Source organism: Helianthus annuus, chromosome 12 (genome assembly GCF_002127325.2).
Source record: "Helianthus annuus cultivar XRQ/B chromosome 12, HanXRQr2.0-SUNRISE, whole genome shotgun sequence".
Lineage (NCBI taxonomy): Eukaryota > Viridiplantae > Streptophyta > Magnoliopsida > Asterales > Asteraceae > Helianthus > Helianthus annuus.
The window spans coordinates 67,537,384-67,681,562 of record NC_035444.2 but is presented as its reverse complement, the minus strand read 5'-3'; the positions used below and the strand labels follow the sequence as shown (position 1 = coordinate 67,681,562).

The 144,179-nt window shown below is 40.5% G+C and overlaps 1 protein-coding gene across 1 annotated transcript; it reads right to left on the bottom strand.

Annotated features, from left to right (window-relative positions):
* Positions 1–90,666: 90,666 nt before the first annotated feature.
* On the bottom strand, positions 90,667–92,106 carry LOC110893044. The gene has a single exon (XM_022140166.1). The coding sequence runs from the start codon at positions 92,104–92,106 to the stop codon at positions 90,667–90,669; it is 1,440 nt and encodes a 479-aa protein (XP_021995858.1).
* Positions 92,107–144,179: the final 52,073 nt, after the last annotated feature.

Sequence of the window (144,179 nt, the reverse complement as noted above, 5' to 3'; positions counted from 1 at the left end):
TAAGACTAACGAAAGAATTCTCAGAGAAATTGGAGATATCAAGAAACAGAAGAGATCGGCAGAGGATCATTCCCCATTGATGCCTAGATATTTGAATTTCGACACTCTGGTCATAACCTCTCAGCATTCTGCAGCTCCAGATATCCAATACTTGGGTGGAACAAGAGGAATGCACTGCGGATCCTCAGCAACGTCTCAGGCTCTAGGATCCTATTTTCAACCAGCAGGATCCTTCTCTCAGCATCAAGGATCCTTCGTTAGCTCAGGAGGATACATGGGGACGCAACAGGTTCAAGGATCCTCTCAGGTTCAAGGATCCTCTCAGGTTCAAGGATCCTCTCAGGTTCAAGGATCCTCCTTTCAGCCTCAAGGATCCTCTCAGGTTTTCGGATCCATGGATTATCCTCCAAGACCCCCGTTCACAATGCATCAAGGATCCAATGTTTCCCAGGATCAAGGATCATTAAGAAGTTTGCAACCGGGAAGTTCTAATGTCCATCAAGGAGACTTTATTCCAATGCAAACCATTGCTTCTTCTGGTCCTTCAGCCATACCAGAGTCTCGACAATATGGATTCACATCCGGGATTCTGAACTTGAATCCGCCGGGAGGTAACACTTTCAATAATTCTTATACCACTAACCATGGCCTTATGCAGGATACAGGTATCAATCAAACTATGGCTAGGGAGTTACAAAAGCTTAAGGATATGATATCCAGTGTTCCAGGGGTGGTTAAGCCTATTCCTGAAATTGCAGATGGGAGCCATAAATATCTCATTTTGCACCACCTATTTGTGATGTTGGGATACCCAAAAGGTTCCATATACCAACCATGAAGTTTTATGATGGGTCCACAGATCCTGAAGAACACATAGCTCAATACAGAGAAAGGATGGAGATTAACCCCATCCCAGAAAGGTTAAAGGAAGCATGTCTATGCAAGGGATTTGGATCCACACTCACAGGATCAGCTCTTAAATGGCTGCTAAGTCTTCCCCCTACTCTATTACTTCATTTGCTAATCTAGTTAACCTGTTTAATAATCAATTTTCTTGTAGTAGAAAGTTTGAACGATTAACTAGTGATTTGTATAGGGTAACTCAAGGTCAAAATGAATCACTTAGAGATTATATCACTAAGTTTAGTAAGGAGTCCTTAGATATCCCTAACCTGGATATAGCTACGGCTGTAGAAGCCTTTAAAATGGGTTTACTTAGGGATTCGTTATTCTATGATGATCTTGTTATTACCCCATGCAGGAATCTCGATGAAGTAAGAACCAGGGCTCTTAGGTTCATCCGGTTAGAGGATGACAAAAGGATCCAGGAGAGACTAGCAGGATCCTCAAAACAGGAAAAGCAAGGATCCTCTTTCAAGAACAACAAGTTCAAATCCTACAACAAGTCTGATAACCAGAATGTGCATGCAGTAGAACAGGAAGAGGATGATGAGGATTATCCTCCAATCTCTGAATACTGTTTTTCTGTTAATAACAATGAACTGATTCTTGCAATGCAGAACTTAGGTGAGAAAGCTAGGTGGCCAAGAAAAAGTGATAAACAAGCTGCTACGAAAGACAAATCAAAATGGTGTGCTTATCACGAGGATTTTGGGCATCTCACTGAAGAGTGCATTGCACTAAGAAATGAAATTGGTTACTTGTTAAGCAAGGGGCACTTAAAGGAACTTTTGGGACGAAAGAAATCAAGAACCCAAGATCCTAAAAGGATCCCAGAAAAAGCTCCAGCTCCTCCAGCAGATGCACAAGTTATAAACTTCATATCCGGAGGATCAGACATTTGTGGTACTTCCTTTTCAGCAGCCAAAAGACATGCCAAGGAAACCAAGATGGATAATGGAGAGAGACCCATTCAAACGTCCAGTGTTACCAAGGATAAAGTCATAACTTTTGATGAGGATGATCGTGTTGACATTTAGGATCCTCATCATGATGGTCTTGTTATTACTCTTTTTATTTCTAACCATTTTGTTCGCAGGATCCTTATAGATGGAGGAAGCTCTGTGAACATCATCCAACTTGATGTCCTTGAGAAGCTGAATATTCCTGAATCCGATGTTATACCAAGATCCTCAGTGCTTGTGGGATTCAGTGGGGAGATCAAGAATACTCTGGGGGACATCAAACTCCCAATCTATATCGAAGGATTACATTCTTATCAATATTTTTGTGTTATAGATTGCTTATCCTGTTGTAATATTATCCTTGGCAGGCCTTGGATACATGACATGAAGGCAGTCCCATCCACTTATCATCAATGTGTAAAGCTTCCTAGTCCACGGGGGGTGGTGAAAATTGAGAGTGATCAGCAAGAGGCTAAGAATTGCTACACATCATCAATGAAACCAGCCTCAAGGCCTAGAGAGCAATAGCAATTAAAGTATCCTCCAAGGGATGTCTTGGAGGCAAGAGAGCAGGATGTAAAAGAAATCCTTATGGATCCTCATGATCTTGAATCCAAGATTTACATAGGATCAGGGATCCTTGGCAAAATAGAAGAGGATTTGGTATCCTTCCTCAAAAGGAGAAAAACTATCTTTGCATGGAAACACGAAGACATGACAGGTATATCTAAAGATATAATTACCCATAAACTTGGCATTGACAGGTCATTCAAACCAATCCATCAAAAAAGGAGGAAGTTTGCACCAGAAAGAAATGCCGTTATCCAGGAGGAGGTAGAAAAATTCCTCCGAGCAGGTATGATAAGAGAGGTTAAGTATCCAAGATGGTTGGCCAATGTGGTTGTTGTTCAAAAGAAAAACGGAAAGTGGAGGGTATGTGTCGACTTTACTGATTTAAATAAGGCATGTCCCAAGGATCCTTTCCCATTACCCCACATTGACTCCATGGTGGATGCTACCGCGGGTCATGAACTGTTAACTTTTATGGATGCTTCATTTGGATTTCAACAAATTCAAATGGAACCATCTGATCAAGCGGATACAGCCTTTATGACCCCAACTGGTATTTATTGTTATATTGCTATGCCATTTGGACTAAGAAATGCAGGTGCTACTTATCAAAGGCTAGTCAATATGATGTTCAAGGATCAATTGGGCATACTATGGAAGTCTATATAGATGACATGGTGGTTAAGTCTAGAAAAGCTGAGGATCACCTTAGAGACTTGGAGGAAGCATTCAATATCCTTGATAAATTTAATATGAAACTAAATCCTTCCAAATGTCACTTTGGTGTTAAAGCAGGTAAATTCCTAGGCCATATGGTGACTAAGAGGGGCATTGAAGCAAGTCCAGAGCAAATTAAGGCTATTGTGAACATTAAATCACCTGCCAATGCTAAGGATGTGCAAAGATTAACAGGCAGGATCGCAGCCTTAAACAGGTTCATATCTAAATCCTCGGAAAAGTGCAAGGAATTCTATGACATCCTGAGGAAGAACAAGAAATTTGAATGGACTGAGAAGCATGAAAGTGCCTTCAAAGCTCTAAAGGATTACCTATCCTCAGCCCCCGCTTTGATGAAACCAGAAAAGGGGGATATATTATCCTTATACCTAGCAGTATCCTCAAAAGCAGTAAGTGCGGTCCTTGTTAAGGATCACCAAGGTATACAACATCCTGTTTATTATGTAAGTAAGAGTTTGCTTGATGCTGAATCCAGGTATTCACATTTAGAAAAACTTATCCTTGCTTTAATCATGGCATCCACTAAATTAAGACATTATTTTGAAACTCATGCCATTATTGTTAAGACTAATTTTCCAATTAAGAATGTTCTCAGGAAACCTGAAATGTCAGGAAGGATGGCTAAGTGGGCAGTGAAGCTCAGTGCTTATGATATAAGATATGAGCCTAGAACCGCCATTAAATCCCAAGCCTTAGCTGACTTTGTGGCAGATTTCAGTAGTGACTTGCAAAGGGAAGCTGAGTTAGAAGTCCAACAGCTTGAAGAAACTAAGGATCCTTGGATACTCTTCACTGATGGAGCCTCTAATGTCAAAGGAACTGGGCTTGGAATACTATTAAAATCGCCATAGGGGGACATAATACCCTACTCTATAGCTTGTGAGTTCCAAACTACTAACAATGAGGCTGAATACGAAGCCTTGATAGCTGGTTTGCAAATCGCCAAGCATATGAGGATCAGGTATCTTGAGGTACATGTAGACTCATTATTAATCACTAATCACTTTAATGGATCCTATGCTGTTAAAGGTGAAAAGCTAATCAAATACTTAGAGATAGTCAAAGAATTGTACTCTCTTTTGCATCTTTTAGTTTGACACATGTACCAAGAGAGGAGAATGCAGAAGCTGATGCACTGGCCAATTTAGGATCATCCTTGAAGATTCCAGAGGATATCAAAATCCCTATTATCCATATCCTAACCCCTGCTATTGAGGATCATGTAGCTATGGAGATAGAAGAGGATTCTGCAAGTGTCCCTAGTGATGATACACAATCTCATTCAGGATCATGGATCCTCCCTGTCACACCCCGACCACGTAAAACAACAAAACGTGGCGGAATCGTCGGGGAGTATTGTAACAGAATCATTGTTTCATAACACATGGAAATTGAAATGCTGTTTTATTGATTTAAGAGTTACAATGTGTTATCAAACAAAGAAGTAATACAAAATTTAACTAGTCTTGCATCTTTTTAATGTCACTAAGCCCTCGTCCAATCCTATGTGAGCATGCATCAATATCATCATCAAATTTCATCAACTATTGTACCTGAAACACATGTGAAAATATATCAGCATAAAAATGCCGGCGAGTACATAGTTTTTGTGAAAATAGGATTCATGACTTAGGTTTAAGAAAATGTTTAATGAAAACTTGTCATGAATCCAGTTTAAGTGTTTGCTTTTATAAAACGTTTGAAAAGTGATAATAGGATAGATGATATGTAAAAGAGTAGTGTAAGGTTAAATGAATAACCAAGTAAAAATGAGTTTGTATAAAATAAGTGTTTGTAAAACAATGTCTTGTGAAAAATATGTTATTTGTGTAAAAATGTGTAAATCCAAATTAAATGATTTAAATAATGTTACGACATGTAATATAGTACAAGCACTTATATATAGGAAGTACCAACGGCGTATCCACCATGATTGTATCACATTACATACGTCTCGTTACTTAAGTCACTTACCCAAGCAAAACCACCAATGTAAATTGCCCATGTCTAAACCAATTGTCAAATGTCATTGTGAAAACCATGTCAAAATGTCTATGTCAAATGTCAATCATGTAATGTGTAAACAAAATGTCATGTATGGCAAGTGAAATATGTATCCACTAAACCATGTGTAAAAATGCACAAAACAATGTATTGAACTAAAACGTGGTTTAAATCAATGTTATGTTTTGTGGAAATGCATCCTATATTGAATACAAACATTTATGCGGTATTGTGAAAATGCATACATCCAAGCCTTGTGACTGTGGTGATAAACCCCTAAACGAATTTAAAGGTCTATCTGTCTAAATGTTTTAATCGAATTCGGTCATTCCTTCCATCCAAACATACCCAGGATGTCAGGAACGGGAGTTGTCAATTCCTATGGTACCATTACCTACTAACGAGCGGCGTGATCAAAGTTAATGAATGTATATGGTCCCACTTAAACAAACCAAATGTCATACCCAAAATGTAAGCATGTGATGAAAAACAAATGTACTAAGTATGATGAACATACATAGCATGAAAAGGTAATGTAAAACAATGCACTAAGTATGCGCTAAACGAACATACGTAGCATAAAATGTCATGTAAAACGATGTACTAAGTATGCACACAATGGGCATACATAGCAAAAACATAATGAAATCATGTACTAATAGTGTACTAGTGAACATAGCAAGTATATGATATAAAAGCATGAAATCATGAAAGTAACAAGTAGGCACATGTGTTTCACCCCAAAATGTTTGAAAAACAGTAAAAGAGGGGACTATGTACTCACTTGAGGGTGCTTAGAAGTCTTGAACAACAACCAAGCAAAGCTAGATGGATCACGGAATCAAACGGCACCCTATATAGATAACTACATAAATAACCGGACCTAAATCGGGGGATCGGGTAGTACGAGGGTTCGTAAACCAAATAAGTAGGGGAACTTATGTAATATGGTTTAACAAAGCCTACGTACTAAAGCGAAACCTATCCTAAGTGCTTTTGACCCGTTACGACCCTCTTAGGTAGCTTATGCTACTTTAACGCGTCGTTCGCGTAAAACGCGTTCGGAATGCCTAACTAGTCCTATGACAAGCAAGATATGCCTTAACATGTTTAATATTGTTGCCAACAACAGTTTATATGTCAAAAGTTATGTTACATAGGCTTAAAATGAATTTTAGCGCAAAAAGGGCATTTTGGTAATTTACCTAAGGCATAAGAACTACTTATCATACAACTACTTAAACGACGTGACCATAAGGTATAACCTCGGAAGGTTATTCCCTATACAACTATGGTCACCTAAAGCATTTGGTCGGATCCTAATGATCGACCAAATGGGTCGGGTTCGAAAGCATAAGCGATTGATTAGATCGCTTACCTTTACGACCCTAAACAAGCACAAATCTAAAAGTGACGAGCTAAACATGCTAGAACATGTTTAGTAAAGTTAGAAAAGAGGTTTGGTATTAAAACAAATGATTTTAATACCCTAGAGTAGTTTGGCTACGAAATACGCGAGGAAACGTATTTTGGTCGAAACTACGACTCGTCACTGAGCCTAGATAACATGGTAATCAGTGGGTATAGTCACTAGGGACTATAACCATCGTGATTACGCTCACGTTATGAAGTTCAAACGAACTTCGCGTTGACCATAAACTGGTCAATGCAGAAAGTCAAACGCAGTGTGACTTTAATGCTAAAACGAATGAAAAACGCGAAAGAATACTTACAGAAGGTCCCCGCAAGATTTAACCCGATTCGCTTTCAGGTAGGAAGTATAAACTTCCACTTAGAAGGCTTTGAATCAGATTAAGTGTGAGGAAGATGGGCAAAGGGGTTGGGTATTTATAGGAAAGGCATAACCGTTAGGATCGTTTCTCGATAATCGAGCTTTAATCTTGGCCCTCCACTTGTGCCCATTGTTTTACAATACAAGGGGTAGCTAAAAACCATCAAAAGGTGCCCTTAGATTGATCAAAAACATGTCCAAGTTCAACGAATACCAGCTGCTGTTTCAGAAATTAGTTTTCTGTTACTGGGCATCTCAGGCGGCCCGCTTCAGATATGTACATGGGCTCACGCGGGCCGCATGGCTAAGTATTCAGAATTGCATTTTAGTCCCTGCACTTCAGAAACATGTATTTTGGCCCATTTTTGGCACGTTTAAGCCCTGTTAACCTCATTTCAAGGCTCTAAAATGAAGTTAAAGTGTAGGGAACTCAAAACATGCTCAAAAATATCTCGGATGTCGGTTCGTTTGGTCGTACGATCGCGATGTTCGCTTAATTACGACGAAATGCGCATAAGCGCGAAAGACGATCCAAATTGCGCGACGAATGGATTTTTCTCATGCCAAACATTAAAATAAAATATTTTAATGCTTGCATAAATTTTTGGATGTCCGGAAGTATTTAGAACGTATGTTATGCGCGAAAATGCAAACTTATGCACTTTTTGACGCTTTTAGTCCCTGAATGACCCAAAAGTTTATTCTAGCACACCGAACCCCTCAAAGCCTATTTATAAGCTATGTAAAGGATATTTAGGGTGTGTTTAACTTATGGGCATGTTCTGGAATGTTCGTTACAGTTCAAATCGGCATACTTTCGTAGTTTGTCAATTTTAGTCCCTGTAAGCGAATTAACTTGATTTCGGTATACCAAACCTTCCAAAACTTATTTCTAAGTTATATAAAGGTTATTTAAGGTATGTTAAGCCTATGTCACTATTCCGGAATGTTTGTTGCACTAAACTGGTTATATTTACGCATCAGTGCGCATATAACCTTCCAGAAAGCGATTTAGAGCCCGAAATCGAATAAGAATTGATATGTGTAAAAGATACACATGTTTATACAAATATCAAGTATGAAATACAATATTTCTTTGGTTTGATATTTGTTTGATGGCTGAAGTGACACAGGTGTCACAGTCTCCCCTACTTCAGGAAATTTCGTCCCGAAATTTATTTAGAGGAAACTTGTGAGAGCTTGAAACATGAAGTTGAAAAGATCGAACAACACTGGTTAGAGTCCCGAACTTTTAGTAACTTTAAATAACATCATGCTTATAATGTGAGAGGGTCACTTATATCAAGTATATAAAGCGTTAATGGTGCGTCCACCGTACCTCTATTACATTGTTCACATTTTGTTATGGTTGCCACTATTGGTTCTTACACATAATGAGTCTTACTATGGTTTCCGTGCACTGAACTTCGTAATTATGTATGCATCCATAATTACGTAATTCCTTGCATAGTCACGTAGTGCATCTTATAATGTGTAGGGGAAGGAAACAATGGACGAGCCGGTGATGATTGTGCCTAGACCACCATAGGGTCTTTTAATTAAATCAATGAATGATTTAAATAGACTACCATGGAGTCTGTTCAGCTATATCACCATATGTCATTCTTAACCAGATTCTGAATCAATCTTTTGACTAGACCACTCAAAGGGTCTCTTTGAATGATGGAATGGCACTATATAATCCAAGGGTCTTGACTATCACGTAGAAAGCCAATAAGGATTTGAGGTAGTACCTTTTTGAATATCCTACTATGAATCCCTCATATGAAGATATGAAAGGTTCTACGAGGATTTGGATAACGAATATCCAGAGTATACAAAAACACAAAATGCATAAAAGAAAACACAAGGTGCATAAACACATAATCACATAATTGTTTAAATTGGTTTTAAATTTGTCATCATTTAATTTGTTCTGTTAACTGTGCATATGCATTTAAAGCACACCAGGTATCCAATCAGCGGATTTTGATTAGTGCTTTAAACATTATCAAGAATCTAACTATGAAGATAGAAGATCTTAAATAGGAAATTCGATTTCGATTGCAAAGAATCAAAATGTTCGAATTTAGGTACACAAGGAATCCAATTAAGGACTCTGATTTGAATGATAATCATCCACAAGGGTCTAATTGTGAAGATAAAAAAAATCCCATATGGATTTTAGAAGTTGAAGATGTTTTGAAACCTTGCACTGGATGTGCTTAAGTCAAAACATGAAGTAAAAATACTTATGAAGTTGAGATGCTAGGTATGCCAAGGCGACATATGAAGCGGAATTTGAAGGTTAAGTCAATGTATGAGGAAAATACTTTGAAAACTATGCATGGGGTTCTAAAATGTGTTCAATGTTTTTGGAAAATATAATACTTTTGAAATCATAAAGTAGGTGTATTAGGTAGGTATATTTATAAAAATGTTTAAAAATCATGTCGGATGAATTTTGAAATTATGTATAAGGTTTTTGAACATGAATGATGCTTTTGAAATCATGCACTTGATATAAGTAATTATACTGTATTAATAACATTTTGAAATCATGAAGGTCGTTTTTTGAAAACATAGACAATGTTTTTGAAATCATGGAGGTTGTTTTTGAAAATATAGACAATGTTTTCGAAATCATGCATATGATATGTTAAGTAAATACACCATATAAAAAACGTTTTTGAACTATGTATAAAATGTTTTTGAAGTCATGAAGGTTGTTTTGAAAACTTATGTTATGCATGTTGAAAAATCAGAACGTAACGGGTATGAGATTTGAAAATACCCTTAGTTATCTAACCAAGGATTCAAAGGCACAGATGCGCAAAAGCACGATTACTCAAAATTTCGCTTTATTTCTTGTACTTTGTTCCTAGAATGAAACGAGTACTTAAAATTTTGGAGGAAATCATGAGTGATCACTTGAAAGGGAGAATCACAAGAGTAGTTTGTAAAGATCATAGTACCCTGATGTAGGTATCATAGAGAAATGCCATACACACATGTAACTACATTTGTATATCAGAATTGCGAACAACGACTTTTATTTATGAACAAAACAGATCATTTCACAGTACAAGAAAACAAAAGAAACAAAGGCATAAGACAGTAATATCTTTTGCTCGGCCAAATGCTTATCCAAGGCTTGGATTTGTATTGACAATCTTCGGACATTTGTTCCTGAAATGGCTCGTTTCGTCATAGTTGTAGCAAGTACCAGGCTGAAGACGAGCTTGAGTAGGGTTGACTTGGAGTTAGGTAGCAGCATGATTTATAGCAGCTTTGTTTTGGATAGCAAAGCGGCATATGTTAATCAAATGTCCCAACCGTCCACAGTAGGTACATTTGGAGCAGGGTACGAGGTTTGAATGATGACGGTTGCATCGTTTGCACCATGGGGCAGTTCCTATGTACGGCTTCCTAGCTGGTGGCGCTGCCACTTGGCTAGGTCCCGCTTGATTAGGTGTAACTGCTGCGGGTTTCTTTGAAGCCTTTCTCTTTCTTGATTTTGGTGCAGGCCTGTCTTCTGCTTCCTTCGATGACTCTTGAGTGGCTCCATTTTTGAGACGATACATGGCAATGCCTAGATCCACAGATTTCAGAATTACTTCTCCTATTTGCTGGGCAAATTTGGCTGTTTGCTCGGACATCTGACCGTTGTTGAGATGAAGAGATATTCTAGAAGAAAATGAAAGACATAGGAAGAAACAAATGAAATGTTATCCGATAAACAAAACAGAAAGGCAATGCATACGAATTGCGATCATTTGTTTGTTACCTAAGGCAAACAAATGAGACAGTGACAAATCAAAGCAAGCGGGTCATAATAATGTATCGCTGAAGACATGCTCGCCTATAAGTGAACACTCACCCCAAGAGTTCCCAGGTAAGAGTGACTGGTCCGATACTGCGGATTTGTACGAACACTCTAGCCTTAGACAGAAAACTCAGAGTACAGGCATTCACTCTTCCAGTTTGCACGTGTTCACATCATTTAGACCCAAACTTTGACGGGATTTTGAAAACTCGAAAGGCACTAAGCCAAATATGAGTCAAACTGGAAGGGTTCAAAACCTTATAACAAAGGGTTCAAAACCTAGTAATCAATTATCCTAGAACAGATGATTAGTTTTCAAAGCGGATCAAATTTACGTTCTTGTTGTGATTGTCACCTAAGGATAAGTGACGGTGTTGTTTTATGACTAAACGCAAGTAAACTCGCGTTAGGGTCCTAGGAAGGTTATAGACTAGGTCAAAGCATTACTAATAACCTAATTCCCTATAACCATGAGCTCTGATACCAACTTTTCTGTCACACCCCGACCACGTAAAACAACAAAACGTGGCGGAATCGTCGGGGAGTATTGTAACAGAATCATTGTTTCATAACACATGGAAATTGAAATGTTGTTTTATTGATTTAAGAGTTACAATGTCTTATCAAACAAAGAAGTAATACAAAATTTAACTAGTCTTGCATCTTTTTAATGTCACTAAGGCCTCGTCCAATCCTATGTGAGCATGCATCAATATCATCATCAAATTTCATCAACTATTGTACCTGAAACACATGTGAAAATATATCAGCATAAAAATGCCGGCGAGTACATAGGTTTTGTGAAAATAGGATTCATGACTTAGGTTTAAGAAAATGTTTAATGAAAACTTGTCATGAATCCAGTTTAAGTGTTTGCTTTTATAAAACGTTTGAAAAGTGATAATAGGATAGATGATATGTAAAAGAGTAGTGTAAGGTTAAATGAATAACCAAGTAAAAATGAGTTTGTATAAAATAAGTGTTTGTAAAACAATGTCTTGTGAAAAATATGTTATTGTGTAAAAATGTGTAAATCCAAATTAAATGATTTAAATAACGTTACGACATGTAATATAGTACAAGCACTTATATATAGGAAGTACCAACGGCGTATCCACCATGCTTGTATCACATTACATACGTCTCGTTACTTAAGTCACTTACCCAAACAAAACCACCAATGTAAATTGCCCATGTCTAAACCAATTGTCAAATGTCATTGTGAAAACCATGTCAAAATGTCTATGACAAATGTCAATCATGTAATGTGTAAACAAAATGTCATGTATGGCAAGTGAAATATGTATCCACTAAACCATGTGTAAAAATGCACAAAACAATGTATTGAACTAAAACGTGGTTTAAATCAATGTTATGTTTTGTGGAAATGCATCCTATATTGAATACAAACATTTATGCGGTATTGTGAAAATGCATACATCCAAGCCTTGTGACTGTGGTGATAAACCCCTAAACAAATTTAAAGGTCTATCTGTCTAAATGTTTTAATCGAATTCGGTCATTCCTTCCATCCAAACATACCCAGGATGTCAGGAACGGGAGTTGTCAATTCCTATGGTACCATTACCTACTAACGAGCGGCGTGATCAAAGTTAATGAATGTATATGGTCCCACTTAAACAAACCAAATGTCATACCCAAAATGTAAGCATGTGATGAAAAACTAAATGTACTAAGTATGATGAACATACATAGCATGAAAAGGTAATGTAAAACAATGCACTAAGTATGCGCTAAACGAACATACGTAGCATAAAATGTCATGTAAAACGATGTACTAAGTATGCACACAATGGGCATACATAGCAAAAACATAATGAAATCATGTACTAATAGTGTACTAGTGAACATAGCAAGTATATGATATAAAAGCATGAAATCATGAAAGTAACAAGTAGGCACATGTGTTTCACCCCAAAATGTTTGAAAAACAGTAAAAGAGGGGACTATGTACTCACTTGAGGGTGCTTATAAGTCTTGAACAACAACGAAGCAAAGCTAGATGGATCACGGAATCAAACGGCACCCTATATAGATAACTACATAAATAACCGGACCTAAATCGGGGGATCGGGTAGTACGAGGGTTCGTAAACCAAATAAGTAGGGGAACTTATGTAATATGGTTTAACAAAGCCTACGTACTAAAGCGAAACCTATCCTAAGTGCTTTTGACCCGTTACGACCCGCTTAGGTAGCTTATGCTACTTTAACGCGTCGTTCGCGTAAAACGCGTTCGGAATGCCTAACTAGTCCTATGACAAGCAAGATATGCCTTAACATGTTTAATATTGTTGCCAACAACAGTTTATATGTCAAAAGTTATGTTACATAGGCTTAAAATGAATTTTAGCGCAAAAAGGGCATTTTGGTAAATTACCTAAGGCATAAGAACTACTTATCATACAACTACTTAAACGACGTGACCATAAGGTATAACCTCGGAAGGTTATTCCCTATACAACTATGGTCACCTAAAGCGTTTAGTCGGATCCTAATGATCGACCAAATGGGTCGGGTTCGAACGTATAAGCGATTGATTAGATTGCTTACCTTTACGACCCTAAACAAGCACAAATCTAAAAGTGACGAGCTAAACATGCTAGAACATGTTTAGTAAAGTTAGAAAACAGGTTTGGTATTAAAACAAACGATTTTAATACCCTAGAGTAGTTTGGCTACAAAATACGCGAGGAAACGTATTTTGGTCGAAACTACGACTCGTCACTGAGCCTAGATAACGTGGTAATCAGTGGGTATAGTCACTAGGGACTATAACCATCGTGATTACGCTCACGTTATGAAGTTCAACCGAACTTCGCGTTGACCATAAACTGGTCAATGCAGAAAGTCAAACGCAGTTTGACTTTAATGCTAAAACGAATGAAAAACGCGAAAGAATACTTACAGAAGGTCCCCGCAAGATTTAACCCGATTCGCTTTCAGGTAGGAAGTATAAACTTCCACTTAGAAGGCTTTGAATCAGATTAAATGTGAGGAAGATGGGCAAATGGGTTGGGTATTTATAGGAAAGGCACAACCGTTAGGATCGTTTCTCGATAATCGAGCTTTAATCTTGGCCCTCCACTTGTGCCCATTGTTTTACAATACAAGGGGTAGCTAAAAACCATCAAAAGTTGCCCCTAGATTGATCAAAAACATGTCCAAGTTCAACGAATACCAGCTGCTGTTTCAGAAATTAGTTTTCTGTTACTGGGCATCTCAGGCGGCCCGCTTCAGATATGTACATGGGCTCACGCGGGCCGCATGGCTAAGTATTCAGAAATTGCATTTTAGTCCTGCACTTCAGAAACATGTATTTTGTCCTATTTTTGGCACGTTTAAGCCCTGTTAACCTCATTTCAAGGCTCTAAAATGAAGATAAAGTGTAGGGAACTCAAAACATGCTCAAAAATATCTCGGATGTCGGTTCGTTTGGTCGTACGATCGCGATGTTCGCTTAATTACGACGAAATGCGCATAAGCGCGAAAGACGATCCAAATTGCGCGACGAATGGATTTTTCTCATGCCAAACATTAAAATAAAATATTTTAATGCTTGCATAAATTTTTGGATGTCAAGAAGTATTCAGAACGTATGTTATGCGCGAAAGTGCAAACTTATGCACTTTTTGACGCTTTTAGTCCCTGAATGACCCAAAAGTTTATTCTAGCACACCGAACCCCTCAAAGCCTATTTATAAGCTATGTAAAGGATATTTAGGGTGTGTTTAACTTATGGGCATGTTCCGGAATGTTCGTTACAGTTCAAATCGGCATACTTTCGTAGTTTGTCAATTTTAGTCCCTGTAAGCGAATTAACTTGATTTCGGTATACCAAACCTTCCAAAACTTATTTCTAAGTTATATAAAGGTTATTTAAGGTATGTTAAGCCTATGTCACTATTCCGGAATGTTTGTTGCACTAAACTGGTTATATTTACGCATCAGTGCGCATATAACCTTCCAGAAAGCGATTTAGAGCCCGAAATCGAACAAGAATTGATATGTGTAAAAGATACACATGTTTATACAAATATCAAGTATGAAATACAATATTTCATTGGTTTGATATTTGTTTGATGGCTGAAGTGACACAGGTGTCACACTCCCAATTATGAGATATATCCAACATTGAGACATCCCTACAGGAGAAAACCCCAGGGCTTTCAAAATTATGGTATCTCAATTTACAATATTGAATAACATGCTATACAAACGATCTCTTGCAGGACCATATCTAAGATGTATTGAGGATCCTGAAATCCAATTTACTATTGGCCTACTATGAAGAAGGATGCTGTGGATTATGCTAAAAGATGTGATCCTTGTCAAAGACATAGTAATATCCTTCATCAACCAGCTGAACTTTTGCATCCTATATCCTCCTTTTGGCCATTTATGAGATGGGGAATGGATATAGTTGGTAAGCTTCCTAAGGCACCTGGTGGAAAAGTATTAATGCTTGCTATGGCTGATTACTTCTCCAAGTAGATAGAGGCTGAAGCCTTTGCTCAAGTCAGAGAGAAAGAAGTGATATCCTTTATCAAAAGAAATATTATTACTAGATTTGGTATCCCTTCTGAAATTGTATGTGATAATGGATCCCAATTTATTGGGAGTAGAACTACTAACTTTTGTGACAGTTGGGGGATTAAGATGATAACATCAACACCAGTCCACCCACAAGCTAATGGCCAGGCAGAGTCATCCAACAAGATCATCATCAACAACCTGAAAAAGAAACTTGGATCCAAGAAAGGAAAATGGGCAGAAGAGCTACCTTATGTATTATGGGCTGATAGGACAACTCCCAAGAATGCTACTGGTCAAACTCCATTCTCTTTGGTATTTGGAGCAGAATCAGTGATCCCTACAGAAATGGTGGTTCCTACTGCAAGAACAAGTATCCGTGATCCGGAAGGAAATGCTGAAAACTTGGTTCAAGACCTGGATACTATAGAAGAACTCAGGGATTTGGCAAGGATAAGGATGGCCAGTTTTCAACAAAGGATGGCTGGAGCTTACAACAAGAATGTCAGGATCAGGAAATTTCAAGTTGGTGATATGGTATTAAGGAAAGCATTTCAGAATACCACCAATCTTGCTGATGGAAAGTTGGCACCCAAGTGGGAAGGCCCTTATTTGATTGAAGCTGAAGCAGGAAAGGGGGCATATCGATTGCTAACGATGGAAGGTGATTTGTTACCAAGAGCTTGGAATGCTGTCCACTTGAAGAAATACTTCATGTGATAAGGATCCATGATCCTTAGCTAACAAGTATCCTCGAAGGATCCTTACATGACAAAGGATCCTCATTTTGGTAATGATCCAATCTTAAACTATTTCCATCCTTAATTATCCTATATATATATATATATATATAAGGATAAGGATCCTGGATCTTTCATCCTCCTTTCACTTGTTTTAAGTTTTGCAGAAGGTTTGGATAAGTCTATACAGAAGTATCCAGTTATTTGGGCTTGACCCCAGTTATTTGGGCTTGACCCCAGTTTTTTTGGACTAGTCCCCAGTTTGGGCCTGTCCCCAGTATCGGCAGCAGCGCACGATGATCCTGGTACAGTTCATGGCAATGGGACCAGTACTCGCTTTAGGGGCTGGCAATTTCATTGTACTGGCTGTATCCGGGATCCTACGTATAATGGTAGACGTACCATACATCCGTTCCTAAGGTTTCTAACGTTTTCACGTTAGCTAAGGTTTTGGCATTTTCATGTCACTAAGTTTGGATAGTCGCCAGTGAGGGCCATACTCCAGTTTACACAAGATCCTTTTGGATTGTCCCCAGTTATCCTTTGGGCTTGTCCCCAGCTATCCTTTGGGCTTGTCCCCAGTTATCCTTTGGGCTTATCCCCAGTTATCCTTTGGGCTTGTCCCCAATTATCCTTTGGGCTTGTCCCCAGAATTGTTGGGCTTGTCCCCAGTTACTAACTTGTCCTTTATATTGGCTTAGTCCCAAGTTATATTCTATTTCAGGTCTTTGAAGTTAAACAAGCAAGGATCCTTGATCCTTACCTTCCACTAAGGTTTGTCTTTTTGATTATCCTGATCATTATTGTTAAAGAGTTAGGATCCTAACTTGGATCCTCAGGTATGATCCTCAATTTACTTTGATTTTATATAAGTGACCCTTATTCTTTGACAACAGACCCAATGATCCTAAAATTGCATAACCTTTCTAAAGTTTATCGACTATAGGATATTTGATCCTGGATCATATCCTAGAACTCTTAAACATAATTTGTTTAACTTTTCTTATTCAAACAAAGTATATAATAACTGTTGGAAACTAAAGAATTCATAAGGATAACAACACAGAATAAGCCAAAAAGTTAAAGTTTTATTTATTCACAAAATGTTCAACCCTTTAAGGTTGTCAAAATTGCCAACCCACATTTCTACCAGCAAAAAGTGGCCCGTACACATGGGTTGGCAAAGGGTGTCCATTGTTCATGTGGTCATAACAGTGCAGGAAATTAAAGGCGGCAGGATAACAAGTGGCTTCATTCCCCAAACAGAGGATCCCTCCACCAGCTATTATCCTACCTATTGTCTGGTGATCCTTGATCCATAAACCTAGTAACTATTGTTCAAAATACAACCCATCATTGTTCAACATAAACAGACTACCGAACTTAAAAAAAATGGGCTCCGGCTATGTCTAGAAGTGTCCATCATCGCCCATCCTTGCAGCTTACACCTTCGCTGCATCACCTTCACCAGCTCCACTTGCTTCTCCACCCTGATCCTTGCCGCTGTTGGTCGCCTCAATTACCAGAACCTCATCAGCCTCCTCCTCGTCCTCCAACTCAGCTAGCCTAGCCTTCCAGCCCTCCATGTCCCAGTTGCTCCTGTCAAAGTTAGGATCTTGAGCTTCTTGGGCCATCTGCAACTTGGTTTTGTACATGGAAATGGCAGCGGAGACTTTAGCACCCCCCATGATCTCATGCTTCTCATAGTCAGCGTTGATCTGAGCTTTAACCGTCTGAGTTTTGGCATCATTGAGGTCCTTTTCAAGGTAGGCAATCTTATGATCCTTGAGCACCGCCACTTGTTGAAGGTCCGAGTATTTTTCTTCGAGCTCTTCAATGCTCCCAACATAGTCCTGGATCTCAGCAAATTTCTGCAAAAGAAAGGATACAATTCAGGATCCCCTACTGTTAGTATGGAAGGATCATGTACAAGAATCACATTTAAGGATCAGCTATTCTTACTTCGGCAACATATTCCTCGAACTGATGCTGGATCAGGGGAATGCCTTCAAGGGTACCGACAGCCTTTCTTTTCTTTCCACCTCTTCCCTTCGAAGTGGTTGCCTTGGGAACTATGTGTTTTGGTCAAAAATCAAGCAATGATAATGCAACCAAACTCTCTGTTACGGGGAATGATGCTTGAATTATTGAACGATATGAAGGATCACTATGAAATGCAATGAACAAATGACACAGAGATTTATACGAGGAAAAAGCCCTTGATCAATGAATGATCTCCGGCATAAAAAACCTCGGGTGATGGAAACTACCGATCACCAACTCAAATTAAACAAGAAATCTGTTACAACTTCGGATGATAGCGAGCTAGTTACAAGGATCACTATAGTGCAAAGTGTATAAAAGTGTGTAATCGCCAAGTGAATGGTTACAAGCTGATGAGAGCAGTTACAAGTGTGTGTTTAGCCAAAATTAGCCAAGTGTTCTAAATTAGCTCGTTATCCCCTTTTAAAAATGGAAAATATCTAAGCTAACAAACTATCCGCCTTTCATGCAAGTCTCCAATGAACTCCATAACGTCCATATTGGTCAAGCACGTGCGGAATAAATAAGGAATATGCCCCAGGAATTTCGTCAAGACCAGGTCCAAGCTCTTATTCCTGCAAAACGACATCATATTCAAAGTAGACAATCGTTGGTATAAGGATCCTTACTATGATCTATGATCCTGATCCTGCAATGCTTCTGAGGATCACTAGCTCAAACAGATGTGAGGATCACAAAACCCAACGGCAATTGAGGATCACAGATCATTGGAAAATCCTCCCCTAACAATTGCCCCCAAAATATAAGGAGTAATATTGTAAATAATGAGTTATATTTTGTCGTCCATATCTGCAACGAATCATCCACCAAACTAGCCGTTATAAGCGGACTAGCCGTTGAGATCCTGACGTCACTGAAGTGACTATCCTGCAAAATCATCATTATAAATGGCAGTTAGAGATAAGGGCTAGAGGGCATTTAAATTCAAGCATTTCTTCTTTAAATCCTCATTCGAAGACTCGAGCAGGTACTCTTCTCTCTTCCTTCTCTCTTCATCTTCTTGCTCTGTTTCTCTTTTCCCACTACTGTCAAAATGATGCTCCGATCCTCACCGGCTAAGGATCATAAGAAGGAAAGCCCTCTGAAAAGCCAGGGAATCATAAAGGATTCCGCAAAAGAACGCTGCTGCTTTTCCGACCCGCAGATCGACAGAATTCGCCATTGCTTCCCAGCGAATGCTGTTTTCAAACCGTTTGATCCCACCACTTTAAGCGACTGTGCTTCTGAAACCTGGATTGCCTTTCCAGTCACCCCATTCACCATAGGATACACCTATCCTTTTCCAGCTTTTACCCAATCCTTTTTCTCTCTTACCGGCATTTCTTTCATCCAAGCGATGCCCATGGTCTGGAGGGTTTTGATCACCCTTGAAAGGATCATTGAGCAACATGGTATCGATCTGGGAATGTCGGAGCTTTCTGAAATGTATGACCTTGTCAGCCATGGATGTCACCGGTATCTTCTCAAACACAAGCCGGGTGAAGAACATCCCATCTTCAAAGCCACCAAAAACAACACCAACTGGAAACGGCGATTCTTCTTCGTCAGAAGGGATTCCATCCCTGATGGAAAGGATCTGCCTAGAAAGTGGACCACTCATGGTAGGATAGTGGATCCTTAGAAGGATCACCAGATAAGCATGCTTCTAACCAGGATTACTAACGTTTTTCCATTTCTTTTGTGCAGCTATTTCTGTCTCACATCTGTTCAAAACACCTGCAACAAGAGAAAGGCTTCTTGCTTTCCGAAGACTTGACCCTGCAGTAAGATCATTCAAAGCAAACCCCCAGGATTCACAAGAGGTATCTTCAGGCTCAGTCACCATATCAAGTAAGTATCCGTGTTTATGTGTGATTAAATGATAAAAATAAGATAAAATAAGGATACTTATCTGTTTTGAATGTTTAGGTGCCGGAAAATCTTCAAAATCTACCTCCAAGTTCAGCGTCACCGATCTAGACACTGTAGGATCCTCCAAGAAGAAGCCCACTGCAGGCCCCACTGTCTCGATCCCCAAGGCACCCACTAAAGGAAGGGGTGGCAAGAAAAGAAAAACCTCTGAGGCTGAGGATCTACAAGGCTTGCCTCTGATCCGCCACCAGTTCCTTGAATACTTCAACGATGTAAGGATCACTGACTCAGCCTATATATCCTTCTTACTTGAGGATCACATGATCTTGAACTGTGCTCTATCTTTTTTGCAGAAATTTGCTGAGATCGAAGACTATGTTGGGAGTGTTGAAGAGCTGGACAAGAAGTATGCAGACCTTCAACAAGTTGCGGTGCTCAAGGATCACAAGATTGTCGATCTCGAGAAAGCCCTCCAAGACGCCAAGACCTAGACAGCTAAGGTCCTGATCAACACCGACTATGAGAAGCACGAGCTTATGGAGGGTGCCAAGGTCTCCGCTGCCATTGCTATATATAAGACTAAGCTGAAGATGGCCCAAGAAGCCCAGGATCCTGACTTCGACAAAAGCAGCTGGGATGTTCAGGGCTGGAAGGCAAGGCTGGCTGAACTGGAGGATGAAGAAGAGGCTGAGGAGGTGTTAGCAATCGAAGCTGGAGGCAGTGGCAAGGATCATGGTGGAGAAGCTAGTGGAGCGGCTGAAGATGATGCAGCGAAGGTGTGAGCTGCAAGGATGGGCGATGATGGATATTTCTAGACGTGGCCGGAGCCCATTTTTTAGGTCGGACAATGGTTTTTGGGTTATGGTGTTTTGATTTTAAACAATGATGGTTTGTACTTTGAACAATAGTTTTTAGGGTTAGGGATCTATGATCCTTTGAACAATAGGTAGGATAATAGGTGGTGGAGGGATCCTCTGTTTGGGGGATGAAGCCACTTGTTATCCTGCCGCCTTTTATTTTCCGGCACTGCTAAGACCTCATGAACAATGGACACCCTTTGCCAACCCATGTGGACGGGCCACATTTTGCTGGTAGAAATGTGGGTTGGCAATTTTGACAACCTTAAAAGGGTTAAATATTTTGTGAATAAATAAAACTTTAACTTTTTTGACTTATCCTGTTATGTTATTCTTGTATATCCATTAAATATTCAATTGTTTCGATATACACTTGTCTGAATAAGAAAAGTTAAACAAATTAGGTTTAAAATTTTAAGATATGATCCAGGATCAAATATCCCACAGTTGAAAGCTTCCAAAAAGTAGTATATCTTTAGGATCATAAGTTTAGTTGTCAAAATATAAGTGTTATTCAAATGAATAAAGGGTAAAATCAAAATAGTTAAGGATCATACCTGAGAATCCAAGTTAGGATCCTAATCTTTAACATAATAATCAGGATAACCATAAAACAAACCTTAGTAGAAGGTAAGGACCAAGGATCCTTAGTTGTTTAACTTCAAAAACCTGAAATAGAACATAACTTGGGACTAAGCCAACATATAGGACAAGTTAGTAACTGGGGACAAGCCCAAGGATAACTGGGGACAAGCCCAAGGATAACTAGGGACAAGCCCATGGATAACTGGGGACGAGCCCACGGATCGTATGTAAACTGGAGTACGGCCCTTACTGGCGACTATCCAAACTTAGTGACATGAAAATGCCAAAACCTTAGATAACGTGAAAACGTTAGAAACCTTAGGAACGGATGTATGGTACGTCTACCATTATACGTAGGATCCTGGGTACAGCCAGTACAATGAAATTGTCATCCCCTAAAACGAGTACTGGTCCCATTGCCATGAACTATACCAGGATCATCGTGCGCTACTAGCGATACTGGGGTCAAGCCCAAATAACTGGGGTCAAGCCCAAACAACTGGATACTTCTGTGGATAATCAATCCTTTGCTAAGGATACCTGAACCTTCAAAACTTAGAACCAAGTGAAAGGAGGATAAAGGATGCAGGATCCCTATCCTCATATAAGAGAATGAAATAATGAAATAGTTTGAGATTAGGGGATTACCAAAATGAGGATCATCTGTTCTGTAAGGATCCTTCAAGGATACTCATCATGTGAGGATCACAGATCCTTGTCACATGAAGTATTTCTTCAAATGTACAGCATTCCAGGCTCTAGGTAGCAAATCACCTTCCATTGTTAGCAATCGATATGCCCCCTTTCCTGCCTCAGCTTCAATTGAGTAAGGACCTTCCCACTTTGGTGCCAGCTTTCCATCAGCGGGATTGGTGGTATTCTGAAATGCTTTCCTTAGTACCATATCACCAACTTGGAACTTCCTGATCCTGACATTTTTGTTGTAGGCTCCAGCCATCCTCTTCTGATAACTGGCCATCCTTATCCTTGCCAAATCCCTGATTTCTTCTATAGTATCCAGGTCTTGAACCAAGTTCTCATCACTTTCTTCAGGATCACGAATGCTTGTTCTTGCAGTAGGAACCACCATATCTGTAGGGATCACTGACTTTGCCCCAAATACCAAAGAAAATGGAGTTTGACCAGTAGCATTCTTGGGGGTTGTCCTATCAGCCCAAAGCACATAAGGTAGTTCTTCTGCCCATTTTCCTTTCTTAGACCCAAGCTTCTTTTTCAAGTTGTTGATAATGATCTTGTTAGATGATTCTGCCTGACCATTAGCTTGTAGGTGGACTGGTGTTGATGTTATCATCTTAATCCCCCAGCTGTCACAAAAGTTAGTAGTTCTATTCCCAATAAATTGGGATCCATTATCACATACAATTTCAGAAGGAATACCAAATCTAGTAATAATGTTTCTTTTAATGAAGGATATAACTTCCTTTTCTCTGACTTGGGCAAAGGCTTCAGCTTCTATCCACTTGGAGAAGTAATCAGTCATAGCAAGCATGAACACTTTCCCACCAGGTGCCTTAGGAAGCTTACCAACTATATCCATTCCCCATCTCATAAATGGCCAAGAGGAGGATATAGGATACAAAAGTTCAGCCGGTTGATGAAGGATATTACTATGCCTTTGGCAAGGATCACATTTCTTGGCATACTCCACAGCATCCCTTTTCATAGTTGGCCAATAGTATCCCGTCCTCAGGATCCTTGAGAACAATGCTCTGCCCCCAGTGTGATTTCCACAATCTCCTTCATGGAAATCTATTAAGACCTCTTGGATTTCCGGATCCTCAATGCATCTTAGATATGGTCCTGCAAGAGATCGTTTATACAACATATTATTCAATATTGTGAATTGGGATACCTTAATTTTAAAAGCCCTAGGGTTTTCTCCTGTAGGAATCTCTCCATGTTGTATGTATCTCATGATTGGGAGAATCCATGATCCTGAATGAGATTGAGTATCATCATTAGGGATGATTGCAGAATCCTCTCCTATCTCCATAGCCACATGATTCTCGATAGCAGGGGTCAGGATGTGGATAATGGGAAAACTTATATCCTCCGGGATCTTCAAAGATGATCCTAGATTAGCCAATGCATCAGCTTCTGTATTTTCCTCCCTTGGTACCTGTGTCAAACTAAAGGAAACAAAAGAGAGTGCCAATTCTTTGACTATCTCCAAATATTTGGTTAGCTTTTACCTTTAACAGCATAGGATCCATTAAAGTGATTAGTGATTAATAATGAATCTACATGTACCTCAAGATACCTGATCCTCATATGCTTAGCAATTTGCAAACCAGCTATCAAGGCTTCATATTCAGCCTCATTGTTAGTAGTTTGGAACTCACAAGCTATAGAGTGGGGTATTATTTCCCCCTGTGGCGATTTTAGTAGTATTCCAAGCCCTGTTCCTTTGACGTTAGAGGATCCATCAAGGTAGAGTGTCCAAGGATCCTTAGTTTCCTCTAGCTGTTGGACTTCTAACTCGGCTTCCCTTTGCAAGTCACTACTGAAATCTGCCACAAAGTCAGCTAAGGCTTGGGATTTAATGGCTGTTCTAGGCTCATATCTTATATCATAAACACTGAGCTTCACTGCCCACTTAGCCATCCTTCCTGACATTTCAGGTTTCCTGAGAACGTTCTTAATTGGAAAATTAGTTTTAACAATAATTGCATGAGTTTCAAAATAATGTCTTAATTTAGTGGATGCCATGATTAAAGCAAGAATAAGTTTTTCCAAATGAGAATACCTGGACTCGGCATCAAGCAAACTCTTACTTACATAGTAAACATGATGTTGTGTACCTTTGTGATCCTTAACAAGGACGGCACTTACTGCTTTTGAGGATACCGCGAGATATAAGGATAACACATCTCCTTTTTCTGGTTTCATCAAGGCAGGAGCCGAGGACAGGTAATCCTTGAGAGCTTTGAGAGCATTTTCATGCTTTTCAGTCCAATCAAACTTCTTGTTCTTCCTCAAGATATCATAGAACTCTTTGCATTTCTCTGAGGATTTGGATATGAATCTGTTTAAAGCTGCAATCCTGCCTGTCAACCTTTGGACATCCTTAGCGTTGGCATGGGACTTGATGTTCACTATAGCTTTAATTTGCTCTGGACTGGCTTCAATGCCCCTCTTTGTCACCATATATCCTAAGAATTTACCTACTTTAACACCAAAGTGACACTTGGAAGGATTAAGTTTCATATTATATTTGTCAAGGATATCGAATGCTTCCTCCAAGTCGCTAAGGTGATCCTCAGCCTTTTTAGATTTAACCACCATGTCGTCTATATAAACTTCCATAGTGTATCCAATCTTATCCTTGAACATCATATTTACTAGCCTTTGATAAGTTGCACCTGCATTTCTTAGTCCAAATGGCATAACAATATAACAGTATATACCAGTTGGAGTCATAAAGGCTGTATCCTCTTGATCTGATGGTTCCATCTGAATTTGCTGAAATCCAGATGAAGCATCCATAAAAGTTAACAGTTCATGACCCGCGGTTGCATCCACCATGGAGTCAACGTGGGGTAATGGGAAAGGATCCTTGGGACATGCCTTATTTAAATCGGTAAAATCGACACATACCCTCCACTTTTCGTTTTTCCTTTGAACTACAACCACATTGGCTAACCATCTTGGATACTTGACCTCCCTAATCATACCTGCTCGGAGTAACTTTTCTACCTCTTCCTGGATAATGGCATTTCTTTCTGGTGCAAACTTCCTCCTCTTTTGAGGAATTGGTTTGAACGACCTGTCAATGCCAAGTTTGTGAGTGATTACATCTTTAGATATACCTGTCATGTCTTCGTGTTTTCATGCAAAGGTAGTTTTTCTCCTTTTGAGGAAGGATATTAGGTCTTCTTTCATTTCGCCAAGGATCCCTGATCCTATGTAAATTTTAGATTCAGGATCATGAGGATCCATAAGGATTTCTACTACATCCTGCTCTCTTGCCTCCAAGACATCTCTCGGAGGATGCTTTGATTGCTATTGTTCCCTTGACTTTGAGGCTGGTTTCATTGACGAGGTGTAGCAGTTCTTAGCCTCCTGCTGATCACTATCGATTTTCACTATCCCCCATGGGCTAGGAAGCTTCACACATTGATGATAAGTGGATGGGACTGCCTTCATGTCGTGTATCCAAGGCCTGCCAAGGATAACATTACAACAATATTAACAATCAATAACACAAAATTTTTGGTAAGAATGTAGCCCTTCGATATAGATTGAGAGTTTAATGTCCCCCAGGGTATTCTTGGTCTCGCCACTGAATCCTACGAGCACGGAGGATCTTGGTATGATATCGGATTCTGGAATATTCATCTTCTTAAGAACATCAAGCTGGATGATATTCACAGAGCTTCCTCCATCTATAAGGATCCTGCGAACAAAATGGTTAGAAATAAAAAGAGTGATAACCAAACCATCGTGATGAGGATCCTGAATGTCAACACGATCATCCTCATCAAAAGTTATGATTTTTCCTTTGGTGACACTAGATGTTCGAATGGGTCTATCTCCATTATCCATCTTGGTTTCCTTTGCATGTCTTTTAGCTGCAGAAAAGGTTGTTCCACAAATGTCTGATCCTCCAGATATAAAGTTTATAACTTGTGCATCTGCTGGAGGGGCTGGAGCTTTCTCTGGGATCCTTTCAGGATCCTGAGTTCTTGATTTCTTTCTCCCCAATAATTCTTTCAAGTGCCCCTTGCTAAACAAGTATCCAATTTCTTTTCTCAATGCGATCCACTCTTTTGTGAGATGCCCAAAATCTTCGTGGTATGCACACCATTTTGATTTATCTTTAGTTGTAGCTGGTTTGTCACTTTTTCTCGGCCATCTGGCTTTATCTCCTACATTCTGCATCGCAAGAATTAGCTCATTGTTATCAACAGAAAAACAGTATTCAGAAATTGGAGGATAATCCTCATCATCCTCTTCCTATTCTACTGCATGCACCTGGTTATCAGACATGTTGTAGGATTTGAACTTGTTGTTCTTGAATGAGGATCCTTGCTTCTCTTGCTTTGAGGATCCTGCTAACCTCTCCTGGATCCTTTTGTCATCCTCTAGCCGGATGAACCTAAGGGCCCGGGTTCTTACCTCATCTAGATTCCTGCAAGGTGTCATAACAAGATCATCATAGAATAATGAATCCCTAAGCAATCCCATTTTAAAGGCTTCTACAGCCGTTGCTATATCCAGGTTAGGGATATCCAAGGATTCTTAACTAAACTTGGTGATATAATCTCTCAGTGATTCATTATGGCCTGGGGTTATCCTATATAAATCACTAGTTAAACGCTCAAATTTTCTACTACAAGAGAACTGGTTATTGAACAGGTTAACTAGATTAGCAAACGAGGTAATAGAATAAGGGGGAAGACTTAGCAGCCATTTAAGAGCCGATCCAGTAAGAGTGGATCCAAATCCCTTGCACAGACATGCTTCCTTTAACCTTTCTGGGATGGGATTGATCTCCATCCTTTCCCTGTATTGTGCTATATGTTCTTCAGGATCCGTTGAGCCATCATATAACTTCATTGTCGGTACGTGGAACCTTTTGGGTATCTCAGCATCACAGATGGGTGGTGCAAAACGAGATATCTTATGGCTCCCATCTGCAATCTCCGGGATAGGCTTGACTACTCCTGGAACACTTGATATCGTATCCTTCAGCTTTTGCAATTCCCTAGCCATAGCATGATTGATACATGTATCCTGCATAAGGCCATGGTTAGTGGTATAAGAATTATTGAAAGTGTTACCTCCCATTGGATTCAAATTTGGAACCCCAGATGTGAATCCATATTGCTGAGATTCTGGAATGATTGAAGGACCGCTAGAAGCAATGGTCTGCATTGGAATGAAATCTCCTTGATGGATATCTGAATTCCATGGTTGCAAACTCCTTAAGGATCCAGGAATCTGGAAGGATCCATGAAACTGAGAGGATCCTTGAACCTGAGAGGATCCTTGAACCTGAGAGGATCCCTGAACCTGAGAGGATCCTTGAACCTGAGAGGATCCTTGAACCTGCGAGGATCCTTGAACCTGCGAGGATCCTTGAACCTGAGAGGATCCTTGGACCTGAGAGGATCCTTGAACCTGCGAGGATCCTTGAACCTGCGAGGATCCTTGAACCTAAGAGGATCCTTGGACCTGAGAGGATCCTTGAAACGGCCAGAATCCTTGAATCTGCTGCGCCCCCAAGTATCCTCCTGAGCTAGCGAAGGATCCTAAATTCTGAGGGAGAGATCCTGCTGGTTGGCAATATGATCCTGAAGCCTGAGTCATTGCTGATGTTCCGTAGTGCACTCCTTTTGGTCCTCCCATGTATTGAAGATCTGGAACTACTGAAGGCAGAGAGGTCATGACTAGAGTATCGAAATTCAAAGATCTGGTCATCAATGGGGAATGATCCTCTGCCGATCTCTTCTGTTTCTTGATGTCTCCAATTTCTCTGAGAATCCTATCATTGGTCTTATCCTGCTGCTGAATGTGCTCCTTCATCTGCAAAATTAAAGTAAACAAGTCACTAGTAATAGGAGTATAAGAAGCAGAAGAAGTTGGAGGTTTCGAGAAAATGGGAGTCGGTTTCTTCTCGGCATTTTTCTGAGATCCAGAAGGTGGTGGAGGCAATGGTGGAATGCCCTGGGATGAATTAACTGCAGACATCGCACTGGAAGTTTTCTTTGATGATGAAGCCATCTACTTGAATGCAATGAACCAAAATGATCACAAAAACAAGAGTTTCTTAGGAATGAAGCACCAATGGCCCCACGGTGGGCGCCAAACTGTTTTGGTCAAAAATCAAGCAATGAAATGCAACCAAACTCTCTGTTACGGGGAATGATGCTTGAATTATTGAACGATATGAAGGATCACTATGAAATGCAATGAACAAATGACACAGAGATTTATACGAGGAAAAAGCCCTTGATCAATGAATGATCTCCGGCATAAAAAACCTCGGGTGATGGAAACTACCGATCACCAACTCAAATTAAGCAAGAAATCTGTTACAACTTCGAATGATAGCGACCTAGTTACAAGGATCACTATAGTGCAAAGTGTATAAAAGTGTGTAATCGCCAAGTGAATGGTTACGAGCTGATGAGAGCATTTACTAGTGTGTGTTTAGCCAAAATTAGCCAAGTGTTCTAAATTAGCTCGCTATCCCCTTTTAAAAATGGAAAATATCTAAGCTAACAAACTATCCGCCTTTCATGCAAGTCTCCCACGAACTCCATAACGTCCATATTGGTCAAGCACGTGCGGAATAAATAAGGAATATGCCCCATGAATTTCGTCAAGACCATGTCCAAGCTCTTATTCCTGCAAAACGACATCATATTCAAAGTAGACAATCGTTAGTATAAGGATCCTTACTATGATCCATGATCCTGCAATGCTTCTGAGGATCACTAGCTCAAACAGAAGTGAGGATCACAAAACCCAACGGCAATTGAGGATCACAGATCATTGGAAAATCCTCCCCTAACACTATGACGGAGGGGCTAGCAGCAGACTTTTTCTTTCCGGATCAGACGGTGTCGAGATTAGTGACACTAAAGCGAGAAGCAGACTTTGATGACTTTCCAGCGCCTACACACCCAGAACAGATAAGTATCCTTATCCCATTTCTATTTAACTATTTATTTAAACATTTAATTGTGCAAAAAACAGGATACTTACTTGACATTATTACAGAACCTGAGGATACTTCTTGAGAATCCTGGGTATTGGCTTGAAATGACCTTGTTGCAAGATCAAGTTTTCTGAAAGCAGCAAGCCTTTCCTTGGTGGCAGGTGATGGTATAATGTGTGAAACAGAGATAGCTGCACAAAAGAAATAAAAACATGTTAGTGATCCTCATCAGAAGCAAGCTTATCCGGTGATCCTTCTAAGGATCCTCTATCCTACCATGGGTGGCCCACTTCCTTGGCAAATCCTTTCTGTTTGGGATGGTATCCCTCCTGACGAAGAAGAATCTCCTTTTCCAGTTGGTATCATTTTTGGTAGTCTTGAGGATGGGGTGTTCTTCTCCGGGTTTATGTTTGAATAAATATCAGTGGGATCCGTGGCTCACTAGGTTGTACATCTCTGCCAACTCCGACATTCCCAGATCAATGCCTTTTTCCTCAATGATTCTTTCAAGGGTGATCAAGACCCTCCACATCATTGGCATTACTTGGATATAGGAGATGCCGGTGAGGGAGAAGAAAGACTGGGTGAGTTCAGGGAAAGGGTATGTGTATCCTATTGTGAATGGAGTGACCGGGAAAGCTATCCAGTTTTCGGAGATGAAATCGCTCAGAATGGTGGGGTCAAAGGTTTTGAAAACAGTACTCGCCGGAAAACAATGACGGATTCTGTCTATCTGTGGATCAGTGAAGCAGCATCGTTCTTTCATGGAATCTTCGATGATCCCCTGGCTCTTAAGAGGACTGTCTTTTTGGTGATCCTTAGCCGGAGAGGATCTTAGCATCATTTTGGTCATGATGGTAGAGAAGAAGATGAACAGGAAAAGAAAACGTAAAGGGAAAAGAGGAAGAGAGATACCTGCTTGATCTTCGAATGTGGATTTAAAGGGAGTCTTTCTTGAATTTAAATGCAAATTGATCTCTATCCCTAACTTCAATTTATAATAATGATCTTGCAGGGTAGTCACTTCAGTGACGTCGGGCTTGTAATGGCTAGTCCGTCTTCAACGGCTAATTATCCGTTGGCTTGTTACGGATAAGAACAGAAAATACAACTCGTTATTTACATTTTTACTCCTTGTATTTTGGGGGCCATTGTTAGGGGAAGATTTTCCTGTGATCAGTGATCCTCAATTGTTGTCGGGTTTAAGGATCCTTAATTCTGTCTGAATTGGTGATCCTCAGAGAGTATTATAGGATCAGGATCCAGGATCATCATAGTGATCCTTACACTAACGATTGTCTACTTTGAAGATGGAATTGTTTTGCAGGAGTACGTGCTTGGACTTAGTCGTGGCGATATTCCTGGAGCATATTCTCTTTTATTCCGCACGTGCTTGACCATGGTGAACGTTATGGAGGTCGTGGGAAGAGTGCACGAATTGCGGATAGTTAGTTATTTAGATATTTACTAAATTTAAAAGGGGACAGCGAGCTAGATTAGAACACTTAGCTATTTTTGGCTATAAACACATACACTCGTACTGCTCTCATCAGTTTACAACACTTTGCTCGGCGATTACACATCATTGTTACACATTTCACTCTAGTGATCCTTGTAACTAGCTCGCTATCATCCGAAGTTGCAACACACATTTTGTTTAATTTAAGTTGGTGATCGGTAGTTTCCACCACCCGAGGTTTTTTATGCCGGAGATCATCTCTTGATCAAGGGCTTTTTCCTCGTATATATCATTGTGTCACTTGTTTATTACATTTCTAAGTGATCCTCAATATTGTTCATTGATTCAAGCATCACACCTCACACATAAAGATTTGGTTGCACTATCTTTGCTAGATTTTTTACCAAAACAACCGTCATGATGAGGATCCTGAATATCTACGCGGTCGTCCTCATCAAAGGATATGACTTTATCCTGTGTAAGGATGGAAGTTCGAATAGGCCTATCCCCATTCTCCATCTTCATCTCTTTCACATGCCTCTTGGTTGCTGAAAAGGAAGGGCCACATATGTCAGATCCACCAGACATGAAGTTGATAATCTGGGCATCAGCTGGAGGAGCAGGAGCTCTTTCTGGAATCTTTTCAGGATCCTGGATCCTTGATTTCTTTCTTCCGAATAGCTCCTTCAAATACCCTTTGCTTAATAGGTAGCCAATCTCTTTCCTGAGTGATATGCATTCGTCAGTGAGATGACCAAAATCTTCATGATAGGCACACCATTTGGATTTGTCTTTTGTGGCAGCCGGCTTGTCATTCTTTCTAGGCTATCTAGCTTTATCACCTAGATTCTGCATAGCCAAGATTAGTTCATTGTTATCAACAGCAAAGCAATATTCAGAAATAGGAGGGTAATCTTCATCATCCTCTTCTTGCTCCACAACATGCACGTTTTGATTGTCAGACTTGTTGTATGATTTAGATTTGTTGTTCCTGAAATAGGATCCTTGCTTTTCTTTCTTTGAGGATCCTGACAGTCTTCCCTGGATCCTTTTATCATCCTCTAAACGGATGAATCTAAGGGCCCTATTTCGTACTTCATCAAGATTCCTGCAAGGGGTCATGACAAAATCTACAGCTGTAGCGATATCCAAATTAGGAATCTCTAAGGATTCTCTACTGAATTTAGTTATGTAATCTCTAAGTGATTCATTATGATCTTGTGTTACTCTATATAAATCACTAGTCAATCGTTCAAATCTCCTACTACATTAAAATTAGCTATTGAACAAGTTAACTAGATTAGCAAATGAAGTAATAGAGTAAGGGGAAGACTTAGCAGCCATTTAGGAGCTGATCCTGTCAGTGTGGATCCGAAACCCTTGCATAGACATGCTTCTTTTAACCTTTCAAGAATGGGGTTGATCTCCATTCTCTCCCTATATGTAGCTACATGCTCTTCTGGATCAGTTGTTCCGTCATAGAGCTTCATGTTTGGTGTTTGAAACCTCTTTGGTATCTCTGCATCACATATAGGTGGTGCAAAGCGTGACACTCTGCGACTCCCATCCGGAATCTCAGGAATGGGTTTAATCACTCCTGGAACACTGTATATCATATCCTTGAGTTTTTGCAACTCCTTTGCCAAAGCTTGGTTGATTCCTGGTTCCTGCACAAAGCCATGGTTAGCATTATAAGAAGTATTTAAAGTGTTACCTCCTGATTGATTCAAGGCTGGGATTCCCGAAGTGAATCCAAATTGGTGTGATTCTGGAATGATCGTGGGACCAGATGAGGCAACAGTCTGCATGGGAATGAAGTCTCCCACATGAATTTCTGAACTCCTGGGTTGTTGACTTCTTAAGGATCCTTGATCCTAAAGGATGTTGGATCCAGTATGCATCGGAGCTGAAGGTCTGGGAGGATACTCCATGGATCCATGAAGCTGAGATGGGGATCCTTGAGCCTCGGAAGAGGATCCTAGATGCTCAAGATAGGATCCTTGAGCCGATAGAGTCCCCATGTATCCTCCTGAATTTGAGAAGGATCCTTGATGCTGGAAGGAGGATCCTTGAGGCTGAAGAGAGGATCCTGAAGGCTGCAAGTAGGATCCTTGAGCCTGTGTCATTGCCGATGATCTATAGTGCATACTTGATGATCCTCCATGGTACTGGACACCTGATGCTGTGGAATGTTGGACAGTTGTTGCTGGAGTGCCAAATCCAGTGATCTAGGCACCAATGGAGAGTGATCCTCCGTTGATCTATTCAATTTCTTGATTTCATCAATTTCTCGAAGGATCCTGTCATTAGTTTTGTCCTGCTGATGCATGTAATCCTTCATCTGCAAAATCAAAGAATAAAGATCATTGTTAGTAGGACCAGAAGAGGCAGCAGTAGTTGATTTTGTGAAAATGGGGGTTGTCTTCTTTGGAGCATTCTCAGCATTCTTATGGGGTCTAGAAGGGACAGGAGGCAAAGGTGGCATGCCCTGTGAAGAAGTGATCGCCGACATGGAGCTTAAAGTGTTCTTCGCATGAGAAGCCATGTGGTTGAAGGTAATGAATAGAAATGAATAAAATGAACGAGATTTTTCAAGATTGAAGCACCGATTGCCCCACGGTGGGCACCAAACTGTTTTGGTAAAAATCACACAAGGATAATGTAACCAAATCTGATTTTTGTGAAGTTAAATGCTTGGTTAATTGAACAAGTGTATGAACAACAAATGAATGAAATGAATGATCAACACAAGAATTTATACGAGGAAAAAGCCCTTGATAAATGAATGATCTCCGGCATAAAAAAACCTCAGGTGATGGACACTACCGATCACCAACTACATTAAACAAATAAAGTTTACAACTTGGGCTGATAACAAGCTTGGTACAAGGATTTCTAGTGTGTAAATGTGTGCGATCGCCAATAAGTTGCAGAGAGTTCGAGTGCAGTGTAAATGTGTTGCTATATTTCTAAATCAAGCTTGTATCCCCTTTAAAAATAGAAACTATCTAGACTAACTAACTATCTGAAAATAGTGCAAGCTCCCCACGATCACCATAACGATCATAGTCCTTGCACGTGTAGAAATATCAAGCATATTCCCCCAGAATCTCGGTTGCACCAAGTCTTATTCGAATACACAAACAAGTTCAAAAATGATGGAAACAATTGTTAGTTTAGGATAATAATGAGGATCCTGGATCCTTAGTCTTGCAGCATCTTCTGAGGATCCTTAATTCGAACTAAACTGAGGATCCGTGATCCAGGCCACACTTGAGGATCCGTGATCCATATTGTTTTGGTCAAAAATCAAGCAAAGATAATGCCACCAAATCTTTATGTGTGAGGTGTGATGCTTGAATCAATGAACAATATTGAGGATCACTCAGAAATGTAATGAACAAGTGACACAATGATTTATACGAGGAAAAAGCCCTTGATCAAGAGATGATCTCCGGCATAAAAAACTTCGGGTGATGGAAACAACCGATCACCAACTTAAATTAAACAAAATATGTGTTACAACTTCGGATGATAGCGAGCTAGTTACAAGGATCACTAGAGTGAAATGAGTAACAATGATGTGTAATCGCCGAGCAGAGTGTTGTAAACTGATGAGAGCAGTACAAGGGTATGTGTTTATAGCCAAAAATAGCTAAGTGTTCTAATCTAGCTCGCTATCTCCTTTTAAATTTAGTAAATATCTAAATAACTAACTATCCGCAATTCGTGCACTCTTCCTACGACCTCCATAACGTTCCCCATGGTCAAGCACGTGTGGAATAAAAGAGAATATGCTCCAGGAATATCGCCACGACTAAGTCCAAGCACGTACTCCTGCAAAACAATTCCATCTTCAAAGTAGACAATCATTAGTGTAAGGATCATTATGATGATCCTGGATCCTGATCCTACAATACTCTCTGAGGATCACCAATTCAGACAGAATTAAGGATCCTTAAACCCGACAGCAATTGAGGATCACTGATCACAGGAAAATCTTCCCCTAACAATTGCCCCCAAAATACAAGGAGTAAAAATGTAAATGTTTTGGTCAAAAATCAGAAAAGGATAATGCAACCACACTCTCTGTTACGGGGTATGATGCTTGTATTGGTAAACAACAATGAGGATCACTCAGAAATGAATTGCACAAGTGACACAAAGATTTATACGAGGAAAAATCCCTTGATCAATGAATGATCTTCGGCATAAAAAACCTCGGGTGATGGAAACTACCGATCACCAACTCAAATTAAACAATAATTCTTTTACAACTTCGGATGATAGCGAGCTAGGTACAAGGATCACTATTGTATATCGTGTAGAAATGTATGAAAATTGCTAAGTGTTTTGCCGTGAGCTGATGAGTGCAGTTGTACGAGTGTGTGTAGCCAAAAATAGCTAAGTGTTCTAAAAATAGCTCGCTATCCCCTTTAAAAATAGAAAATAACTAGCCTAACTAACTTTCCGCATTTCGTGCCTTCTCCCCACGTTCTCCATAACGTTCACAATGGTCAAGCATGTGCAGAATTGAAGGGAATATTCTCCAGGGATATCGCCATGACCAAGTCCAAGCCGGTACTCCTGCAAAACAATATCGAATCCAAAGTGAACAATCGTTAGTATAAGGATCCTTTGGATGATCCATGATCCTGATCCTGAAGCACTTCTGAGGATCACTATCTGTCACAGAAGTAAGGATCACCAAACAGGATAACACTTGAGGATCACAGGTCATTAGGAAATCCTCCCCTAACAATTGCCCCCAAAATATAAGGAGTAATTTTGTAAAATAAATGAGTTATATTTTGTCGATCTTATCCGCAACAAACTAACGGATATATAGCCGTTAGAATCGAACTATCCGTTGCAATCCTGACGTCACTAAGGTGACTTACCCTGCAAATTCATCATTATAAATATGAGTTAGAGATAGGATCAATTTGCATTTAAATCCAAGAGAAACTCCCTTTAAATTCTCATCCGAAGATCAATCAGGTATTCTCTTTTCCTCTTCTTCCTTCTCTTACTCTGTTTTACTTCTTTTACCATCATCTCGTCGAAAATGATGCTCCGGAACTCTCCCGCTAAGGATCACCAGAAGAACAACCCTCTGAAAAGCCAAGGGATCATCAAAGATTCCGCAAATGAACGCTGTTGTATCACTGATCCAAAGATCGATAGAATCCGCTATTGCTTCCCAGCGAACACCATATTCAAATCCTTTGATCCCACTGCTTTGAGTGATCATGTTTCTGAAACTTGGATTGCTTTTCCTGTTACCCCGTTCACCATAGGCTATACCTATCCTTTTCCAGCCTTTACCCAATCCTTCTTCTCTCTTACTGGCATTTCTTATATCCAAGCTATGCCAATGATCTGGAGGGTTTTCTATACCCTTGAGAGGATTATTGAGCAGGAGGGGATTGACCTAGGAATGTCAGAGTTGGCCGAGATGTATGATCTTACCACCTTTGGATCCCACCGATACTTGTTTAACGTAAACCTGGTGAAGAACACTCCATTTTCAAAGCTACCAAAAACGATACAAATTGGAAACGACGCTTCTTCTTCGTCAGAAGAGACTCTATTCCAAACGGAAAGGATCTACCCAAGGAGTGGTCCACCCATGGTAGGATAGAGGATCCTGAGAAGGATCACCAGATAATCCTGCTGTTGTTATAGGATCACTAACTCCCTTCTGTTTTATGTTATGCAGCTGTTACTGTTTCACACCTCATACCGTTTCCTGCTACCAAAGAAAGGCTTGCTGCCTTTAGAAGACTCAGTCCTGAAACAAGATCATTCAAGACAATCACCCAGGATTCACAAGAGGTATCCTCAGGCTCAGTCACCATGTCAAGTAAGTATCCTGCTTTTTGTATAGTTAAAGATTTGAATAAATAGTTAAATAGAAATAGGATAAGGATACTTATCTTGCTTTGTTTGTGCAGGTGCTAGAAAAGCTTCAAAATCTGCCTCCAAGTTCAGCGTGACCGATCTGGATAACGTGCGATCCACCAAGAAAAAGCTTCCTGCTAGCCCAACTGCTTCGATCCCCAAGGCACCCTCCAAAGGAAGGGGAGGCAAGAAAAGAAAAGCCTCTAAAGATGAGGATCTGCAAGGTCTGCCCCTGATCCGCCACCAATTCCTTGAGTACTTCAGCGATGTAAGGATCACTGTCCCTGCTTTGGTATCCAGCTTATTTGAGGATCACCTGGTCTTGAACTGTTCTTTATCTTCTTTGCAAAAATTTGCTGAGATTGAAGATTATGTGGGGAATGTTAAGGAGCAGGACAGGAAGATTGCTGACCTCCAACAAGTTGCACTGCTCAAGGATCTTAAGATTGCCGACCTCCAAAAAGACCTCCAAAATGCCAAAAATGAGACGGCCAAGGTGCTAATCAATGCTGATTACGAGAAGCATGAGATCACCCAGGATGCTAAAGTCTCTGCTGCCATAGCGATGTATAAGACCAAATTGCAGATGGCATTGGAAGCTCAGGATCCCGACTTCGATAGGAGCACCTGGGATGTGGAAGGCTGGAAGGCAAGGCTGGCTGAGCTGGATGACAAGGAGGAGGCTGAGGAGATCCTGACGATCGAGGCTGGAGGCAGTGGCAAGGATCATGGTGGTGAAGCTAGTGGAGCTGGGGATGGTGATGCAGCGAAGGTGTAGGCTGCATGATTGGGCAATGATGGAGACTTCTAGACATAGCCGGAGCCCAATTTTTTTTAGGTTTGATGGTAGTTTTTGTTAAACAATGGTTGGTTTGTACTTAAACAATAGTTTTAGGGTTAAGGATCTAGGATCCTTTGAACAATAGGTAGGATTACAAATGGTGGAGGGATCCTCTGTTTGGGGGATGAAGCCATTGTGATCCTGCCGCCTTTTATTCCCTGCATGCTATAACCACACAAACAATGGACACCCGTTGCCAACCCATGTGGACGGGCCACGTTTTGCTGGTAGAAACGTGGGTTGGCAATTTTGACAACTTTTGACGGTTAAACTTTTTGTTAATAAAATAACTTTAATCTTTTTTGGCTTATCATGTGTTGTTATCCTTGTATATCCTTTTAATTTTCAATTGTTCTGATATACACTTGTCTAAATAAGAAAAGTTGAACAAATTAGATAAAAATATTTAGGATATGATCCAGGATCAAATATCCTACAGTTGAAAAATTCCAAAAAGTAGTATATTTTAAGGATCACAAGTTCAGTTGTCAAAGTACAAGGGTTATTCAAATAATCAATGAATAAAATCAAAATAGTTAAGGATCATACCTGAGGATCCAAGTTAGGATCCCAACCCTTAATACTATAACCAGGATAACCATAAGACAAACCTTAGTAAGAAGTAAGGATCAAGGATCCTTAGTTGTTTAACTTCAAAGACCTGAAATAGAATATAACTTGGGATTAAGCCAATATAAGATAAAAGTTAGCAAAGGGACAAGCCCAAGGATAACTGGGGACAAGCCGAAGGATAACTGGGGACAAGCCCAAGGATCGTGTGTAAACTGGAGTATGGCCCTAACTGGCGACTATCCAAACTTAGTGACATGAACATGCCAAAACCTTAGCTAACGTGGAAACGTTAGAAGCCTTAGGAACGGATGTATGGTACGTCTACCATTATACGTAAGATCCTAGGTATAGCCAGTACAATGGAATTATCAGCCCCTAAAGCGAGTACTGATCCCACTGCCATGAACTATACCAGGATCATCGTGCGCAACTGGAAGAACTGGGGTCAAGCCCAAATAACTGGTGTCAAGCCCATATAATTGGATGCTTTTATGGATAATCAACCCTTTGCTAAGGATACTTGAACCTTCAAAACTCAGAATCAAGTGAAAGGTGGATAAAGGATGCAGGATCCCTATCCTTATATGAGAAAATAAAAGAATGAAATAGTTTGAGATTAAAATGTTACCAAATTAAGGATCATCTGTGCTGTAAGGATCCTTCAAGGATACTTATCATGTGAGGATCACGGATCCTTATTACATGAAGTATTTCTTCAAATGGACAGCATTCCAGGCTCTAGGTAGCAAATCACCTTCCATTGTTAGCAATCGATATGCCCCCTTTCCTACCTCAGCTTCAATCAAGTAAGGTCCTTCCCATTTTGGTGCCAACTTTCCATCAGCAGGATTGGTGGTATTTTGAAATGCTTTCCTTAACACCATATCACCAATTTGGAACTTTCTGATTCTGACATTTTTGTTGTAAGCACCAGGCATTCTTTGTTGATAACTGGCCATCCTTATCCTAGCCAGATCCCTTATTTCTTCTATAGTATCCAGGTCTTGAACCAAGTTCTCATCATTTTCCTCAGGATCACGAATACTTGTTCTAGCAGTTGGGACCACCATTTCTATAGGGATCACTGATTCTGCCCCAAATACCAAAGAGAATGGAGTCTGGCCTGTAGCATTCTTGGGGGTTGTCCTATCAGCTCAAAGCACATAAGGTAACTCTTCTGCCCATTTCCCTTTTTTGGATCCAAGCTTCTTCTTCAAATTGTTGATGATGATCTTATTGGATGATTCTGCTTGACCATTAGCTTGTGGGTGCACTGGTGTTGATGTTATCATCTTAATCCCCCAGCTGTCACAAAAGTTAGTAGTTCTGCCCCCAATAAATTGGGAATCATTATCACATATAATTTCAGAAGGAATACCAAATCTAGTAATAATATTTCTTTTAATGAAGGATATAACTTCCTTTTCTCTGACTTGGGCAAAAGCTTCAGCCTCTATCCACTTGGAGAAGTAATCAGTCATAGCAAGCATGAACACTTTTCCACCAGGTGCCTTAGGGAGCTTACCAACTATATCCATACCCCATCTCCTAAACGGCCAAGAGGAGGATATAGGATGCAAAAATTCAGCTGGTTGATGAAGGATATTGCTGTGTCTCTGACAAGGATCGCACTTCTTAGCATACTCCACAGCATCTCTCTTCATAGTTGGCCAATAGTATCCTGTCCTCAGGATCCTTGAGAATAATGCCCTGCCCCCAGTGTGGTTTCCACAATCTCCTTCATGGAAGTCTTTTAAAACTTCTTGGATTTTAGGATCCTCAATGCATCTTAAATATGGTCCTGCAAGAGATCGTTTATACAACATATTATTTAAAATTGTGAATTGAGATACCTTAGTTTTGAAAGCCCTAGGGTTTCTCCTGTAGGAATCTCTCCATGTTGTAAGTATCTCATAATTGGGAGGATCCATGATCCTGAATGAGATTGAGTATCCTCACTAGGGATAATTGCAGAATCCTCTCCTATTTCCATAGCCACATGATCCTCGATGGCAGGAGCCAGGATATGGATAATGGGGATACTTATATCCTCCGGGATCTTCAAAGATGATCCTAGATTAGCCAATGCATCAGCTTCTGTATTTTCTTCCCTTGGTACCTTTGTCAAACTAAAAGAAACAAAAGAGAGTGCCAATTCTTTGACTATCTCCAAATATTTGGTTAGCTTTTCACCTTTAACAGCATAGGATCCATTAAAGTGATTAGTGATTAACAATGAATCTACATGTACCTCAAGATACCTGATCCTCATATGCTTAGCGATTTGCAAACCAGCTATCAAGGCTTCATATTTAGCCTCATTGTTAGTAGTTTGGAACTCACAAGCTATAGATTGGGGTATTATGTCCCCCTATGGCGATTTTAGTAGTATTCCAAGCCCTGTCCCTTTAACATTTGAGGATCCATCAGTATAGAGTATCCAAGGATCCTTGGTCTCCTCTAGCTGTTGGACTTCTAATTCAGCTTCCTTCTGCAAATCACTACTGAAATCTACCACAAAGTCAGCTAATGTTTGAGATTTAATGGCTGTCCTGGGCTCATATCTTATATCATATGCACTAAGCTTCACTGCCCACTTAGCCATCCTTCCTGACATTTCAGGTTTCCTGAGGACATTCTTAATTGGAAAATTAGTTTTAACAATAATGGCATGAGTTTTAAAATAATGTCTCAATTTAGTAGATGTCATAATTAATGCAAGGATAAGTTTTTCTAGGTATGAATACCTGGATTCAGCATCAAGTAAACTCTTACTTACATAATAGACAGGATGTTGTGTACCTTCGTGATCCTTAACAAGGACGGCACTTACTGCATTTGAGAATACCGCAAGATACAAGGATAACACATCTCCTTTTTCTAGTTTCATCAAGGCCGGGGCCGAGGATAGGTAATCCTTAAGAGCTCTTAGGGCACTTTCATGCTTCTCAGTCCACTCGAATTTCTTGTTCTTCCTTAAGATATCATAGAACTCCTTACACTTTTCTGAGGATTTGGATATAAATCTGTTTAAAGCTGCAATCCTGCCTGTTAATCTCTGAGCATCCTTAGCACTGGCAGGGGACTTGATGTTCACTATAGCTTTGATTTGTTCTGGACTGGCTTCAATGCCTCTCTTTGTCACCATATTTCCTAAGAATTTACCTGCTTTAACACCAAAGTGACATTTTGAAGGATTAAGTTTCATGTTATATTTGTCAAGGATATCGAATGCTTCCTCCAAGTCCCTTAGGTGATCCTCAGCCTTTTTGGATTTTACCACCATATCATCTATATAAACCTCCATAGTGTGTCCAATCTTATCCTTGAACATCATATTCACTAGCCTTTGATAAGTTGTGTTTTGGTCAAAAATCACACAAGGATAATGCAACCAAACTCCTAGTTACGGGGAATGATGCTTGAAATGAAGAACAATAATAAGGATCACTTCAATGTAAATTGCACAAATGACACAAGGATTTGTACGAGGAAAAAGCCCTTGATCAATGAATGATCTCCGGCATAAAAAACCTCGGGTGATGGAAACTACCGATCACCAAGTTCAAATAAATCAATAAAAGTTTACAACTTCGGATAGTGACGAGCTAAGTACAAGGATCACTATGGTTAATCGTGTAAAAGTGTGAGAATTGTTAAGTGTTTGTTGAGAGCTTTGAGACTGCAATTGCACGAGAGTGTGTGTGTAACCGAAAATGGTTAAGTGTTCTAAATTTAGCTCGTCACCCCTTTAAAAATGAAAGCTAACTAAGCTAACTAACTGTCCGACTTTTGTGCCATGCTCCCACGTTCTCCACAACGTCCATTTCTATTCAAATGTGTGCGAAATACCCGTGGAATATTCCATAGTAACGTTGCTAAGACCAAGTCAAGCTCAATACTCCTGCAAAACAATACGAAACACAAACAGCCAATCGTTAGTATGAGGATCCTTAGGGTGATCCATGATCCTGATCCTGAAGCTCTTCTGAGGATCACTATCTGTCACAGAAGTAAGGATCACTATTAGGATAGCAAATAAGGATCACTAATTGTTAGAAAATCCTCCCCTAACAATTGCCCCCAAAATATAAGGAGTAAAATGTAAAATTAACGAGTTATGTTTTCTTGATCTTATCTGCAACAAACTCAACAGATATATAGCCGTTGATATCGAACTATCCGTTGCATTATGACGTCACAGAAGTGACACCCCTGCAGAATCATCATTATAAATAGGAGATATGGATATGATCGTATGAATTTAAATTCCAGAGTTACTCCCTTTATAACTGCATTCCGAAGATAAACAGGTATTCATCTTCTTCCTTTCTTTGCTTTGTTTTCCTCCCCTTTCAATTATTCTACCAAAATGTTGCTCCGAAACTCCCCTTCCAAGGATCACATGAAGAACAGCCCGTTAAAAAGCCAAGGAATCATTGAAGATTCCATAAAAGAACGATGTTGCTTCTCCGATCCACAAATCGATAGGATCCGCTACTGTTTCCCGGCGAACACGGTGTTCAAATCCTTTGATCCCAACGCCCTCAGCAATCACATTTCTGATAGCTGGGTTGCGTTTCCTGTTACCCCGTTCACCATAGGTTACACATATCCCTTTCCAGCTTTCACCCAATCCTTCTTTTCCCTGACCGGCATATCTTATATCCAAGCCATGCCGATGATCTGGAGGGTTTTATATACCCTTGAAAGGATCATCGAGCAGGAGGGGATAGATTTAGGCATGGCTGAGTTGGGAGAACTGTATGATCTTACCACCTTTGGTTCCCATCGTTATCTGTTCAAACGAAAACCTGGGGAGGAGCATCCAATCTTCAAGGCTACCAAAAACGATACCAACTGGAAGCGGCGCTTCTTTTTTGTCAAGAGAGATTCTATCCCTGATGGGAAGGATCTACCCAAGAAGTGGGCTACCCATGGTAGGATGGAGGATCCTGGGAAGGATCACCAGAGAACTTTATAATATGAGGATCACTGATATTGTTTTGCTTTCTTGTTGTGCAGTTATCTCCGTTTCACATCTCAGATTGACTCCTGCTGCTAAAGAGAGACTCTCTGCCTTCAAGAGACTTGACCCTGAAACAAGAACTTTCAAGACTACCACCCAAGATTCTCAGGAAGTATCCTCTGGTTCTGTCACGATGTCAAGTAAGTATCCTTGCTTAATAATTCAAATAAATAATGAAATGCAAGTGAAATTAAGATACTTATCTCGTTTTGGTTGCGTAGGTGCCGGAAAGTCCACCAAGTCTGCTTCAAAGTTCAGCGTCGCCGATCTCACCACCGTCAGATCCTCCAAGAGAAAAGCTCCTACCAGCCCGTCAGCCTCGATCCCCAAGGCACCCCTCAAAGGAAAGGGAGGTAAGAAAAGAAAGGCCTCTGAAGCTGAGGATCTGCAAGGTCTCCCCTTGATCTGCCAACAATTCCTCGATTACTTCAATGAGGTAAGGATCACCATCCCTGCTCCTATATCCTGCTGATATGAGGATCATTTGGTTCTAACCTTATCCTTTGTCCTCTTTGCAGAAATTTGCTGAAATTGAGACCTATGTTGGCCATGTTGAGGATCAGGATAGCAAGATTGCTGATCTTCAACAAGTTGCAGTGCTGAAGGACCTCAAGATAGTTGATCTTCAGAAGGATCTCCAGAATGCCAGAAACAAAACGGCCAAGGTGTTGATCAACTTTGACTATGAGAGGCACGAGATCACCGAAGATGCCAAGGTCTCCGCCGCCATAGCAATGTACAAGACCCAGCAACAAATGGCCCTGGAAGCTCAGGATCCTACTTTGGACAAGAGCACCTGGGATGTGGAGGGCTGGAAGGCAAGGCTGGCTGGACTGGAGGATGAAGAAGAGGCTGAAGAGATCCTGACCATTGAGGCTGGAGGCAAGGGTGAAGGTGGTGAAGCAAGTGGAGCCGGAGGTGGTGATGCAGCAAAGGTCTAGGCTGCAGGATTGGGCGATGAAGGAAACTTCTAGACATAGCCGGAGCCCTATTTTTTTTTGTTTGATAGTGGTTTGTTTTGTTGAACAATTTGATGGTTGTATTTCGAACAATAGTTTTAGGTTTAAGGATCTAGGATCCTTCAGACAATAGGCAGGATTGCAAATGGTGGAGGGATCCTCTGTTTGGGGGATGAAACCAGTGTGATCCTGCCGCCTTTATGTTCCTGCACAACTTCAAACCTATTATCATGAACACCCTTTACCTACCCCAGCGGACGGGCCACGTATTGCTGGTAGATGCTTGGGGTAGGTAATTTTGACAACCTTTAAGGGTTAGTCTTTTTGTCAATAAATAAAATCCTAATCTTTTATCGCTTATCTTGTGTTGTTATCCTTTTAGTTCCTTTGATTCTCAATTGTTTTGGTATACACTTATTAAATCAGCAGTTTTAAATAAGTCAGATTGAAAACATTTAGGATATGATCCTTGATCAAATATCCTATAGTTGAAAAATCCCAAAAGGTAGTATACATTTTAAGGATTACAAGATTAGTTGTCAAATTTCAAGGGTTACTCAAAGAAAAAATGAATAGAATTAAAAACAATTAAGGATCATACCTGAGGATCCAAGTTAGGATCCTAACCCTTAGTACTATAATCAGGATAATTACGAGATAAACCTTAGAGATAGATAAGGATCAAGGATCCTTAGTTGTTTAACTTCAAGGACCTGAAATAGAGCACAACTTGGGACTAAGCCAATATAAGATAAGAGTTCGCAACTGGGGACAAGCCCAAGGATAACTGGGGACAAGCCCAAGGATAACTGGGGACAAGCCCAAAGATAACTGGGGACAAGCCCAAGGATCGTATGTAAACTGGAGTATGGCCCTAACTGGCGACTATCCAAACTTAGTGACATGATAATGCCAAAACCTTAGCTAACGTGAAAACGTTAGAAACCTTAGGAACGGATGTATGGTACGTCTACCATTATACGTAGGATCCTGGGTATAGCCAGTACAATGGAATTATCAGCCCCTAAAGCGAGTACTGGTCCCAATGCCTTAAACTATACCAGGATCATCATGCGCTACAGGCGGAACTGGGGTCAAACCCAAATAACTGGGGTTAAACCCAAGGATCTGGATTGCTTCTGTAGATAATCAACATTATGCTAAGAATACCTGAACTTTCAAAACTCAGAATCATGTGAGAGATGGATAAAGGACACATGATCCTTATCCTTATATGAGAAAATAAGGAAATGAAATAGTTCAAGATTAGGACATTACCAGAGTAAGGATCATTGATGCTTTAAGGATCTTTCAAGGATACCCCTAATGTAAGGATCATACATGCCAGGAGGATCCTGCTCACATGAAATATTTCTTCAAATGGACAGCATTCCAAGCTCTTGGTAACAAATCACCTTCCATGGTCAGCAATCTATATGCCCCCTTTCCTGCTTCAGCTTCAATCAAATAAGGGCCTTCCCATTTTGGTGCCAATTTTCCATCAGCAGGATTGGTGGTATTCTGAAATGCTTTCCTTAATACCATATCACCAATCTGAAATTTCCTGATCCTAACATTTTTGTTGTAAGCACCAGCCATTCTTTGTTGATAACAAGCCATCCTTATCCTAGCCAGATCCCTGATTTCCTCAATAGTATCCAGGTCTTGAGCCAGGTTCTCATCATTTTCCTCAGGATCACGGGTACTTGTTCTAGCAGTTGGAACTACCATTTCTGTTGGGATCACTGATTCTGCTCCAAATACCAAAGAGAATGGTGTTTGACCAGTAGCATTCTTATGGGTTGTCCTATCAGCCCAAAGCACATAAGGTAATTCTTCTGCCCATTTCCCTTTCTTGGATCCAAGCTTCTTCTTCAAATTGTTGATGATGATCTTGTTGGATGATTCTGCTTAACCATTAGCTTGTGGGTGGACTGGTGTTGATGTTATCATCTTAATCCCCCAGCTGTCACAAAAGTTAGTGGTTCTGCCCCCAATAAATTGGGAACCATTATCACATATAATTTCAGAAGGAATACCAAATCTAGTTATAATATTTCTTTTAATGAAGGATATAACTTCCTTTTCTCTGACTTGGGCAAAAGCTTCAGCCTCTATCCACTTGGAGAAGTAATCAGTAATAGCAAGCATGAACACTTTCCCACCAGGTGCCTTAGGGAGCTTACCAACTATATCCATCCCCCATCTCATAAATGGCCAAGAGGAGGATATAGGATGTAGAAATTCAGCCGGCTGATGAAGGATATTGCTGTGTCTCTGACAAGGATCACACTTTTAGGCATAGTCCACAGCATCCCTTTTCATAGTTGGCCAGTAGTATCCTGTCCTCAGGATCCTTGAGAACAATGCCCTGCCCCCAGTGTGGTTTCCACAATCTCCTTCATGGAAGTCTTTTAAAACTTCTTGGATTTCAGGATCCTCAATGCATCTTAAATATGGTCCTGCAAGAGATCGCTTATACAACATATTATTTAAGATTGTGAATTGAGATACCTTAATTTTGAAAGCCCTAGGATTTTCTCCCATAGGAATCTCTCCGTGTTGTAAGTATCTCATGATTGGTGAGATCCATGATCCTGATCCTGGATAAGATTGAGCATCCTCACTGGGGATAATTGCAGAATCCTCCCCTATTTCCATGGCCACATGATCCTCGATGGCAGGAGCCAAGATATGGATAATGGGAATGCTTATATCCTCCGGGATCTTCAAAGATGATCCTAAATTAGCCAATGCATCAGCTTCTGTATTTTCTTCCCTTGGTACCTGTGTCAAACTAAAGGAAACAAAAGAGAGTGCCAATTCTTTGACTATCTCTAAATATTTGGTTAGCTTTTCACCTTTAACAGTATAGGATCCATTAAAATGATTTGTAATTAATAATGAATCTACATGTACCTCAAGGTACCTGATCCCTATATGCTTAGCAATTTGTAAACCAGCAATCAAGGCTTCATATTCAGCCTCATTGTTGGTGGTTTGGAACTCACAAGCTATGGAGTGGGGTATTATGTCCCCCTGTGGCGATTTTAGTAGTATACCAAGCCCTGTGCCTTTAACGTTTGAGGATCCATCAGTATAGAGTATCCAAGGATCCTTGGTCTCTTCTAGCTGCTGGACTTCTAACTCAGCTTCTTTTTGTAAATCACTACTGAAATCAGCCACAAAGTCGGCCAACGCTTGGGATTTGATGGCTGTCCTGGGCTCATATCTTATATCATAGGCACTAAGCTTCACTGCCCACTTAGCCATCCTTCCTGACATCTCTGGTTTCCTGAGGACATTCTTAATTGGAAAATTAGTTTTAATAATGATAACATGAGTTTCAAAATAATGTTTCAACTTAGTGGATGCCATAATTAATGCAAGAATAAGCTTTTCAAGGTGTGAATACCTGGATTCGGCATCAAGTAAACTCTTACTTACATAATAGACAGGATGTTGTGTACCTTCATGATCCTTGACAAGGACTGCACTTACTGCTTTTGAGGATACTGCAAGATATAAGGATAACACATCTCCTTTCTCTGGTTTCATCAAGGCTGGGGCTGAGGATAGGTAATCTTTAAGAGCTCGTAAAGCAGTCTCATGCTTCTCAGTCCACTCAAATTTCTTGTTCTTCCTTAGGATATCATAGAATTCTATGCACTTTTCGGAGGATTTGGATATAAATCTGTTCAAAGCTGCTATCCTGCCTGTTAGTCTTTGGACATCCTTAGCATTGGCAGGAGATTTGATATTCACTAAGGCTTTGATTTGTTCCGGGCTAGCTTCAATGCCTCTCTTGGTCACCATGTATCCTAAGAACTTACCTGCTTTAACACCAGAGTGACATTTTGAAGGATTAAGTTTCATGTTATATCTGTCAAGGATATCAAATGCTTCTTCCAAGTCCCTTAGGTGATCCTCAGCTTTTATGGATTTTACCACCATATCGTCTATCTAAACCTCCATTGTTTGTCCAATCTGATCCTTGAACATCATATTCACCAGCCTTTGATATGTGGCACCTGCATTCCTTAATCCAAACGGCATAGCAATATAACAAAATATACCGGTTGGAGTCATAAAGGCCGTATCCTCTTGATCAGATGGTTCCATCTGAATTTGTTGAAATCCAGATGAAGCATCCATAAAAGTCAACAGTTCATGACCCGCCGTTGCGTCCACCATGGAGTCAATGTGGGGTAATGGGAAAGGATCCTTGGGACATGCCTTGTTTAAGTCTGTAAAATCGACACATACCCTCCACTTTCCATTTTTCTTTTGAACAACAACCACATTGGCCAGCCATCTTGGATACTTGACCTCTCTAATCATACCTGTCCGGAGCAATTTCTCTACCTCTTCCTGGATAATGGCATTTCTTTCCGGTGCAAACTTCCTCCTTTTTTGATGGATCGGTTTGAATGACCTGTCAATGCCAAGTTTATGAGTTATAATATCCTTAGATATACCTGTCATATCCTTATGCTTCCATGCAAAAGTAGTCTTTCTTCTTTTGAGGAAGGATACAAGATCTTCTTTCATTTTGCCAAGGATCCCTGATCCGATATAGATTTTGGATTCAGGATCATCAGGATCCATGAGGATTTCTACCACATCCTGCTCTCTTGCCTCCAAGACATCCCTTGGAGGATACTTTGATTGCTATTGCTCCCTTGATTTCGAGGCTGGTTTCATTGATGAAGTGTAGCAATCCTTAGCCTCCTGCTGATCACTATCAATCTTGACTATTCCCCAAGAACTAGGGAGCTTCACACATTAATGGTAGGTAGATGGGACTGCCTTCATATCGTGTATCCAGGGTCTGCCAAGGATAACATTACAACAAGATAAACAGTCAATAACGCAAAATTTTTGATATCCTTCAACATAAATTGTTGAACCGTAGTGCACTCCTTTTGGTCCACCCACATATTGAACATCTAGAACTACTGATGGCTGAGAAGTAATCACCGGAGTGTCAAAATTCAAAGATCTGGGCACCCGTGGGGAATGATCCTCTGCCGCTTTCTTTTGTTTCTTGAGATCTCCGGTTTCTTTGAGGATCCTATCGGTGGTCTTATCCTGTTGCTGTATATGTTCCTTCATCTGTAAAATCAAAGTAAACATGTCACTAGTAGTGGGAGTGTAAGGAGCAGAAGAAGTTAGAGGTTTAGAGAAAATGGGAGTTGGTTTCTTCTTAGCATTTTTCTGAGATCCAGCAGGAGGTGGAGGCAAAGGTGGAATGCCCTGAGACGAATTGACTGCAGACATTGCAGTAGAGGTATTCTTCAATGATGAAGCCATATATTCGTATGCAAAGAACCGGAATGATCACCAACAGAAAACTTTCTTAGAAATGAAGCACCAATTGCCCCACGGTGGGCGCCAAACTGTTTTGGTCAAAAATCACACAAGGATAATGCAACCAAACTCCTAGTTACGGGGAATGATGCTTGAAATGAAGAACAATAATAAGGATCACTTCAATGTAAATTGCACAAATGACACAAGGATTTGTACGAGGAAAAAGCCCTTGATCAATGAATGATCTCTGGCATAAAAAAACCTCGGGTGATGGAAACTACCGATCACCAAGTTCAAATAAATCAATAAAAGTTTACAACTTCGGATAGTGACGAGCTAAGTACAAGGATCACTATGGTTAATCGTGTAAAAGTGTGAGAATTGTTAAGTGTTTGTTGAGAGCTTTGAGACTGCAATTGCACGAGAGTGTGTGTGTAACCGAAAATGGTTAAGTGTTCTAAATTTAGCTCGTCACCCCTTCAAAAATGAAAGCTCACTAAGCTAACTAACGTCCGACTTTTGTGCCATGCTCCCACGTTCTCCACAACGTCCATTTCTATTCAAATGTGTGCAAAATACCCGTGGAATATTCCATAGTAACGTTGCCAAGACCAAGTCAAGCTCAATACTCCTGCAAAACAATACGAAACACAAACAGCCAATCGTTAGTATGAGGATCCTTAGGGTGATCCATGATCCTGATCCTGAAGCTCTTCTGAGGATCACTATCTGTCACAGAAGTAAGGATCACTATTAGGATAGCAAATAAGGATCACTAATTGTTAGAAAATCCTCCCCTAACAAGTTGCACCTGCATTTCTTAGTCCAAACGGCATCGCAATATAACAATATATACCAGTTGGAGTCATAAAGGTTGTATCCTCTTGATCAGATGGTTCCATCTGAATTTGTTGAAATCCAGATGAAGCATCCATAAAAGTTAACAGTTCATGACCCGCGGTTGCATCCACCATGGAGTCAATGTGGGGTAATGGGAAAGGATCCTTGGGACATGCCTTATTTAAATCAGTGAAATCGACACATACCCTCCACTTTCCGTTTTTCTTTTGAACAACAACCACATTGGCCAACCATCTTGGATACTTGACCTCTCTAATCATACCTGCAAGGAGTAATTTCTCTACCTCTTCCTGGATAATGGCATTTCTTTCTGGTGCAAACTTCCTCCTCTTTTGATGGATTGGTTTGAAAGACCTGTCAATGCCAAGTTTGTGAGTGATTACATCTTTAGATATACCTGTCATGTCTTCGTGTTTCCATGCAAAGGTAGTTTTCCTCCTTTTGAGGAAGGATATGAGGTCTTCTCTCATTTCGCCAAGGATCCCTGATCCTATATAAACTTTGGATTCAGGATCACCAGGATCCATAAGGATTTCCACTACATCCTGTTCTCTTGCCTCCAAGACATCCCTTGGGGGATGCTTTAATTGCTATTGCTCCCTTGATTTTGAGGCTGGTTTCATTGATGAGGTGTAGCAGTTCTTAGCTTCCTGCTAATCACTATCAATCTTCACTATGCCCCAAGGACTAGGAAGCTTCACACATTGATGATAGGTGGATGGGACTGCCTTCATATCATGTATCCAAGGCCTGCCAAGGATAACCTTACAACAAGATAAACAGTCAATAACACAAAATTTTTGGTAAGAATGCAGCCCTTCTATATAAATTGGGAGCTTTATATCCCCCAGAGTATTCTTAGTCTCTCCACTGAATCCCACGAGCACAGAGGATCTTGGTATGATATCGGATTCAGGGATGTTCATCTTCTTAAGGACATCAAGCTGGATGATGTTCACAGAGCTTCCTCCGTCTATAAGGATCCTGCGGACAAAATGGTTAGAAATAAAAAGAGTGATAACCAAACCATCATGATGAGGATCCTGAATGTCAACACGATCATCCTCATCAAAAGTTATGACTTTTCCTTCGGAGACACTGGATGTTCGGATGGGTCTATCTCCATTATCCATCTTGGTTTCCTTTGCATGCCTTTTAGATGCTGAGAAGGATGTTCCACAAATGTCTGATCCTCCAGAAATAAAGTTTATAACTTGTGCATCTGCTGGAGGGGCTGGAGCTTTCTCTGGGATCCTTTCAGGATCCTGAGTCCTTGACTTCTTTCTCCCCAATAATTCTTTCAAGTGCGCCTTGCTCAACAAGTATCCAATTTCTTTTCTCAATGCAATGCATTCTTCTGTGAGATGCCCAAAGTCTTCATGGTATGCACACCACTTTGACTTATCTTTAGTTGCAGCTGGTCTGTCATTTTTCCTGGGTCATCTAGCTTTATCACCTAAATTCTGCATCGCAAGGATTAGTTCATTGTTATCAACAGAAAAACAATATTCAGAAATTGGAGGATAATCCTCATCATCCTCTTCTTGTTCAACAGCATGCACATTCTGGTTATCAGATTTGTTGTAGGATCTGAACTTGTTGTTCTTGAATGAGGATCCTTGCTTCTCTTGCTTTGAGGATCCTGCTAGCCTCTCCTGGATCCTCTTGTCATCCTCTAGCCAGATGAACCGAAGTGCCCGGGTTCTTACCTCATCTAGGTTCCTGCATGGTGTCATAACAAGATCATTATAGAATAATGAATCCCTAAGCAATCCCATTTTAAAGGCTTCAACAGCCGTAGCTATATCCAGGTTAGGAATATCTAAGGATTCTTTGCTAAATTTAGTGATATAATCCCTTAATGATTCATTATGACCCTGGGTTATCCTATACAGATCACTAGTTAAGCGTTCAAATTTCCTACTACAAGAAAACTGATTATTAAATAGGTTAACTAGATTAGCAAATGAGGTAATAGAGTAAGGGGGAAGACTTAGCAGGCATTTAAGAGCCGATCCAGTAAGAGTGGATCCAAATCCCTTGCACAGGCATGCTTCCTTTAACCTTTCTGGGATGGGATTGATTTCCATCCTTTCCCTGTATTGTGCTATGTGTTCTTCAGGATATGTTGAACCATCATACAACTTCATGGTCGGCACGTGGAACCTCTTGGGTATCTCAGTATCACAGATTGGTGGTGCAAAACGAGATATCTTATGGCTCCCATCTGCAATCTCCAGGATAGGCTTGACCACTCCTGGAACACTCGATATCATATCCTTTAACTTTTGCAATTCTCTGGCCATGGCGTGATTGATACCTGTATCCTGCATAAGGCCATGGTTAGTGGTATAAGAATTATTGAAAGTGTTACCTCCCATTGGGTTCAAATTAGGAAGAGCGGATGTGAATCCATATTGTTGAGACTCCGGAATGATCGAAGGACCAGTAGAAGCAATGGTCTGCATTGGAATAAAATCTCCCTGATGGATTTCTGAACTCCCTGACTGCAAACTCCTTAAGGATCCCGCAATCTGGAAGGATCCATGAAACTGAGAGGATCCTTGAAGCTGGGAGGATCCTTGAACCTGAGAGGATCCTGGAACATAAGAGGATCCTTGAACCTGGGAGGATCCTGGAACATAGGAGGATCCTTGAACCTGAGAGGATCCTTGAAGCTGGGAGGATCCTTGAACCTGGGAGGATCCTGGAACATAGGAGGATCCTTGAACCTGAGAGGATCCTAGGACATAAGAGGATCCTTGAATCTGGGAGGATCTTTGAACCTGCGATGATCCTTGAAATGGCCAGAACCCTTGAATCTGCTGCGCTCCTGGGTATCCTCCTGAGCTTGCGAAGGATCCTATATGCTGAGATGGGATCCTGTTGGTTGGAAGTATGAACCTGAAGCCTGAGTCATTGCTGATGATCCGTAATGCACTCCTTTTGGTCCTCCCACATATTGAACTTCTGGAACCACTGAAGGCTGAGAAGTTATAACCGGAGTATCGAAATTCAAAGATCTGGGCATCTGTGGGGAATGATCCTCTGCCGATCTCTTCTGTTTCTTGATGTCTCCAATTTCTCTAAGAATCCTTTCATTGGTCTTATCCTGCTGCTGTATATGCTCCTTCATCTGCAAAATCAGAGTAAACAAGTCACTAGTAGTAGGAGTATAAGAAGCAGAAGAAGTTGGAGGTTTTGAGAAAATGGGAGTTGGATTCTTCTCGGCATTTATCTGAGGTCCAGAAGGTGGTGGGGGCAAAGGTGGAATGCCCTGAGATGAATTGACTGCAGACATCGCAGTAGAAGTGTTCTTTGATGATGAAGCCATCTGCTTGAATGCAATGAACCAAAATGATCACGAGAATGAGAGTCTCTTAGGAATGAAGCACCAATTGCCCCACGGTGGGCGCCAAACTGTTTTGGTCAAAAATCAGACAAGGATAATGCAACCAAACTCTCTGTTACGGGGTATGATGCTTGTATTGGTAAACAACAATGAGGATCACTCAGAAATGAATTGCACAAGTGACACAAAGATTTATACGAGGAAAAAGCCCTTGATCAATGAATGATCTCCGGCATAAAAAACCTCGGGTGATGGAAACTACCGATCACCAACTCAAATTAAACAATAATTCTTTTACAACTTCGGATGATAGCGAGCTAGGTACAAGGATCACTATTGTGTATCGTGTAGAAATGTATGAAAATTGCTAAGTGTTTCGCCGTGAGCTGATGAGTGCAGTTGTACGAGTGTGTGTAGCCAAAAAATAGCCAAGTGTTATAAAAATAGCTCGCTATCCCCTTTAAAAATAGAAAATAACTAGCCTAACTAACTGTCCGCATTTCGTGCCTTCTCCCCACGTTCTCCATAACGTTCACAATGGTCAAGCACGTGCAGAATTGAAGGGAATATTCTCCAGGAATATCGGCATGACCAAGTCCAAGCCGATACTCCTGCAAAACAATATCGAATTCAAAGTGAACAATCGTTAGTATAAGGATCCTCAGGATGATCCATGATCCTGATCCTGAAGCACTTCTGAGGATCACTATCTGTCACAGAAGTAAGGATCACCAAACAGGATAACACTTTAGGATCACAGGTCATTAGGAAATCCTCCCCTAACAGTAAATAACGAGTTGTATTTTCTGTTCTTATCCGTAACAAGCCAACGGATAACTAGCCGTTGAAGAAGGACTAGCCGTTACAAGCCTGACGTCACTGAAGTGACAACCCTGCAAGATCATTATTATAAATTAAAGTTAGGGATAGAGATCAATTTGCATTTAAATTCAAGAAAGACTCCCTTTAAACCCACATTCGAAGATCAAGCAGGTATCTCTCTTCCTCTTCTCCCTTTACGTTTTCTTTTCCTGTTCATCTTCTTCTCTACCATCATGACCAAAATGATGCTAGGATCCTCTCCGGCTAAGGATCACCAAAAAGACAGTCCTCTTAAGAGCCAGGGGATCATCGAAGATTCCATGAAAGAACGATGTTGCTTCACTAATCCACAGATAGACATAATCCGTCATTGTTTTCCGGCGAGTACCGTTTTCAAAACCTTTGACCCCACCATTCTGAGCGATTTCATCTCCGAAAACTGGATAGCTTTCCCGGTCACTCCGTTCACAATAGGATACACATACCCTTTCCCTGAAGTCACCCTGTCTTTCTTCTCCCTCACTGGCATCTCCTATATCCAAGCTATGCCAATGATGTGGAGGGTCTTGATCACCCTTGAAAGAATCATTGAGCAAGAAGGTATTGATCTGGAATGTCGGAGTTGGCAGAGATGTACAACCTAGTGAGCCACGGATCCCACCGATATTTATTCAAACATAAACCCGGCGAAGAACACCCCATCCTCAAGACTACCAAAAATGATACCAACTGGAAAAGGAGATTCTTCTTCGTCAGGAGGGATACCATCCCAAACGGAAAGGATTTGCCAAGGAAGTGGGCCACCCATGGTAGGATAGAGGATCCTTAGAAGGATCACCAGATAAGCTTGCTTCTGATGAGGATCACTAACGTGTTTTTGTTTCTTTTGTGCAGCTATCTCTGTTTCACACATTATACCATCACCTGCCACCAAGGAAAGGCTTGCTGCTTTCAGAAAACTTGATCCTGCAACAAGGTCATTTCAAGCCAATACCCAGGATTCTCAAGAAGTATCCTCAGGTTCTGTAACAATGTCAAGTAAGTATCCTGTTTTTTGCACAATTAAATGTTTAAATAAATAGTTAAATAGAAATGGGATAAGGATACTTATCTGTTCCGGGTGTGTAGGCGCTGGAAAGTCATCAAAGTCTACTTCTCGCTTTAGTGTCACTGATCTCGACACCATCTGATCTGGAAAGAAAAAGTCTTCTGTTAGCCCCTCCGTCATAGTTCCCAAGGCAACCACTTCGAAGGGAAGAGGTGGAAAGAAAAGAAAGGTTGCCGGTACCCTTGAAGGCATTCCCCTGATCCAGCATCAGTTCGAGGAATATGTTGCCGAAGTAAGAATAGCTGATCCTTAAATGTGATTCTTGTACATGATCCTTCCATACTGACAGTAGGGGATCCTGAATTGTATCCTTTCTTTTGCAGAAATTTGCTGAGGTCCGGGACTATGTTGGGAGCATTGAAGAGCTCGAAGAAAAATATTCGGACCTTCAACAAGTGGCGGTGCTCAAGGATCACACGATTGCCTCCCTTGAAAAGGACCTCAATGAGGCCAAAACTCAGACGGTTAAAGCTCAGATCAACGCTGACTATGAGAAGCACGAGATCATGGAGGGTGCTAAAGTCTCCGCTGCCATTGCCATGTACAAAACCAAGATGCAGATGGCCCAAGAAGCTCAAGATCCTAACTTTGACAGGAGCAACTGGGACATGGAGGGCTGGAAGGCTAGGCTAGCTGAGTTGGAGGACGAGGAGTAGGCTGATGAGGTTCTAGCAATTGAGGAGACCAACAGCGGCAAGGATCAGGGTGGAGAAGCAAGTGGAGCTGGTGAAGGTGATGCAGCGAAGGTGTAAGCTGCAAGGATGGGCGATGATGGACACTTCTAGACATAGCCGGAGCCCATTTTTTTAAGTTTGGTAGTTTGTTTATGTTGAACAATGATGGGTTGTATTTTGAACAATAGTTACTAGGTTTATGGATCAAGGATCCTCAGACAATAGGTAGGATAATAGGTGGTGGAGGGATCCTCTGTTTGGGGGATGAAGCCACTTGTTATCCTGCTGCCTTTAATTTACTGCACTGTTATGACCACATGAACAATGGACACCCTTTGCCAACCCATGTGGACGGGCCACGTTTTGCTGGTAGAAATGTGGGTTGGCAATTTTGATAACCTTAAAGGGTTGAACATTTTGTGAATAAATAAAACTTCAACTTTTTGGCTTATTCTGTGTTGTTATCCTTATGAATTCTTCAGTTTCCAACTGTTATTATATACTTTGTTTGAATAAGAAAAGTTAAACAAATTATGTTTAAGAGTTCTAGGATATGATCCAGGATCAAATATCCTATAGTCGATAAACTTTAGAAAGGTTATGCAATTTTAGGATCATTGGGTCTGTTGTCAAAGAATAAGGGTCACTTATATAAATGATAAAATCAAAGTAAATTGAGGATCATACCTGAGGATCCAAGTTAGGATCCTAACTCCTTAACAATAATGATCAGGATAATCAAAAAGACAAACCTTAGTGGAAGGTAAGGATCAAGGATCCTTGCTTGTTTAACTTCAAAGACCTGAAATAGAATTTAACTTGGGACTAAGCCAATATAAAAGACAAGTTAGTAACTGGGGACAAGCCCAACAATTCTGGGGACAAGCCCAAAGGATAACTGGGGACAAGCCCAAAGGATAACTGGGGACAAGCCCAAAGGATCTTGTGTAAACTGGAGTATGGCCCTCACTGGCGACTATCCAAACTTAGTGACATGAAAATGCCAAAACCTTAGCTAACGTAAAAACGTTAGAAACCTTAGGAACAGATGTATGGTACGTCTACCATTATACATAGGATCCCGGATACAGCCAGTACAATGAAATTGTCAGCCCCTAAAGCGAGTACTGATCCCATTGCCATGAACTGTACCAGGATCATCGTGCGCTGCTGGCGATACTGGGGACAGGCCCAAACTAGGGACTAGCCCAAAAAAACTGGGGTCAAGCCCAAATAACTGGATACTTCTGTAGAGACTTATCCAAACCTTCTGCAAAACTTAAAACAAGTGAAAGGAGGATGAAGGATCCAGGATCCTTATCCTTATATATATAGGATAATTAAGGATGGAAATAGTTTAAGATTGGATCATTACCAAAAAGAGGATCCTTTGTCATGTAAGGATCCTTCGAGGATACTTGTTAGCTAAGGATCATGGATCCTTATCACATGAAGTATTTCTTCAAGTGGACAACATTCCAAGCTCTTGGTAACAAATCACCTTCCATCGTTAGCAATCAATATGCCCCCTTTCCTGCTTCAGCTTCAATCAAATAAGGGCCTTCCCACTTTGGTGCCAACTTTCCATCAGCAGGATTGGTGGTATTCTGAAATGCTTTCCTTAATACCATATCACCAACTTGGAATTTCCTGATCCTGACATTCTTGTTGTAAGCTCCAGCCATCCTTTGTTGATAACTGGCCATCCTTATCCTTGCCAAATCCCTGAGTTCTTCTATAGTATCCAGGTCTTGAACCAAGTTTTCAGCATTTCCTTTAGGATCACGGATACTTGTTCTTGTAGTAGGAACCACCATTTCTGTAGGGATCACTGATTCTGCTCCAAATACCAAAGAGAATGGAGTTTGACCAGTAGCATTCTTGGGAGTTGTCCTATCAGCCCATAATACATAAGGTAGCTCTTCTGCCCATTTTCCTTTCTTGGATCCAAGTTTCTTTTTCAAGTTGTTGATGATGATCTTGTTGGATGATTCTGCCTGGGCATTAGCTTGTGGGTGGACTGGTGTTGATGTTATCATCTTAATCCCCCAACTGTCACAAAAGTTAGTAGTTCTACTCCCAATAAATTGGGATCCATTATCACATACAATTTCAGAAGGGATACCAAATCTAGTAATAATATTTCTTTTGATAAAGGATATCACTTCTTTCTCTCTGACTTGAGCAAAGGCTTAAGCCTCTATCCACTTGGAGAAGTAATCAGTCATAGCAAGCATGAATACTTTTCCACCAGGTGCTTTAGGAAGCTTACCAACTAAATCCATTCCCCATCTCATAAATGGCCAAGAGGAGGATATAGGATGCAAAAGTTCAGCTGGTTGATGAAGGATATTACTATGTCTTTGACAAGGATCACATCTTTTAGCATAATCCACAGCATCCTTCTTCATAGTAGGCCAATAGTACCCTGTCCTCAGGATCCTTGAGAATAATGCCCTGCCCCCAGTGTGATTTCCACAATCTCCTTCATGAAGATCCTTTAAGACTTCTTGGATTTCAGGATCCTCAATACATCTTAGATATGGTCCTACAAGAGATCGTTTGTATAGCATGTTATTCAATATTGTAAATTGAGATACCTTAATTTTGAAAGCCCTGGGGTTTTCTCCTGTAGGGATCTCTCCATGTTGGATATATCTCATAATTGGGAGGATCCATGATCCTGAATGAGATTGTGTATCATCACTAGGGATACTTGCAGAATCCTCTCCTATCTCCATAGCTACATGATCCTCAATAGTAGGGGTTAGGATATGGATAATAGGGATTTTGATATCCTCTTGAATCTTCAAGGATGATCCTAAATTGGCCAGTGCATCAGCTTCTGCATTCTCTTCTCTTAGTACCTGTGTCAAACTAAAAGATACAAAAGAGAGTGCCAATTCTTTGACTATCTCTAAGTATTTGAATAGCTTTTCACGTTTAACAACATAGGATCCATTAAAGTGACTAGTGATTAATAATGAGTCTACATGTACCTCAAGATACCTGATCCTTATATGCTTGGCGATTTTGCAAACCAGCTATCAAGGCTTCGTATTCAGCCTCATTGCTAGTAGTTTGGAACTCACAAGCTATAGAGTGGGGTATTATGTCCCCCTATGGCGATTTTAGTAGTATTCCAAGCACAGTTCCTTTGACAGTAGAGGCTCCATCAGTGAAGAGTATCCAAGGATCCTTAGTTTCTTCAAGCTGTTGGACTTCTAACTCAGCTTCCCTTTGCAAGTCACTACTGAAATCTGCCACAAAGTCAGCTAAGGCTTGGGATTTAATGGCGGTTCTAGGCTCATATCTTATATCATAAGCACTGAGCTTCACTGCCCACTTAGCCATCCTTCCTGACATTTCAGATTTCCTGAGAACATTCTTAATTGGAAAATTAGTCTTAACAATAATGGCATGAGTTTCAAAATAATGTCTTAATTTAGTGGATGCCATGATTAAAGCAATGATAAGTTTTTCTAAATGTGAATACCTGGATTCAGCATCAAGCAAACTCTTACTTACATAATAAACAGGATGTTGTATACCTTGGTGATCCTTAACAAGGACCGCACTTACTGCTTTTGAGGATACTGCTAGGTATAAGGATAATATATCCCCCTTTTCTGGTTTCATCAAAGCGGGGGCTGAGGATAGGTAATCCTTCAGAGCTTTGAGGGCACTTTCATGCTTCTCAGTCCATTCAAATTTCTTGTTCTTCCTCAGGATGTCATAGAATTCCTTGCACTTTTCCGAGGATTTAGATATGAACCTGTTTAAGGCTGCGATCCTGCCTGTTAATCTTTGCACATCCTTAGCATTGGCAGGTGATTTAATGTTCACAATAGCCTTAATTTTCTCTGGACTTGCTTCAATGCCCCTCTTAGTCACCGTATAGCCTAGGAATTTACCTGCTTTAACACCAAAGTGACATTCGGAAGGATTTAGTTTCATATTAAATTTATCAAGGATATTGAATGCTTCCTCCAAGTCTCTAAGGTGATCCTCAGATTTTTTAGACTTAACGACCATGTCATCTATATAGACTTCCATAGTGTGCCTAATTTGTTCCTTGAACATCATATTGACTAGCCTTTGATAAGTAGCACCTTCATTTCTTAGTCCAAATGGCATAGCAATATAACAATAAATACCAGTTGGGGTCATAAAGTCTGTATCCTCTTGATCAGATGGTTCCATTTGAATTTGTTGAAATCCAGATGAAGCATCCATAAAAGTTAACAGTTCATGACCCGCGGTAGCATCCACCATGGAGTCAATGTGGGGTAATGGGAAAGGATCCTTGGGACATGCCTTATTTAAATCAGTAAAGTCGACACATACCCTTCACTTTCCGTTTTTCTTTTGAACAACAACCACATTGGCCAAACATCTTGGATACTTAACCTCTCTTATCATACCTGCTCGGAGTAATTTTTCTACCTCCTTCTGGATAATGGCATTTCTTTCTGGTGCAAACTTCCTCCTTTTTGACGGATTGGTTTGAATGACCTGTCAATGCCAAGTTTATGGGTAATTATATCTTTAGATATACCTGTCATGTCTTCGTGTTTCCATGCAAAGGTAGTTTTCTCCTTTTGAGGAAGGATACCAAATCGTCTTCTATTTTGCCAAGGATCCCAGATCCTATGTAAATCTTGGATTCAGGATCATGAGGATCCATAAGGATTTCTTTCACATCCTGCTCTCTTGCCTCCAAGACATCCCTTGGAGGATACTCTAATTGCTATTGCTCTCTAGGCCTTGAGGCTGGTTTCATTGATGATGTGTAGCAATTCTTAGCCTCTTGCTGATCACTCTCAATTTTCACCACCCCCCATGGACTAGGAAGCTTTACACATTGATGATAAGTGGATGGGACTGCCTTCATGTCATGTATCTGAGGCCTGCCAAGGATAACATTACAACAGGATAAGCAATCTATAACACAAAATTTTTGATAAGAATGTAATCCTTCGATATAGATTGGGAGTTTGATGTCCCCTAGAGTATTCTTGGTCTCCCCACTGAATCCCACAAGCACTGAGGATCTTGGTATAATATCGAATTCAGGAATATTCATCTTCTTAAGGACATCAAGCTGGATGATGTTCACAGAGCTTCCACCATCTATAAGGATCCTGCGAACAAAATGGTTAGAAATAAAAAGAGTAATAAAAAGACCATCATGATGAGGATCCTGAATGTCAACACGATCATCCTCATGAAAAGTTATGACTTTATCCTTGGTAACAATGGACGTTCGAATGGGTCTCTCTCCATTATCCATCTTGGTTTCCTTGGCATGTCTTTTGGCTGCTAAAAAGGAAGTACCACAAATGTCTAATCCTCCGGATATGAAGTTTATAACTTGTGCATCTACTGGAGGAGCTGGAGCTTTTTCTGGGATCCTTTCAGGATCCTGGGTTCTTGATTTCTTTCGTCCCAAAAGTTCCTTTAAGTGCCCCTTGCTTAACAAGTAACCAATTTCTTTTCTTAGTGCAATGCACTCTTCAGTGAGATGCCCAAAATCCTCGTGATGAGCACACCATTTTGATTTGTCTTTCGTAGCAGCTGGTTTATCACTTTTTCTTGGCCACCTAGCTTTCTCACCTAAGTTCTGCATTGCAAGAATCAGTTCATTGTTATAAACAGAAAAACAGTATTCAGAGATTGGAGGATAATCCTCATCATCCTCTTCCTGTTCTACTGCATGCACATTTTGGTTATCAGACTTGTTGTAGGATTTGAACTTGTTGTTCTTGAAAGAGGATCCTTGCTTTTCCTGTTTTGAGGATCCTGCTAGTCTCTCCTGGATCCTCTTGTCATCCTCTAACCGGATAAACCTAAGAGCCCTGGTTCTTACTTCATCGAGATTCCTGCATGGGGTCATAACAAGATCATCATAGAATAACGAATCCCTAAGTAAACCCATTTTAAAGGCTTCTACAGCCGTAGCTATATCCAGGTTAGGGATATCTAAGGACTCCTTACTAAACTTAGTGATATAATCTCTAAGTGATTCATTTTGACCTTGAGTTACCCTATACAAATCACTAGTTAATCATTCAAACTTTCTACTACAAGAAAATTGATTATTAAACAGGTTAACTAGATTAGCAAATGAAGTAATAGAGTAGGGGGAAGACTTAGCAGCCATTTAAGAGCTGATCCTGTGAGTGTGGATCCAAATCCCTTGCATAGACATGCTTCCTTTAACCTTTCTGGGATGGGGTTAATCTCCATCCTTTCTCTGTATTGAGCTACATGTTCTTCAGGATCTGTGGAGCCATCATATAACTTCGTGGTTGGTATATGGAACCTTTTGGGTATCTCAGCATCACAAATAGGTGGTGCAAAACGAGATATCTTATGGCTCCCATCTGCAATTTCAGGAATAGGCTTAACCACCCCTGGAACACTGGATATCATATCCTTAAGCTTTTGTAACTCCCTAGCCATAGCTTGATTGATACCTGTATCTTGCATAAGGCCATGGTTAGTGGAATAAGAATTATTGAGAGTGTTACCTTCCGGCGGATTCAAGTTCAGAATCCTGGATGTGAATCCATATTGTCGAGACTCTGGTATGATTGAAGGACCAGAAGAAGCAATGGTTTGCATTGGAATAAAGTCTCCTTGATGGACATTAGAACTTCCCGGTTGCAAACTTCTTAATGATCCTTGATCCTGGGAAACATTGGATCCTTGATGCATTGTGAACGGGGGACTTGGAGGATAATCCATGGATCCGAAAACCTGAGAGGATCCTTGAGGCTGAAAGGAGGATCCTTGAACCTGAGAGGATCCTTGAACCTGAGAGGATCCTTGAACCTGAGAGGATCCTTGAACCTGAGAGGATCCTTGAACCTGCTGTGTCCCCATGTATCCTCATGAGCTAACGAAGGATCCTTGATGCTGAGAGAAGGATCCTGCTGGTTGAAAATAGGATCCTAGAGCCTGAGACGTTGCTGAGGATCCGTAGTGCATTCCTCTTGTTCCACCCAAGTATTGGATATCTGGAGCTGCAGAATGCTGAGAGGTTATGACCGAAGTGTCGAAATTCAAAGATCTAGGCATCAATGGGGAATGAACCTCTGCCGATCTCTTCTCTTTCTTGATATCTCCAATTTCTCTGAGAATTCTTTCGTTAGCCTTATCCTGCTACTGTATGTGATCCTTCATCTGCAAAATTAAAGTAAAAAGGTCACTAGTAGTAGGAGTATAAGATGCAGAAGAAGTTGGAGGTTTTGAGAAAATAGCAGTCGGTTTCTTTTCGGCATTCTTCTGGGATCCAGAAGGTGGTGGAGGCAAAGGTGGAACGCCTTGGGATGAATTGACCGCAGACATTGCACTTGAAGTGGTTTTTCCTTGAGAAGCCATCTGGTTGAATGTGATGAACCGGAATAACCGAAATGAACGAAATTTCTCAAAAATGAAGCACCAATTGCCCCACGGTGGGCGCCAAACTGTTTTGGTCAAAAATCAAACAAAGATAATGCAACTAAATCTTTATTGTAACACCTCGAAAATTTGTGTCCAATAAATAAACGACACGTGTCACTTACGAAAAAAGTATTGTAAACCGAGATCTAATTAAAGATGTATGGTAGGATTTTTGAACATGTCGACATGTTAATTTATACCTCTGAACGACTTCATTATAAATCCCAAGACCCTAACATGATTAACAAACATCTATTATGCCTTTAATCCGGTGATTACGAATAATAATAGAGGTCCAAGTTTACTAAGTATGGATCCTAAGAAAATAATGCAATTTAAACCTTCGTTCATAAATCCCATCTTTGTGCAAACCAATGATTCTTCATGATAGGGTAGATAACTGTCCAAGCATGGGTTAAAGGCATTGTACTGAAAATTCATGACCAAGAATCATGCAAAACAGGTTGTCTGTTTAATGCATGAAAGGTTATATTTTTTTGCTTCTGACAAGGTCTTACAGACCGCAAGGGTCCTGCCTTACGGTCCGTAAGGTGCGAAAGGTTAATTTTTTCTGTCAAAGGCTTACGGACCGCAAGGGTCCTGCCTTACGGTCCGTAAGGAACGCCCAGCGACAGAAAGTTGGTTGTTGGCTGTTATAACAGTTTAACCGACTTAGTAAGATATTTTCAGCAACATGGGCGACCCCTAACCTTTCCTAGACACTAGGAAACACTTGTAAATGATCTGGATCACCCCATAGACTTAGTTGTCACCATCTTGGAGGATTTAGAACACTATAAAAGGCCAATGAGTTGCAACCAAGTTCTTCACACCTTCATTCTACTTTCTGATCATTTCTGAGGCTCAAGCATTCTCTCTAAGCTTCACAAGTCGTGCATAGGACTCTTGTAAGTATGCTTCACCCTTTCTTGGTTAAGTTTTGCTTAGATATAGCCTAAAAGTCAATCCGTCGTAATTAACGATTGACTTAACGATAAATCACAAATGGTCCAGTGGTTTGCTGAATCAAAGGTAGTTATATGTTGGTAATTATGTGGGCATTAAACCCCCAAAAGGGCACCCTATGATTCCCACTCTAACTAGTCTAAATGTCGAGTCAAACTTGCTTAGAAAAAGTCAACAGAATGCTAACTTTCGATTTTATGGATAATCAGTAATGTAGATGGCGTGTAACCTGTTTTAACACTCATACAACATGATAATAAGTATTACAAAGGGTCTAAGCTTGTTTGATCCGACCATTTACTGTTTTGACCCGGTTCGGAACCGAAAGTCGCAAAACTTTGACTTATGCTTTGACTTCAGTTCTGACCCGTTATGGTATGATTTAGATATGCCTTAGGACTCTCTTAGGACCAGGTTACATGATGGTTTAACCCCCTGTGACCGGTTCATTGTTTGTCCGAGTCTTTTTGCACATTTCCGTTAAATGCTTAAAAGTTGACCATAATTCCCTTTTTACTTTAAAACGAGAATTTTGGACATGTGAAAGGACAATAACCTTAGTTACTAATTTCTAAGCATGTCCCTAAAATTTCATGTCAATCCAAGGTCTAGAATAGGAGTTATGCTAAATAGCGCAATTACGGAAACTATAGTAATTAAACGGCGCATTTAGCGTAAAGCCTATCTAAACCCAAGTTTCGACACCAAACCTTTTACACACTGATGTAAGATAATATTTTGGGATTTTTAAAGATTTTTAATTATTTTTAACCTACTCGTAACCTACGGTTATGGCATCGGTTCGGGAAATACCGAATATACCCTTTTCGGACATAACTTGAGTTCTACATGGTATTTTGACCCGATTCCAGTTGCTACTGATTTTAAATAATAAATAGAGTGTTTTGGACTTTATAAACTGTTCGAAAAACTCAGATTGCCTGTAGAACTCGGAATCCTCTTTTATAATCTTCAAAATGACCGAAATACCCCTACGGGGCATATATCGGAATTAAACTCATTTCGGGCATTATGGAGGATCCTACTGATACCACAACCTCTTTAAAGCATATTGACTTAGGAAACCTGTGTAGGACTCTTACGGTTACCCGTTACGCCTTTTACGCGCACGGTTCGGTTTATGTAACTAGTTTACATAAACTAGCCGAAACGGGTCAAACCTTATCGTTTATACTTCAAAATCCAGAATGTGATTATATTACCCACATAAAACAAGTCTTCAAACTTGTTGGGTCCAAATCACATTCCATTCCCGGTTTTCGCCTTTCACGCGATTAAACCGTAATTATCCTTCGAAACTGACCGGTCTATGCTAAGGCTAAATTAAAGACCCGTTAGGATTCTAATAGGTTGTTATAAACCTCCGTTCCAGAATAGGAGACCAGTAAAAGATACTTGGCTTGGTTTATTGAGGTTATTACTTGCTCAGGTAAATACTTTTAACTTATTTTCCGTTATACGGGCTTGGGTTACGGTATATAAAAATACCGCTTGGTCGGGCAATTGACCCCAACTCATTAGTAGTTGGGTATTATCAATGTGACCCGTTTAAAAATTTGTTTTGTTGGCTTTACGCCTTTGGGAGATTAATGACCATGTCCCGGATATCCTTGGCAGCATTTTACGAAATGGCCACGACCTTGACACGCGGGTGTAGGCGTACACCCGACAATGTGTCCATAATTATAAAGGTATGACCGTTGGTTTTCTCGCCACGGTTTTATGCTATGTGGTGTGTCAATTAACCTTAAACCCGGCACGACCCGGGCGACCGAACGCATAGTGAACCTGTAATTCTTTTACAAGATTTAATTGATAAATTATCCCAAGTTATAAAGAGTTTGTGCCTTGTGCATTCAAATCAATTTTTATTAAACATTTTACAAAAGTGTCGGTTGAATGTATTTACCAGTGTAAACTGACGTATTTTCCCCAAAAAGATTAAATGCAGGTTCTACACGTAATAGGCTGGCCACTCCTTAACATCGTTAGAGTCTCGCAAGCTTGGGATGTCGTTATCTGTTGAACAATATTTTTCTATTTTATTTTGATCCCCTGTGGATTCATTTCAACTACTTGTGATACTTGGATATTACATTTGATGGTTGAAATATAAACTATCTTTATGCTTCCGCTGTGCATTGAAATATTGTGTGGTTTGACTATATTGTTGCCAACTACGTCACGGTAATCCCCACCGGGCCCACCGGTGAAACACGTGGAAATCGGGGTGTGACAGGTTGGTATCAGAGCCAACGTTGAGTGAATTAAACACTATCCTTATGTGTTTAATCTCAATGACACAATTGCACATACTCGAGTCTAGGCAAGAACATAGAACAAATTCGAATTGTTATTCTAGTTTGTCTTTTATTGTTTATTGTGATTTAAAAATTTGTTAAGCAGGAAATATGCCACCAGCAATTAGAAGAGGAGGAAGAAGCAAAGGGCCGATCACTACTCATAATGATCACGAGGCCGGACCATCACATATGCGAGCTCCTTCCAGTACACGGAGCGAAGAACCTCAGAGTCGTAGGAGGAACCTCTTTGAGCCCGCAAGACGGTCTACCTCACACAGTTCGACACCTTCATACCGTCACTCTTTTGGACCAAATTCGGAGAACGAGCCCAGTAACCCTCAACCTTCGTTTATACCTCTCCAGCGTTCTGTTTCGCACCGTTCCTATGGCGATCCCACTCCTTTCTTCCAAGGCCAGTTCAACCCGGCTGATTACGTCCAAGAACCAATAGTTATAACCCTTTAGGACCAGAAGATCACTTTTCCGAAGACAACGCAATGGATATGGACAAGGACACGGATCCCATCGAACCCGCAAGAGGTACTCCCAACCATCCTATCGATATCTCTGATGGGTCATCCTTTCATGGAACACCCTATCAGGGTCCCGATAGTTACCAGGCGAGGTTTAACCAGTGCGAGTGGTACTTTACACCATCTCACCATTCATCACCTCACCAGCAGCAACAGCAACAGGATCCTTCCGAGGATTCGCGTTTTGTGGCAGTTACGCCACCGCCACCAGTTCATCAAGCACCTCCAGATCTGCCAAGGCGTAGGAGATCAGGCGCGCGGATGTCCACCCGAGGAGGGGAATTCCACTTTAGCACCCCTCGCCACTCGAGTGCAAGTCATTTTCCGCCGTTGCCTGAAGAACCACAATTAGGTGAACCTTCGAGCCACCCTGCAGAGGTGAATTCTGCACCAGTTGCACCACCTCCACCACCATTCGGCTATGATAACCCGATACCTGCATACGCCGGTTCCACCGCATACAACCCATTTGAGTTGCCGACTCACACTCACTATAATTATGCGGATGCCGACCCATACGTGGTAGCGGCCAATTACAACGCTCTCCATCCCGAAGGACCTTATGGAAATCCTTGGGGATTAGGATACGCAGCTCATGGGTATCCAGCTCCTGCTAGAACTCCGGCTCAGCACGTAACGCAGCAGCCACGTTTTTCCCCACCAGAACAGGAAGAAATCCTCCACCGTTTGAATCGTGTGGAACGAGACTTTGAGCAAGAACGTAAGAACAATCGTCGATTCCTTAAAGGCCTAGCAAGCCTGTTAAAGGGAAAGAAGAAGCGAGATCATTAGTCTTTATATGTTCTATTGTATTTCTTATTTTAATCAAGTCCCTGCGTGGACATATTTTTGTGTTTAGTCCCTGCGTGGACAATTGCTTTTCAGTCCCTGCGTGGACTTATCTTTTGTCCTTGTGCGGACATCTACCCATGAATTTGGTCCCTGCGTGGACTTGTTTTCTGTAAACCTTTGCGTAGGTATTTGTCTATTGAAAGTCCCGTTTAGGGCAGTGTGTAACTTTTATATGTACTGGAATGTTAAGTTATAAATTTCATCTCTGTCTTTATAAGCACTATTATATGAAATAAATAAATCAAAAATCATTCCTTTTAAATTAATCTGCCTATCAGTTATTAAATAAAGAATCTTAATGGTGAAACCTAGCCTTGTGTCATTATAAGGCATGGCCAAGATGGCAAGACCTGATTAAAAGATTCAGTTTCCTGTTAACCTCTGTAAACATGTTAACATTCTTGTCAGATGTGATTCGTTAAAATCACACGCATCATTCTTATATAAGAATCCTTCAAAGGATTCCAGACCTAAATTAATGATTTATGAATCATGGGTTTAAATCATCAATTAAGATGATCACTTATCAGACATCCATTAGTGATGTAGTGCCTACGGGCCATACTTATTGTCATATAAGACAAAAGACAGTTGTAGTCTATGACTCCCTGTCAGAAAAGGTAAAAGAACTATGGTTCAAACCTTCATGCTTTGATTCTCTGAAATCCTGGCTGATAAAATAACACGTCCTTGTGACTAGGCTTTTGTGCCACTAATAATATTGTTTGTAATTAGGATAAGTTATATTCAAATCCTAAATGAAGGTGAGTAACAAATTAACCAGATATGGTCTATGTTTACCATGGTTAATGAATTGCCATAAAAGACAATTCCATAGTAAACTCCTAAATAAAATTCTATCATATTCTTTGTAGCAGATCAAGATCTCAATGGCTGACCCAAATGAAGTTAATAGTCATTCAAAGGAGGATGACAACGATAACGCCCAAATTAATATAACGGGCGCTGAATTGAAAGCTTTGGTAGACGACGCTGTGAAGACGGCCTTAGATCGGCAATATGAAGAATACAGCGAGTCTTGAAGCAGGACCTTATCTACACCACACTCGAAGCCAAGAACCCATTCTAAATCTCACAGCAAACCACCCTCGACCCCGTCTAAGCCTAAGAAGGATGACGATCGACACTCATCAAATGAGAATAGTGTCCGTCCCAAGAAATTAGTGTTCACTGATGCACCTCGCGCCAAGGGTTGCACGTATAAGTACTTTGTTTCCTGCAAACTCCTAGATTTTACAGGGGAAAAAGGCGCAGTGGATTGTATGACCTGGTTAGATGAATGGACACTGTCGTGGTCATCAGTGGTTGTGCTGGGAGAGATGTGGTGAAGTTTGTATCACAGTCGTTCAGGGGTGAAGCCCTAGCATGGTGGAGATCATTGGTTCAAGCCTCTGGGAAGGCTGTTTTGTATAGCATGTCATCGGAGGAATTTATCGCTCTCATTAAAGAAAATTACTGCCCTCAGCATGAGGTTGAGAAGATAGAGTCTGATTTCCTATCGCTGGTCATGAAGAACCTGGATTGCCAGGCATATCTCACAAGTTTCAACACTCTTTCGAGATTGGTTCCGTACCTTGTAACACCGGAACCCAAACGGATCGCGCGTTTCATTGGGGGTTTGGCCCCAGAGATAAAAGCTAGCGTGAAGGCTTCTAGGCCTGCTACCTTCAGATCCGTGGCAGATATATCTCTGTCTCTCACAATGGATGCAGTGAGGCAGAGATCATTGAGAAATGCTGATAATGAGAAGAGGAAACGTGAAGATGATGATTCACGTAGGTCTAACAAGAAGCACCGGGGGAATCGTGACCACAAGAAGGGGTCAGAAAACAAGAAGAATGACCGACAGTCGGGCGACAAGCCCATGTGCAAGGTTTGTCAGAAGCACCATTTCGGAAGGTGCAGGTATGAAAAGAAATCCCAGCCGAAGGCATATGGGATATGCAAGTCCTCTGAGCATAGGACTCTTGAGTGCAAGAAACTCAAGGATGCAACTTGTTATAGTTGCAACGAAAAAGGGCACATTAAGACTAACTGCCCAAAGATAGTGAAGAAGGTTGAAGAAGGGAAAAAGACCAATGCGAGGGTCTTTCAGATGAATGTTCAAGAGGCTATCCAGAACGACAACGTCATAACCGGTACGTTTCTCATTAATGATGTATTCGCAAGAGTATTGTTTGATTCTGGAGCAGATAAATCCTTTGTGGATGATAAGTTCTGCGAGTTGTTAAAATTGCCTGTTAAAACCTTGAATGTGAAATATGAAGTAGAACTAACTGATGGGACTATGGGAACAGTCTCAACTGTTTTAGATGGATGTGGTATATCCATTAAGAATCACTCATTTCCTTTATCCCTGTTACCCTTTAAACTCGCTGGTTTCGACGTAGTGTTGGGTATGGATTGGTTATCGCATAACCAAGCCCAAATTGTGTGCAACAAAAAACAAGTGGTAATCAAGACTTCGTCTGGAGAACCACTTACCATCCAGGGAGATACTCGACATGGATTGCCCGCGCAAGTGTCTATGCTAAAGGCATCCAGATGTTTGAAGAAAGGATGTGTCATTTATATGGCACAGGTGACTATCGGTGAGGAGAAACCCAAGATTGAAGACATCCCAGTCATCTCTGACTATCCTGAAGTTTTCCCGGAAGAACTGCCTGGTTTGCCACCAGATAGGCAAGTGGAATTCAGTATCGACATCATTCCAGGAGCAGCGCCTATCGCGAGAGCACCTTATAGATTGGAACCCACGGAAATGAAAGAATTGAGAACGCAGCTAGACGATCTACTAGCCAAAGGTTTTGTTAGACCCAGTTCGTCTCCATGGGGAGCACCAATCCTGTTCGTCAAAAAGAAAGATGGTTCGATGCGTCTATGCATCGATTACCGTGAGCTGAATAAAGTTACAATCAAGAATAGGTATCCCTTGCCCAGGATCGATGATCTGTTCGATCAGTTGCAAGGAGCGAGCTATTTTTCCAAAATTGACCTAAGGTCAGGCTACCATCAATTGAAGGTCAAGGACGAAGATGTGCATAAAACTGCATTTAGGACTCGTTATAGTCATTTCGAGTTCCTAATGATGCCTTTTGGGCTCACTAATGCACCTACCGCATTCATGGATCTCATGAATCGCGTTTATAAGCCTTATTTGGATAAATTCGTCATTGTCTTCATCGAGGACATCCTCATTTACTCCAAAAGTCAAACTGACCACGAGAAACATCTTCGATGTATTCTTAAACTGCTTCATCAAGAAAAGCTTTATGCCAAATTCTCTAAATGTGGATTTTGGCTACGAGAAGTCCAATTCCTTGGACATGTAGTCAGTGAGCGTGGTATCCAAGTGGATCCCGCCAAAGTTGAAGCCGTCATGAATTGGCAGGAGCCGAAGACGCCTACGGAAATTCGCAGTTTCCTAGGTCTAGCAGGTTACTACAGACGCTTCATTGAGAATTTCTCAAGGATTGTTGCACCCCTAACGTCTTTAACTAGGAAGAGTATAAAGTTTAATTGGGGCCCTATGCAGCAAGAAGCTTTTGATATCCTCAAACAGAAGCTAAGAAATGCTCCTGTGTTGACATTGCTGGAAGGTATGGAAGAATTTGTTGTGTATTGTGACGCATCACACACCGGGATTGGTTGTGTGCTTATGTAGAAGGGCAAGGTGATTGCCTATGCTTCACGACAATTAAAGGTGCATGAAAGGAATTACACCACCCATGACTTGGAGTTGGGTGCCGTTGTATTTGAACTAAAACTTTGGAGGCATTACTTGTATGGCATTAAATTAGTGATCTATTCTGATCACAAAAGCCTTCAGCATCTGTTCAATCAGAAAGATCTGAATATGAGGCAGCGACGTTGGATGGAAACTCTAAACGACTATGACTGTGAAATAAGATACCATCCAGGCAAGGCCAACGTAGTCGCAGATACATTGAGCAGAAAAGAAAGAGTGAAACCAATTAGGATCAATGCCAAGAGCATTGAAATCAAGAACACTCTGAATGAGAGATTGTTAGCTGCACAGAGGGAAGTTGTGTTAGAAGCTAACTATCCAAACGAGAAGCTAGGAGTAACTGAAGAGCAGTTATCCTATGGCAAAGACGGAATTCTGAGACTGAATGGAAGGATATGGGTTCCTGTTTATGGAGGTCTTCGTGACGTTATCCTTCAGGAAGCCCACAGTTCCCAATATTCCGTCCATCCTGGAGCTGATAAAATGTACCAGGACTTGAAGGCAAACTTTTGGTGGATAGGCTTGAAGAAAGTCTATAGCCACCTACGTAGCAAAATGCTTGACTTGTGCGCAAGTGAAAGCTGAACATCAAAAGCCGTCAGGCTTGCTGCAACAGCCTGAACTCCCCGAGTGGAAATGGAAATGGTGACGATGGATTTCATCACCAAGTTGCCAAAGACAAAGAAGGGAAACGATACAATATGGGTAATAGTTGATAGACTGACTAAGTCAGCACATTTCCTACCCATAAAGGAGACTCATAGCTCCGATATACTAGCCCAGTTGTTTGTAGATAAGATTGTAGCCCTTCATGGCGTGCCTGTATCTATCATCTCTGATAGAGATACCAGATACACGTCACACTTTTGGAAAAGTTTCCAACAATCCTTGGGCACACGTTTGAATTTCAGTATGGCTTACCACCCCCAGACAGATGGACAGAGTGAGCGTACAATCCAAACGTTAGAAGACATGCTTCGCGCATGTGCGATCGACTTAGGTGGTAGTTGGGATAACCACCTACCCTTAGTCGAATTCTCCTATAACAACAGCTACCATACGAGCATTAAGGCTGCACCTTTGGAAGCCCTATATGGTAGAAAGTGTAGAACGCCTGTTTGTTGGGCAGAAGTTGGGAATGTCCAGATGACAGGACCTGATATAATATTTGAAACGACGGACAAGATCGTCCAAATTCGCGATCGATTGAAAGCTGCCCGAGACAGGCAGAAGAGCTACGCAGATTTGAAGCGTAAGCCTTTCAATTTCGAAGTAGGCGACAAGGTTTTGCTTAAGGTATCACCCTGGAAGGGGGTGATGCGATTCGGTAAGAAAGGCAAGTTAAGCCCGAGATATATTGGACCATTCGAAGTAATCGAACATGTCGGATCGGTTGCCTATAAGTTAAACTTACCGGAAGAGCTCAGTGGTATCCACAATTTGTTCCACATCTGCAATCTAAAGAAGTGTTTCGCTGATGAATCACTAGTTATACCACATACAGATGTACACATCGATGAGAGCTTAACGTTCGTTGAAAAACCTGTGTCGATCGAGGATCGACAGGTTAAGAAACTTCGCTGGCATGGTTGCAAAAGTCGCTAGGCGCTCCCTAGTCGGTCGACCGGGGAGTTGAGAGTACTCGGCCTAGGCGGAGAGTACTAGGGGAGTACTCGGACGTGTTAAATTATAAAGAAATTAGTTTTTGGAAATTAAATATATGTCAAATAACATAAATTTACTAATATCTATTACAAAATACGTGAAAATGATATTCATTCTTTATTATGGTAGGCATAGAAATTATGTTTTATTATTTTTTAAGTCAAACTCGGCCCAAGTTGACCTACTAGATAAGATTTTGGTTGAGGTTGACCGCGTTTGACCGATTCCGAGTAATTAGGCGGAGTGAAAGAAAGTCGCATCGGCAGCCTACCTTGTAGCGACTACTCGGAGAGTACTCGGCCTTGGAAACCTTGTTTTACAACCATGTTCGCAGGAAGTATATACCGATTGTGAAGGTAAAATGGGATGCCCGTAGAGGTCCCGAGTACACATGGGAGGTAGAGTCCACGATGAAAGAAAAGTACCCTCAGTTATTTCAATAAATCTCGAGGTCGAGATTTCTTTTAAGGAGGTGAGGATGTAACACCTCGAAAATTTGTGTCCAATAAATAAACGACACGTGTCACTTACGACAAAAGTATTGTAAACCCGGATCTAATTAAAGATGTATGGTAGGATTTTTGAACATGTCGACATGTTAATTTATACCTCTGAACGACTTCATTATAAATCCCAAGACCCTAACATGATTAACAAACATCTATTATGCCTTTAATCCGGTGATTACGAATAATAATAGAGGTCCAAGTTTACTAAGTATGGATCCTAAGAAAATAATGCAATTTAAACCTTCGTTCATAAATCCCATCTTTGTGCAAACCAATGATTCTTCATGATAGGGTAGATAACTGTCCAAGCATGGGTTAAAGGCATTGTACTGAAAATTCATGACCATGAATCATGCAAAACAGGTTGTCTGATCAATGCATGAAAGGTTCTATTGAAAAGTTTATATCACAAACATATACATAACCCTTTTGAAAATTTCATATCCATGATTATTACATAGACCCCTTTGATTACACTTATCACCATTTTTCCTCCACAGTTACCTGCAACATAAAACACCAAACAATTGAACATTAATTCAAACATCAAATTAAAAGAAAACATTATTGGAAAAAAACTGTAACCGATTCACTGAAATCAAAGATGGGTACCTGCAAGTTGGGTTGAATCAGAACGAAGAAGGCAATTGGGGGTAAATCTTGATATGGATATTCTGAATTTATCAGAAGAAAGAGTGCCAATAGACTAAAAAAATATCACCTTCCTCTAAAGCTTAAAACAGATCATCATAGCCCGGAAACGATCAAACTCATATCAATACTTTCCATTTTCCACATGAAAGCTTTAAACAACTTGTGGCAGATTAGTAGCAGCAGCCATGCTTATATTTGCAACCCTTACCAAACCAGAAAGTGACACAATCGATGAAGAAGAATGCAAAAGAAAAGAAATACAATGAGAAACTGATGCAATTTACCTCTAATATATGATAACATGAATCAACCAAACAAACAGCATGGCTATTCAGCAAAAAACTAACAAACAGCATGTTTATTCAGCGAAAAAACATTGAAAAGGTGCAATTTTTTTCCGGCATCTGGTTCGGCAAAAAACTGCATTTTTCCAGCCAAAAACTGCACTTTTTTTCAGCGAAAACAGCAACCGCAGCAGCGTTCTGCATGTTTTTTGAACTGGTTTTTAGATCTGTTTTTTGACCGATTTTTGGATTGGTTATATATAAACCGGTTTTGGAAAACCAGTTTTAGAACCGGACAAAATCTGTTTTGACTGGTTTGGGTTTTAGCTTAAAAAAACGGTTTGTAACCGGAACCGGTTATTAAAAAAACTGGTTTTCCTTTTAGAATAAAATAACCGGTTCGATTAAAAACCGTACCGGTTTTTCTAAAAAAACGATTTGTACACCTCTAACTCACACATAAGCTTTCAGAACCTAAACGCCTCAGAGCACTCATGCGTTTTTAAATCAAGTCTAAAAGGTAGGTAAACTGTACAAGATTAAGGTAGCATCTAGTTGTGTTAATGTGTCTCATAATCATTTCAAAAGGGTTGGAGACCCGACACTCAATATCCACATTATGTAACATAATGATGGATTTCACATAGAACCCATAGCTAAAAACTAAAACGCACGCAGCATGAATATTTATCTAACGTAAACTAAACAGGAATACTGCTCTGCAGCTTCTTTCATCTGACTATCGCATCAACATAGGGCATGCCATGGGATCAACTTCCAGAAGTATACATTTTACATCTAATTTCTAAAGAAGCATATAAAGGAAGTCAAACGCTAGAAAAGATTGGTTCGACAAAGATAACGCTTACACAATTTGATGAAGATTCCATAAGATAGAATAGGTATGGAAATCCTTTGTGGGATCAAACCACGGGTAAACTTTTCGGTTATCAAAAGCATCAGCATATACACTTGTTTATAGAATATAAGGCTGGCCGGAAACATTTCTTAGTAACTGAAAGTCGATTTCATCTCGGTTAGGCTGATCCGATGTAACCTGCATTGTCACAAAAAATATATAAAATAATATTGATAAGATGAAGCAATTGAGGCATGTGTTAATGTGAACTGAAATTATTTTGGCTTACATAGAATGCCAAGACTGTCCCGGCTAAATGACCCGGTACCAACTTGATTGGCATGTCATTTTAGCCGAACAAAAACATGTCATTAGAAGCCAAAGCCGAACCTGTAACCAATGTTTTAGTTTATTGAATAAAGAGTATCCAGGTATAAATCTTGATCAGTTGTTGTATTTTGCTCAAGAATCAGCTCTATTGATCGAACATCTTAAGCTAACGTGTTTTCGTCGTTTTGTTGACCGCCCGAGGGTCCCATCCGATGTGGTCGCCAACACTGGCAGCGTGCAAACGGTGTTAGCTTGAGATACAACTGTGGTTTGAGAAATATCCGATGATGTATCATGAATCATTTTAACTACAAATACAAAAAAACAGATGAAAAAGACATTCTTTTTTACCTAAATTCATCCTTTTAACTACAAATTTAAAACCCCCCAGATTAAAAGGACACTCTTTTTAAACTAAATTCATCATTTTAACTGCAAATTTGTAAAACACAGATGAAAAAGACAATCTTTTTTAACTAAATTCATCATTTCAACTTCAAATTCAAAAACCCCATATGAAAAAGACAGTCTTTTTAAACGAAACTCATCATTTCAACTACAAATTCAAAAATCACAGACGAAAAAGACAGTCTTTTTGACGTAAATTGATCAGTAACAACATAATCAAGAAAAGAGATGATTAAAGAAATTACCTTAAAGAGTAGATCCACAAACAGTTAAAAAAAAACTCAGAATCTAACCCAGTCATTTAGCCATGGCTAAAGAATTAGTTCCATCTTCGTATGACCACATCTTAAATTCCTAAATTCTAATTTAAAATCCATGTATATTAATTTCAAATTCCCATATTCTAAAGGTATTTGAGAACGGCATCCAGGTGCTTGAAGAAAATTCTTATAATGATAGAATTAGATAGATTGGAAATAATCACCATTTGTAACCATTGAGCATTTACGGTTTATAGAATCAAAAAAAATCATGATTATTTAGGTTCCCAACACAAAACAAAAACATCAAACATTATATCCCGTAAACATACCTGATGAATATGCAAATGAAGAACAGGAAAAACATCAGACATTAGAAGCCTAAACATACCTGACCACATAAAAAAAAACCTGCTACTCGTAATGCAACGATATTGTTATTGCTTTAGCGGAAAATATTGACAATTAAAATAAACGGCTCAAACTTTATAAGATATCTACTCAAATTGTGTATGATGTTATTTGTAATTAGGCGAAGAAGTGAATGAATGTATTTAGCCCATATATAACACATTATTGAATCATTAACATTAGATCATAAATATATAAATAGAATAAATAGAAAAAAATATCATATTACATAAACTAATGAAAAAGTGGACCTACTGTAACACCCCAGTGTTTCGAAAGTCAAAGTAAAAGTCAAGATTGAAGTCAAAGGAAGAAAAGATTGCTAACTGCAATCTGTCTCTCCTTGCTCGATTCCTGTTTGACTTCTTTGACTTATAGTTAGTCTATTTTATGTTTTACGTTAATTGTATTAAGTGGAGTAATTAATTATAATCACAGTAATCGACGAATATTTATCGCTACGAATCGCTTTACGACTGTGAATAATAGGAAGTAACAATGCGATAAAGTTTTTTAAACGCTAATCGAACTAATCTAATCAACATCTCGCTCGCAACTTGAAATTCGCATTCTGATGGTTGTTATATGTGTGTGTGCCTTATGTGTTACTTGTGCATGTTTATTTATGTTATGTGTGATAATCAATTGAATCGCAATCGAACTCAATCGCAATCGAATCGCAATCACAGAACAAATACGAAATAAGGATGATTGTATGTTGATATAGTATGATAATTAGTGGAGAAGAGATAGCGCGAGATATGAGTAGTTGGGATTAAAAGTAATTCGAATGGGAAACTCAATCGAAATCGCATCACTCGCAATCACAATCGAAATATCAAAAATTGTCGCACCGAATACTCGAACCAGATGCCAGCCAGCCGGATTGCCATCCGACCGGGCTGCCATCCAGTCGAGGCGCCGTCCGACCGGGCTGCCACCCGGGCGAGGTGCCATCCGACCAACCCACCCTTTCCATTTTGGGAATCCTATAAATACCCCAAGTCACTTTCATTCTTTCCACTTTTGGCAAAGTGACGTCCGACCAGCTCGTGCTCCCCACCTTTTCCTCGATTTCTCTCGATTCCGGTAAGATCTTGTCCTAAATCTTGTACTTTCTTGATCTACACACACTCCTACACCTTTCTACCTGTTGAATCTTAACTTTTAACTGTGAAATCACCAAGATTCAAGGTGTTCTAGGATGACGTCATCATGTGTTCTTGAAGAACTTCATGTTTTGGCCTCAATCCACCAAGAACAACTTGGATCTAACTGTTTTCAGCACAGATAAACAAAGATCTTGCATAGATCTAAACACAATCATGGTGAAAAAGGGATTGAAAGATGGGTTCCAACTTTATTTCAACTCCTTTACACTCAATACCGATAGAGTCAGACCTTGATCTAGTCTTCTACTCATTCTTAGTGTTGCGATAGTCCAAAATCTGGATTCTACTCACGAGACCACCGATTTCGGGTTAACCAAGAATAACCGCCTCGAACCGGTTAACTGGTCGAACTAGGGTGATTCATGTTCGATCGGACCACTTGGGTCAAGATGGGGTTCTGTTGGTTAACATGTTATCAACACGTCTTGATAAAAATGACAAACAATCAAACGACCAAGTAAAAGATGAACGGAACGACCAGGACGGAGAGCTATCCGACCGGACTACTGTTCGAATAGACAGCCATCCGAGCGACTGGCCATCCGAACGGCTTACACCTTGGGTCCCACACTTAACCAACTTTATCTGAAGTTTGAGTATTGAATGAATTGCTACCGGATCGGACTACCACCCGACCGGATTGCCCTTCGGATCATGAGATACTTGGATTTTAACAATTAATAGATTTTTCAAACATGTTCAATGCGCTAAGGATGTCACCCGACCGGACTGCTGTCCGATCAAGTGACACCCTGCTGTGAGCTTGTTCTCACTGAAGTGTAAACCTATCGGATTGGCATCCGATCGGACGACCGTCCGATCGACCGACCTGAAAGGTAGTGATACTTTGATGTTTTCAAAATGCTACAACGAAAACTTCAAAAGGCAAGCCATCATACACAAACACATCCTTCTCAAAGGAAGAAACAATCCACTCGAACAGTCATCCGACCGGACTACCGTCCAACCGGACCACTGTCCGAACAGATTGCCATCCGAGCGACCGGCTGTCCGATCGGACTACCATCTGATCGAACTACCATCCGCCCCACCAACACTTGTTTCCATTTTACGCGTTACTTATCGTTATGCTATCGAACTATTCAGGCTAACCTTACTCCCAAGCGCTCCCTTCAATCCATCAACCGTTGTGAGTATACTCGAACTCTCTTAGCTTTCGCACGTTTGGGTGTTACATACGTTACTTATTCTAAATCACATCGAATACACTGCGCAATATTTTAAACGCTAACCGTTACCGCATGCTATACATGACTTAATGAATGCTTGTTTGTTATGTTTACACATGGAATGTTGTCTACCTGCCTTAGCAACGATAGTACTATAGTTTGGACTCAGCACCCGTTCACACGGGGGTTGTTAAGGACAATTATTTGCATGGATTACAGTGGTGATCATCTATTACGAACTGCCTTGGGCAGTCAACCCGCAGTCATTGGTATCGATAGGTTCATGTCGATAACTAACTTGCTTCGTTTTCCTCTGTGTACGTGCTGGTTAGGCGTAAACTATTTCGAACTCTATATGCTATTATCAAACTTGTATACTTGCCTTTACACTATGTGTATTGACTTTATTCTAAAGTATGTGACAGGTGTTTAGGTTGCTTATCTGCTAGGAAAGCGAGGCTAGGATAAGGTCCTAGAGGCCAACAAATAGTTGTCTGTACAAATGAAATTTGAGTTGTCGGAACAGAACTATTTGCCTAGATTTTGTCTGTAATAATTGTACTATCTTTTATGACATGGTATGGGACATGTTGTTTTAAGTAATTGATAAATGTAATTGTTATGGAAACTTCTGGACAATCTATTTCGCTCAGTGCCACGCCCCGATGATTCCGCCATCGGTAGGGGTGTGACAGATTGGTATCAGAGCCATAACTATAGGGAATTAGGCAAGACTCGACCTAGTCCGGGTCGATGTCTTAGAGACCTAGTCTATAGTTAGGAACCAATAGATCGACTCATGCACCTCCAGTAGGGATTATGTATGAGCTTACTTGTCATTCCACGCCATTCTCGCCTACGCTACACTATCACTCCACTCGAAATATCCTTTTTTGGATAGGAGATTAAGTCAAGATTAGGTGTGAAAACCGCAAACTCTCGATTAAATTGCTTGCTTGTTTGATCTGTATTTATCTATAAAACGCGAGAATTTGCGTTGAACTAGGTGTGAAATCCATACTTTAGCGCGGATTTTCGTCGCCATTTTGTTAAAACAGGAAATAAGTTGTTAAGTCAGGGGTGAAACCTTAACCTTGACGACTTGTTCCGACTTTTATTTGGTTTTTCCAAATCTCACCAAAGTCTCGACGGACTCCAACGACCTGAACTCACGATATGACTAGAGGGATGTGTGCCGGATGCCCAAAAATCGAGGCAGAGGCCCGATCCTGAAAGTCAAAATGTGCACGACAAGTCCTTAAGAATAGTCGAATCGCTTTGGGTAGTCAATGTCTAATAGCCGCAGACAATCTAATTCTCGATTTTTATATGTTTCGGTTCTGAGCCCGCAACTGCTTACTCTGATGACTCGTTGATTTTATGTGTTTGTGTGTATTTATCTGTTTACGTGTTTAAATTTTGAGATGTATTCGATTTTTGCTTTCGCTTCGATCGACACGCACGACTCGCATTGCTTATCTATCTCAAAACACTGACAAATCGCTGAGATATGGACGACCCTATGCTATGCTACACATACTAGACGCTATGCTAAACGCGATCGTTATATTCGAACGCTCGCAGACTCTGAATAATAGGTTTCTGTATTCTGACTGCATCTGGTGATTATGTGTTTACGTGCTTCTGTGAATCTGTGCCCTACGTGCTTATGTGCTACGGTGCTTATGTGAATCTGTGATTTCCTCCCTACGTGTTTATGTGATTATGTGTGTTACTGAGCTTTAGCAGTACTAGACGTGTGAGGTGAGAATCGATTAAACTATATTTGAGACCTCTGACAATGTCTGTTGCAGAAAATGTCGTCATCTGGACCTCGTCACCCACGACTCACTCGCCAAGAACAACGGGATAAACGCCTTGCTGCCATCCTCGCTAAACAAGTGGCCAAGGTTATGCCCCAGATCGTGAGTGAAATTTACGAGAATGTTAGCAAATCGTCTGAGGAGTCCAGAACCGAAGCTCCTAAAGTTGCTAGCAAGACTGCTTTTAGCTTCAAGCAATTCAAGGCATGCGGTCCAAAGGAATTCACTGGAGAAGATGGCCCAACAGCTATGTTCCAATGGTTCGATTCCATCGAAGTCACTCTCCGCCAGAGCGGATGTCCTGAAAATCTCCGTACCCTAAACGCTACCGGCGTCTTCCAGTCTCGCGCTTTAGACTGGTGGACGGCCGAGAGAAACAAACGCGGGAATGATGCAGCTAATGAGCTGACTTGGGAAGAGTTGAAGCCCATCAAGATAGACGAATTCTGCCCTCCCCATGAACGCCAAAAGCTGGAGGACGAGTTCTGGCATATCAAACAGAAGGAAGGTGACAACGCTGCCCTGACTGCTCGCTTTGAGCAGCTCAGCATCATCTGCCCCGATCAAGTGAAGATATCTAATATGGAAATCAAGAAGTACATTCGAGCTTTACACGACTGTGTTGCTAATTTTGTTCATGCCGCAAAGACAGCAACGGTCGAAGAAACCTATCTGCTTCCCACCGAGATCAACGACAAGTGGGTAAAAGCTGGTTTTTGGGATAAGCCTTCAAAGTCTCTGCATCAAGCTACCACCGCACCAACCACCGAAACCGCTGCCGCTCAACCGTCAAAGTCCTCACGCCGCAGGAATAAGAACAACAGCAGCAGCTCCAGCAACAAGAACTGTGCTGTCACTACCACTGCTGCTCTACTCCAAGCCGTACCGGCTCAGCAGCAGTCCCACCACCGTTCAGCGCCAGTTACTTATGCACCGCCAGCAAAGCGTGCATACACAGGCCCCCACCCGGCTTGCCCAACATGTTCTTATCATCATCCGGTGGGTCTTTCCTGTCGTTTTTGCGCCCACTGCAACATGTACGTCCACTTTACTGCCAACTGCCGTACTGGTCCCCACAACACCGCAGCTCCTGCCACTGCTCATCAAGCTCTGCTCCCAGCCCCGCAAGGCCATCAAGCAGCTTAGGCACCCGCGATCAACGCCCGAGTCTGTTTCGCATGTGGTGATCCCAACCACTTAGCGAACATGTGCCCAAACAGGGTTGTGAAGCAAGAGCCCCAGTAGCAGCAGCAACATCAGCAGCAACAGCCTCAGCAGCAGCAACAAGCCGCACGCGCCAGAACGTTCAACATCAATGTGCGCCAAGCCCAGGCTGACAACAACGTTGTTAATGGTACATTCCTTGTGAATGGTATTTATGCATCGTGTTTGTTTAATACTGGAGCCGATAATTGCTTTGTGTCGTTCAAATTCGAGAAGCTCCTTAGTCGTAAGCGCTCCCATCTCTCCTCGACATTCGATGTTGAAGTCGCTACCGGAAGAACTGTCGCCGTTAATTCTGTTCTCCATGATTGTACTCTTGAGCTCAACAATCACATTTTCCCAATCGACCTTATTCCGATGCAACTCGGAAGTTTTGACGTCATAGTAGGCATGGACTTTCTTCGCGAAAACCATGCCGAAGTTGTGTGCTTCGATAAGATGATACGATTCTCGCTCGCGAATGGTGATTTATTGTGTGTTTATGGTGAAACTGCTTCGAAAGGTCTCAAGCTCATGTCATGTGTCCAAGCTAGCAAGTAACTCCGCAAGGAATACAGAGCTTTCTTGGCCAACATTGTAGTAGTGGAGAAGGAAAAGAAAAGGAAGACAGAAGTGAAAGACGTCCCTGTGGTCCGTGAATTTCCTCAGGTGTCCCCTGATGATCGTCCTGGATTACCTCCAAGTTGTGATATCGACTTTCATATCGACCTCATTCCTAGAGCCAACCCTGTTGCCAAAGCTCCTTCCCGACTCGCGCCGTCCAAAATGCTTGAACTCTCGAATCAACTCCAGGAATTACTTGAGAAAGGCTTCATTCGCCCGGCACCTCTCCTTGGGGCGCGCCAGTCCTTTTCGTTAAAAAGAAGGATGGGTCGTTCAGGATGTGCATCGACTATCAGGAATTGAATAAACTAACCATTAAGAACCGCTATCCCCTGCCCCGCATCGACGATTTTTTTGATCAGCTACAAGGTGCTACGTGTTTCTCAAAGATCGATCTATGCTCAGGCTATCACCAGCTACGCATTCAGGAGGAAGATATACCCAAAACCGCTTTTCGCACTCGTTACGGCCGCTATGAGTTCGTTGTTATGCCTTTTGGTTTAACCAACACACCCGCGGTTTTCATGGATCTGATGAATCACGTGTGTAAGCCATTTCTAGACCGTTTCGTCATCGTATTGATGTGCACAAAATGCAACATATAAATTACATCAATTGTGGCATAGAACTAACCCTTTTTTTAGTACTAATGTTGGAAAAAGTGTGCTTTTGTCTTCCTTTTGTATTTCCAGGATTAAATGAGCTCAAATGAACAAAAGAAGCAAAAAGACAGCTAAATCTAACATGAATACAAGAAAAGGAACAAACGTGGCATGCCCGACCCCTCGACAGCATCTTCCCAAAGCAAACCAAGAAGACAGAAGGCTGAACACGCCCCGTGCTCAGCGAGCACGGGGGCGTGCCCAAGTGTCAGCAGAAAAGACAAAGTCATAGAAGCTTCAACTGCCCACCACCGGGCCATGCTTAGCAGACACGGGGGCGTGGTCAACTGTTGCAGACGCATTTAATGAAATTGCGAATTGCAATAAATGAAGAGAGAGACTCGGATGGACACGGGGCCGTGCCCAATGGACACGGCGCCATACCCAGGCTTCTGTTCAACCTATAACTAGGAGTGCTTGGAGCTCTTGCAACTCATCCCTTGGCACACCACCTCTCTCACACTTCACCCACCACCCACCACCATCACAACACCATCATCCACCACCATCATCCATTGTCCATCATAGAGTGTGTGAGTCGTCTCGGGATCCAAGATTGATCGTAAGAGTTCTTGACAATCAAAGGCCATGTTTGCCTAAGTCTCTTACATCACTTGGTGAAGACAGGTGTTTAGTGTAATACTTTTTATTTTTAATCTTTTGCACTTTTTAATTGATTTTGTATTAATGACTTTAATTACTAGTTTCTTATGTTGAAGGTGATTCTTCCTTATCGTTTGTCCGTGGTGTCTTGGCATTTTTTTACTGTCTATATAAAATAAAAGATTTTCACCATTCATATCTCCACGGTCTATATGGAGGTATGTTGGCTACCTGGTCGGGGGTTAAGGGAACGGTTTGGTAAGAGTCTTGCCATTATTCAGTGTATAGATCCTGCAAAGGACCTGGATCAAATTTATTAGGACCTCCTTCAATACCCAACGGTATTGGATGGCGGGGGTCCAAACTCTTTGATCCCCTCATAGTTAAACTACTATTAAAACTTTAACCTGGCTATTTAGGACTGTATCCTTGCTGACTCAGACTACTTAGCCGAGGGTAACGTCACCTTCAAAAGAGGGGCCTACCACATTATGCATTAATAACTTAATTAATTATCTTTCAATAATCCGACCCTTTAGGATTGTATCCTTGCTGACTCAAACTACTGGGTTGAGGGTAACGTCACCTTCAAAAGAGGGGCCTACTACAGTAACTAAGATAATCTCTTAAACAAGTGCAAAAGTGCGAAAATAATCAAAGGTTACACTACACACGAGTCGGATCCAAGTGATTCATCTTGTCTATCTGTTCTTACTATTATTTTCTTTTTCAGCATTTTAGTTAGTTTTATTTTTCTAGTTTAAAAATTTTTTTCTAACATTTTGATTTGATTAGACATTGAGAATAAACCGGTACTAAAAGCTCTTGTGTCCTTGGACGACCTCGGTATCTTACCAACACTATACTACGTCCACGATGGGTGCACTTGCCCATATGTGTGTTTAGTGTTAGTGAATATCGTGTTTATAAATTTAAAACTTGGCTAAAAAGTGTAAAAAGGGCTTAAAATATACACCTAAATTATATAACACTTCACATGCATCAGTATTCATCGATGATGTCTTGATCTATTCCAAATCGAAAGCCGAACACGTGCAACATCTACGTTTGGTTCTCGAGCTACTCCAGGGGAATCAACTCTATGCCAAGTTCTCCAAGTGTGAATTCTGGCTAGAGGAGATTCAGTTCCTGGGTCTCATCATCAATAGGTATTCATGTCGACCCCGCGAAGATTGAAGCTATCAAGAGTTGGATTACGCCAAAGAACCCATCTGAGGTCCGTTCTTTTCTCGGACTAGCAAGCTATTATCGATGATTTGTCGAAGGATTCTCAAAGATCGCTGTACCGCTTACCGCTCTCACGCATAAAGACAAGCCTTTTGTTTGGGGAACCGAACAAGAGTCTGCTTTCCAAACCCTCAAGCATATGCTTTGCAATGCTCCTGTTCTCACATTGCCCGATGGAAACGACGGCTTCATTGTCTATTGTGATGCTTCCAACCTTGGTCTTTGTTGTGTACTGATGCAACGAGACAAGGTTATAGCTTACGCTTCTCGTCAGCTCAAATCCACGAGAAGAACTATACAACCCATTATCTCGAGCTAGACGCGGTTGTTTTTGCGTTAAAGATGTGGCGACACTACCTATATGGTACCAAGTGTACGATCTTCACCGATCATAGGAGTCTACAAATTACTTACCAACATACTAGACACAAATTAACATCATATGACAAAACGAAATCTTTGACCCATTCATAATCAACAACATGAACCGGAAGCGTGCAAAAGGTCGACATTGTGTGTTCGGTCCGGGTGCGCCGCAATCAAGCATGAGATTTACCTAACGTTCATAACAACAAACACTTGTTAGTTCGTAACACATAACAATTAAAATCCTTTAATTCCATATTCTTTTTCAACCCGTTAACATAACATATTACCTTACTAACATCATTACTTTCATTCGGAAACATTCATCATTTCACTTTCCGATTCATTTTTGATGAATCGCCACATATCATATTCTTCAATATACTTACCCCCATTTGACCCGTATGACAAGTCAAATTCCTAAACATTCCAACTATCATTCTACTTAACATTCCAACCCATTAGACGGATCTTTTCAACTTTACCACAACATGATCTTTCGGACATTTCTCCATATAAACTCTTTGCATTTAATCAATCATGATTCATAAAGGAAAATTATACTAAAATCATAGTACTAAATAGTATCATTCATAAATCTACAAATAAAGTACATAAAGTTCATATGAACTTACCGCGATCTTGAGATGCTTGTGATTTCGAGTGACTTGCGCCTTCTTCTTTCCTCGTGCCTATATGTCATAACTTCATACTTTAGCTTTCATAAACATCACTTTCACAATCCTTATTGTACGTTATGATATCTACTAATCACATACGTCGTTATCATAAGGAGTTACATTGACTTATCAAGTATTCATGTAAAAACCATAACTAAACCCACTTAGGCATTTCATCGAACACATTGCGTGCGTACTATCTTCAAAGCATAAAGTACAACTACCTTAAGCACATTTTTCCCATTATTCACCCAAACATTAATATACTCTTTCACAATCAATATCATATCCATATTACACATGATTTATATAAAATTACCCATTTAAACACATTTTATAACATTTATTTAACATCAACATTATTCAATTCATTCCATAAAGTTCACTTAACTCTATTTTCCTACAATTACAAGTGGGTTTTACCCCAAGCTATCAAAACATTCAAAATTGCACATATTACAACCTCCAAAAGTTCATATCATGTAGCATTCATGTTAAATCGCACACCTAATCACGGATTACACAAAACCCGCTTCATCAAACATTACTTAAAACATAAAATTTGACTTACTTGATGTTAGAAACACTTAAGGGATCAACATTCTTGGTTCATGCATTCATTTAGCCCTCAAATCCCCTTTCAATTTGATTGATTTGTGTTGTTTAGGGTTTGTTCTTCCCTTGCCCTCTTCTAGTCGCACAAACACGCACACATATGTCTGATGTGTGTGTTTTGTGTTGTGAGTTTTAGTTAAATTATCTTTCTAATTGCCCAACTTTGGTCCCTCAAATATTGAGCATTATTGTTTATAGTTAAACTTTTATTTTCATACATTCTTATTTAACATATTCATAAATTTATATTTTGGGGTGTTACAAGTCTACCCTCCTTAAAGAAGGTTTCGTCCCCGAAACCAGAATACGTACTAAATAACTCCGGGTAGTGCTCCCGCATTTCATCCTCCGCTTCCCACGTAAGTTCTGATCCCTTTCGATGTTGCCATTGGACCAACACTTGTCGAACGGATTTGTTGCGGAGTTGTTTTACTTTGAAGTCTTTTATTGCTACAGGCCTTTCAACATAATTCAATTTTTCATCTACTTCAATATCGTCTAAAGGCACATATGCAGTCTCATCTGCGAGACATTTTCGCAGCTGCGACACGTGAAAGGTGTTATGAATCCCATCCAACGCGGGTGGTAATTCTAACCGATATGCCACCGCCCCAACCCGGGCGAGTATTTTGAATGGCCCAATATATCGAGGACCTAGCTTCCCACGTTTACGAAAACGGATTATTCCTTTCCATGGAGAGACCTTTAATAACACATGATCTCCCACTTGAAATTCTATTGGTCGCTTTCGTCGGTCCGCATAAGACTTTTGTCTATCTTGCGCTGCTTTTAATCTTGACCTAACCATATCAATCTTTTCATTCGTCTTGGTCACTACTTCTTTTGACGCGATCTCTCGTTGGCCTACTTCCCCCCAACAAACTGGGGTCCTATATTTCCTTCCATAAAGCATTTCGTAGGGGCCATTCTTATGCTGTTATGGTAACTATTATTATATGAGAACTCTACCAAAGGTAGATGATCATCCCAACTTCCTCCGAAATCCATAACATACGCCCTTAACATATTAACTAATGTTTGAATAGTTCGTTCTGACTGACCATCAGTTTGCGGATGGTAAGCGGTGCTAATATGTAAATGGGTCCCCAATTCTTCATGAAACTTCCTCCAATAACGCGTCGTTCATATAGACTTCCGCCATCTTTTCTGAGTTATAATTTTCCCGAATGGGTAAGAAATGTGCGCTTTTGGTCAGTCGGTCAACGACCACCCATATAGCATCGTGCCCTTTTTTTGTCTTGGGAAGCTTAGTTACCAAATCCATCGTTACATGCTCCCACTTCCACACTGGGATCTCCAAGGGTTGCAATTTCCCATACGGCTTTTGGTGTTCGGCCTTTACTTGAGAACATGTCAAACATTTCGCAACATATTTGACAATGTCTCTCTTCATCCCCGGCCACCAATAATTCATTCTCAAGTCTCGATACATCTTTGTAGCCCCCGGATGAACGGAGTATCGAGACTTGTGAGCCTCATTCAACAATAATTCTTTCACCTCACAATACCGAGGTATCCAAATTCGATTGTACCTCGTTTTCATACCATTTGCATTCTCTTCCAATTCATGAATAAACCCTTTCGTCCTTTCTTTCTTTGAGTCGACAGCTTTTAAAGATTTTGGTTGAGCGTCTCGAATCTCATCAAGGAGTTTAGGAGTGACTACCATCTTCATGGATTTTACCCGAATCGGGGGTGGGTATTCCTTTCTACTAAGTGCGTCTGCCACTATATTAGCCTTCCCGGGATGGTAATGGATGTCACAATCGTAATCCTTAATGAGTTCCAACCATCTTCGTTGCCTCATATTGAGATCTTTCTGTTCGAAAAAATATTTGAGGCTTTTATGATCCGAGAAGATAGTACATTTCACCCCATAAAGGTAGTGCCTCCATATTTTCAAAGCAAACACGACTGCCGCCAATTCTAGATCATGAGTTGGGTAATTGTTTTCATGTTGTTTGAGTTGTCTTGAGGCATAAGCGATGACCTTACCCTTTTGCATTAATACGCAACCTAATCCTTGGCGGGAGGCGTCAGTATATACTACTAATTCATCCGTTCCTTCCGGTAGTGTCAACACCGGAGAATTTGAGAGCTTTTCTTTTAAAGTCTGAAATGCTTTTTCTTGTTCTTCACCCCAAATAAACTTTTCATTCTTCTTTGTTAACTTTGTCATAGGAGGGGCTATCTTGGAGAAATTACGGATAAATCTCCTGTAGTACCCAGCCAAGCCTAGAAAACTTTTTATTTCGCTTGGATTCTTCGGGGGTACCCAATTCATTACCGCATCTACCTTGGACGGATCCACATGAACACCATCCGCATCGATCACATGACCCAAAAAGTGTACCTCTCTAAGCCAAAAGGCACACTTTGAGAATTTTGCATATAACTTTTCCTTGCGTAGCGTCTCCAATACGTCACGTAAATAGGAAGCATGCTCTGCTTCAGTACGGGAGTATATTAGGATATCGTCGATGAAAACGATCACATACTTATCAAGCATATGTCGGCACACCCGATTCATTAAATCCATAAACGCAGCTGGTGCGTTCGTCAGCCCAAAGGACATTACTAAAAACTCGTAATGCCCGTACCGTGTTCGAAACGCAGTTTTCAGCACATCTTCTTCTCGCACACGTAGTTGGTGATATCCCGACCGCAAATCAATTTTTGAAAACCATCTTGCCCCTTGTAGCTGGTCAAATAGATCATCAATTCTGGGCAATGGGTATTGATTCTTCACCGTTAACTTGTTCAACTCTCGATAGTCGATGCACATTCGCATCGAACCATCTTTCTTCTTCACAAATAATACGGGTGCTCCCCATGGTGAAACACTTGGTTTAATAAAACCCTTATCGAGCAACTCCTGAAGCTGCGTCATCAATTCTTTCATTTCGGTTGGGGCCAACCGATAAGGAGCTTTAGCTACCGGTTTTGCACCCGGGTTAAGCTCTATTTTGAATTCTACTTCTCGTTCAGGTGGGAGCCCTGGTAGGTCTTCCGGAAACACATCCGGATATTCAAGCTTTGGGACACCTCGATTAGTGTCAATCACATAAGATAGATAAGCTCTACCCCCGTTCCTCACATATTTGACAGCTTTGATTATAGAGCACAATTTCGGCTTGATGACCCTTTCCCCTTGAACACTTATCCGTTTCCCCCCGAGGTAACTACATGAATGACTTTCTTTTCACATTGAATTTCAGCGTGGTTTTGGGCTAGCCAATCCATTCCTACAACTACTTTAAATTCCCCCATGTACATTGGAACAAGGTCTATACTAAATTCCTCATCTTCGATTATTATCTTACAGTTTTTGCAAATATCATGCAACAAATAGCTTTTACTATCAGCAACTTCAACCTCTAAGGGTATTGACATCTTTTCAAGCTTAAACGATGGGTGAGCTAACAATTCATTAGAAATGAACGACCTACTAGCCCCAGAATCAAATAGAACATTCATAGGCATAGAATTAACCAAGAATATACCTGAAACCACGTCCGGGCTAGCTTTGGCTTCATCTGAGGTTAACTGAAACATCCTCCCGCGAGCCTTGGGGGGCTCATCCGCTTTAATGTGCCCCGTTTCATTGCAATTATAACACGCCTTTGAGTTTTCGGGGCACCTATAAAACGGATGTCCCTCTCGTCCACATTTGTAGCATCCCTTCTTTCCCGACAAACACTCACCCGAATGATGCTTCCCACACGTCTTGCAAGTCGGAATTTCACTACTTGCTTTCCCCTTCTTGCTTTGGTCTTGATATCTTGCCTTTTTCGATGGGCTTGCGTTGGTAGGCTTCTCCGCTACCCTTTTCTCTCCCCGTTCAACCTGCCTTTTTATCTCAATTTCTCTGTGTCTTGCCCATTCAAATAGTTCATTTAACATTGCACACTTGGAGGGGTTTACAAATTCCCGATATTCAGCCTTTAACATAGCATGGTAACGTATAATCCTTTGCCTCTCAGTCCCCGCTATCTCCTCACAGAACTTCACCCTCTCAAGGAACTTGTTCGTTATCTCGTCAATCGTTTCATCCTTTTGTCTGAGACGTAAGAAGGCTTCCTGAATCTTATCAATTGCGGATTGTGGACTATAATATTTCAGAAATGACTCCTTGAATTCTTGCCATGTTAACGATTGTACTTTATCATCCCCCAATTCCTTCGAGTATGCGTCCCACCAATCTTTTGCTCGAAGTTGTAGGAGGCCCGTGGCAAACATTACTTGATCCTCCACTTCACATCTACTTCGTGTAAACACTGCTTCGGTACTTGAAATCCACCTTTGACAAGCTATCGGATCAACTTCCCCTTTGTATGGTAAAGGGTTGCATGCCATGAAATCTTTGTACGTGCATCGCCGAAAGCTTTTCTTCACTTGCAATTCACTAATCATTTCTTTCAATTCTTCCACCTTAGAAGTTACCGAGGTATTAATTATCTCCAATACTTGTCCTTCGACTTCTTGAGCTAGTCGGGGAACACTAGCCTCTACTGCTTTCTTTACTTCTTCCATAATCATAGCTCTTATTTCATTTCGGCGTGCTTCGTCGTCCTCATTCACATTCACCATATCAGCCATCTACATAAAACATTCGTTACATTCATTAGATTTCATTTCATTCTTTCCACCATTATGTTTTAACATCATTTTATCATGACACGTTCCATTCATCATTCATACTTCTTGCCTTATCGTCATCGTATCGTATCATTCTTTATTTTAGACATTCATTCATCCTTTCTATCATATGACCATGCTAGTGCTACGTAGCTCTCATTCTTTCTAATATGTAAAAGAAATTACTCGTGACTAAATCATACTTAAACTTTGTTTGGAAACTCAACGTTTCCGACAACCAACTTCATAGTATTCTTTATCCCTTACACCTTGTTATACTTTTCTTAACCATTAGGATCGCATTATATCGTTCTAAATACCTTCCGTATGAATAAAACAAATAACAGAACAATATATTTTGAAAAGGGCTGAAAATGACCTCCACCGTAAGCTACGGTGGCTACCGTAGCTTACGGTGGCCCCTTTTCCTTTACGGTCTTGGGCTACTGTTTTACGGTAGCCATCCTTCTCCCAGGTGCTACCGTAAGCTACGGTACCACCGTAACTAACGGTAGTGCCCAGCATACTTTTATTGATTTTTCATGTTTTTCAACCCATTTTTGACCCGTATTAACCCCCAAACTGATCTGATTCATCCTATATCTTCCACTACATCTTGTAATCATTTCATAACGTCCCACAACAATTTATATTGTAATGCAAAATTATTTCATAACGTAATCATTTAGAACACTTACTTGCTTTGCGCCACGGATCGAACACACACTTCTCCCGAGCTTTCGGTTTCAGTTCAAGCACTTGATGCTTAAATCCCTCAAACCCAGGCTCTGATACCAACTTGAAACGCCCAATTTTTCACATTTGACATATATCATAAACTTCATACTTACTTGAAACGCCCAATTTTTTCACATTTGACATATAACATAAACTTCATACTTTATTAGTTTTTATTTTTTTTATTTTTTTTTCATGAAAAATTTTGACAAGACCCGTTCGAAAATTGAACCTTTCCCCTGCTTTTAACAACATCATTTTAATTAAGTTCTACAACACTTTTTAAAACCACAAAGTTATGACCATAAGGTTCACCATGAACAATTTTGTACAACTACACCAAAAGATTTAGAAATCCTAATTACTTACCAACAAACTAGACACAAATTAACATCATATGACAAAACGAAATCTTTGACCCATTCATAATCAACAACATGAACCGGAAGCGTGCAAAAGGTCGACATTGTGTGTTCGGTCCGGGTGCGCCGCAATCAAGCATGCGATTTACCTAACATTCATCATTTCACTTTCCGATTCATTTGTGATGAATCGCCACATATCATATTCTTCAATATACTTACCCCCAATTGACCCGTATGACAAGTCAAATTCCTAAACATTCCAACTATCATTCTACTTAACATTCCAACCCATTGGACGGATCTTTTCAACTTTACCACAACATGATCTTTCGGACATTTCTCCATATAAACTCTTTGCATTTAATCAATCATGATTCTTAAAGGGAAATTATACTAAAATCATAGTACTAAATAGTATCATTCATAAATCTACAAATAAAGTACATAAAGTTCATATGAACTTACCGCGATCTTGAGATGCTTGTGATTTCGAGTGACTTGCGCCTTCTTCTTTCTTCGTGCCTATATGTCATAACTTCATACTTTAGCTTTCATAAACATCACTTTCACAATCCTTATTGTACGTTATGATATCTACTAATCACATACGTCGTTATGATAAGGAGTTACATTGACTTATCAAGTATTCATGTAAAAACCATAACTAAACCCACTTAGGCATTTCATCGAACACATTGCGTGCGTACTATCTACAAAGCATAAAGTACAACTACCTTAAGCACATTTTTCCCATTATTCACCCAAAGATATTAATATACTCTTTCACAATCAATATCATATCCATATTACACATGATTTATATCAAATTACCCATTTAAACACATTTTATAACATTTATTTAACATCAACATTATTCAATTCATTCTATAAAGTTCACTTAACTCTATCTTCCTACAATTACAAGTGGGTTTTACCCCAAGCTATCAATACATTCAAAATTGCACATATTACAACCTCCATAAGTTCATATCATGTAGCATTCATGTTAAATCGCACACCTAATCACGGATTACACAAAACCCGCTTCATCAAACATTACTTAAAACATCAAATTTGACTTACTTGATGTTAGAAACACTTAAGGGATCAACATTCTTGGTTCATGCATTCATTTAGCCCTCAAATCCCCTTTCAATTTGATTGATTTGTGTTGTTTAGGGTTTGTTCTTCCCTTGCCCTCTTCTAGTCGCACAAACACGCACACATATGTCTGATGTGTGTGTTTTGTGTTGTGAGTTTTAATTAAATTATCTTTCTAATTGCCCAACTTTGGTCCCTCAAATATTGAGCATTATTCTTTATAGTTAAACTTTTATTTTCATACATTCTTATTTAACATATTCATAAATTTATATTTTGGGGTGTTACAAGTCTACCCTCCTTAAAGAAGGTTTCGTCCCCGAAACCAGCATACGTACTAAATAACTCCGGGTAGTGCTCCCGCATTTCATCCTCCGCTTCCCACGTAAGTTCTGATCCCTTTCGATGTTGCCATTGGACCAACACTTGTCGAACGGATTTGTTGCGGAGTTGTTTTACTTTGAAGTCTTTTATTGCTACAGGCCTTTCAACATAATTCAATTTTTCATCTACTTCAATATCGTCTAAAGGCACATATGCAGTCTCATCTGCGAGACATTTTCGCAGCTGCGACACGTGAAAGGTGTTATGAATCCCATCCAACGCGGGTGGTAATTCTAACCGATATGCCACCGCCCCAACCCGGGCGAGTATTTTGAATGGCCCAATATATCGAGGACCTAGCTTCCCACGTTTACGAAAACGGATTATTCCTTTCCATGGAGAGACCTTTAATAACACATGATCTCCCACTTGAAATTCTATTGGTCGCTTTCGTCGGTCCGCATAAGACTTTTGTCTATCTTGCGCTGCTTTTAATCTTGACCTAATCATATCAATCTTTTCATTCGTCTTGGTCACTACTTCTTTTGACGCGATCTCTCGTTGGCCTACTTCCCCCCAACAAACCGGGGTCCTACATTTCCTTCCATAAAGCATTTCGTAGGGGGCCATTCTTATGCTGTTATGGTAACTATTTTTATATGAGAACTCTACCAAAGGTAGATGATCATCCCAACTTCCTCCGAAATCCATAACATACGCCCTTAACATATCGACTAATGTTTGAATAGTTCGTTCTGACTGACCATCAGTTTGCGGATGGTAAGCGGTGCTAATATGTAAATGGGTCCCCAATTCTTCATGAAACTTCCTCCAATAACGCGATGTGAACCGGGTGTCCCGATCAGATACTATAGACACCGGAACCCCATGTCGGGATATAATCTCGTTCATATAGACTTCCGCCATCTTTTCTGAGTTATAATTTTCCCGAATGGGTAAGAAATGTGCGCTTTTGGTCAGTCGGTCAACGACCACCCATATAGCATCGTGCCCTTTTTTTGTCTTGGGAAGCTTAGTTACCAAATCCATTGTTACATGCTCCCACTTCCACACTGGGATCTCCAAGGGTTGCAATTTCCCATACGGCTTTTGGTGTTCGGCCTTTACTTGAGAACATGTCAAACATTTCGCAACATATTTGACAATGTCTCTCTTCATCCCCGGTCACCAATAATTCATTCTCAAGTCTCGATACATCTTTGTAGCCCCCGGATGAACGGAGTATCGAGACTTGTGAACCTCATTCAACAATAATTCTTTCACCTCACAATACCGAGGTATCCAAATTCGATTGTACCTCGTTTTCATACCATTTGCATTCTCTTCCAATTCATGAATAAACCCTTTCGTCCTTTCTTTCTTTGAGTCAACAGCTTTTAAAGATTTTGTTTGAGCGTCTCGAATCTCATCAAGGAGTTTAGGAGTGACTACCATCTTCATGGATTTTACCCGAATCGGGGGTGGGTATTCCTTTCGACTAAGTGCGTCTGCCACTATATTAGCCTTCCCGGGATGGTAATGGATGTCACAATCGTAATCCTTAATGAGTTCCAACCATCTTCGTTGCCTCATATTGAGATCTTTCTGTTCGAAAAAATATTTGAGGCTTTTATGATCCGAGAAGATAGTACATTTCACCCCATAAAGGTAGTGCCTCCATATTTTCAAAGCAAACACGACTGCCGCCAATTCTAGATCATGAGTTGGGTAATTGTTTTCATGCTGTTTGAGTTGTCTTGAGGCATAAGCGATGACCTTACCCTTTTGCATTAATACGCAACCTAATCCTTGGCGGGAGGCGTCAGTATATACTACTAATTCATCCGTTCCATCCGGTAGTGTCAACACCGGAGAATTTGAGAGCTTTTCTTTTAAAGTCTGAAACGCTTTTTCTTGTTCTTCACCCCAGATAAACTTTTCATTCTTCTTTGTTAACTTTGTCATAGGAGAGGCTATCTTGGAGAAATCTTGGATAAATCTCCTGTAGTACCCAGCCAAGCCTAGAAAACTTTTTATTTCGCTTGGATTCTTCGGGGGTACCCAATTCATTACCGCATCTACCTTGGACGGATCCACATGAACACCATCCGCATCGATCACATGACCCAAAAATTGTACCTCTCTAAGCCAAAAGGCAAACTTTGAGAATTTTGCATATAACTTTTCCTTGCGTAGCGTCTCCAATACATCACATAAATGGGAAGCATGCTCTGCTTCGCTACGGGAGTATATTAGGATATCGTCAATGAAAACGATTACATACTTAACAAGCATATGTCGGCACACCCGATTCATTAAATCCATAAACGCAGCTGGTGCGGTCGTCAGCCCAAAGGACATTACTAAAAACTCGTAATGCCCGTACCGTGTTCGAAACGCAGTTTTCGGCACATCTTCTTCTCGCACACGCAGTTGGTGATATCCCGACCGCAAATCAATTTTTGAAAACCATCTTGCCCCTTGTAGCTGGTCAAATAGATCATCAATTCTGGGCAATGGGTATTGATTCTTCACCGTTAACTTGTTCAACTCTCGATAGTCGATGCACATTCGCATCGAACCATCTTTCTTCTTCACAAATAATACGGGTGCTCCCCATGGTGAAACACTTGGTTTAATAAAACCCTTATCGAGCAACTCCTGAAGCTGCGTCATCAATTCTTTCATTTCGGTTGGGGCCAACCGATAAGGAGCTTTAGCTACCGGTTTTGCACCCGGGTTAAGCTCTATTTTGAATTCTACTTCTCGTTCAGGTGGGAGCCCTGGTAGGTCTTCCGGAAACACATCCGGATATTCATTCACCACGTTCACATCTTCAAGCTTTGGGACACCTCGATTAGTGTCAATCACATAAGATAGATAAGCTCTACCCCCGTTCCTCACATATTTGACAGCTTTGATTATAGAGCACAATTTCGGCTTGATGACCCTTTCCCCTTGAACACTTATCCGTTTCCCCCCCGAGGTTACTACATGAATGACTTTCTTTTCACATTGAATTTCAGCGTGGTTTTGGGCTAGCCAATCCATTCCTACAACTACTTTAAATTCCCCCATGTACATTGGAACAAGGTCTATACTAAATTCCTCATCTTCGATTATTATCTTACAGTTTTTGCAAATATAGCTTTTACTATCAGCAACTTCAACCTCTAAGGGTATTGACATCTTTTCAAGCTTAAACGATGGGTGAGCTAACAATTCATTAGAAATGAACGACCTACTAGCCCCGGAATCAAATAAAACATTCATAGGCATAGAATTAACCAAGAATATACCTGAAACCACGTCCGGGCTAGCTTTGGCTTCATCTGAGGTTAACTGAAACATCCTCCCGTGAGCCTTGGGGGGCTCATCCTTCTTTCCATCTCTCTTTGCCCCTTGTTGGAGTTTCGGACATTCCGCTTTAATGTGCCCCGTTTCATTGCAATTATAACACGCCTTTGAGTTTTCGGGGCACCTATAAAACGGATGTCCCTCTCGTCCACATTTGTAGCATCCCTTCTTTCCCGACAAACACTCACCCGAATGATGCTTCCCACACGTCTTGCAAGTCGGAATTTCACTACTTGCTTTCCCCTTCTTGCTTTGGTCTTGATATCTTGCCTTTTTCGATGGGCTTGCGTTGGTAGGCTTCTCCGCTACCCTTTTCTCTCCCCGTTCAACCTGCCTTTTTATCTCAATTTCTCTGTGTCTTGCCCATTCAATTAGTTCATTTAACATTGCACACTTGGAGGGGTTTACAAATTCCCGATATTCAGCCTTTAACATAGCATGGTAACGTATAATCCTTTGCCTCTCAGTCCCCGCTATCTCCTCACAGAACTTCACCCTCTCAAGGAACTTGTTCGTTATCTCGTCAATCGTTTCATCCTTTTGTCTGAGATGTAAGAAGTCTTCCTGAATCTTATCAATTGCGGATTGTGGACTATAATATATCAGAAATGACTCCTTGAATTCTTGCCATGTTAACGATTGTACTTTATCATCCCCCAATTCCTTCGAGTATGCGTCCCACCAATCTTTTGCTCGAAGTTGTAGGAGGCCCGTGGCAAACATTACTTGATCCTCCACTTCACATCTACTTCGTGTAAACACTGCTTCGGTACTTGAAATCCACCTTTGACAAGCTATCGGATCAACTTCCCCTTTGTATGGTAAAGGGTTGCATGCCATGAACTCTTTGTACGTGCATCGCCGAAAGCTTTTCTTCACTTGCAATTCACTAATCATTTCTTTCAAGTCTTCCACCTTGGAAGTTACCGAGGTATTAATTATCTCCAATACTTGTCCTTCGACTTCTTGAGCTAGTCGGGGAACACTAGCCTCTACTGCTTTCTTTACTTCTTCCATAATCATAGCTCTTATTTCATTTCGGCGTGCTTCGTCGTCCTCATTCACATTCACCATATCAGCCATCTACATAAAACATTCGTTACATTCATGAGATTTCATTTCATTCTTTCCACCATTATGTTTTAACATCATTTTATCATGACACGTTCCATTCATCATTCATACTTCTTGCCTTATCGTCATCGTATCGTATCATTCTTTAATTTAGACATTCATTCATCCTTTCTATCATATGACCATGCTAGTGCTACGTAGCTCTCATTCTTTCTAATACGTAAAAGAAATTACTCGTGACTAAATCATACTTAAACTTTCTTTGGAAACTCAACGTTTCCGACAACCAACTTCATAGTATTCTTTATCCCTTACACCTTGTTATACTTTTCTTAACCATTAGGATCGCATTATATCGTTCTAAATACCTTCCGTATGAATAAAACAAATAACAGAACAATATATTTTGAAAAGGGCTGAAAATGACCTCCACCGTAAGCTACGGTATTTTCCTTTACGGTCTTGGGCTACTGTTTTACGGTAGCCATCCTTCTCCCAGGTGCTACCGTAAGCTACGGTACCACCGTAACTTACGGTAGTGCCCGGCATACTTTTATTGATTTTTCATGTTTTTCTACCCATTTTTGACCCGTATTAACCCCCAAACTGATCTGATTCATCCTATATCTTCCACTACATCTTGTAATCATTTCATAACGTCCCACAACAATTTATATTGTAATGCAAAATTATTTCATAACGTAATCATTTAGAACACTTACTTGCTTGGCGCCACGGATCGAACACACACTTCTCCCGAGCTTTCGGTTTGAGTTCAAGCACTTGATGCTTAAATCCCTCAAACCCAGGCTCTGATACCAACTTGAAACGCCCAATTTTTCACATTTGACATATAACATAAACTTCATACTTACTTGAAACGCCCAATTTTTTCACATTTGACATATAACATAAACTTCATACTTTATTAGTTTTTATTTTTTTTTATTTTTTTTTTTTTGAAAAATTTTGACATGACCCGTTCGAAAATTGATCCTTTTCCCTGCTTTTAACAACATCATTTTAATTAAGTTCTACAACACTTTTAAAAACCACAAAGTTATGACCATAAGGTTCACCATGAACAATTTTGTACAACTACACCAAAAGATTTAGAAATCCTAATTACTTACCAACATACTAGACACAAATTAACATCATATGACAAAACGAAATCTTTGACCCATTCATAATCAACAACATGAACCGGAAGCGTGCAAAAGGTCGACATTGTGTGTTCGGTCCGGGTGCGCCGCAATCAAGCATGAGATTTACCTAACATTCATAACAACAAACACTTGTTAGTTCGTAACACATAACAATTAAAATCCTTTAATTCCATATTCTTTTTTAACCCGTTAACATAACATATTACCTTACTAACATCATTACTTTCATTCGGAAACATTCATCATTTCACTTTCCGATTCATTTGTGATGAATCGCCACATATCATATTCTTCAATATACTTACCCCCAATTGACCCGTATGACAAGTCAAATTCCTAAACATTCCAACTATCATTCTACTTAACATTCCAACCCATTAGACGGATCTTTTCAACTTTACCACAACATGATCTTTCGGACATTTCTCCATATAAACTCTTTGCATTTAATCAATCATGATTCATAAAGGGAAATTATACTAAAATCATAGTACTAAATAGTATCATTCATAAATCTACAAATAAAGTACATAAAGTTCATATGAACTTACCGCGATCTTGAGATGCTTGTGATTTCGAGTGACTTGCGCCTTCTTCTTTCTTCGTGCCTATATGTCATAACTTCATACTTTAGCTTTCATAAACATCACTTTCACAATCCTTATTGAACGTTATGATATCTACTAATCACATACGTCGTTATGATAAGGAGTTACATTGACTTATCAAGTATTCATGTAAAAACCATAACTAAACCCACTTAGACATTTCATCGAACACATTGCGTGCGTACTATCTACAAAGCATAAAGTACAACTACCTTAAGCACATTTTTCCCAGTATTCACCCAAAGATTAATATACTCTTTCACAATCAATATCATATCCATATTACACATGATTTATATCAAATTACCCATTTAAACACATTTTATAACATTTATTTAACATCAACATTATTCAATTCATTCCATAAAGTTCACTTAACTCTATTTTCCTACAATTACAAGTGGGTTTTAACCCAAGCTATCAATACATTCAAAATTGCACATATTACAACCTCCATAAGTTCATATCATGTAGCATTCATGTTAAATCGCACACCTAATCACGGATTACACAAAACCCGCTTCATCAAACATTACTTAAAACATAAAATTTGACTTACTTGATGTTAGAAACACTTAAGGGATCAACATTCTTGGTTCATGCATTCATTTAGCCCTCAAATCCCCTTTCAATTTGATTTATTTGTGTTGTTTAGGGTTTGTTCTTCCCTTGCCCTCTTCTAGTCGCACAAACACGCACACATATGTCTGATGTGTGTGTTTTGTGTTTTGAGTTTTAATTAAATTATCTTTCTAATTGCCCAACTTTGGTCCCTCAAATATTGAGCATTATTCTTTATAGTTAAACTTTTATTTTCATACATTCTTATTTAACATATTCATAAATTTATATTTTGGGGTGTTAAAGTCCGATTCGGCAAGAAAGGGAAACTAGCGCCTCCATATGTTGGACCTTTTAAGATTCTGTAAAGGATCGAAAAAGTCGCCTACTGGCTCGAACTACCGGAGGAACTTAGTAACGTCCACCCGACTTTCCATGTGTCAAACCTCCGGAAGTGCCTGGCCGAGAATGATTTAATTGTACCTCTCGATGACCTCCACTGAACACGGGGCCGTGCTGCATATTTTTAATAAAACGCCCAGATACAGACCCTGAACACGGGGCCGTGTCCAGCCTCTGTTTCCATCTTTATTTTTGTTTTCTGGTCCCGAGACTCTGTTGTGGTCTGTTGAGTGATTCTTATGGATCAATACTCAGGAGGCTACAACTACACCTATGAGGAGGATGATTATAGGGAAGACTATTGCACTAATTGTGGAAACCCACACTCGGTACAATATTATAACTTATTTCGACCATCCACTTCATACAACTATTATGAGGAGCCCAGGTACGAGCCATCGACTTCATACACATCCTATGAAGACCAAAGGTATGAACCTTCTCCCTCATACTCATATTTTGATGAACCAAGGTATGAGCCTTCATACTCATACTTTGAGGAATCAAGATATATGCCACCACCTTCATACTCTTATTATGAGGAACCATGGCGTGAACAACCCACCTCATATGAGTACTATGAAGAACAAAATTGCGACCCTTATCCATCATATACTTACAATGAGTAACAGTGGTATGAACCATCTACTTCATATGAGTACTATGAGGAACCAAGGATCGAACAACCGGCTTCAAGCTTTGAGGATCCCGATCCTTTCTCTATTACCGAAGTGGCCGATAGGATAATAGAAAAACTTAAAACTCTCGAGCGATACATAAAAGAATCTCGTGCACGGGAAGAGGAGTCCCGCGCAAGAGAAGAATTAAATAAAAAAACGATAGTTGAAGAGTTAAAAATGGAAGAACAAATAAGTGAAAAACCGACACATGAGTTAAACAACGAAAAAGGTGAGGACAATAGCGTTAAAATCCAAGAAGAGTCTAATTTTGAAGAAATTAATCTCTTGTCACCTTCTTTTGAAAACCATTGTTTAGTACCCACTCATGCTAAGTTTTTAAAAGAGTTAAACACTAACACTAAAATTGAAGAAATGGTAAGTGTTAAGTTAACTAATGATCAAACTTCACTAATAAAAGAAGACCCTTTTGAAATTAACATTACACCGGTTCCATGTTTCTTTCAAAATTCCTTTATTAGTAACATCACCATTGATAAAGATCTTTGTGTTAACATAATGCCTAACTACATTTTCGAAAAATTAAGTATTAGTGATTTTTCTCCACTTCAAATACCCATTTTTCTATCCGATCGGAAAGTAATAAAATCAATCGGTGTAGTTGAGGATGTTTTGGTTCAAACAAATCAAATGGTAATCCCAACCGACTTTGTCATCCTCGATGACGCTCCTTTAGTGTTGGGACAACCTTCTGTAAAAACTCATGAAGCTTTGAAAAACCGGAAGTTCAACAATCTACCTCTTCAATTAGGGGCATTCAAATGGAGCATAGATCTTGAGCACTCAATGAAATATCCTTTTGGCAACAATGACCCCCTAATTGAAGATGAAGATGAGCCACCCGATACAAGTGAGAAGATTGACCACTTTGTTGAAGAAGAGGTCGCCATAGAACAAACTTTTAAAGTTCTTGATCAAAATGAGCAACAAAACAAGGAGTCTCCTAAAGACCCACCCCTTGAGCTCAAAGAACTTCCAAAAGGTTTGGAATATGCTTTTCTAGACAAAGATGGTAAATCACCTGTAATTATTTCATCTAAATTAAGTAGTCTAGAGAAAGAAAAATTAATTAAACTTTTGAAAAAATATAAAAATGCGATCGCTTGGAAGCTTGTAGATATTAAAGGAATAAGTCTTTCCATGTGCACGCACAAAATTTTAATGAATGATGACTACAAATCTTAATACAACCACAACTTAGAGTAAATCCAAATGTGCAAGAAGTGGTTAAAAACGAAGTCATCAAATTACTTGACGCTAGACTTATCTACCCTATCTCAGATAGTCCCTGGGTAAGTGTCGTCCAAGTAGTTCCTAAGAAAGGAGGTATGACGGTAATAACTAATTAAAAGAATGAATTAATACCAACGAGAACCGTCACAGGATGGAGAGTATGTATAGACTATAGACGATTAAATGAAGCAACAAGGAAAGATCACTTTCCTTTGCCCTTCATTGATCAAATGTTAGAAAGATTATCCGGTCATAAATTTTACTGTTTCTTGGATGGTTTTTCAGGTTACTTTCAAATCCCGATAGCACCTGAAGACCAAGAAAAGACAACTTTCACATGTCCCTATGGAACTTTTGCTTATCGACGCATGCCATTTGGTCTATCTAATGCCCCTGCAACATTCCAACATTGCATGGTGGACATCTTCCATGACATGATAGAAAAGACAATGGAAGTCTTCATGGACGACTTTTCTATCTTTGGAGATTCATACGACCAATGCCTCGATAACCTTGAACGAATGCTATCCCGATGTGAGGAAACTAACCTCGCCCTTAACTGGGAAAAATGCCATTTCATGGTAACAGAGGGAATAGTACTCGGTCACAAGATCTCTAGCGAAGGAATGGAAGTTGATCGAGCAAAAATAGACACTATTTCTCGATTACCTCCCCCATCCTCCGTTAGAGCAATCAGAAGTTTCTTAGGGCATGCCGGATTTTATAAACGGTTTATCAAGGACTTTTCTAAAATTTCAAGACCTCTAACAAAATTACTTGAAAAAGATGCGCTTTTCATCTTTGACAAAGATTGCAATCAAGCATTTCTAACCCTCAAGGAAATGCTAGTCAATGCACCTATCATGATAGCGCCTGATTGGAAATTTCCTTTCGAAATCATGTGTGATGCAAGTGACTTTGCAGTTGGAGCAGTCTTGGGACAAAGAAAAGAGAAGCATTTTCACCCAATCTATTATGCTAGTAAAACACTTAACGATGCATAAGAGAATTATACAACAACTAAAAAAGAATTACTAGCTGTGGTATTTGCTTTTGATAAATTTCGTTCTTATCTTGTTCTTTCTAAAACAATAGTCTATACAGATCATGCAGCCATTCGATACCTTTTCAAGAAACAAGACGCAAAACCCCGTTTGATCAGGTGGATTTTACTCCTCCAAGAATTTGATATTGAAATCAAAGACAAAAGAGGAGCAGAAAACACCGATGCAGATCATCTTTCGCGCTTAGAAGACCCAGCTTTGGAGGCAACTAGGGACGAGCAAATCAATGAAAAATTTCCAACGAAGTCCCTAGAAATGGTGGAATACAAGGAAGAACCATGGTATGCCGACTATGCTAACTACTTAGCTAGCGGTATTGTCGCCAAAGGATGGCCAATCACCAAAGAAAAAAATTCTTTGCTAATGTGAAGCATTACTTTTGGGAAGATCCTTATCTTTTCAAAATGTATGCCGACCAACTCATCTGAAGGTGCGTACATAGTAGCGAAGCAAGAAGTATTCTCCGCCATTGTCATGAAGGTCCATACGGAGGACATCATGGTGCCGCTAGTACCGCACGAAAGGTATTTGATTCAGGATTTTATTGGCCGACCATCTACAAAGACGCGCAAAGTCTAGTTAAGACATGTGATGCTTGCCAAAGATCAGGTAATATTTCTTCCAAAAACGAAATGCCACAAAATGGCATTCTAGTTTGTGAAATTTTTGATGTGTGGGGACTCGACTTTATGGGACCTTTCCCGCCGTCAAAAGGAAACATATATATACTTATGGCAGTAGATTACCTGTCTAAGTGGGCCGAGGCCGAGGCACTTCCAACAAATGATGGAAGAGTCGTGGTAAGATTTCTGAAAAAAATTATTCTCTCGTTTTGGAACACCTAAAGCATTAATAAGTGATAGAGGTACCCATTTTTGTAATCATCAACTCGAAAAAAATCTTAACAAAATATGGGGTCTATCACCGGGTCTCAACAGCATATCACCCTCAAACAAACGGACAAGCCGAAGTGACTAATAGAGGTTTAAAACGAATACTTGAAAAAACCGTAGGATTAAATAAAAAGGAATGGGCTGATAAATTAGATGATGCTTTATGGGCTTTTCGAACTGCCTATAAAACAACCATAGGCACAACCCCATATAAGCTCGTCTATGGAAAAAGTTGTCATTTGCCGGTAGAAATAGCTCACAAGGCCTACTGGGCAATAAAAAATGTAAACTTGGATTTAGAATTTGCAGGTAAAAATCGATTCTGTCAAATGAATGAATTAGACGAACTAAGGAATTATGCATACTCTAACTCCGAAATTTATAAGGAAAGAATGAAAAATTTACACCACAAACACATTAAACCTAATAAATTTCGAGTAGGAGATCAAGTTTTATTGTTTAATTCATGACTTTGATTATTTCCGGGTAAACTAAAATCTAGGTGGTCAGGACCTTTTTCCATCACCCATATTTTTCCTCACGGTGCAGTAGAAATTAAATCTCGGAATGGAGTTCCATTCAAAGTCAATGGCCAATGGCTAAAACTCTATCAAGGATTCATTGAGGATGAGGAGGAAGAAATCTCGCTTCAAACGGTAGACGAGTAAAGGCAACAACGTCATACCTGGTAGGTTATCAACAAGCGGATGAACATCGAAACTGGTAAGTCTCTTAACCGAGTATTGGGAAAACAGGGCACTCACACGAGCACTATATATAAAAAAAATTTCAAAAACTTTGTTAGGCACGGGGCCGTGTCCGCGCAACTGTCGGGATAAAACCCCTTTTTCATAACAGTTACACCATTCCACATGCCCCGTTTCCCCGAAAACGCTCTGGTCCAGGCGATTTTCCGCAGATTTTCGACGTCTCCTCTCGTTCTAACAACATCAAGGTATGATTCTATCATCATTAGTTGTTAGAGTAGTTACTTGCATGTAGTTAAAACATCAAAAGATTGGGGAAAATCTAGGGTTCTTGAAGTTCATCCGGACCAAACCTCAAATTTTTGCATAAATCTGTTAGCATTAGTTTAGATTAGTGTTATGGAAAGTAAACCCACTTGTATTGTTGATAGATTTGCCCGATTTCTCACAAAAACCCCAAACCCTTGTTTTTAAACCGAAAAAGATAAAATCGAAAGGGTAAACGGTATATTTTGGGAAAAATGGCACTTGGGGTTTCATTTTCGGGGGAAACCGCACCTACTTGGGCAAAAATTTTCAGATTTTCGGGACCGGGTCGAAAAATGGAATTTTTGAGTAACAGACGCCTGGACACGGGGTCGTGCCCGCTGAGCACGGGGCCGTGTCCAGCTCACTGTTTACAGTTTTCTCCGAAAATCTCATTGTTTCGTGCTAACTTTTGGTGTATTCTTTCAGATGTCGAAGAAGTTCACAAGATTCAACGCAAACGAGTTCGATGCTAGGGCCAGATATGACACACTTCAAACAAGACCGGAAGAATACCCAAGACAAGCATGCACGAACCTCTTAGCCATGGTGAACCAACTTGACCGGTTTAACAACCTTGTTACCGGCCCACTAAGGATTGCCCTAACCACTAGACTTCGTTTCGTCCATGAGTGCACTATGGAGTTCTATAGCACCTTCACTTTCAATTCAAGGTGCGACCCTTTCGACAATAATGGGGTGGAATTCCGATGCGGTGGAACAAGGTACTCGATTTCAATGGCACAATTCGGGGCAATAATAGGGCTGTACAAGGAGGAAGATTCGGGGAATGAAGAGAACACCGGAGGAATGCGAGAGTTGGATGAGAACGAACGCCAAGCCACGGGGGCTCAAATTGGTGAAGGGTACTACAATCCGAGCAGCACTAAGAGCACTAAGCTGAGAGATCCGCTTTACCGCTACATTCATACGCTCCTCGCTTACTCTCTTAGTCAAAGACATGACAGCAGCGGCGTTTTTGGGTTGAGAGATCTGATAGTCCTTCACTGCATTCACAACCGAAGACACCTCGATGTTCCATTTCTCCTACTCCGAAACATGCATCTGAACCGGCTAGCTCATGCACCAACCCCTATTTTCTTCGGGGGATGGGTGTATCGCCTCTTCAAGCACTTTGTGAACAACCTAGGTCTTTCGAAAGAAGCCCACGGTCGAGGCGGGTCGATGTTCACATCTGTCGCTCCATGAACTTAATCTATGAGGCGGAAGGCGTGTCGGTCAGCTTTCAGAGGATGCAAGGCCATGCATGGAACCCACAAGAGGCGCTAGTCCTTCACGCTCCACCTCCCCACTACCAGTACCAACCTCACGGTGAACCGGGCCTATCCTCCTCACAAGGAGGTGGGTTTCCTAACTTTTAGAGTTTGCATGATCTTCTGCAGGAAAAACTTATGTGCACCAGGAACACCTACAACCTCGCCAACAACACGTACAACCGGGTCGGAGCCATTGAAAGAAACATCTCCGATATCCCAGATGACATCGGAAGCATCCGGGAATACATGGCGCGGCATGGAAGAGGAGGTGATGACGAGGACAATGATGAAGACATGGACTAGGCAGGTGGAGTAGGAGCATGAGCAGGTGATTGGTGATCCCACAGGTTAAATCCCCTTTTCTATCGAACAATTTCCGGCCTACGTGCCGAGTGTTGAACAATCTACTTTCCTAACTTCTTTTTATTTTTGTTTTTGTTTTTAACTTGATGGTTTGGATGTTGAACTTGATAATCTAGGATGTTTGGTATTGTTTGGTGTGGTATTTATTGATAAAACAGGTACATACGAGGCTTAGAGTACTAAACACTAGTACTACTAAAGCCGGAACAGGAAAACCGGAGCTAGAAACCTGTTTTTCAACCTTGCAGACTGTCAACACGGGGTCGTGTCCGGCCGACACGCCCCCGTGGCCACCTCCCAGACCTGCTGTTTGTTTACTTTCTGCAGATTTTTTGCCAAACACGGGGTCGTGTCCAACCAACACGCCCCCGTGTCCACCTTCTGTAAGTTTTCGTTACTGGCACCTGAACACGGGGTCGTGTCCACTCGACACGGGGCCGTGCCCAGAATGCCAGTAACATAAAATTTTGCTTTTAACACCCTTTTACACATTCAATCAACCTAAAAACTTATTTTTGGGACACATTGAGGACAATGTGTAATTTAAGTGTGGGGGGGATGTTAAAACTTTGAATCTTGCAAGTCCTAATTAATAAGCCTTACACAAAACTCTGTTGGAACCGCTAATCACCCCAAATTTTTTTCAAAAAAAAAATTATTTTTTTTACTTGTCTAAGTTTAAGTTGGGAAATTCAAGTTCTAACAAGGTTATATTTTTACAAGTTTACAACCGATAGCGTCGTGATTAAAAGAACCAACATAAGAAAATTATGAAACAGCATGACAAGCTTAGTTAAAATTTGATTATATATACTTGATCACATAAAAACTCATTCCCACAAAAGTGAGTTTTGAGCCTTTATTGGGCATACAAATACATATCTTTACACTAAATGTTCATTTTTCGTTTCTTGTGTGAATAGCCGCTTGGTTCATACGACTCTAGAACTTGCCACGACAATGCATTCCCGGTCCTTACCAACTTAAACCCGAGTAAGTAAATGATGGAGGCATTAGGACTAACCTTTTTTTTCATTCTACACCATTATTTTTCAATTTTTTTACCACCTACCCAAAATCCCCCTAGTTAACCCCTTTGAGCCTAAACCTTTTCATTTCTTAACCCAAAACAATCACCCTTTTAACCCACCTAAACCTTTTTATTTTTTAACCCTTTCTTTTAGTAACAATGCTCGGTTTTTCTTATGACTTTTCAAAAAAAAAATAGTTGATGAAACCAAATAAACAAACAAATCCATCAAAATTAACCTTGTTTGAAAGAAATGGTTCATCAAAATAAAAATAAAATTGTGAAAAATAAAAAGTCTTTAAAAAACCGATGCTTTTTACGCTTTTCGCCCTTTTACTAACCACTAACCCAACCACCCACCTTTAGCCCAATCCTAACCCTTCACCCAAAAAGTCCTCTTGATATTTACAAAGGTATATAGTTAAAAAGGAGGAGAATTGATTGCTTGGCAAGCGTATGGTAGGAGTAAGTTCCATACCGCTCAAGAGTGATTCACTAAAAATACACCTTCGGCCGAGTGTTGAGTGATCTCCCGTGAGGTATATGAACTTGTATATAAATGGAATTTTAAAAAGGCATGTTATGCCCTAATAAGTAATTTATCTTATGAAACGTTTTTAATAAATCATGACGAATAGGATTGTAAATAAATAAAAATAAAACTTAAATAAAGAATCTTGGAAACCCGACACTCTATGACAAGTCCAAAAAAAAACCTTCTCTTCTACCCATTCCATTTGGGAGTGAAAAAGCCACATTATAAAGAGTTTTGATTGAGGACAAGCAAAGATTCAAGTGTGGGGGTATTTTATGTGCACAAAATGCAACATATAAATTACATAAATTGTGGCATAAAACTAACCCTTTTTTAGTACTAATGTTGGAAAAAGTGTGTTTTTGTCTTCCTTTTGTATTTCCGAGATTAAATTTGCTCAAATGAACAAAACAAGCAAAAAGACAGCTAAATCTAACATAAATACAAGAAAAGGAACAAACGTGGTACGCCCGACCCCCCGACAGCATCTTCCCAAAGCAAAGCAAAGCAAAGCAAAACAAGAAGACAGAAGGTTGAACACGCCCCGTGCTCAGTGAGCACGGGGACGTGCCCAAGTGTCAGCAAAAAAAGACAAAGTGATAGAAGCTTCTACTGCCCACCACAGGGGCCGTGCTCAGCGGACACGGGGACACATTTAATGAAATTGCGAATTGCAATTAATGAAGAGAGAGACTCGGATGGACACGGGGCCGTTCCCAGGGGACACGGCGCCGTGCCCAGGCTTCTGTTCAGCCGATAAATAGGAGTTCTTGGAGCTCTTGCAACTCATCCCTTGGCACACCACCTCTCTCACACTTCACCCACCACCCACGACCATCACAACACCATCATCCACCACCATCATCCATTGTCCATCATAGACTGTGTGAGTCGTCTCGGGATCCAAGATTGATCGTAAGAGTTCTTGACAATCAAACGCCATGTTTGCCTAAGTCTCTTACATCACTTGGTGAAGACAAGTGTTTAGTGCAATACTTTTAATTTTTAATCTTTTGCACTTTTTAATTGGTTTTGTATTAATGACTTTAATTACTAGTTTCTTATGTTGAAGGTGATTCTTCCTTATTGTTTGTCCGTGGTGTCTTGGCATTATTTTACCGTCTATATAAAATAAAATATTTTCACCATTCATATCTCCACGGTCTATATGGAGGTATGTTGGCTACCTGGTCGGGGGTTAAGGGAACGGTTTGGTAAGAGTCTTGCCATTGTTCAGTGTATAGATCCTGCAAAGGACCTTGATCAAATTTAATAGGACCTCCTTCAATACCCAACGGTATTGGATGGCGGGGGTCCAAACTCTTTGATCCCCTCATAGTTAAACTACTATTAAAACTTTAACCCGGCTACTTAGGACTGTATCCTTGCTGACTCGGACTACTTAGCCGAGGGTAACGTCGCCTTCAAAAGAGTGGCCTACCACATTATGCATTAATAACTTAATTAATTATCTTTCAATAATCCGGCCCTTTAGGATTGTATCCTTGCTGACTCAAACTACTGGGTTGAGGGTAACGTCACCTTCAAAAGAGGGGCCTACTACAATAACTAAGATAATCTCTTAAACAAGTGCAAAAGTGCGAAAATAATCAAAGGTTACACTACACACGAGTCGGATCCAAGTGATTCATCTTGTCTATCTGTTTTTACTTTTATTTTCTTTTTCAGCATTTTAGTTAGTTTTATTTTTCTAGTTTAAAAATCTTTTTCTAACATTTTGATTTGATAAGACGTTGAGGATAAACCGGTACTAAAAGCTCTTGTGTCCTTGGACGACCTCGGTATCTTACCAACACTATACTACGTCCACGATGGGTGCACTTGCCCATATGTGTGTTTAGTGTTAGTGAATATCGTGTTTATAAATTTAAAACTTGGCTAAAAAGTGTAAAAAGGGCTTAAAATATACACCTAAATTATATAACACTTCACACGCATCAGTATTCATCGACGATGTCTTGATCTATTCCAAATCGAAAGCCGAACACGTGCAACATCTACGTTTGGTTCTCGAGCTACTCCAGGGGAATCAACTCTATGCCAAGTTCTCCAAGTGTGAATTCTGGCTAGAGGAGGTTCAGTTCCTGGGTCACATTGTCAATAGTCAAGGTATTCATGTCGACCCCGCGAAGGTTGAAGCAGTCAAGAGTTGGATTACGCCAAAGAACCCATCTGAGGTCCGTTCTTTTCTCGGACTAGCAAGCTATTATCGATGATTTGTCAAAGGATTCTCAAAGATCGCTGTGCCGCTTACCGCTCCCACGCATAAAGACAAGCCTTTTGTTTGGGGAACCGAACAAGAGTCTGCTTTCCAAACCCTCAACCATATGCTTTGCAATGCTCCTGTTCTCACATTGCCCGACGGAAACGACGACTTCATTGTCTATTGTGATGCTTCCAACCTTGGTCTTTGTTGTGTACTGATGCAACGAGACAAGGTTATAGCTTACGCTTCTCGTCAGCTCAAATCCATGAGAAGAACTATACAACCCATTATCTCGAGCTAGGCGCGGTTGTTTTTGCGTTAAAGATGTGGCGACACTACCTATATGGTACCAAGTGTACGATCTTCACCGATCATAGGAGTCTACAACATATCTTTGATCAGAAAGAACTTAATATGCGTCAACGCCGATGGATAGAACTTCTCAACGATTACGACTGTGAGATTCGTTATCACCCAGGCAAAGCAAATGTTGTTGCTGACGCGCTCAGCAGACGGAGTTATTTGCTCAGCCTTCGCAATACTCAAGCCCAATACGATCTCGAAACTCTCATCCGCGAAGCTCAGCATGCCAGTTTCAACGAATGCACCTTGAAGAAGGAGAGGATCTATCACGATGGAGCTCAGCTAGTGAGTAAATCAAATGGGATTTTCCATTTTCTGGACCGAATTTGGATCCCTAAGCGGGCCGATTTGCGAAAGATCTTGATGGACGAATCCCACAAATCCCGGTATTCTATTCATCATGTGTCGATAAAATGTACCAGGATCTTCGTTACAAGTACTGGTGGCTGGGTATGAAAAGGGATATTGCTCTCTATGTTGGGAAATGCCTGACTTGTGCAAGGGTCAAGGCTGAACACCAAAGACCCTCTGGCTTACTCGAACAACCACCCATCCCTATGTAGAAGTGGGAGAGTATAGCTATGGACTTCATAACAAAGCTTCCGCACACGTCATCTGGTCATGACAGCATCTGGGTTGTTGTTGACCGTTTGACCAAATCAGCCCACTTTTTGCCAATACGAGAAGACTACAAGGTAGAACGTTTAGCCCGAATCTACACCGCCGAGATCATTTGTAATCATGGGACGCCTCGCGACATCATCTCCGACCGTGATGCTCGGTTTACCTCGCGACTGTGGGAAACGTTTCAAGATACTCTTGGTACTATGCTTAATCTAAGTACAGCATTCCACCCTCAAACCGACGATCAGACTGAGAGAACGATCCGTACTCTTGAAGACATGCTTCATTCGTGTGTCATAGACTTCGGTGGTAATTGGGATAAATACCTGTCGTTAGTCGAGTTCTCGTATAACAACAGTTATCATACCAGCATACAAATGGCACCATTCGAGGCTTTATATGGAAGAAGATGTCGATCGCCTATTGTATGGCACGAGATCGATCACTCGCAACTAACCAGTCCTGAGCTATTGTAAGAAACGACTGACAAAGTCCTCCAAATTCGAGACAACTTGTTGAAATCTCGAAGTCGACAGAAAAGTTACGCCGATAGACGACGCAAGCCCCTTGAATTTGACGTTGGCGACTACGTACTCCTAAAGGTATCACCTTGGAAGGGTGTGGACCGATTCGGCAAGAAAGGGAAACTAGTGCCTCGATATGTTGGACCTTTTAAGATTCTGTAAAGGATCGGAAAAGTCGCCTACTGGCTCGAACTACCGGAGGAACTTAGTAACGTCCACCCGACTTTCCATGTGTCAAACCTCCGGAAGTGCCTGGCTGAGAATGATTTAATTGTACCTCTCGATGACCTCCAAATAAACGGAACACTACCCTTCGTGGAGAAGCCTGTCGAAATCATGGATCGCCGAACCAAGCAGCTCAGACGCAAGCGCATTCCTATTGTGAAAGTTCGATGGGAAGGCAAACGAGGCGTAGAGTTCACTTGGGAACTCGAAAGCGACATGAAGGCGAAGTACCCGCAGTTGTTTACGGCTTCGGCCTAATTTCGGGACGAAATTCCCTAAACAAGGGGAGGCTGTAACACCCCAGTGTTTCGAAAGTCAAAGTCAAAGTCAAGATTGAAGTCAAAGGAAGAAAAGATTGTTAATTGCAATCTGTCTCTCCTTGCTCGATTCCTGTTTGACTTCTTTGATTTATAGTTAGTCTATTTTATGTTTTACGTTAGTTGTATTACGTGGAGTAATGAATTATAATCACAGTAATCGACGAATATTTATCGCTATGAATCGCTTTACGACTGTGAATAATAGGAAGTAACACTGCGATAAAGTTTTTTAAATGCTAGTCAAACTAATCTAATCAACATCGCGCTCGCAACTCGAAATTCGCATTCTGGTCGTTGTTATACGTGTGTGTGTGCCTTATGTGTTACTTGTGCATGTTTATTTATGTTATGTGTGATAATCAATCGAATCGCAATCAAACTCAATCGCAATCGCAATCGCAGAACGAATACGAAATAAGGATGATTGTATGTTGATATAGTATGATAATTAGTGGAGAAGAGATAGCGCGAGATATGAGTAGTTGGGATTAAAAGTAATTTGAATAGGAAACTCTATCGAAATCGCATCGCTCGCAACCGCAATCGAAATATCAAAAATCGTCGCACCGAATACTCGAACCAGATGCCAGCCGGCCGGATTGCCATCCGACCAGGCTGCCATCCAGTCGAGGCGCCGTCCGACTGGGCTGCCACCCGGGCGAGGTGCCATCCGACCGACCCACCCTTTCCATTTTGGGAATCCTATAAATACCCCAAGTCACTTTCATTCTTTCCACTTTTGGCAAAGTGACGTCTGACCAGCTCGTGCTCCCCACCTTTTCCTCGATTTCTCTCGATTCCGGTAAGATCTCGTCCTAAATCTTGTACTTTCTTGATCTACACGCACTCCTACACCTTTCTACCTTTTGAATCTTAACTTTTAACCGTGAAATCACCAAGATTCAAGGTGTTCTAGGATGACGTCATCATGTGTTCTTGAAGAACTTCATGTTTTGGCCTCAATCCACCAAGAACAACTTGGATCTAACCGATTTCAACACAGATAAACAAAGATCTTGCATAGATCTAAACACATTCATGGTGAAAAAGGGATTGAAAGATGGGTTCCAACTTTCTTTCAACTCCTTTACACTCAATACTGATAGAGTCGGACCTTGATCTAGTCTTCTACTCATTCTTAGTGTTACGCTAGTCTAAGATCTGGATTCTACTCACGAGACCATCGATTTCGGGTTAACCAAGAATAACCGCCTCGAACCGGTTAACTGGTCGAACTAGGGTGATTCCTGTTTGATAGATGGGGTTCTGTTGGTTAACACGTTATCAAAACGTCTCGATAAAAACGACAAACAATCAAACAGCCAAGTAAAAGACGAACGGAACGACCAGGACGGAGAGCTATCCGACCGGACTACTGTTCGAACGGACAGCCATCCGAGCGACTGGCCATCCGAACGGCTTACACCTTGGGTCCCACACTTAACCAACTTTATCTGAAGTTTGAGTATTGAATGAATTGCTACCCGATCGGACAACCACCCGACCGGATTGCCCTTCGGATCATGAGATACTTGGACTTTAACAATTAATCGATTTTTCAAACATGTTCAATGCGCTAAGGATGCCACCTGACCGGACTGCTGTCTGATCGAGTGACAACCTGCTGTGAGCTTGTTCTCACTGAAGTGTAAACCTATCGGATTGCCGTCCGATCGGACGACCGTCCGATCGACCGACCTGAAAGGTAGTGATACTTCGATGTTTTCAAAATGCTACAACGAAAACTTCAAAAGGCAAGCCATCATACACAAACACATCCTTCTCAAAGGAAGAAACAATCCACTCGAACAGTCATCCGACCGGACTACCGTCCGACCGGACCACTGTCCGAACGGATTGCCATCCGAGCGACCGGCTGTCCGATCGGACAACCATCTGATCGAACTGCCATCCGCCCCACCAACACTTGTTTCCGTTTTACGTGTTACTTATCGTTATGTTATCGAACTATTCAAGCTAACCTTACTCCCAAGCGCTCCCTTCCATCCATCAACCGCTGTGAGTGTACTCGAACCCTTTTTGCTTTCGCACTTTTGGGTGTTACATACGTTACTTATTCTAAATCACATCGAACACACTACGCAATATTTTAAACGCTAACCATTACCGCATGTTCTACGTGACTTAATGAATGCTTTTTTGTTATGTTTACACATGGAATGCTGTCTACCTGCCTTAGCAACGATAGTACTATAGTTTGGACTCAGCACCCGTTCACACGGGGGTTGTTAAGGACAATTATTTGCATGGATTACAGTGGTGATCATGTATTACGAACTACCTTGGGCAGTCAACCCGCAGTCATTGGTATCGATAGGTTCATGTCGATAACTAACATGCTTCGTTTTCCTCTGTGTACGTGCTGATTATGCGTAAACTATTTCGAACTCTATATGCTATTATCAAACTTGTATACTCGCCTTTACACTATGTGTATTGACTTTATTCTAACGTATGTGACAGGTGTTTAGGATGCTTATCTGCTAGGAAAGCGGGGCTAGGATAAGGTCCTAGAGGCCAACAAATAGTTGTCTGTACAAATGAAATCTGAGTTGTCGGAACAGGACTATTTGCCTAGATTTTGTCTGTAATAATTGTACTATCTTTATGACATGGTATGGGACATGTTGTTTTAAGTAATTGATAAATATAATTGTTATGGAAACTTTTGGACAATCTGTTTTGCTCATTGCCACGCGCCGATGATTCCGCCATCGGTTGGGGTGTGACACCTACTTTTGGGGATTTTCGTTATCGAGCTCATCCCTACCCTACATTTGTTGCACCTACTGGAACCATTGCTAGGTAACCTTCTTTCCATTTGCCTTCAAGTACAACCTGGTAACGATTATAACAATTAGTCAAGTAAGAGCAAAAACTGCCACGTGATTAAATTAGACAAATCATACGTACATATATATGGGTGCAATGAATTTATAGTTCAACTCCAAAAGAGAGCTGGTCAGATGTGTAATTTAGGTGATTTAAAACTCACCTCAGTAAACAAAAGCTTCCTTTTGAGTTCTCCCATTACATTGGTCAGAACTCCACATATGTTATGCCTAAAAACATAAATAAACTTTTAATACATTATACACATAAAAATAATAGTGGGTAGATCTATTAACGAACCAAACATCCAACAAACTGTTCGTGAACCTTTGACAGAAAGTTCCTTTACTTTTTCTTGTTAATAAATACAAAAATAATAGTGAGTATATCTATAACGTAGTAGGAGAACCCTTTAACTTGCTCTATCATAACTGTCACACCCCAACCGATGGCGGAATCATCGAGGCATGGCACTGAGCGAAACAGATTGCCCAGAAGTTTCCATAACAATTATCATCACTATTCAGTTTAAATAACACGTCCCATACCGTGTCCCAAATAACAAACAAATTATTACAGATAACAACCAGTCAAATATTCTGTTCCAACAACTCAAATTTAAATAAGACAAATAAATATTGTTCAAATGCTCCTAAAGACCCAGCCTGACAAGATCTACAAACAACTATGCTCTTATTGCTCTTTCCTGACAGACAACTATTTGTTGGGGGCCTCTAGAGCTTTATTCTAGCCTTGCTTTCCTAGCAAGCAAACATCCTAAACACCTGTCACATACGTTAAAATAAAGTCAATACATAAAATGTAAAGGTGAGCATACAAGTTTGATAATAGCATATAGAGTTCGAATAGTTTACGCATAACCAGCACGTACACAGAGGAAAACGAAGCATGTTAATTATCGACATGGACCTATCGATACCAGTGACTGCGGGTTGACTGTCCGAGACAGTTCGCAATACATGATTACCACCGTAATCCGTGCAAGTAATTGTCCTTAACAACCCCCATGTGAACGGGTGCTGAGTCCAAACTATAGTACTACGTCGTTAAGGCAGGTAGACAGCATTCCACGTGTAAACACAATCAACATGCATTCATTTAGTCACGAAATACATGCATATTGGTTAGCATTCAAATAGTTTGAGAAGTGTGATCGTTTGTCTTTTGATATAATTAACGTATGTAACACCCAAAAGTGCTAAAAGCAAAAAGGGATCGAGTATACTCACAGCGATGGATTGATGGATTGAAGGGAGTGCTTGAGAGCAGGGTTAGCCTGAATAGTTCGATAGCATAACGATGAATACACGTAAAATGGAAACAAGTGTAGTGGGTCGAAGAGCCTGATCGATCGAACAGCAGGTTCGATCGAACGGGTTGTTCGTTCGGCTGGAAGATCGGTTCGGACAGTCTGTTCGATCGGCCGATAGGCTCAATCGGCTGGACTGTTCGAGTGGATTGTTTCTTCCTTTGAGTAGGATGTGTTTGTGTATGATGGTTTGACCTTTTGAAGTTTTTGTTGTCACTCGATCGAACAGCATGCTCGATCGAACAGCATGCTCGATCGGGTGGCATTCCTATACGTCGAACGAATTGGAAATCGATTAAGGGTTGAAGCATAGTATCTCATGATCCGATGAGTAATGTTATCAAACGGCTCGTTCGATCGAACATCACCTCATTCAATACTATACTTCATGAAAATGTCGAAGTGTGGGGCCACTTGTTAGCCGATCGGCTGGCCTGGTCGATCGGCTGATATGTCCGATCGGTTGGGCTGTTCATTCGGACAGCCTAACCGTTCGGTCAGCATCCTGACCTGGTCGGCCTGTTCGTCTAACTCTTGGCTGTTTTGGTTATTTGACGTTATTTCGAGGTAGTTTGACAACGAGCTGAACCATGGGACCTTTGTTCTTACTTGTTTCTCCTGCTTGGATAGGAATCACCCAAGTCCGGCCGGTGAACTGTTCGGAACGGTAGTTTGATGTTTAACCCGAAGTCAGTGAACCTCGTAGATAGAATCCGAATCTTGAACCACTCATCCACTAGAATGTTTGGTGAGTTGACTCAAGCTCCGTTTCTACCGGTTTTGAAGGCATCGAGTGTAAAATAGTTGAAAGAAAGTTGGAAATCCTTCTTTCAATCCGTTACACCATGTAATTGTTCAGATCTTTGATAGATCTTAGCTTGTTTTTGTGGAAATCGGTTAGATCCGAGCTATTCATGGTGGATTGAGGCCAAACATGATGTTCTTAAAGAACACCATGATGACATCATCCTAGAATGCTTAGATCTTGATGATTTCACTGTTAGAAATCAAGATTCGAAAGATAGAAAGGTGTAGGAGTGTGCATTGATCAAGAAAGTACAAGATTTAGGATGAAAACTTACCGGAATTGGAAGAAATCTGAGAAAAGGAGGGGAGCACGAGCTGGCCGGTCAGAGAGTTTCCAAAAGTGGAAAGAATGACAATGACAGCCCTATTTATAGGCTCCAAAAGAGGTAAGGGCTGGACGATCGGCCAGGTATCCCGATCGGACAGCCTGCTCGATCGGACAGTCCGTCCGACCGGCTGGGCTGTTCGATCGGATGATAGCCTGATCGATCAACAGCCTGGTTCGAGTGTTCGGTGCGACGATTTTTGATATTTCGATTTTGATTGAAGACGTTACGAGTACGGTAGAGTTTCCTATTCAAATTACTTTCAGTCCCAACTACTATATCTAACATACAATCATCTATATTTTACCCTATCGTTACGTTACCATTCGTCGTAATTCGATTTCGATTGCATTCGATTTGTGTTTCGAGTTTCGATTAGAGTTTCGATTGATTCGATTGATCACCACACAAAACATAAAGTAAACACACACACAGGTAACACATAAGGCACACACACACGTATAACAACAACCAAAGTCCGCATAATTCGAGATTCGAGTTCGATGATGGTTAGATCGGTTTGATTACTGATTAGTTAACTTTATCGCATTGTTACTTCCTACTATTCACAGTCGTAAATCGGTTCGCGTCGATACCACATTCGATTACTTCGATTCATTCTGATTAACAACACTTACTCCACATAATACAAATAAACATAAAATAGACTAATTACAGTCAAAGAAGTAAAAGTTGACTTGGACTTTGACTTTGACTTTGACATTCGATGTGACAACCCTCACCAATTCAGGTATCCGTACGACTTAATTAATATTTAATTACTGCTTAATTACGGTGCTTGTTTGAAATTATGGATAAACTGCTACCTGAATACTGATACATGTACATACTTGCATCATACTTTATTTGATGTCACTCCATTATTTACATACAGAACTCTAGTGACAACCTTGATGCACAAAAGCACAGTAGCACAATGAACGGATAACCCATTTAACATGCTGATATAGCCAGCACCAGGCAGGCACTGCCTCTAAGGCCTGTATGAGCCAGGAATAGATTACTACACTAGTAGAGAGTGTAGGGATAAGAGGGTTGTAGAACTGCGTCACTAGGTATAAGTTATAGTGACCGGATGTGCCTAAAACGTACTCTAAGTACAAAATTCAGCACTTTAAATAAAAAAAAATTCAGCATTTAGCCAACTAATAAAGTGCCAAAACATGAGAAAAATATTACTAGACACTTTCCAAAGTGTCGGGAATAAGTGGTGTCACTAAAAATAATAATAACGACACTTTAAAGCTTTGTTAAGCACTTTAACGGATCACTATCCAACCGAACAACCGGACTTTACCCGGAACATAAAAATATTGCCATCAACCTTATTTTTCTTTGTTTAAGCCTGTTAGGGTCCCCGAATACCCTAACACCCGTTACAACTTACTACATGTTAGTAACCGGGTTAACCCCCTAATTAACTAACTGGATCCTAACTATTTAGTTGAAAATGAACTATATACCCCCCCCCCAACCGAAATCATCCCCAAGGGGACAACCCTTGTCCTTTGTTGATTATTATAATCACTTTGCTTAATATCTAGTAGACACAAAACCCTTTGGATAATTAAGTTGGAAATTGCCTATAAGTATCAAGCATAATCCATCATATTCATAACCATCACTTAACAAAATCCACTTTTCTCTCCCTCCCTTACCCATTTCGGCCGAGAACAACAAGCATCCCACCACCACCTTTCGATTTCCATCTTCCCATTCCAAGCATCTACAAGGGTTAAGGATTTCGTATAAGGAACCTCGATGCACTCGGATTGCGAAGGACCTCACTACATTGCTTTTATCCACTTGATTTCCGACTAGTTTCTTCCCTAGCCTCGAGCTAGTAGTAAGTGACTCTAAACGCCTTCTTGATCTATTCTAAAGTGGTTAAAATGAACTTTGTCGGTTAAAAATCATGAACATAGAAGATGACATACAAAAAGTTTATAAAGATGATAAACATGTTGGATAAAAGCTATAGAGCTGTGTAAAACTTGTAAGACTTGTTTTATTGTGATTATTTAGTGTTGATCTATGTTAGTAGTAGCTCGGATCGTCATCTAACCCGGCTAAGTCATGTCCATGAAACGTGACCTAGAGTATGTTAAAGTATGAAAAGGGTTAAATGATGAACACTACTACATATCAAGCATGAACTTGTGTAAAAACAACCTTTCTTATGAAATAGACTTGTAAACTAGTAGATCTACGGATCTACAAGTGGTATTTTCAAAGGACCAAGCGTCAAAAGAAAGCATATTTTCTAAACCGGGTTTTACATGAACAAGAGTGATTTTTGTAAACACACAAGTGTGCAGACACTTGTGTAACACAAAGTTTTGACAAAAGATCTATTTTTGTAAATGTTGACAAGAAGTTGTAGAAATATATTTTCTTTAAAAACGAGATTCTCAAGAAACCGAGTTGATTTATACAAAGATCCACTAAAAAGTAATGGAAAGTTACTACCTATTTTGGATAAACCACAAGTTCATGTATTTTTGCGATCTATATCTATTTTGACTAGTTTGATGATTTGAATATTGTTTATTGTTGATGGAGAAAAAATGTTGTTTGAAATTTAAAAGAAATGATACGCTTGAAAGCGTGGCCACCTCCAGTTACAGGGGAAACTCTGGCGAAATTTTTCCAAAAACCTAACACTTGAAAATATTTTCACCACAAGTGTTATAAATATGTTTCTAACTTGTTTACAAAAATGTAAATTTCACCACGATTTTATTTACAAAATTTCAAAGTGTCGGAGGTGGGATTTTCACAAAATAAAACTTGAAAAATATATGTTTGATATATATATATATATATATATGTTTCATAACAACACTTGTGAGATTTTTGTGATTATTTTGTGAACTATACAAATATTATTTTTAGGGTAAAAATAATATTACCGAATGTTAACGATTCCAAAATAATACAAACGCCTTCACAGTAAATAATAAATTACAACGGTATTATTAATACCACCCGATCTTTAAACGTAACTTACGCATTTTCGGAAAAATACTAATGAACGCGTATTTTGACAAGAGTATTATTTTGGGGAAAATTATAAGGATTAAAATATAATATTTTTTGGGAAAATATTTATATTTTGGGAGTAAAGTATTTTTTATTAATGAAATAAAATATATTTTTAAGTGAGACTTAATAATATATTTCGAAACTTTACAAACGCACATGTATTGAAACCCCCATCCTTGGGAAGGAAAATATTTACCAAATAATTGCAAAGTGTAAACACGAAATAGTTGTCTAACTATTTCCCAAAAACTTAAACCTTAAGCTAAGGCACGGCCATCCGTCTAATAGAAGTTAGTACGTGTAGGTCGTCGCACCGCGGATTGATCAGGAGATTTACTTGATAGAGACGCACCACTGTGAGTTCATGTCCCCCTTTTCTCTTAACTGTTTTCAGTTTTTTAACTGCGGGGGTGAAATACATGTTTCTATGGTTACAAGGACTTTATACATGGTATAGTTAGCGTAAGGAGGGTTACTACTTAGATCATGTGAGTGGGTAGGCGCAACTTGAGGCCATTAATCCTCATTGTAGGACCGAGGGACAGTAGCGGTAGATCTATCTGGGTGTAGCGAGCCCAGCCCCAGGCCCAGCGTAACGGACCTCGGGGTGACTTTGTACCCAACGCAAAATCCGCTAGGTTTGAGTCTTCCTACTTGCACTTCACACATATCAATGGCCTTGCAAACCATTGGTGATCTCTTTTTCCTTATTTGCTACATACCAGGATTTTATACATACAAAGGTTTTATTACTCACTTACACATGAACTCGCTCAACAATTTTTGTTGATTTTTCCAACTTACATGTATTTCAGGGAGCTAAAGATCTGGCGCGGTATGCTACGTTTTCCCGCTGCATAAGAGTTTCGAGGTCATCCAAGTTTAGGGGATGTGACTTTTACCTGGACGAGTCACAGTCCTTAAACCGCGTTTATTTCATGTTGGTGTTGTGTCTTTCAAACAATGTTTTTACGTTATCAGGTTGTAGTGTCCGTTGCATGAGTCAACGCCTTAAGACAATGTTGTGTTACTTATGTTTTAAAACTTAAATAAATGGATGATCTTGCATGGTTTTATTTTCATACAGCTTCATTATGATTAAGCTATGGTATTAAGAAGTCACACCAAATTAACCACGCTTCCGCAAAGCCAGGGTGTGACAGCTTGGTATGAGAGCTCTGATCATAGCTAACTAGGATTCCTTCTCGAGTCTAGACTATGATCACTAGGGCTCTCACGAAAACATTTTTACACTGCATACCACTTAAGTCCAGATCCAAAACGTTTTTACAAACAAATGTTGAGCACATTTTATTTATTATTTATAGGCTCAGTCTGGGAGGCTAAGCCTTGGTCTGGGAGGTCGAGGCTCGGTCTGGGAGACCGAGGTAGTTGTCTAATGGGACTAGGGAGTCAGTCTGAGAGGCTGGGAGAATTGGCTAGTGGGACTAGGAAGAGCAGTCTGGGAGGCTGGGAGGCTAGTGGGACTAGGAAGAGTAGTCTGGGAGGCTGGGAGGCTAGTGGGACTAGGAAGATCAGTCTGGGAGGCTGGGAGGCTAGTGGGACTAGGAGAACTATTTGATTGCTTAATTGGTGACTAATGTGTTTATCTGATTGTATGATTGATTATTTGTGCATATTTGTGTTTATGATACAGCACCATGGATTCATCAGGCACTGGTGAGTCGGACACTACGGGTCCTATGCCCATCGTATCAGACGACCGAGAGTCATCGGAGCATGAGGTACACACTTCAGATGTTACCAGCACGGATAAGGATGATTTTCAGCCCTTCGCGCTACCCGATGTTGTCGCCGAGCCCGCTGATGGCCCTTTTTCCGGGGATTTGCCGCTCGTGGAGATCCCTGCCCCTATACCTCTTGCCGCTTATCCTGTTCTCGATATGCTCCTTGACGCCGACGCTGATGACGACGTCGATTTGTTTGATGACGAGCCCCTAGAGGATGATATTGAGGGCGAGGCCCTTATAGCCGACGGTGGTCTTGTGCGGCTCGCAGATGCTCCAGCTGAGGAGTCACCTGCTCATTCACCCGTCCCAGACTCTTTCGAGTCTGTGGCCTCTGCACCGTCGCACACTCAGAGTGCGCAACACTATTCTCATGCCTCAGATCCCGATAGAGCATCATCTGCTACCCCTGCCCCGAGCTACGCCTTTGATCACGACCTTGATGAGGATTCCGACCCTGTCTTTCCACCTGGGTTTGATCCGGACCAGGAGATTGAGTTTATACCGCTGGATCAGCCTGTGGAGGACCCGGTTGACCCTGCGTTTGCTGACCACGCAGATTTTGAGATGGAGTTCGATAACCTAGAGCCTACCATGGCCCCCGAGCCGATAGCCGCTCCTAACCCTGTGTTTGAGCATGACCCTATTCATGCTGGCGTACCCATTGTTGACCATGTGATTGCTGATCTACCCGTTGATGATCACCCTGTTGATGCTCCACTATTGGAGGGTGATCATGTTGTTACTGATGCTCAGGCTGATGCCCCTCTCATCGCTGACGTACCCGCTGAGCCTGTTGATGTCGCTCCTCTTCCTGATCCTGTTCCTTTGGAGCCCGATCATGCGCTATTCGTGACCCATATTGATCCCCGTTATGCGCACACCCAGAATGGGTGGATTGATGCTGATGATGAGTACCCGCCTTTTGTGGTACCAGTTACGCTTGTTCCAGCCCCTGTGTCAGTTCCTCCTGAGATTCCTCTGCATCCCGTTCATAGCACCGATGCACGTCACATGGATTTCCCTTTTTCGTTCGCTCAGTACACACCTCCAGCACGACCTGGAGAGGGTTCCTCGACTCATCCCTTCGGCCATGTGCCGACATCTGTCCCAGTTATACCATAGTTTCCTTCTGCTATTCCCCCTGTTCCACCATTTTATGTGCCACCATCCGACCCCTACCATCCTTTTCATATGGGGTATTCTATTGAGGACATTCTTATGTCGGTTGTTGTCCAGCAGAAGACACTCACACGGCGCATACAGGAGCTCGAGAGAGCTCAGCCACCGCCATGCCAGTGTCAGGGCCAGACCCACCCTGCTTTTTCACAGCCCCCTCGACCGTTGTCACCGGACTCTGCCGCACGTCTTTGGGCACTGGAGTAGCAGATGGCTTCCTGGTTGCGTTCCCAGCGAGCCATGGAGGAGGATTGGCTACATTTGCGTCGTTTGTTCTATTCCCATTTTCCCCCTCCTCCACCGCCATCAGTGTAGGGTTCTTTAGTACAGCATGGGTGTACTTTGGTGAGAAGACGGTGATTGCTCTGACCGCACAGCTTTTTGGAGCCTGCACTCTGATCCTGACTTTTGTTGATATGTATATGGATGTATTGACACTGATTTGATATATTTTTGGACTGGGGAGATGTAGCCCTTAGTCGTTGATGTTGTATGTTACAGTTATGTACTTTTACACTTTACCATGTGGTCTCAATTTATGGCAATGCAATCGCAGTATTCTCATCATATATGAAGTTTGATTGATTATTTATGTTTTATGACATGGGATGTTGTGTGATGGATATATTTAAAACATGGGATGTTGTGTGATTGATATAATTGTAACATGGGATGTTATGTGATTGGTCTATTTATAACATGAGATGTTATGTACTTTTACTATCATTATATACGTACGCTTTACTATGGCCTGACCCACGTGAACACATCGTTTAGAAGATGCCGCCGGGACGTCAAACGCAAATGCCTACCAATGAGGCAGAGCTTCAGCAAGTCATTGCTGCTGCCATCGCAGAGTACGCCGCCTCTCAAGGAGGGACTAGTGGAAGTAATTCTGGCAATACTGGCAACAACAATCCGCCTCATGGTAATACTAAGTCATTGAGACATACCATGATCCAATTGGATATCTCTAGCAAGGATGCTAATGCCATTCATATGTTGTGACATTCATATGTTGTGACGTATGTGCAGGGTGCACCAACAAGCAGTTCCTAGACTGCAAACCTGTTAACTTTGATGGCACCGGTGGTGCTGGCACTTTTGTTCGTTGGGCCGAGAAGACGGACTCAGTTCTCCGCATGAGCAAGTGTGCTCCAAACCTGCAAGTTACCTACATCTCTGGGCTATTCCTGGACGGAGCCCTGTCCTGGTGGAATTTACAAGTCCAAACACTTGGTGAAGCCGCTGCATACGCAATGACATGGAACGAGCTGAAGGAGCTCATGCGCCGAAAGTATTGCTCTCGCGCTGAAATTCAAAAGTTGGAAACTGAATTTTGGCGCCTGAAGATGGAAGGTCCGAAAATCGCAGAGTATGTTCAAAGGTTTCACGACCTGTCACATGTGGTACCTTATATGGTCACTCCAGAATTCAAGCGGATTGAGCGCTTCATTTGGGGTTTAGCTTCTCAAATCATAAGTATGGTGACTCATCCAAGCCTACAACAATCACTGAGGCAATTGATCTGAGCGTGGCTCTCACAGAGGAGGCTATACGCCTAAACAAGTTTTCTGATGCTGAGCCAAAGAAGAAAGAGACTCATGTCGAGTCGTCCGGGGGTAACAAAAGAAAATTCTCGAACTTCAAACAAGGCACCAGTGGGGTTGTTAAGAAAGGAGAGTCAAGCACGCCAGCTCAAGTTACAGCTGGTACTGGAAGGAAAGGAAAGGGATATATGGGTACCCATCCCAAGTGCAACACCTGCCAGCGTCACCATTCTGGCCGATGTGGTTTAAAAGTATGTGAAGCTTGTGGGAAAACTGGTCACTCGAAGGATTCTTGTTGGGCTACTGTTGGCCGGGGAGGCCAAGGAGGATTTGGAAATAGAAACAATAACAGGGGTGGTAACGGAAATCGCCCACAAGGAAACAATGGAGGAAATGGGAATCGTGGCAACAACGCAAATCAAGTTGGTACTGGTAATGCGAACCGAAACAACAACAATCAAGCTGGAAATGGAGGTGGAAACGGGCAAAGACCAGGATGCTTTAACTGTGGTGACATTGGGCACTATAAGAGGAACTGCCCAGAATTGAACCAAGCCCGTGGAAGAGTTTTCAATATCGAAGCGAGGGAAGCGCGCCAGGATCCCAATGTCGTTACTGGTACGTTCCCTGTAAACCAACGCTTTGCATCCGTTTTATTTGATACTGGTGCCGATTATAGTTTCGTATCATTAGAGTTTAAGAATATGCTTGGGTTAGCTGCTAGTAAGTTAGATATTCCCTACTCAATCGAATTGGCTAATGGAAAGTTAGTAGAAGCTAATGAAGTAGTCAGAGGTTGTGCAATCGAATTAGGAAAGCGTGAGTTTGCTTTGGATCTACTCCCAGTCCAGCTGGGAAGCTTCGACGTGGTAGTAGGAATGGATTGGTTATCAGGCAACAAGGCAGAAATTGTTTGTCACGAAAAGGTCGTTCGTATCCCAACCGAAGATGGTGAAACAATTGTGGTTCATGGAGAGAAGCGTGATACGCCTTTGAGAATTATTAGCTGCTTGAAAGCGCGAAAGTGTTTGCAAAAGGGATGTGCTGCCTTCCTGGCACACGTTGTAGATAAGAAAGCTGCTGAGCCAAAAATCGAAGAAATCCCTGTCGTGAGAGAATATCCAGAAGTATTCCCAGAGGACTTGCCTGGATTGCCAACCCAGAGGCAAGTGGAGTTCCGTATTGACTTAGTTCCAGGCGCCGCACCTGTGGCTAAGGCACCTTATCAACTTGCCCCGTCTGAGATGCAGGAATTGTCGACACAACTTCAAGAGTTGTTAGACAAGGGATTTATCCGACCAAGCTTCTCGCCTTGGGGAGCTCCGGTCCTGTTTGTCAAGAAGAAGGACGGTAGTTTTCGAATGTGTATCGACTACCGGGAGTTGAATAAGCTGACGATCAAGAATAGATACCATCTGCCAAGGATCGATGATCTATTCGACCAACTGCAAGGTTCAAGCTTTTACTCGAAGATCGATTTGCGATCTGGATACCGTTAGTTAAGGATACAAGAGGAAAGTATCCCGGAGACAGCCTTCAGAACTCGTTATGGACACTACGAGTTCCTAGTTATGCCGTTTGGGTTGACAAACGCACCTGCAGTTTTCATGGATTTGATGAACAGAGTTTGCAAGCCTAATTTGGATAAGTTCGTGATTGTATTTATCGACGACATTTTGATTTACTCAAAGACAAAGGCTAAGCACGAACAGCATCCAAGAGCTATTTTGGAGCTGCTGAAGAAAGAACAGTTGTATGCCAAATTCTCTAAGTGCGAGTTTTGGCTACGTGAAGTCCAATTCCTTGGACATGTAGTAAATGGAGATGGGATTCATGTGGACTCCACCAAGATCGAAGCGATCAAGAATTGGGAGACGCCAAAGATGCCAACCGAGATTCGACAATTCTTGGGTTTGGCTGGCTACTATCGAAGGTTCATTGAGGATTTTTCAAAGATCGCTCAACCATTGACGCTCCTCATGCAGAAAGATAAGAAGTTTGATTGGGGAATCAAACAGGAAGAAGCATTTCAGCTGTTAAAGGATAAGCTCTGCAATGCGCCAATCTTAGCACTACCGGAAGGTACTGACGATTTCGTGGTATACTGTGACGCCTCACGTCAAGGACTGGGTTGCGTGTTGATGCAACGCCAAAAGGTAATAGCTTACGCATCGCGTCAACTGAAGGTACACGAAAAGAATTATACCACACATGATTTGGAACTAGGCGCAGTGATATTTGCCTTAAAGATCTGGAGACATTATCTGTATGGTACAAAGTGTACAATCTTCACAGATCATAAGAGCCTACAACACATATTCAACCAGAAGGAGTTGAATATGAGACAAAGACGATGGGTTGAGTTGTTAAATGACTACGACTGCGAGATAAAGTATCATCCAGGGAAGGAGAATGTGGTCGCCGATGCCCTAAGTCCAAAAGAAAGGATCAAGCCCATAAGGGTTAGGGCTTTAGAGATGATTATCCAAACCGATCTTTCCTTGCGCATTCGTGCCGCGCAGAAAGAAGCCCTTAAGGAAAGAAACCTTGAAGAAGAATATCTCCGTGGGATGGAGAAGCAATTGGTGCCAAACGAGGAAGGAACGTTAAGTTTTATGAAAACGATTTGGGCTCCTCTGTTTGGTGGATTGAGGAAGGTTATTTTTTATGAAGCTCACAAATCGCGGTACTCTATCCATCCAGGAGCGGATAAGATGTACCAAGATCTTAAAGATTATTACTGGTGGCCTAGGATGAAAGGCGATGTTGCTGTTTACGTGAGCAAGTGTTTAACGTGCGCTAAAGTGAAAGCGGAATACCAGAAGCCTTCAGGACTTCTGCAACAAACTGAGATTCCCAGGTGGAAATGGGAACAAATCTCAATGGATTTTATTACGAAGTTGCCAAGAACGCCAAGAGGTCATGACACTATTTGGGTAATAGTGGACCGATTAACGAAGTCTGCGCACTTCTTACCAATCAGGGAGAAGGATAATACGAGCAAGTTGGCTGAAATTTACATGAGAGAAATCGTTACGCGCCATGGAGTACCTATCTCGATCATCTCTGATAGAGACGGAAGGTTCGTATCAAGGATTTGGCAATCCTTCCAAGAAGCTTTTAGCTCGCAATTGAATCTGTTGGGATTGAACCCTAACAGAGGAACAGATAATGTAAAGCCAAAACCGGATCTCATCAGTGGACCATCAATAAGCAGCAGTTTATCCTATGCTCTCCCCTTGACAGTGGTTATCTAACAGCTGATGGATCTTAAGTGCTGCTCAACTACAACAACTGACAAACCAAACTCTGATGATTATCCAATGATTGCTGAAGACAAACACTGATGCTCTATCTATTGCTGTTTCCTAAGTACTGCTGAAGACTCAAGCACTGCTCTCTCAAAGACTGATCACCTTTGAAGAATGCACTGAAGATTCAACATCCGTGCTCAGGCTACAACAGTGGAACGTGAAGCAGTAGTTTTCCTTAGCTTTGCATTTTACTACTTATCAGATGTTACATGTCAGTAGTTTGTATAGAACAGTGTTTATAGTTTGTTAGGTCGTTAGATGTCACTATCATGGTGACGTCAGCTGAAGTTCATCAGTAGTTTGGTTTGCCTATAAATATAACAGTATTCTGTACTGTTATATTTGATTCGTTTTGAGTGAGTTCACCTCCTCAATTCAATCCTTTCATCTTGTGCAACCAACTCTGGTGTATCAGGCTGAGGGGGAGTTTAGATTGTAAGCTTGCTGTAATCATTTGCTTTCTATTGTAAATCTTTTGACTCAATGAAAATAGCAATTGTTTATCAATCTATACTTTCCTTTGATTATGTTTACAAAGTTTGCTACTCATTTCCGCTGCACTCATTCGTTTTATGCAAACAAACACAATCATGATGGCCCAAGATCTCAACAATTGGTATCAGAGCTTGGACAGTCAAATTCGATCTAACAATCAATTTGACATAACAGTTCAGCTCAAAAGTTATTGATACTAAAGGATTGGTTGTATTCAGTTGAAAAACAGAGTAACGAGTGAATCATGGTCAAAATGGTTATTCAAAAACTCTGTAAATCAACCAAGATGTCATATGACACACAAATCTCACACAACAAGTGTTTTCATGCATATGTCACTCATAGTTTTCAGATCTGTAAAATATCTGATAAATTATGGGATCGTTCGATGTTTTCAAAATTGATTTCAGTTGTTGTTTCGATATTTGTGATGTTTTCAATAAACACTAAAGTATGTACCTCAGTTCAGTAGAACTTGTGTTCATCCAAAACACTAGAATACTGCTGACATAGAAAAGAGGGAAATAAAACTTTAGGCAAAATCTCTCATGTGCTCAAAGGCAAGTTGAGTACCTTCAAAAGGACCAAATCAACTTTGTCCAAAACACATTGAGAAAATAAGGTGTCAAAACTGTCCTAATCATAGGTAAATGTGAGATCTGTAATAAAACATGATCAAATATGGTCAGATCTCTCAAAAAATTGCTTCAAAGTGATTATGGACAAAGTATGTTCAAAATATAATCTCCTAGTGAGTATTTCTGAACATATGAATAAAAAGGGTAAAAAGGGAAAAGGAAAAATGAACAAATCTCAAAGTGTAGCTATCTCAAAAACTTTTGAAATCAAAAGCAAAAGAGTATAAGCATAAAACACTCTTGAGGTTCAAATTAGATCATCAATGGTCATTTTTGCAACTGTGTGCATTCATCAATACAGGAATTGTTCTGGTAACAATAGCTTCTTCAGTGATGGCGCTTAAACGGAATTTACAATCAATTGACAAGAAAATGACCTCAGACAGTGGTCAAAATAACTTGAGAATAATATGATCATGAATTTTCTGAAAATTGTCGGATCCTTTTGATTATTTTTAAAACTTCATTTGATTTTTGTTAAGGTGTTTTCCTCTAAAATAAAAACCAGATGTATTGTTTTTAAAAAAAATATATATATTATGATCTTTTACTCATTTTTTTAGTAAAAGTTCATCTCTGGTCTGGATGTAATTACCTTATTTTTGTGTGTAATTACTATCCCTAAAACTGATCAAAAGGAAATGACACACATATCAAGGTCATGTTAAGCTCAAGTTTGTTTTTCACAGATCAAAAATTGATTGCAAATTGATTTAGACTACTGAGATACTCTTGCTCTAGTTCAGGTAATTAGACACAAAATGAGCAGCTCAGGTAGAAATGTCTTCATCATCTGGGATGCTAAACCATTGTCTAAAATAATAGACATTTGGCAAATCCTTGAACAAAATTCCATGTAGATAACTGCTGACAATTTAATCTTGATAATTTACATCTAAAATGTATTTTGTTAAGAATAGCATCTCAAATGCTCAATAGATGTTAGATAAGATACTGTGCCTTCACAAAGCAAAATCAAGTTCTACATCTGAACAAGCAGATGCTAACATTGTTTGTCAAAAGTTGAAATACTGCAGCACTATCAGTTGTTGAATCAATTTTATCTTCTATCACTGTTGTTTCTAAAATGCTGTTGTGCCTTAACATCTGTTCTCTAAAGTCTGTCCACTGCTAAAGTGTCAACCTCTGTTCTCCAAAACACTGATGTTTAAAATCTTTGTTTCATCCACTGTTACATCCACTGTTTCATTTTATTACCGTTGTAACTACTGATACTTGATCCATCAGTAGTTGTCAAAACAACTGTCCTCCATTATTTACCATTCCATCAGATGTTTGACACGTGGTCAGTTTTTAGCCTTCAGATCAAAATAACCGCTGCCACATCAGCAATCACTTTTTCCCTAAATAAAACCCTGATAAATCCAAACAGGGTTTTACTGTCGAATTGAATTCCAAAAGTTCTCTTCTCATAGCAGTTTCCCTCTCATAACTCCAAAAACTTCTTCGATCTTCTTCATCCAAAATGACGAAACCAAAATCTAAATCAAAATCAAAACCATCATCTTCCTCCACAACAGCAGATGCCACGCAAATGGCCGCTGAAACACCGGAGATTCGATACAAAGCTCCACACAACTATGTAGGTATTCTCACAAAACCTACCGATAACCACACTTTCGACTCCATCCTTGACATCCTTTCTGCATCAAAGTACAAAACTTTGATAATAGCAGACGCTCCTATTTACCTTGATACCCAGAGAGAGTTCTGGAAAAATGCCACCCTTGAAAAACAAGGAGATATCATCGCCGCCATCAACTCCTCGATACAGGGTAAGAAGGTAAACATCTCACCAAAATCCATCTCTGAAACCTTTAAACTCGATGATTTAAATGGAAAACCCTCATTTACAAAAGACGAGTTGGTAAAGGATTTCATGAATAGGGGCTATGCAGAACAACCAAATAGGGATACCCTACAAAAGGGTTACTTCCCTTCTGCACCCAGATTTTTATTCCACACACTGCTCATGTGTGTTTCTAATAAAACAACGTCTTTTAATGAGATACCAACGAAAATCCAATGCCTGGGGTATGCAATTTTAAATGATAAAAACTATAACTACCCCCAGGAAATATTTGATGATTTGGTAAAGAACGTTGATAATAAAGCATTTCTGCTCTTTCCAAGATTTCTAAGCTACTATTTTGAACAAAAATTTGTTGAGAAAGATGCAGAATTGCCCAAACAAGGTGTCTCATTCAAAATAAACTGTTTAACAATTGAAACATTTTCGAGAATGATGGCACCAATAAAATTAAAAACAAAGGAGGCTGAGCAGGTTTTAGAAACTGCTACTGATCCTCAAGCAACCACTGCTGAGCCCACTGCTCCAGGTGATCAAAGTAGCACACCCACTGCTTTGAAACCAACACCTGCCACCAAAAAGACCAAAAGAAAAACATCCAGAAAACCCACCAAACCCACACCAAAGGCAACTCTGGAAGATGAGATCCCAGAGTCAATGCCAGTGACAACACAAAAGTCACAAGAAACCACTGCTGCTACTTCCTCACAGTAGATGGAAGAAAGATCTCAACCCCAGCCTAAAACTCCTCCTGCATCCTCCCAAAAGGATCAGGTTGTAAGCACAGGGACACCAAATTATGAAGCTCTGTATCCACTCGGATCCATCTTCCACAGTCCTGATCCCAAGGACATGTCTCTTTCAACACCCATACCCTCACCAATCATATTGCCACAATCAATAATACCCCTGTTGCATGCAGTTGATATGGCACAGACACAAACCAGTTCCTCTCTATCACCTATTACTGAGAGTATACCTCCACAAGTGACTGGGTCTGATGCTCATACCTCTGCTATCCCAGCAACAGCTGAGGAGGTTACACCCCCTGAGTTACAAGTAACTCTCGGTGGTAGTTCAAGTGGAGCAGCAACTACAACTGATGGATCAATAGATCTTCAGTTGGACAGTTGTTACATTACTAAGACTCCCTTGAAGGCAATTTCTTCCATGGCAACATCGGTAACCACCAGTGAGTTATCTTTAACTGCTGGTAACATCAAAGGATTATCGAGTGCTGAAGAAAGAAGTCCCCAGTACCAAGAAAAAGGGGCATCAATGGATGACTTTTGGGCCACAGCTCCTAAGTCACACATTGATACAACCACTGCTGGTGGGGATTCAGATGATCCTGTTAATTCAGGTGATGATTCAAAATACAATGAATTGACGGCCAGAGTTGAAAATCTGGAATCTTCTGTTGCCGAGATAAAAGATATGGTGCAGCAGCTGTTAGAAGCTCAAAAAGACCAATCAACTGTTCCTCCTGCTCAAGCACCTGCTCCACAAGCATTTGCTGCAAATGAGCTTTGGAATATCTTCTAGCCCATGCTTGAACAACAGCAACAAATGGCTGCTAAAAAGCATGCTAATCAAGTACAAATGTTGACCAACATGGTGGAATCTCGGTTCAAAGACACTCAAGCAGACATCGAGGCTATAAAAGCTAGCATACAAAAGACTGCTCAGAGTGAGAAAAGTCCATCTACCATTTTCTTCATGGATACACCCCTGGCAGATAATGCCAAAAAGGGGGAGAAAACCAAGCTGAAAAAGAAAGGTATAGAAGATGGGATATACAGTGAACCAGAAAAACCCAAAACCTCAAAAACTTCAACAGCTGATACAACAGTAGTTACAAAAACTGCTAACAGTAGCCAAACAGCTGCCATTACATCAACACACACACCTCCAACACACACAACTACTGTTTCAACACACACGACCACAACTACTGCTCCACCACCATCATCAGCTGTGTCTATAACACAAAAACCACCACTATCATCATCTATAATCATATCACCACCACTGCCTCCTGCCATAAAGCAGAAGACAGCAGATGTTACAACATCTGTTGTAATGACCACAGTGGTTGAAACACCAGTTGTTTCAACTACTGTCAGTCAGTCACAGTCACAAACCACTGATCCACCCAATACATCACCAGCCTCCCCTCCATTAAAAAGGAGAAGGGTTTTCATTCTTGATGATGAGTCACCACCACCATCACATCCTCCATCCCCTGCTCAAAAGCAGAAAACATCTGCTGACACATCAGCAGTTGTAATGACAACAGCAGTTGAGACACCAGTTGTTTCAACAGTTATTAGTCAACCATCCACCACTGCTCTATCCTTTCCTATATCTCAACCTAAGCTCTTTAGCAGAAAAAGAAAGCCAATCACTACCAATGAAGGGATACATGATCCAAATGCTGCACAGTATCCACTGGAACTTGCAGCCATTAAAAATGAGATGAGGCAATTTTATACAGAAGAAGATCCCTCAAAAAGAAAATTCTCTTCACTCATAGGCTACATAGCACCAGAAGATATTAATGATTATCTCAAGATAAAGGCAAGGCAAGCTAAAGTCAAAGCCATGGTTGACAGTGAAAAAGAAAGTCTAAGCGAAGAAGGCATTGCTAAAAGACTGGAGTTCTACCTTACAAAGGTAAAGCAGATGGAAGAATTTGCACAAGAACTAGACAAGGAAAAGGCTGATCAAAAGAAGAAGTTAAGAATACAACTTCTAGCCTTCATCATGAAAGAAAAGTTCTATCCTGCTGAAGAACAACAGTTTAAAGAATGGCCATTAGTAGCTTTAAAGCATGAGGCTGAAAGGATCCAAAAAATCAAGAATGATCCTTCAAAGAAGAAAAATGCTCCAAACTGGAGTAAATACAAAAAGCTCATTGCTGACCTCACTGCTGAATATAAAGGAAAGAAAAAGGAGCTAGTGGATGCTAAGGTGGACACTGCTGAAGCCATATCAAAATGGTCTAGGCAGCAAACTGATGAAGCCTATGAGAGGCAGAAGAAAAGGAAGAAGAGAGAACAAATGGTGAACCTGGAACAACAAATTGAAAGCCTCAAAACATTGCTAAAATCAGCAGACAACCTTACTCTTGTGACAAACCAAGAAGAAGGTAAACAGCTGTCTGACAAGGAGGTCAAAGAAAAGGAAGCAGAGTATCTCAATGACACCATCATGAAAATGGGTCTAAAAGAAGATAGCTCAGCAAGAATTCAAAACCTTTTTAAGAAGGTATTAAACAGTCCTGCATCCCCAAATACTGCAACAGGCATGATAGAAAAAGAAAAACAAGAGCTTACTGGACAAGAAACTGCAGAAGACATAGCTGCAGCAAACAAAGTCATTGAAGAAGCTTTCAAAAGAATGTCTGAAAGTTTGCATGTGTTTTCAAGGCCATCATCCCTCAACTCATCTTAAAATAAATCTCTCCCAAGAAACCCATTAGGCTTAAAAATACTAAAGTGGATGTCTGATCAAAAGACCCACGTATTAACCTTGGTCAGAGCCAATGGTGAGGTGAAATATATATCAAGGAAAGAAGCACTTGGCCTAAGTGTTGAAGATTTGCAGGATCTCCTTGAGCTTTCACTGTGCAGGGATGAAGATGACCAGAGTGCCAAAGAATTTGAAGCTGAATTTAAGGAACTAGCTAAGGCACTCTTGATGAGTAATAAAGGTCCTGAATAAGGAATGGTTTTGGCATTATCTGTTCCATGGGGAGATTGTTGGGATTGAACCCTAACAGAGGAACAGATAATGTAAAGCCAAAACCGGATCTCATCAGTGGACCATCAATAAGCAGCAGTTTATCCTATGCTCTCCCCTTGACAGTGGTTATCTAACAGCTGATGGATCTTAAGTGCTGCTCAACTACAACAACTGACAAACCAAACTCTGATGATTATCCAATGATTGCTGAAGACAAACACTGATGCTCTATCTACTGCTGTTTCCTAAGTACTGCTGAAGACTCAAGCACTGCTCTCTCAAAGACTGATCACCTTTGAAGAATGCACTGAAGATTCAACATCCGTGCTCAGGCTACAACAGTGGAACGTGAAGCAGTAGTTTTCCTTAGCTTTGCATTTTACTACTTATCAGATGTTACATGTCAGTAGTTTGTATAGAACAGTGTTTATAGTTTGTTAGGTCGTTAGATGTCACTATCATGGTGACGTCAGCTGAAGTTCATCAGTAGTTTGGTTTGCCTATAAATATAACAGTATTCTGTACTGTTATATTTGATTCGTTTTGAGTGAGTTCACCTCCTCAATTCAATCCTTTCATCTTGTGCAACCAACTCTGGTGTATCAGGCTGAGGGGGAGTTTAGATTGTAAGCTTGCTGTAATCATTTGCTTTCTATTGTAAATCTTTTGACTCAATGAAAATAGCAATTGTTTATCAATCTATACTTTCCTTTGATTATGTTTACAAAGTTTGCTACTCATTTCCGCTGCACTCATTCGTTTTATGCAAACAAACACAATCATGATGGCCCAAGATCCCAACAATTGGTATCAGAGCTTGGACAGTCAAATTCGATCTAACAATCAATTTGACATAACAGTTCAGCTCAAAAGTTATTGATACTAAAGGATTGGTTGTATTCAGTTGAAAAACAGAGTAACGAGTGAATCATGGTCAAAATGGTTATTCAAAAACTCTGTAAATCAACCAAGATGTCATATGACACACAAATCTCACACAACAAGTGTTTTCATGCATATGTCACTCATAGTTTTCAGATCTGTAAAATATCTGATAAATTATGGGATCGTTCGATGTTTTCAAAATTGATTTCAGTTGTTGTTTCGATATTTGTGATGTTTTCAATAAACACTAAAGTATGTACCTCAGTTCAGCAGAACTTGTGTTCATCCAAAACACTAGAATACTGCTGACATAGAAAAGAGGGAAATAAAACTTTAGGCAAAATCTCTCATGTGCTTAAAGGCAAGTTGAGTACCTTCAAAAGGACCAAATCAACTTTGTCCAAAACACATTGAGAAAATAAGGTGTCAAAACTGTCCTAATCATAGGTAAATGTGAGATCTGTAATAAAACATGATCAAATATGGTCAGATCTCTCAAAAAATTGCTTCAAAGTGATTATGGACAAAGTATGTTCAAAATATAATCTCCTAGTGAGTATTTCTGAACATATGAATAAAAAGGGTAAAAAGGGAAAAGGAAAAATGAACAAATCTCAAAGTGTAGCTATCTCAAAAACTTTTGAAATCAAAAGCAAAAGAGTATAAGCATAAAACACTCTTGAGGTTCAAATTAGATCATCAATGGTCATTTTTGCAACTGTGTGCATTCATCAATACAGGAATTGTTCTGGTAACAATAGCTTCTTCAGTGATGGCGCTTAAACGGAATTTACAATCAATTGACAAGAAAATGACCTCAGACAGTGGTCAAAATAACTTGAGAATAATATGATCATGAATTTTCTGAAAATTGTCGGATCCTTTTGATTATTTTTAAAACTTCATTTGATTTTTGTTAAGGTGTTTTCCTCTAAAATAAAAACCAGATGTATTGTTTTTAAAAAAAATATATATATTATGATCTTTTACTCATTTTTTTAGTAAAAGTTCATCTCTGGTCTGGATGTAATTACCTTATTTTTGTGTGTAATTACTATCCCTAAAACTGATCAAAAGGAAATGACACACATATCAAGGTCATGTTAAGCTCAAGTTTGTTTTTCACAGATCAAAAATTGATTGCAAATTGATTTAGACTACTGAGATACTCTTGCTCTAGTTCAGGTAATTAGACACAAAATGAGCAGCTCAGGTAGAAATGTCTTCATCATCTGGGATGCTAAACCATTGTCTAAAATAATAGACATTTGGCAAATCCTTGAACAAAATTCCATGTAGATAACTGCTGACAATTTAATCTTGATAATTTACATCTAAAATGTATTTAGTTAAGAATAGCATCTCAAATGCTCAACAGATGTTAGATAAGATACTGTGCCTTCACAAAGCAAAATCAAGTTCTACATCTGAACAAGCAGATGCTAACATTGTTTGTCAAAAGTTGAAATACTGCTGCACTATCAGTTGTTGAATCAATTTTATCTTCTATCACTGTTGTTTCTAAAATGCTGTTGTGCCTTAACATCTGTTCTCTAAAGTCTGTCCACTGCTAAAGTGTCAACCTCTGTTCTCCAAAACACTGATGTTTAAAATCTTTGTTTCATCCACTGTTACATCCACTGTTCATTTTATTACCGTTGTAACTACTGATACTTGATCCATCAGTAGTTGTCAAAACAACTGTCCTCCATTATTTACCATTCCATCAGATGTTTGACACGTGGTCAGTTTTTAGCCTTCAGATCAAAATAACCGCTGCCACATCAGCAATCACTTTTTCCCTAAATAAAACCCTGATTAAATCCAAACAGGGTTTTACTGTCGAATTGAATTCCAAAAGTTCTCTTCTCATAGCAGTTTCCCTCTCATAACTCCAAAAACTTCTTCGATCTTCTTCATCCAAAATGACGAAACCAAAATCGAAATCAAAATCAAAACCATCATCTTCCTCCACAACAGCAGATGCCACTCAAATGGCCGCTGAAACACCGGAGATTCGATACAAAGCTCCACACAACTATGTAGGTATTCTCACAAAACCTACCGATAACCACACTTTCGACTCCATCCTTGACATCCTTTCTGCATCAAAGTACAAAACTTTGATAATAGCAGACGCTCCTATTTACCTTGATACCCAGAGAGAGTTCTGGAAAAATGCCACCCTTGAAAAACAAGGAGATATCATCGCCGCCATCAACTCCTCGATACAGGGTAAGAAGGTAAACATCTCACCAAAATCCATCTCCGAAACCTTTAAACTCGATGATTTAAATGGAAAAACCTCATTTACAAAAGACGAGTTGGTAAAGGATTTCATGAATAGGGGCTATGCAGAACAACCAAATAGGGATACCCTACAAAAGGGTTACTTCCCTTCTGCACCCAGATTTTTATTCCACACACTGCTCATGTGTGTTTCTAATAAAACAACGTCTTTTAATGAGATACCAACGAAAATCCAATGCCTGGGGTATGCAATTTTAAATGATAAAAACTATAACTACTCCCAGGAAATATTTGATGATTTGGTAAAGAACGTTGATAATAAAGCATTTCTGCTCTTTCCAAGATTTCTAAGCTACTATTTTGAACTAAAATTTGTTGAGAAAGATGCAGAATTGCCCAAACAAGGTGTCTCATTCAAAATAAACTGTTTAACAATTGAAACATTTTCGAGAATGATGGCACCAATAAAATTAAAAACAAAGGAGGCTGAGCAGGTTTTAGAAACTGCTACTGATCCTGAAGCAACCACTGCTGAGCCCACTGCTCCAGGTGATCAAAGTAGCACACCCACTGCTTTGAAACCAACACCTGCCACCAAAAAGACCAAAAGAAAAACATCCAGAAAACCCACCAAACCCACACCAAAGGCAACTCTGGAAGATGAGATCCCAGAGTCAATGCCAATGACAACACAAAAGTCACAAGAAACCACTGCTGCTACTTCCTCACAGCAGATGGGAGAAAGATCTCAACCCCAGCCTAAAACTCCTCCTGCATCCTCACAAAAGGATCAGGTTGTAAGCACAGGGACACCAAATTATGAAGCTCTGTATCCACTCGGATCCATCTTCCACAGTCCTGATCCCAAGGACATGTCTCTTTCAACACCCATACCCTCACCAATCATATTGCCACAATCAATAATACCCCTGTTGCATGCAGTTGATATGGCACAGACACAAACCAGTTCCTCTCTATCACCTATTACTGAGAGTATACCTCCACAAGTGACTGGGTCTGATGCTCATACCTCTGCTATCCCAGCAACAGCTGAGGAGGTTACACCCCCTGAGTTACAAGTAACTCTCGATGGTAGTTCAAGTGGAGCAGCAACTACAACTGATGGATCAACAGATCTTCAGTTGGATAGTTGTTACATTACTAAGACTCCCTTGAAGGCAATTTCTTCCATGGCAACATCGGTAACCACCAGTGAGTTATCTTTAACTGCTGGTAACATCAAAGGATTATCGAGTGCTGAAGAAAGAAGTCCCCAGTACCAAGAAAAAGGGGCATCAATGGATGACTTTTGGGCCACAGCTCCTAAGTCACACATTGATACAACCACTGCTGGTGGGGATTCAGATGATCCTGTTAATTCAGGTGATGATTCAAAATACAATGAATTGACGGCCAGAGTTGAAAATCTGGAATCTTCTGTTGCCGAGATAAAAGATATGGTGCAGCAGCTGTTAGAAGCTCAAAAAGCCCAATCAACTGTTCCTCCTGCTCAAGCACCTGCTCCACAAGCATTTGCTGCAAATGAGCTTTGGAATATCTTCCAGCCCACGCTTGAACAACAGCAACAAATGGCTGCTAAAAAGCATGCTAATCAAGTACAAATGCTGACCAACATGGTGGAATCTCGGTTCAAAGACACTCAAGCAGACATCAAGGTTATAAAAGCTAGCATACAAAAGACTGCTCAGAGTGAGAAAAGTCCATCTACCATTTTCTTCATGGATACACCCCTGGCAGATAATGCCAAAAAGGGGGAGAAAACCAAGCTGAAAAAGAAAGGTATAGAAGATGGGATATACAGTGAACCAGAAAAACCCAAAACCTCAAAAACTTCAACAGCTGATACAACAGTAGTTACAAAAACTGCTGACAGTAGCCAAACAGCTGCCATTACATCAACACACACACCCCCAACACACACAACTACTGTTTCAACACACACCACCACAACTACTGCTCCACCACCATCATCATCTGTGTCTATAACACAAAAACCACCACTATCATCATCTACAATCATATCACCACCACTGCCTCCTGCCATAAAGCAGAAGACAGCAGATGTTACAACATCTGTCAGTCAGTCACAGTCACAAACCACTGATCCACCCAATACATCACCAGCCTCCCCTCCATTAAAAAGGAGAAGGGTTTTCATTCCTGATGATGAGTCACCACCACCATCACATCCTCCATCCCCTGCTCAAAAGCAGAAAACATCTGCTGACACATCAGCAGTTGTAATGACAACAGCAGTTGAGACACTAGTTGTTTCAACAGTTGTTAGTCAACCATCCACCACTGCTCTATCCTTTCCTATATCTCAACCTAAGCTCTTTAGCAGAAAAAGAAAGCCAATCACTGCCAATGAAGGGATACATGATCCAAATGCTGCACAGTATCCACTGGAACTTGCAGCCATTAAAAATGATATGAGGCAATTTTATACAGAAGAAGATCCCTCAAAAAGAAAATTCTCTTCACTCATAGGCTACATAGCACCAGAAGATTTTAATGATTATCTCAAGATAAAGGCAAGGCAAGCTAAAGTAAAAGCCAAGGTTGACAGTGAAAAAGAAAGTCTAAGCGAAGAAGGCATTGCTAAAAGACTGGAGTTCTACCTTACAAAGGTAAAGCAGATGGAAGAATTTGCACAAGAACTAGACAAGGAAAAGGCTGGTCAAAAGAAGAAGTTAAGAATACAACTTCTAGCCTTCATCATGAAAGAAAAGTTCTATCCTGCTGAAGAACAACAGTTTAAAGAATGGCCATTAGTAGCTTTAAAGCATGAGGCTGAAAGGATCCAAAAAATCAAGAATGATCCTTCAAAGAAGAAAAATGCTCCAAACTGGAGTAAATACAAAAAGCTCATTGCTGACCTCACTGCTGAATATAAAGGAAAGAAAAAGGAGCTAGTGGATGCTAAGGTGGACACTGCTGAAGCCATATCAAAATGGTCTAGGCAGCAAACTGATAAAGCCTATGAGAGGCTGAAGAAAAGGAAGAAGAGAGAACAAATGGTGAAGCTGGAACAACAAATTGAAAGCCTCAAAACAATGCTAAAATCAGCAGACAACCTTACTCTTGTGACAAACCAAGAAGAAGGTAAACAGCTGTCTGACAAGGAGGTCAAAGAAAAGGAAGCAGAGTATCTCAATGACACCATCATGAAAATGGGTCTAAAAGAAGATAGCTCAGCAAGAATTCAAAACCTTTTTAAGAAGGTATTAAACACTCCTGCATCCCCAAACACTACAACAGGCATGATAGAAAAAGAAAAACAAGAGCTTACTGGACAAGAAACTGCAGAAGACATAGCTGCAGCAAACAAAGTCATTGAAGAAGCTTTCAAAAGAATGTATGAAAGTTTGCATGTGTTTTCAAGGCCATCATCCCTCAACTCATCTGAAAATAAATCTCTCCCAAGAAACCCATTAGGCTTAAAAATACTAAAGTGGATGTCTGATCAAAAGAACCACGTATTGACCTTGGTCAGAGCCAATGGTGAGGTGAAGTATATATCAAGGAAAGAAGCACTTGGCCTAAGTGTTGAAGATTTGCAGGATCTCCTTGAGCTTTCACTGTGCAGGGATGAAGATGACCAGAGTGCCAAAGAATTTGAAGCTGAATATAAGGAACTAGCTAAGGCACTCTTGATGAGTAATAAAGGTCCTGAATAAGGAAGGGTTTTGGCATTATCTGTTCCAGGGGGAGATTGTTGGGATGGAACCCTAACAGAGGAACAGATAATGTAAAGCCAAAACCGGATCTCATCAGTGGACCATCAATAAGCAGCAGTTTATCCTATGCTCTCCCCTTGACAGTGGTTATCTAACAGCTGATGGATCTTAAGTGCTGCTTAACTACAACAACTAACAAACCAAACTCTGATGATTATCCAACGAC

Excerpts from the sequence above, each read along its gene's own strand:
- LOC110893044 (XM_022140166.1), bottom strand. The coding sequence starts at position 92,106 with ATGGCTGATATGGTGAATGTGAATGAGGACGACGAAGCACGCCGAAAT.